The following is a 127,748-nucleotide window of genomic DNA, read 5'->3' on the forward strand; positions in this document are numbered from 1 at the left end:
AGTCCCTCGGGCCCTCCCCGGCTCAGGCTCACAGGGGGCTGGGGAGATCGGCCGTCACCCCCACCCCAGCGCCCTCAGCGGAGGCCGGGGGCTCAGCGGCAGTGGGCCGGCGAAGGGCTGTCCCCTCCCACTGGAGCCAAATAATTGCCTCCTGCTTTGTTGTGTGGTGTCTGGGGCCCGGGGCCTCTCATTTGTGGGGACGTGCTGTGGCGAGAGCCTCCCTGCATAATTACCCTCCTCCCCATCGCCGCCGCCGCCGCCACTGAGCCTCCTGCGTCCGCTGGGCCTTACTCACCCCGCCGGCCTGCAGCTCCCCCCCACGGCCCAGACGCAGGGAACTCCCCTCCCGGGTCCCAAACTGTCCTCTTCCGGCAAGCCACCGCTTGGCCGTCCCCTACGGCCCCCCGCGAGCCAAGCCAAGCCGAGGTGGGCAGGAGCAGAGCCAGTGGCGGTGGGGGTGGGGTGGGGGTGGGGTGGGGGTGGGGGGATCTGTTTCCCGGACAGGCCGACAGGCCGGGGACCTGAAAGAATATTTCTGATCTGAAGACCCCCCACCCCTCCACCCCCCATCCTCAGCCCGGGAACCAGACCCAGGATTGGGCTCCGGGCACACGCCTCGCGTTGCGCAACATCTGGACAGGAGTTGCACCTGTCGGGACTTGTCCCCAGTTAGGGTTGGAGCTACCTGCGACCCTGATACCTGGGAGAAAACACTCTCTTCTTCTTCTTCTTCTTCTTCTTCTTCTTCTTCTTCTTCTTCTTCTTCTTCTTCTTCTTCTTCTTCTTCTTCTTCTTCTTCTTCTTTCTTTTTCTTTTTCCCTATGCCTATTTCTCAGCCACCTGTTTACCTATTTGTTGTAAGGGAGATGGAGAAGAGAGAGCTAGCCTGGGAGCCTGAGACACACCCATGCACCAAGGAAGAAACAGAGAGACACTCACAGAGATAAAGGTGGAGACTTTCAGCAAAGAAGCAGAGACCGGGGGCCATAGAGAAGGCTGCCCAGAGACCCAGAGGCACACAGAGACAAAGGGACAGAGGAATGGAGAGGTTTTCGTTTCTCTTCAATGGAGACAAAAAAAGAAATAGAATGAACAAACAGATCTAGCAAACCTTTTTTTTTCTTGTTACAGTTTATTAAATCTTGGGTAACTTTTAGAGAATAGATCCACCGAAGTTGCATAAAGGCTGGAGGGGAGGCGGGAGGACAGACAGTGAGAAGCCAAGACAAATTATGAAGAGAGTCGAATATCACAAAGGTTTGTACACAGTAGGTGCTCAGTCATATTGATGGCAGGGGACCCCTCCAGGGACAGGACAATTGAAAATGTAAATGGCAGCAACTGGGGGAGGTGGGTGTTGGGGCACCTGACTGACTCAGTTGGAAGAGCAAGCAATTCTTGATCTCCCAAGACAGGAGTCCAAGCTCCACTTTGGTGGAGATGACTCAAATAAATAAAGTTTTAAATAAACAAATAAATAAGTGGAGGTGTTAGGGATGTAGGATGGACCTCTGGAGGGACTTCCCAAGCATAAAAGACATTCATCAAACAATAAGTGTTTTTAGAGCTCCTACTATGTGCCAGACATTGTCCTGGGTGCTTCTGATGCAATTAGTAAACAAAACAAACACAGATCCTTGGGAATACTTGAGAAGGTTCTGGACTCTGCCCAGTAGAAGGAAGGTAGGAAGAGGACAAGCCTCTCTTCTCAGCATGTTGTAGGGGAGCTACTTAAAAAAGATGAGTTGGGAGTGCTGGAATCTGCCAGAAAGCTAGAGAAGGTGAGCTCTAAGGCTGGATTATGGAGACCCCGGCAAACCGGTGGAGAGGTGGAGATCAGGTCGCCAGTGGAACAGCCACTGAGTTCAAAACAGGAAAGGATGAATCCCTCCTGAGATCACATAACATAGGCAGAATTTCAGTATCTGGTATGGCTGGGGGTTGTGGGGCACCAGCTAGGAAACCCAGACATTTAGGATCCCTTCCAGCTGGAGATGCAATTCAGGAGCAAGCACTTTCGTTGTGTTCCTGCTTGGTTGAGGGGTTCGTTGCAGTGGATCATCAGCAAGCCTAGGAGCCTGGAAGGAGATCTCATCTCTAGGCAGGTCAGCATTCAAAGCAACCTTCATCTCTCTCCTGGTTCTATTCTAACTCTCTCCAAGGATTTCTTAACATCTCTGTTATCGGGAAGCTGTCCCAAAGGTCCAGCTCAAAGCCCTCTCCCGAAGTGGCAGTGGAGGAATGCCATATGCTTCTTGCCCTCCTCCAGGGTCTAAGAAGGACAAAGAAGCAAGGATGTCATTTGATGAGGTGGGGACCAAAGGCTCCTTCACAAACACCCCTCCACCTCTCCCCAGCTAACTCTTTTAGGCCCTGAAGCCAAGGAGGGAGATGAAAGGGACAGAGCTGACCATGGGTGGGGGGTGGAGAGGGTGGGACCTGACTGGGAACGGATTTCAGGAGCTGATAGAGGGGGTGGGGCAGAGGCCAGCAGGGATTCCGGCAATCTCATTGGCTCCTTTGGCATCAAAGCATCCATTGGCTTTCAGCAAAGTAGAGCTGATTAGCGTGTTTGTGTGAGTGTTGGGGAGGGGTAGTAGGCGATGGGGTGCAGGATCCTATGCCAATGTGTTGACTCTGTACAGCTTTGCATACCCCCCTTCTTACCTGCACACACATAGTCAAGAAATTTTCCGGGAATCTGGCCTCCCCAGGTCTTCCTTCTGGAGTGACCCCTATGATCTTCCAGCTGAGGAAGGAGACAGTTGTGAAAGCCCCTTAAAGGAATCATAAAATAAAATTTTGGTTTGATGTGTAAAAAATTTAATGTGAACATTTACTGAACCACGACATGCAAATAGAAAAGTGTCATAAGTACATGACCTACAAAAATAGTCTAAGCCAGATATGAAGTGAACTTTCACTAAGTGAACACACCTGGGTAACCAGCACTCAGCTCAAGGAAGAGAACATTACTGCTGTCCCAAAGCCTGGACTGTGCCCCCTTCTGAACTAACCCCCCGCCCCCCAAAGGTAATGGAATCTCTGACTTCAAAGAACATAGATTGTTTTTTTTTTTTGGTTTTGTTGGTTTGTTTGTTTTTTGCCTATTTTTGACCTTCATCTAAGTGGAGACATGTACTGCATAGTCTTGTGTCTGGCCTCTTTCACCCCGCGTGTTTGTAAGGTTCACCCTTTGCTTGAGTTTGAACCCATCTATGAGGGGAAAAATGGGATGTAGCAGAGACTATCCCCTTTGGGTCTCAAACTTAGGCTCCCTTGAAATCCTGTCACCCCTCTTTCAGAATTTGGTTTCAGCACCCCCATTTTCCCGGTCCTCTAGATTCCCAGGTCCCAAATAGAATGAGCATTCTGGAAGACCTTGTCCTCTTGGGGCTCCTATCCAAGCTGGGATCTGGGAACTGCCGGTCCCAGAGCCACACCCCTCCAAAGGGACTCCAGAGGAAGTCCCCGACCTGGGCGGGGTTAATTAGATGGCGCTTTGAGATCTCAGGATGAAAGGACTGCCTAGAGCCATTGTCCTTGGCCTCCTGTCCAGCTTGGCGGGGGAGGGGAGGGAGTACCCATCCCCTCGGGCCCCAGAGATGGGGCAGCAGCCGACAGAATTGGCATCATCAGGCTCTGAAGGATTCTCTGTTCTGAGAGGCTCCTGCCCGAAGAGACAGGGTGCGCAGGGCTGAGATATTGGGGAGTGGGGAGTCCAGGGCCCACACCTCTGGTGTCCGCCTCTCCGCCTCCCGGGCAGCACCCAGACAGCCCGGCTCTGGTGCCGTGTGTGGTTTCAGGATAAGCTGCCGATGCCACCCAGAGCGCCCTGCTGACAGACAAGGATCTCACCCGCTTTCAAAGACGCCCTTTCATCTGCCAGGGCTAATTACACCTGCAGAGCAGAGGAGAGGGCACTGGAGCCAGCCCCTCCCTCTTCCCCCGTCCCAGCTCCCAAGCCCCCTGCCTCAGGAACCCTTCTCCTCCCTCCCTTCTGCTCGTTCTAAAAGTTCTAAAGCTCTGGCGGCAGCCTCAGCACCTGCCAATTATGGCTCCTCTGTGACAAGTGGCCCTGTCTTCTGGGAAGGAGGGTGTCCGAGAGCAGAGGCCAGAGGGTGGGCCTGCGTGTGTACCTGACCTAGGGATGGGAATTAGAGGGTCTGAGTAGCATTAGGAGGGATGCTGAGAGGCACCAGGGAGCAGGTGAGGGCCTCATGAGTGTGAAAGTTCCAATCTATGTCGGAGGTGGTTTAATGGTGGCCATGAGCACGTGGGCTCTGATTCAGGCAGCTCTGAGTTGGAATCTGTATTGCACTACTTTATTAGCTGCATGACTTTGCTGCTCACTTTTTAAAGACTTAGTTTTCTCTCCTGTAAAATGGGGATATGCATACCTACCTCGAGGGGTGGTTGTGAAGAATAGATAAGACAATGTATGTGCAACACTTAGCCTCTAGCAGTGGGTTATTTGAGGATGGGAAAGTTGTCACTTCATGAGGGAAGGCTCTTTGGACCCCCAAGAATGAGTTGGTCTCCCCAGTCCTCTATGCTTATTCCTCTTCCAGCACTTCATGCGCTGCTTTGCAACCATCTGTTAAATTAGTCCCGGTCTCCCGGGGTGCCTGGGTGGCAAAGTCGGTTGAACATCTGATTCTTGGTTTCAGCTCAGGTCGTGATCTCCAGGCCATGAGATCCAGTCCCTAGATGGTCCCTGCTCAGCACAGTCCGCTTGGGACTCTCTCTCCCTCTCCCTCTTCCCCTCCTCCCCCTCACACTCTCTGTCTCTCTATTTTTTTTTTAATTCATTTATGATAGTCACAGAGAGGGAGAGAGAGAGAGAGGAAGAGACATAGGCAGAGGGAGAAGCAGGCTCCATGCACCGGGAGCCCAACGTGGGATTCGATCCCGGGTCTCCAGGATAGCGCCCTGGGCCAAAGGCAGGCACCAAACCGCTGCGCCACCCAGGGATCCCTGTCTGTCTCTCTAAAATAAACAAATCTTAAAAAAAATTAGTCCCAGTCTCCCTTCACCATGCAAGTAAATCCCTTGAAGTGCCATATTGTAACTGTCTTCAGCCACGTGCCTGGAACATAGGTAGCAGGTGCACACTACAAGGACCACAGTGTGGGAGTAGAGAGTGTGATAGAAACACATGAGCAAAGGGATCCTCTGGAATGAGGGAGGGTCTTGTGTCAGCATGCGAGTATGTGTGACCATCGTATGTCCCAGTAACATAAGGAGAGGGGGTATGTGCATGTGCCTGTGTGTGCATAAGTGGTTGCTGTGGTTGTATGAGTGGATGATTCTGCAGCACCTATCTGCACTGGGATCTGAATGAGCCCCTCAGTGAGTGATGACCAAGGAAGATATGTGGGTAAGCGGGGTGTGTGCACACATGCATGTGTGTGTGTGTGTGTGTGATGGCAGAGGACTTACTTGTGTGAAATTCTGTGCAGGAGGAGCCATATTCATCTGTGTCTACAAGTGTGAGGGGTGGAGGGGAGGAGCATGCAGGTGTGGCTGTACCTGAGGGTCAGATTCTGGCTTCCAGTGGTGATGAGCTCTTTAGAAGCAGATGAGGGCCCCAGTCAGAGGGCTTCTCTCTTCCCAGGCCCCTTGTATCAAGGCTGGGAGAGGAAAATGCGAAGAGCCCGTCCCCTCCCCAGATTGGGGTAAGTGGGAGGCAGCCACCACCCTAACATCACAGTCTTCCACATCCTCCTGGTCCAAGGGACCAGGTGAGGTGCTGGTGACAGGTTTCTCTGGGAAGCCTAGGAAGCTGTGTGGGCCCGGGGACCTGGGGGGAGTGGGGGGAGTCAGAGCTCCCTGACTGGCTATCTGGGCAAGTGGCCATCTGCCCTTGCACGAGATGCATGATGGTACACTTCCCGTGTTGTCTATGGAGTCTTGCACTCAGGCTCTCGGGGGTCCTATTACCCTAAAGCAAGGAAGTTCTGAGTATCTAACCCAAATCCTCCATCTTCCAGGCTAACCTGGGCCCTGCCCTCTCATCGTCAGAATCCTTACCTAGACATGAACCTTTGATCATGGGTAGTCTGATCCTCAAGCCAAGGGGCCCTGCTATCATATGCCCCCCCCATCTCCTTCTCAGCCCTGTCATTTCTCTTCACCTTCCTGCATCCCCTCCTCTAACCCTGTCCATCTCAGGAAAGGTCACTCCCCAAGCTTGTCCTGACAGCAGACCCACTTGCCTTAAGTTCTCAGGCCCTGTTAAGGGGCTGGGTGCAGGAGAACCCTGCTGGAATCGTGGAATGAGATGGGGTCTGACGGCCAGCTGAGGTCACTGGCGCTGACGAACGTCAGCAGTGGGTGTGGGTGTCCCAGCTGGCCGCACAACCTCCCTTTCATCCTTTGTTCCTACCAGCCCGGCCCATTCCCACCGCGGATTCTCGGATTCCCAGCGTGGCGTGTCCGATGAGCCAGAGTCTTCGCCCTGACACGATCCTCTCCCAGCCCTGCCCTCTGCTCACCTCCTCCCTGTCTCTCTCCTGGCCAAGGGGAAACCACTGCGGGGGGTGGGGGGGGGAATCACATTGCTTGCAGTCTCCCTCCTGCCCCTCTCCTTGCCAAGCCCCCGCTGGCCACCAGGGGAATTGTGGTTAGACACAAGGAGAAATTCTAGGGGTGCTATCAAGAGGAGAAAACTCTCGGGCAGGTGGTAGGCCCCACTTTCCCTGGGAGCGACAGAGTGCTGGCCAACGGGTTGGGAGGGAAAGGAACGGTGTGCCCAGGGGCAGAGAGGCGGGCAGGGTGACTTCTCCAGTCTCCCTTCCGCCCTCAGACGCCATCCCCAACGCTTTGCTCCCTACAGATGTCTGGCTGCTCCGGTCTGGCAGCCAGTCCCAAACATTTCTCCATCCACCCTGGCTTAAACTCTGGTTTCCACATCACTGGAAGTGGCTGCTGCTGTTGGACCCTCCCAGCTTCCTGCCTGACCCTCTGTCCTGGCTCTCGGTCCCTCCCCAGGCACCATGATGCCTCCCCAAGCTGGGCCCATCTTCCTCCTCATCTCCAAGAGCTCTGCAGCTTGGATGGTCTACTCCAGACACCTCACATCCTGCTTCCATCCTGCTCCAGGAAGCCCTCCCCGGCCTTGCTTCCTCCTTCCTGCCCTGGCCCATCTCCCCAGTCCTGACGGCCCCCACTCTCTCAGCCAGAGTCTGCCAGCGTCTCTCCGGGCGTGTGTGCTGGGTCTTGCTTAGGTAAGCCAGGAGTTCTCAGAGGATGGGGCTTGGCTCTCCTCCCACCCCAATTAGAACCCCCCGCCCCCAGAACAGTCTGTGACAGCAGGGCTTGAAGAGGTGAGGGAGGGGATGAGGGCGATTGTCAGGGGAGGTGATGAGAAAGAATGGGCAAGCAGAAATAAGAAGTGTCTCTCCCCTGAGGTCTGGCCCATGCTGCAGGGCAGCAAAAGAGAAAGGAAGAGTTATCAAAACTTTGTGGGGAGGGGTGGAGTGGGAAGAGAAAAAGTCTGATGGCTCCTCTGGGGTGTCTGAGCAGAGGTTCCCTGGAAGAGTTCACCAGAGCCTAGGCTTGCTTTGGGAGCCAGTTGCTGAGGGTGAAGGAACATTCCCATCCATCTGTCCCCTCTTTCTTGAGCCCTATTCGTCTAACATTAGTATTCGGATGCCATGCCATGGGCTGGCTGGAGCAATCCAGAGTCATAAAAAGTGCTAACAAAGTCCCCAGGCATCCTGCAATCTTGGCCTGCAAGAGAACCTACTGGATTCTAATCCTGGATCTGCCATTAATTAATTTGCTGAGTGATCTCTGGCAAGTTCCTCAGCTTCTCTGGGCCCCCCTTTCCTGTTCCCGCCCCTCCACCCCACAGAACAGGTGCCTGAGGGAGGAGGTGGAGCCTCCTCCAGGCTGGCTCTGAGGCAGGAGGATGGATGGGATGATCTCCCCCACCCCTTTCGGTGCTGGTGGTGAGGGCCAGTGAGATGGTCCTAGGCCCTTTCCCTGGTCCGTGGAGGAGGTTGATGAGGGGGATACAGAGCTGTCTCACTCCTGATGGGAACATTAATCTCGCCACACCTTCTTTCCTACCCCTCGTCAGAGTGCCTCCCACTGAATCCTCTCCTGCACTCTGGGCCCCCTCCCTGGACCTTCCCCATCTTCCTGCCTACCTGGGGGCCCTGCCTGGGAGCAGGAGCAAACCCTGGGGAGAGAGACTAGCCCAGCACTCCTGATGAGCAATAATTTGTTTTATGACAGAAAAGGAAATTGTCTTCAGTTTCACAAGAGCGAAACGAATTCGTTTGAAGTAGTTTGCCCTGCGGCAGGCAGGAGAAGGTTTCTTTCCGAGCTCTCCTCTCCCCCCCCCCCCTCTTCCCTTCTAATTACTGCAGCTTCCAAGCTGTTGGCATGAGTCGATGCCAGGCTATCAGATGCCAACTGCCCCAGGATCTCACCTCTTGGGTGTGGATGGGGGGGATGGAGCCACAGGAACCAGGTGGGGTAGCTCTCGGTTCAGCCTCTGCCTTGCCCGAAGCCTCGCCTGGCACCATTACCAAGGGCAGAGTGGGGCTGGGGCAGAGGGCGGCTCGCCAGGGCCCAGGAGAGCTGTCAGCCCCCAGGCCTGGGGCGACCAAGAGCATCTCGATCCCCAGGGGGGGCCTGGTGGGCTTTCCAGCATGCACTGCCCCCCTTTGCCCCACCAGCCCTCCTTCCTCATCTTCTGATGGCAGTCTAGAGGCAGAACTCACTGCTGGCGTCCGAGTAAGAAAGTGGACCAAGGCCACCTACAAGTGTCAAGACTCAAAGATTCAGGGGCGCCTGGGTGGCTCAGTGGCTGAGCATCTGCCTTTGGCTCAGGGTGTGATCCTGGGGTCCTGGGATCGAGTTCCACATCGGGCCCTCCGCAGGGAGCCTGCTTCTTCCTCTGCCTATGTCTCTGCCTCTCATGAATAAATAAATAAATAACCTTAAAAAAACAACAAAACTCAAAGTTTCATTCGGGTCAGCCAGGATGGGGAGAAGAGCCTCTGTGGATCATCGATGCCCTCATTAACAAGTCCAGTGGACTGAAAAATCATGGGACCCTGCAATACCCATTCTAAGGGTTCCTGCCTTCCTGCCTTCCTCCTTCCACCTATCCATCCTTGCTCCTGTTCATCCACTAAACAGACTTCTAAAGCCCTCCTAGAGTCCCAGGCACCATTCCAAGTCCTAGGAGTGCAGTGGACAGGAGCTCCTGCCTCTGTGAAGCTTCCATTTGAGTGAACGGTGTGTTAGAGACGGAGGGAAGGGGCTGTGCCCAGCACGTGCCTGGAATAGGGTAGGCACTTCAAAGTATTTGCTGAATGCGTGACTAAATGTCCAGTATGAATCAGAGGTGACACTACGGATGTTCAGCTGGTGAGGGGAAAACATTCGCTTGTTGAACCCCTACCCTGCATGCCCTGCCTCCCCACCCCCTTCCTCCCCTGGGAACCCTCCTGCCATGGTCCTGAGTGAGGGTGTGAAGGGGCAGCTGGCTGCATGGAGAGCAGACGCCAGGCTCCGGGGCTGCCAACCTGGCACCGCTGCTTGGCGCTGGGCGCCCTCTAAAACAACAAACTTCATGTCTCTAATTCAGCACTTCCTGTTTGTCTTGATATTATCTCCTGTCCTTGAAGCCCATGGGGCCCAATCAGACACAGGGCAAAGGGCAGGAGCTTTGGGGACTCTCGGGGAGAGGGAGAAGCCTTGCAGGGCTTCTCCCCTGTATGGAGGTCTCTAGGCTGTGCCCCAGGGCAACTGGCCAGAGGTCTGAGGTCTAATGCCCCAGGGCACCCAGTGAGGTGCGCCCCACCACAGGAAGTTCCTAGATTCTGGGTTCTGGTCATGGACTCTTGGCTCAATGGCCCTCCAGCTCCTCTCTGACTCTCGGCTTTCTGAACACTGCAGAAGAGGGAGAGTTCAGGGTGGAAAACACCAAGCTTCACTGCTGTCTCTTTTTCATTTTCAACATGGCTGGAGAGTCCTTCTAGATGTCTAACTTCAAGCCTGGGGAATAGTTCTGATTTGGAGTGAACTGTCTCAGGTTCTGAACCAATACTGTAGGTGCTCTACAGATGGACCTTCTTCTAGAGTTTTTTAAACGATTATTTATTTATTTATTTATTTATTTATTTATTTATTTATTTACTCATGAGAGACACACACACAGAGGCAGAGACATAGGCAGAGGGAGAAGCAGGCTCCCTGTGGAGATCCCGATGTGGGACCCAATCCCGGGACTCCAGGATCAGGCCCTGAGCCAAAGACAGATGCTCAACCACTGAGCCACCCAGGCACCCACCTTCTTCCAGATTTTGAAGTCTCCCCGAAACCAGCTGTCTCCCATAAAAACAGCCCCTCCCCCTGAGGGTGTCCACTATGCTAGGCATCAGGATGGCTGTCCTGTGGGTGGTAGGATCAGGGCAGATTCCAGACAGGCCCCCACCCCGGCCAGAGGGGCAGCCTCTGCCACCCCCAGAGCTCCAGGTAATAACCTAGGGGCCACGCCAGGCTCGCCAGCACCTGAGCCACCGGCAGCAGATAATGATGGGGGAGCTGGGCAGGCAGAGCCAACCCCTCAATCAGGAAGCAAATTAAAAAGGGGAGGAATCTCCCAGACAGACCACAACAATGAGACCGGCCCCCTTTCCAGGGCACTGCCCGCCCTCCCTACTACCCGCCTGATTTTGCCTGCCAAGTCCTGATACCAAGCCCTCCCCTCTAATTCCTCTCTCATGGGATCCCACTGGAGGTTTTCTGGACGACCCTGGTTGCAGGTTGGTGGCAGTGCCTGATGGCCCAGGACACGGGATGCGGGGCCTCTCAGTGAGCCTTGTCTGCCAGCTGATCTTGGAGTCCTGAAAGAGCACTGGGCACAGTGGGGGAAGGGTGAAAGAGGAAGGGTCAAGGCATGCTTTTGGTGCAGCATCTTGATGCCCACCAGGCAAACTATGGGTGGCTGTGACAAAGGGATTTATAGAGAACCCACCAACCACTGGCCAACAGCCCCTTATCCTCTGCAAAAGATGCAAATAAATCCAGTGCAACATATATTTACTGTATACTAGTCACTAGTCACTCATACAGTACTAGTCACTGTATGAGATGCTGGCAGGGGTGGTGGTGGTTTACAAAGATGACCAGAAAAAGACCAGAGGAAATTCCAATCTCTTAAAGGGCTCGCAGTCTGACACACATACCACTAATTCTATCACCCATCAGTATTAAGCCGTCTGTATTTTAGGACTCTGGAACATAGGAAAGGGGAACTTAGAGAACTGGAGGAGGCTTCATAGAGGAAGAGGACATACGAGCTGGGCTTCAAGGGATCAATAGGAGCTCCCAGGCAGAGAAATGAGGAAGAGCATTTCAGACAAGGAGCAGGATGTGTCATAAAAATATGTGGACAGGGGCACCTGGCTGGCTCAGTGGGTTAAGCGACCGACTCTTGATTTCAACTCGGGTCGTGATCTCAGGGTCATGAGATCCAGCCCTGAGTAGGGCTCTGCACTCATTGGGGAGTCTGCTTGAATTTCTCTCTCTCCTTCTGTCCTTCTTCCCCCACTAAAATAAATAAATGGATCTTTTTAAAAAAATATGTGGACAATAAGGATGGAGTAGAAGTCCCCTGTGGCCGGGACCTAGGGAGGGAGAGGGGTGAGCCTGGAAAGGTAGGTTGAGATCAGATGGAGGATGGGGCTTACATTCCAGGCTGAAGGGTATGGACTTTCTCCTGTAGGTAATAGGGAGCTAGTGAATGTTTTTGAGCTGAGGCATAACATGATCATGATCCTGCCACCCAGGTAAGGATTTTAACTGCCCACAGAGGGACAAAGGGAATTCTGTTGTTTTCTGCCTCTGCTTTTCTTCATGGCTGCTGGCCAGCCAGTTCAATATCCCAGCTCCTGCTCACTGTCCTTGCTCCCTTTGCCCCAAACCTGCAGCTCGTTCCAAGCAGGCTCACAAGCCAAGCCCTTCACCATCCCTCAGCTTTCACTCAAGCTCTGCATGTCCCAGACATCCGGCTGGGTCCCTCTACCTCAAGCACACAACCAGGGTCTGGGGTGGGGGGAGGACGGCAGGGGGTGGGTGGTGGTGTGAATGGAGGGAAGCTGGGTTCACTTCCTTCATGGACCTTTGGGTTTCAGTGCCTCTGTTGTGTCTTTGCACCTGACCCAGGCTTCCACACTCACTGCTGTCCTCTCCAACTGAGGAGCTTCTAGAGCCCTTGATTCCAGGGAAATATTTTTCTAAGTCACTCAGCAGGGGCTTATTCGCTTTTCCCAGAGAAACGTGCCAGGCGGAGTGTGTGGCATGAATGTGACAGTCCCTGCCCTCCAGGAGCCTAGTGACCAGTAGGAAAAATAAGAAAACAACTCCATGGAAACAGGGCATGTGGCAATTAGTACTAGGGAAGTTCAGAGGAGTGAGCCAGTGATGTGATAATAAAAGAAGACCTCATAGAGAAAGCAGGCTTTGTGCCAGGAGCTGGAGGCTGATATATTTTCTTGAGGCAGAGGTAGGGCAGCAGGGGTGAAAAGAGTTGGAGCAAAAAGTAGGAAGGCTGGACATGCTGGGCTGGCCTGGAGGGTTTGTACAAGACCAATGAAAGTAGAGATTACAAAGGCGAAAGAGGCCGAAAAGGGGGTTTTGTATGTCACAGGTAGCACTGGGAAGCCACTGGAGGTGTTTGAGATGGAGAGGGCCAAGCTGGAGTGGCATTTCAGCATGATCAATCTGTTATTATTTTTTAAAGATTTTATTTGTTTATGAGAGACACACAGAGAGAGGCAGGGACATAGGTAGAGGGAGAAGCAGTCTCCCTGTGGGGATCCTGATATGGGACTCGATCCCAGGACCCTGGGATCACAATCTGAGCCCAAAGCAGATGCTCAACCACTGAGCCACCCCGGCGTCCCAATTAATCTGTTTTCGTTTTCAAGGACAACTTAGGTGGTTGGGCAAGAAGTGGTAGAAAGCCCATAGGAGACCTGAAAAATAATCCAGAAGAGAAGTAATGCCTGTAACCCAGTTGACGCTTCCCTAGAATTTTCACAGACCCATTCCCACTTCCAATTCCTTCCTTCGTTCACTCAACACCTATTTATTAAGCACTTACTAAGTACCAGGAGCTGTGTTAGGCTCTTTATGCATCCCTCTGTCTTGCTGACTTTTGGACGAGAAGGCAAGGGTAAACTCAGAGACCCAGTAGCTTCGGTCTCTGGAACAGGCATATGGGGAAAAAATGAGAGAACTATGTGCAGTAAGGATTTGTGGGGTGGTGTGAGGTAGGAAAGTTTGACAGCAGGAGGGTGAGCAGCTGGGGCAGCAGAAAGTTGTTGGTGGATGGGAAGAGCAAAGTTGACCACGGGATATGGAGGAGACGGGGTGCCTGAGGGAGGGGGGCTGGCCAAGCAGGAGAAAGATGGAGGACCAGAGGGATGCGGGCCTCTGGGTGAGGATGGGGGCTGGGAGGGAGAAAGGGGTGAACCCTGAGAGCTGGAGGAGGAAGTAGAGTCTTAGTCACTAGAAGTGGGTGAGGGAGGAGGCGAGGGCAGAGGAAATGGGCCCAGGCACTGGAGACAAAAGTCTGGGAGTCTGAGCCTCTGAGGAGCCACCTGGAAGGTGCAGGCTGCGGCAACATCAAACTTGGGATCTGGGTTGGCTCTGGGAAGGACTGCAGTTGGGGGAGGGGGTGGCTCTGGGGGAGCCAAGAGCAGGAAAGAGGCCTGGATGCGCCACTCACCCTGCTGGTCTTCGGCTCCCTCCAGCACTCCTCCCCTTCCCTGTGCAGACCAGAGGCTACTCCAGAGTCCCACCCCCTAGCACGGAGCTTGAGCTGGAGGCCCCAGGCCCCGTTGTGCCCACCACTGGCAATCCTACCTCATCTTTCCCTCCCTCATCGGTGGTGGGAAAGCACGCTGTTGTCATTTTGTTGTTCCGGAGGTGTGAATAGAAGAGGAAAGGTGGTCCCCTGCCAAGTGGGGTCTGGGTCGTGTTAATAGTTTCTCTCTCTCTCTCTCAAAACCAGTCAGGGTCTCCATACTACCCCTTACTGATCCAAAGGCTGGGGGAAGGGGTGTGGGCCAGCAGGTCCAGGCCAAGGGCTGAGTCTCTTTCTTCCCCCAAAACTCCCCCCACCCCAAGATTCTCCCATCTTTTGGACTGGACCTGCTACCTAAGCATATGGAACCGATTGAAAGAATTTGTATGCTCACCTTATAATTTATGCAAATCAACTCTGTAATTAACTATAATTTGGAGGCATCCTTTGGTATTTGAGACATTTATCCATGAGGAAATGCCCTAGTGATAATGCTCCCGTATTAACATTATTTACTCCACCTGTGTGGTCTCCTCAGCTTGTTTCCCCCCCTCACTCTGATTTTCTGGGCTGGAAGGTGGGGAGGGACAGGGAAGCCCCTCCCTGGAGCCGGCCACAGTCCTGACGCCTGGGTTCTCCCGGGGATTTGTGTTGGCCCTGTCCTCCCAACTTGGCCTAGGATTGAAGGAAGGGGCGCAGCTCTGCCTCCCAAGTCCCCTGCCGCTCTACTCTCTCCTGCCTGCTGGGTAGCTGTCTGCTGAGCCTTTTAGCTGTTATAGGCCTCAGTGTTCCTATCTCTGAAATGGGGGAGAGGAAGGACCTGTCAGGGCCTTTACAAGATAATTACTGAAAAGCTAATGAAGGGACTGGGAATCCCCAGTCTAGAGATTTCTGGGGGTGCAGGGGGAGGGGCCTGGAGGAGTTCAGGATGAAGGCTCCCTGGCTCACCCTGTGCTAGGCTCAGTGGGGGAGGTGGCATGCAAAGCTTGGTCACTGTACATGTGCTGAGGGGTGCACAGCAGCACCAGTCTTCAGTGCCAAGGGTCCTGGCTATGGCTGAGGACTGTACGGCTACGGCCTTGTAAAGTCTCCAGGCTACTCTCCAATGTAGGTCAGAATTCCTAGCTTCAGAGAGCTCTGGGAAACCGTCTTATTCTGTTTCATCTCCCTTCTCCTTCCTGGTCTTTTGTCCCCCTCTGCTCCAGGACATGTTCCTGTTAGCCAACATGCCTAAACTTACCACCACCCTAAAATTAAGTTCATGTAAATAGTTGGAGATGTGGGGCCACCAACTCAATTCCCCTCCAGGCCTCATCTCCCTTTCTAGGCCATATTCCCAGTCTCTGTGGGCTCCTGCAGTCCTGGGATTCCTGTATCACAGTCTATAAAAGTTCTTGGCCAGGCTCCGCCTCTGGTCTTAGGTGACTCTTCTTGTCCAACCCAAGCTGTCCTCACCCCATCTGAAGTCCGGAAGATAGTCTTTCCACCTCATTTCACCAGAGTCCCCAACCCCAAAAAGTGGATGGATCCTGGGGGTTCTGAGTTGGGAAATATCTGGAAAGGGGGTGAAAGAAATGGGAAGACAGGCTCCCACAGAGGCAGGAGCCACCCTCCTGAACAGCCATCATTGATAGAGGGGAGCTCTGCAGGGAGGGAGAAGCTTGAAGGGAGAGAGAGAGAGAGAGAGAGAGAGAGAGTGTGTGTGTGTGTGTGTGTGTGTGTGTCAAGTCTTAAAAGTGGTACTTCTTTCTTTCCCACCAAATCCATGGAGAAAATCCCAGCAGCAGGGAGATGTAACATGGAGAGTTGTAGCCACCTGAGATCTCTCCACTGGATCCTGTGAGAACCACTCTGTCCCTCTCTGGCTGCCTGTCCAACCTCTGGGGAGGGAAGGAAGTCCTTTCCTCCATCCCCCACCCCCAGCTGCCTCTTCCAGCTGAAATCCTCCTTTCCTGGCAGACCTCAGAGACTCAGATCTCACCCCCTACCACTCCCCCAGGAGAGCTGGGGGCCACTGTTTCCTGGATTATCCTAAAAGCTTCCGAGAGGCCGTGAGGACTTGGCAGCAGCCTTGCCTGCGACTCTCACCTCCCCCCTCTGGCTCTGGCTGTCGCCTCCTTTATAAAGCCTGGCTCTCCCATCACCCCCACTTGCCCCTCACTGCTGCTGCCAGCTCTGGGCTCCATGGACTGGTAAGAGGGGCTAGCTATACCCTGTCCAGTTCAGGAGGCAAGAGGACCAAGTCTCCACTCTAAAGGGATCATTGAGAAGGGTTTGGAAGGCTTGATTCTGAATCTGGGAGGAGGAGATAAGAGGGAGGTCCTGGGGGGCTCTGTATGGAGAATCAAAGAGGATTCCTTTGGAAGTCTTTGGACTGGACTGGGCTGAGATCTGGGGGAGAAGTGGAGTGGTCATCCAGGGGCTTCATTCTGAGAGAAAAGATGGGCAGATGTTGATAGACATACAAGGCACACACTTTATCACGCAGAAGTTCATGCATGATAGAACACCTGCAGAGAAGAAAGGAGAAACCTCTGTACATATCCCATGGGTAATTCCCTTTATGATGGAGGAGAGGGGACAGACACCCCATATCCAAGCCCAAAGGTACACATATAGGGCATGATGGGTATGCACACACAAGTGTAGACACACACACACACACACACACACACACACGTATACAGATGCATTATCCTCAGCTGGGTTCATCTTTTAGATTAAACAGATATGGATGCTAGTGATATTTGGATCTGTAATAGAATTAGTGTCCAGCGTAGTGCCTGGCCCTGGGTCAACCCTCAGCAAGTATTTGCTGAATGAATACAGACGAATGAAAGAGAACCGTTTGGTCCCAGCTCTGGATTCTGTCCAGGTTCCTAGGAACATGGTTGGGCAGGGTGGGATGAGGGAAGGAAAGGGGGAATGTGTTGGTATCCAGGATCATTACTTTGCAGGTTTCCAAGTACAGCCTGAAGGACGGGGTGGGAAGCGGAGAAGAAGAGTGGACGACCAGGAATTAGGAGACTGGGGTTCGGGTCCTTACTCTGCTTCTAACTTTCTGTATGACCTTGAGATACTTGCCTCCCTGTTCTGGGGTTCAGTTTCCCTACCAGTAAAGTGAAGACTTATACTAGACAATTTTTATGGGCAGACCAGTTTTGATATGTTCATAGTGCAGCCTCCACAGAAGGACAACTAACATTTAGAAGGAACCACGGATAGAATATGACTTATCCCAGCAATCCAAGATGGGACCAGTTTGTCCTATTAAAGTCAAGATCCTGGATGGCTTTGGTCTGGGGATCAGTTTGAGAATGGTATCCCCTTCACCTTCAGCATCTAAGGGAGCCGGACTCCTGGGTCCAATGTTGTTGCTCTAGTGAGGCCAGATGGAATAGCAGGCAGAACAGGGCTTTGGAGCCTGACAGATCTGGACTCAGTTTCCTTCTCTGTCTCATTCAATAGCTCAGAAATCATGGGCAGGTCATTGAACTTCTTTGATCCTTGGCAGAACTCTTCATCTGTATGATGGGAATAATAACAACTTTTCTGCATGCCCATGAGAATTAGAGGTATTTGTGTAAAGCAACAGGAACAAGTAGATGCTCAATAAATAAATGGTGGTCATGATGACCATGGAGACTAATGAGGCTGCTCTGGGTACAAAATGATAGCTGAGTATAAATGAGGTGTGAGAAGAGGGGTGGTAGGATTGGACACTTATGGCGAAATCTATTTACCCCTTTTGGGGAATAAGGAGAAAGACCAGGAATGGCCCAAGTCCTGGGTAAATAGTTTGTGTGAGAGACGTGGTCGGGCAGCATTATTCAGTTTTGAGAAGACATAAGAATACTGGGCAGCGGTGATGTTGGCAGTTGTGTCAATATCAGACCATGGGCACTGTTTAATAGGAAAACATCTGGCAAGTGGGAAATGGAAGGGACTGGAATCAGAAGAATACAAGGGTAGGGGTGGCGCTGGAAGACAGTACCTTAAATCAGAGGCAGAAAGCTAAGCAGGTCAGGAAAGCCAGATGGCTGGGTTTTCTGAGACAACTCTAGTATGAGCCACAGGCAGATTGGAGGGTCTTCGCTCCTGGGGTGAAAGTGGGGTGGGAAGTCTACCATCCAGGGGTTAGATTCCTTTCCCTGTTGTTTTCCAGGGAAGGACGGAAGGAGCCAGGAAGATAAAATAATCTGGTGCCTAGAAAAAAATGGGAGGTGGGGGGACTTATCACTGCACAAGTGTTAGCACCTTAAGAGCAATAGCTTTGGGGTGTCTTGGTGGCTCAGTCCATTAAGTGTCTGCTTTTGGCTCAGGTCATCATCCCAGGAGGGGCCTCAACCTGAGCTGCCCCCCCCCCCCCTGCCTTGGGCTCCCTGCTCACTGAGGAGTTTGCTTCTTCCTCTCCCTCTGCCCTTCCCCCTGCTTGTGCTCTCTCACTCTCCCTTTTTTCCCTTTCTCTCTCTCTCTCTCAAAAAAAAAAAAAAATTAAAAACAAAGAGCAGTAGCTTCAGAGATAGAAGGCCAGTGGGCGGCAGGGAGGAGGAAGGAGGCAGAGAATTAATTAGCCTATGGGTTAAATCACACTTAACACGGGAGTCCAAGTTACAGGCTCCATTCTGGACATGGCTGTGAGTGAACCCAGTGAGCAGAGAGAAAACCATGTTGCTAGAAAGCTGTGGATGTAGCAGGGGCCAGAAAAATCCAGAGCAGTTCTTGGGAATCTACATCACAGGGGTCTGAGGGTCCAGAAGAAGGAAATTCTCGACTGATCATAAAGTACAATCCCTGACATCCCTGGATTGCCTCCAGGCTTCCCAAGCACCTGTCTTTTTTATCCTGCAGGGCAACTGCTCTAACTGCATTTTAACCCAGGAAGAAACTGAGGCTCCAAGCAACCTGACCCACCAGGTCAGCTTAGCAAGTCCAGGGCTGGGGCTAGAATTTAGGTCTACCAACTTCTCGTCCAAAGATCTTGTGACTATTACCTTAATCCAACAAATATTTGCTGGGAACCCACTTATTTAATAATTATAACAGCATCTTTCCGTTGCTTTTTTAAGCTTACCAGGGGACCCAGGGGCTAAGTATTTTAGGTACATCAATTCTTTTATGCTCCAGGAAAGTCTCCCAATTTGAGCTCAGGTTGCCTAGATTGTTTTAGGAAAGAGGGAGATGAACAGAACAATCAGACATTGACCCCAGATGGATATAAGACTGCGGGTTTAGGGGGAAAACCACACATGCAAAGGCTGATTTTCAGGTGGTTCGTGGATTCAGTTTAGTCGTTTATAGTGCACTTCGAGTAGGTCCCCAACGGAAATTCGAGCCGGATCAAGCAATAGTGGAATCGAGGCTGTAGAGGTGAGATTGAATCATCCTAAATTCTGGTCCTGCTGTGCGTAATAGACTGCAAAGACAAAAAACGAAATTTAAAAAGCCGATGGCAAAGCGCACAAGTAAAGTCAAACGGCGCAAAGAAAAAAAAATACGGAAATCGATCAGAATTCCCCTGCAAGAAAGGAGTCCCTTCGGGAGGTCAGCGCGGCGGGTGGAGGAGGCGCCGATCGGAAGGGGAGCCTCGGCTACCCGGGCGCACAGGCCAGTCGGGCGAGGAGGAGGGAGGGACTCTCCTAGTCACTGGCGCTCGATAATCTCGACCAACTGAGACCTTGAGAGAATTTTTTCGGTGGGCGCCCTGAACGCCCCGAAATTTTGCCAGGATATTGCATTGTGTGTGCGTGTATTTGTTTTCCTCAAAGGAATCCCGGAATCTTAAAAAACTTCGCTTTAGAGATTCAGGTGAGAATTGTGCAAGGGGTGGATCAATTCTTTCCAGAAGAGTCCCTACCCAGGGTCATTCAGGCAGGCGCCTAGCCCCAACTTTCAGAGAAGGGAGCGGGGAGGGGGGGGTCGGGGGGGCGCTTAAGGGGTGGCAGGGCGGACGCAAACCGCGCGGCTCCCGGACGCAGGGGTCGCCTATTTGAGAGGTGGACTTAGGGGGCGCTGGCGTTGTTGCCCAAGGGGACATGGGGAGTGAGGGCTGTGGGGGGGGCTGGGAGACGAATAGGGGTAGGCAGACAAGGGCAAGTGGGAGAGCAGGGGAGCGGGCAGAGAAGAGGAGGCCACCCAAAAGGGCGAGTGACCGGAGAGGGAGAGGCAGAAAGCCGGGACGAAAGGCCGGGGGAGGGGTGTGGTGCTGGAGCGAAGCGGCGGGGGGAGGTTCTCACGGCCTAGGCCTGGGGTGCACCCGACACATCCTTGGCGCTCAGTCCGGTTTCCTTTTGCTCTCAGGACCTGGGCAGCGCTGCCCGCCCGGGAGGGTGGGTCCAGCGCCGAGGCAGCAAGCGGCGCCCTGAGGGACGCCCCTAATCACCCCGGGACCCCGCCCCCTTCTCCGGGCCCCCGGGGTCTGAGTCCCGCGTCCCCCGCCAGCCCCCGCCGGCTCCCGGGCAGTTCTGCGCGCGAGGGGCGGGTCTCGGAGCCTGGGAATCGCTCCGCCCAGGACCCCCGCCCGGGGAGCCGAGGGGCCGGGGAGGAGCGAGGGAGGGGCGGGAGGCGACCCGGCATGCGAGCCCGCCCCCTCTCCGCCGGCCCGGCCGCCCCGGCCTCGGGTCCGGCCGAGCCCGCAAGGGTTAAAGGCGGCGGCAGGTGAGGTGGGCGGGGCCGCGGACTCGGGGGAAAAAGGAGCGCAGGGCAGAGGATGAAGGCAGAGAGCGCGGGTGAGTCACGGGCGGAGCTGGCCTCGCTCGCTCGCTCGCTCCCAGGCTCCCGCCCGCCCGCCGCCCTCCCGCCGCCCTCCCGCCGGCCCGCCGCTCCTCCGCCGCCCGCCGCCCGCCGCCCGCCGCCCGCCGCCGGGGCTGGTCGCGGCCCCCGCTTGTCCTCGGCTCCGGCCCCTCGCCGCTGGAGAGCCCGCCGGCGCGCAGGGCCCATGAGCAACCGTCGGTAGCGCGCCAGCCTGCCGAGCCCGGAGCCCGAGCACAGCCTCGAGGTAGGAGCCAGGGTCGGGGCGGCGAGGGGCGCGCGCCCCGGGGATCCTCTCGAAAAGCAGCGCCCCGAACTCGCCGCAGCCCCAGCTGGCCTCGGGGGAGGTGGTCCTAAAGAATCCGAGGAGCTTAGGGCCCCGGCCGAACGACAACTGGGCGGAAGGGCGAGACGGGGGACCGGAGAAACTGGAGCGACTGGGACAACCGGAGGCCTGGGCCCCTGGGGACTGGGAGCACGGAAGCCCTGGCCACCTGAGCGCCGGTGATCGGGAGAGGGAGACGGCGGAAGGGGGAGGAAGGGTGTCTCTACCCGGCTTCCTGCGTCGGGGCGCGGGAAGCCGAGAGTGCGCGCCCTGCTGTCTCCCTTCCCGAAACCTGGCATCCCGAGACTGGGCTCCCTGGCTCTGCGTCGGGAGAGGCCACTCTGGAGCCTGGGTCGTTACCCCCCACGCCAGTCCCTGGGGCAGTTCCCAGACGCCAAAAGCTATTAGGGTCCTAGGCCTCACGGCTCCCGCCCGGCCCCTCCTGGGCTGCCGCGCCTGGGCCCGAGGCTCCATTCCTGCTGCTTCACCCAGTTCCTTTCTTGTGGTAAAGCAGCCGGAGCCTGAGTAGGCGCCCCAGTCCCCCTCTCCCCCCCTCTCCCAAACTACCAGGGCCACTTCTTTGGTCGCAGAGGCCAAAGGTGGTAGGGTCAGCGGAGCGGTGCTTTGGAAAGACGTCCCGGCCCTAAGCCACTGCACCTCCTCCCCCACCATCAGAGAAGGCCAGGCGCACACCTGAAGGACTCACACCTGAAGCACCAGGGCTCCCAGGCCTTAGAGAGAGGTGGTGAGAGAAAGAGGACCTTCAAATCACAGATACGTGGTTAAGAATGAGGTGGACGTCTTTAGGCTCCCCACAATTTAGGGAAAGGGTAACAGACCGGGAATCCAGAGATCTGGTTCACAGAGTACATATTTGTTGATTGAACAAGTAAATGAATGTCTGTTCCAGTCACCTCTCCAAATACTGCCTCAGTTTCCTCTTTTTTTTTTTTTTTTTTTAAATAAGAGGGTTGGCTTGAAGAGTGGTTCTCAACACTTTGCAGCATCTGGGAACCATCTGCAGAACTCCTAAAAATGATCCATGCCTAGAATGCACCCCCTTATATAATCTCTTGGGGTAATTCTTAATTTCTGTGATTCTGGTTTTTCTAGTTCCCCCTTGCTGTCCCTACTTTGACATCCTTTACCGGGGTGACAGTTTTACCTTCCTGAGCTTGTTAGTAAGCTCTTCTCTGGCTGACCCCCTTCCCTGGGAAAGCTGACCCCTCCCAGCTTCACATCTGGGTCTCCCCTCAATTGAAGGAAGGGATGGGTAGCAGCCAGACAGAGCTGGCTGGCGCCAGTGTGGGTCAGGACAGCAGAGGAGGCTTAACTTTCTCTGGTAGGGAGATGTCCCCTGGGAATGGGCACTGTGGCTATACCCGAGGGGGGGTGGGGTGGCGGGGTGAAGTCCTTGCCTGAGGGAAAGGGGTGGGGGCCAGTGTGGAAGGGGATTTGCTAGGGCCATGGCAACCCAGTCAGGCAGAGAGCTGAGGGGAATGGAATGAGGTCTCTTTCTCTAATATCTCAGAACCTGCTTTGGGCTTTGGAAAGTCAGGTCACCTCAAGCTTTGAGTTTCAGAAACAGACCACCACCCTCTCCTCATCTGGAGTCTCCGTCGTCCAGTGGGGTGGCAGCCCATCTGCATGGGGTAAATGCCACTGCCCTTTGCGCCAGCCTGGGCACCTGGGGTGGGGATAGTTTGAGTGCTGTACTGTAGGTGTATCTGACCCACCAGCCTGGGACCAGCCCAACTCTCAGGATTCGTGGAGTCTCCACAGGAGGGATCAGCTAGATGAAGGTAGACTCACCCCCCCATCCTTGGCTGGGAACCTCATACCCTCAACCCTTCCTATGACTCTCAAATTCTGTTTACGAGTCTTTAGTCCCCACTCAGAGGTGCCTTCCTCTTTTTCGCTTGCCGGCCAGCTGCCAGCCCAGCCCAGCGGGAGAGGAGCACTGTGCAGGGAGGGTATCTGAGTTAGGACTAGAAGTGAGTTGGCGACTTTGCTCACTTCACCTCTTCTTTGCCTCCCTTAGGTTCCACTTGAGGTGCTCCTGACCATCCCTGCTCCCTACCCCACCCAGGATCCCGGCAATGCTAACCGCTGTCTGCGGCTCTCTGGGCAGCCAGCACACGGACGCGCCTCACGCCTCCCCACCGCGCCTCGACCTGCAGCCTCTCCAAACATACCAGGGCCACACGAGCCCGGAGGCCGGGGACTACCCCTCCCCGCTGCAGCCTGGAGAGCTGCAGAGCCTCCCGCTGGGCCCTGAGGTGGACTTCTCGCAGGGCTATGAGCTGCCGGGGGCCTCCTCTCGGGTGACCTGCGAGGACCTGGAAAGCGACAGTCCCTTGGCCCCGGGACCCTTTTCCAAGCTCCTGCAGCCGGACATGTCACACCATTACGAATCGTGGTTCCGGCCAACTCACCCCGGCGCCGAGGATGGCTCGTGGTGGGACCTGCATCCGAGCACCAGCTGGATGGACCTCCCCCACACTCAGGGCGCGCTGACCTCACCCGGCCACCCCGGGGCGCTTCAGGCCGGCTTGGGGGGCTATGTCGGAGACCACCAGCTCTGCGCGCCGCCGCCCCACCCACACCCGCACCACCTCCTCCCGGCCGCCGGAGGGCAGCACCTCCTGGGGCCTCCCGACGGGGCCAAGGCCTTGGAAGCGGCCGCGCCGGAGTCCCAGGGCCTGGATTCCAGTCTGGACGGAGCCGCCCGGCCCAAAGGCTCCCGGCGGTCAGTGCCGCGCAGCTCGGGCCAGACCGTGTGCCGCTGCCCCAACTGCCTGGAGGCGGAGCGACTGGGGGCTCCGTGCGGGCCCGACGGGGGCAAGAAGAAGCATTTGCACAACTGCCACATCCCGGGCTGCGGGAAGGCCTACGCCAAGACGTCGCACCTGAAGGCGCACCTGCGCTGGCACAGCGGCGACCGTCCCTTCGTGTGCAACTGGCTCTTCTGCGGCAAGCGCTTCACGCGCTCCGACGAGCTGCAGCGCCACCTCCAGACCCACACGGGCACCAAGAAGTTCCCCTGTGCGGTCTGCAGCCGCGTCTTCATGCGCAGCGACCACCTGGCCAAGCACATGAAAACCCACGAGGGCGCCAAAGAGGAGGCGGCAGGGGCGGCCCCAGGCGAGGGCAAGGCCGGCGGAGCGGTGGAACCCCCCGGGGGCAAAGGCAAGCGGGAGGCGGAGGGCAGCGCGGCTCCCTCCAACTGAGCCCCTCCTGTACCGCTCCCCCCACGCTGGTCTCCCTTGGCGGCGCGAGAGGAGATGTCCCCCTGGGCTGATCGATGCCCGTGGGGGGCGCCTTGTGTACGGGGAGGAGGTGGTTATTTATTGAGGGGGAGAAGAAGGGGTGCGGGGTCAGGGAGACGGGGCGCTAGGGGTTCTTTTAGTCTCTGGGGCTGGACCAGACGTGTTTGACTGGCTGGGCTGGGAGGAGCGGAGCAAAAGCCTCTCTGTCCTCCCCTTCCTCACTACTTCACTCCTGTGCCTCTGCTGGGGGATTGGGGTGGGGTCCCCCTGCCGCGGCTGGAGTGGAGGGCGGAGGGGACCTGCTGGGAGAGACGGCGCGTCCCCGGAGCAGAGGAGTGGGGCCGCCGCGGGCGCTGGGGGTAGCTGCCTGGACACGTCCTCAGCGCCTGGGAACCGGGACATAAAAGCGCCTCTGGACCCGCCCTGCGGCCCAGGTCCCTTTCATCCCCCCTTATAGTGCTTCTATCCCCATGGTTTCCCCAGGGAAAGCCAAGGTGGAGTGGGGGAGACAGGGGTCCCCCTTCGGGAGGGGTCTCTATCTGGTTGGGAGGGTTGTTGCTGTAGAAATAAATCCTTTGATGTGCCTCCTGATTAACCCTTCCAAACCCACTCTGATGGAGCCATGAAGGAAGAAGGGGAAGAGGCCAGAACCGCAGACAGCTTCCCAGCCAGAGCGGTGGGGTGGAGAGAGCTAGACTGGGGGGAGGAGCACAAAAAGGCCCCTTCTAAAATGAGAGAAATAGATTTGGTGGGAACTAACTAATGGAAGGAACTAACCCCTTACCTCTCTAACTCGGATTCAGTCCTTAATAACTCATGGTTTTTTTGTTTTTTTTTTTTTGAAAAATAAAGTTCAGTATAGTTCCCACTCCCCACCTGCTACTTGATCTAGGTTTTCAAGGCAACCAGAAACCCCAGCCCCCACTCTAGCATTGATGTAGTTCCTCGTCCTGGGTCCCCTCAATCATTTGCCGTTCCCGTAGGGACAGAAGGAAAAGGGTTACCTTGGTTGTCTGGGAAGTAGGTGGGGTGTCCCAGTGGAGGGACATCCAGTGGTCCCCACTCAGAGTGGAGGACTCTGCCCCTGCCCAGCCATCTTCTGTTCACTGAGAAGCTAAGGCTCACCCTTCCTTTTCTCTACCTTCTCCTTTCTCTATTGCCCTGCAAGCCTTGCCCCTCCTGTAGGGTGTGTGTTAGGGGGCTCCTTTCTCTCCATCTCAATTCCGGCCAGGGGGACTCCCCTTTCATATGAAGGAGGTGTTCTCCCACTGGAAGGGGTCTGCCTTCTGAGGTGATGTCCAGAAAGCTATCCCTGTCCCCTCCTTTAGATGCTAGAAATACATCCTGGTTGTGATCTTGGAGTGGGGGCTGGGGAAAGCCTAGCAGGGGTGGGGCCAGGCAAAGGGAAGGAAGCAGATAGGGGTAAGGATCTGGAACTGGTAGCCTTTTCCAGGCTAGAGGTAGAGGCTGTAAGATTGTCTCTGACCTCCCCTGATCCCTTGCCCCTCTTTCTCCACCCAGAGCCCTATGTGAGGATTAGTTGTGTATTGATTTTTAAGTTATAAGCAAAAGGTATTTTATTTAATATTAGGGCATGTGTGTGTGCATGTTGTTTGTACCTGTATGTGTGTATGTGTGTGTGTATGTGTGTTTCTCTACTGAGCCTGGGGTCTCCAGCTGGAGAGACCCCACCTTGTTCACCTGTCCAAGGTCCTAGGACTTAGGCCCACAGTGTCTCTTTCTCCCTTGGGGATGCTGGAGCCCAGTCCCAGGACTGGGAGCTAAAAGGGAAGTAGGTTTGGGGTCTGGGTAGGAATATGCATTTGTGTAGAAGGGAGCCCTTCTTAAAAGGGACAGGGTGACTCTCCCTGAGAGACTCATGGGCCTGGGGTAGTTTAAGAAATTATGTTCTTTCTTTTTGCTCCCTCTTTACCCTACCTCTTGCTACCCCAACCAGAGGTCCCTTTCCTTGCTGAGAGGGTTGGGGACAGGAGAGAGTTGGCAGTGCCTGCAGGTTGCCGGGCCAGGTGGGGGGGGGGGGGAGAGGGAGGACACTATGGGTGTAGGATGCCTTTCTCCACCCATCGAAACCAGCCACCCCCTCCCTGTGCCACCAGGACAGCCCTCCTCAGTGACCATTCTAAAGGGAACTCCAGAATGGGTGTTGGGGCTGGGGGGGTACTGGTGTTGCCCCTGTGGAGGACTTGAGCTCTCAGGATGCAGGTGAGGGCTTTGGATGGGTTTTCTTCTGCTCCCCCCCTTTATAGATCTAGGTTGCTTGGCTGTCTGCCCCCTTCTAGGCAGCCCCCTAGAGGAGAAATGTAGGATTTTTTCCTTTAACTGCTGTGAACCCACTTTGGGGGGTGAGGAGGAGGAAGAAACAGCCTGTTTTTTATGCCATAATAAAGTCATCAACCACATCATTGCTTCATTTGTCTTCAGCTCTGGTTTCCTTTTTGACTCAGTGTCCCTCAGTGGTGAGGACCAGGCCGGGCTGCAGGGTGGGGTGGACACTTCCCTTTGATCCCGCAGCTCTGCTGCAGCCTCTCCTCCCTTTGTTTGGGGCAAAGCGGAGCTGATTGAAGGGACAGATCCTTACCGGGAGGTGGCTGGTGCCCGGGGGAGGGAGGAGCTCCCTCAGGGTTGATCACTGGGCTGACAGTCCCTCCCTGGGGATGAGAAGGTTCTAGATATTTCCTTCCTCCTCCACACATAAGCCCCCTCTTTCCCCTCCCCTGTCAAGAACGCCGGTTCCCTGCCTCTCCGGGAGAGAGCCAACCTCCCTACTCAGTCACCCCACCCCCGTGGGGGTGTGATGGGTCCCTCTGGCTGTGAGTGAGGCGGGGGTGACTGGCAGTGATTTCTTCACCCAGGATGATCCCTATCAGGGACAAGGCGATGAAAGGCAGCCAAGATATCTGATGGGCTCCCGCCCAGCTGGAAAGTATGAGGGAAGGATCCTCCTGCAACTCCCAGCTAGAGGGCCTGCCACAGTTACACAAACAGTGCTCACGAACGAATGCACCCGCACTGGACCCACCGGGTGGCCAGGGATGTGCAGAAACGCCCATGTGTACGCACTTTCCTGGGCTGCCCAATGCCTGCTATGCGGCTGGGGCCTAATTCGGGTGAAATGAATAAAAGACCTCAGGAGACCAGAGGGTGAAGCTAGGAAGGTCGACAGAGGAGCCATTTGGCTAGAAAGGGGCAGGTCGAGTATTGCGTCCTTTCACCGTCCCAGCCTACATTTTGACCACAATTCTTATCTTCACTAGTGGGATTCCTGTTTCCCCCACTCCACCCCTAACCCAATTTCCTGGAGCCAAATCTGGTACCCAATTGGCTCATCCCATCACATGCTTGGGAGAATCTGGGGTCACAAAAGTTAAGGCCATTTGGGGATGGGGAGTATCAATGATTCAGGGCTTACAGATAGACGCAGACTGATTTTATGGGGAGTAGTTATTTGCTTTCTTTTGCTCCCAGAGTTAGAAACCTGAGAGGAGGAGGGGCAGGCATATACTCCGGTGACCTGGTGCCCGCCCCACTCCGTGGGGCGCCTCTTTTGTCTTCCTACTTCTGGGGGAGTTAGACCCCCAGGAACCTGATGAGCCTTTTCTTCCTTTAGCCCATCGCTGCCCCCAGGGACAAGAGGGCAGCTGTGGGGCCGGCTGGGCCTGTCTGGGCAGGGCTGGGGCCACCCCTCCTCCCCTTGCAGCTCCTCCTGCTGACCTGCATTCTTAGCGGGGGCCTTTGGTGGGGCTCTGATGTTTGCTCACTGGCTCACATTGGCAGTAATGCTGCTTGGCTGGCCTACCCCCCACCCCCCAGGGAACCCAAGGCCACCACTGACCCCTCAGATCTGGCACCCCCAGTGGGACGATCCTAGAGGGACCAGGAAGGAATTAGGGAACTCAGGCCATGTGGCTGACCCTTTGGGCAACCTCTCTGAGTGGCCACCTCTTCTCTTGGGAGGTGGGAGTATAGGCTCACTAGGATGGGTGAGTGAAATCAGGAATGAGAAAGTGCCCAAGGAGCAGGCAGCCTGGGAACTGCCGCCTGGGGCTGCGCTGTGGCCCACAGACACATGCTTCTCCTGCTGCCCGTTCGTGCCCCACAGCGGGCAGCTAGGGAAGTGCAGGAGGGAGGCCAGGTTGGCTGCAGGCCGCTTTGGGAGCTCACGTCTGTCAGCGCGCAGCCTTGACATTTGCTTCTGGAATGACCTCCAACAGCAACCACATGACACCTCCCCAACAGCACACCTGAACCAATCTTCACTTTCCATTAATTCTGGTGAGCTCGGGCACCTGGGTGGCTCAGTGGTTGAGTGTCTGCCTTTGGCTCAGGTCATGATACCGGGGTTCTGGGATCCAGTCCCACATCGGGCTGCCTGCAGGGAGCCTGCTTCTCCCTCTGCCTCTGTCTCTGCCTCTCTCTGTGTGTCTCTTTATTTATTTAAATAAAATCTTAAAAGAAAAATTCTGGTGACCTCGACAGCTCAGCATCTTAGCAGTATGGGTTTGAAAAACATCTCAGGAACCAGTCTAGCTGTTTTCACCTGGTAGAGGGCATCTTAGAGTCACCTATGGGGTTTCTCAAGACATCCCCACTAACTCTCCAACACCCCACCAAGTTATGTCCTTGGTGGCGCATTAGAGCAGTGCTTCTCAAACTTTACACTGGGGGTGTTAACATGCAACTTCTGATTCAGTAGGTCTGAGGTGCGGCCCAAGATTCTGCATCTTTTTTTAAAAGATTTATTTATTTGAGAGAGAGAGAGGGGTGGGGGTGTGGGCTGAGGGAGAGAGAAGCAGATTCCCTGCTAAGTGCGGGGGCCCACTGGGGGCTCAATCTCAGGACACTGACATCATGACCAGAGCCGAAATCCAGAGTCAGATGCTTAACTATTGAGCCACCCAGGTGCCCTAAGATTCTGCATTTTGAACAAGCTTCCAGGTGATGCTGATGCTGGCAGGTCATGGACACTGAGTAGCAGAGTATGAAAGTATGATGTTGTGCAGTGGGGGTTGTTGTTGAAAACTCATCCCTCCCCTCCACTCCCCACCCGTGATTGAGAACCACAGATCTAGCTCAATGCTGTCATTTTGCCATTGGGGAAACTGAGGCCCTCAAAGAGTAAAATGACCTGCCCAAAGAGACCCTGTAGATCCATAGCAGAAGCAAGATGAGATGCCAATGTTCTGAGTTCCAGGTGATGCTCTTTGTGCCTCCAGCCCAGCTTCTAAGTCAATTCTTCTCTGTTAGGGGCAGTCCCCCTTTTGAAAGTAAAGCCCAGAGGCAGCTCCCTCCTCAGGGACAGTTTCCTCTTCAGAATCAGCCTTGGATACCTATAGGCAATTAGGAAACATCTCAGATTTCAGATCCCCCAACAGCCTTATCTGGTACATCTGCCCACAATCTGCCTCCTGGGAAAGCTTTGGCTCTCATTCTCATCCCAGGAGTGACCCCATGCTGGGATGCTGTGCACACCGCCCCCTGCTCCAAGCAGCAGCCCTGATGGGTTGGCAGGATGGATGTGTGGGAGAAGTAGATAATCTGCAGTATCTCTCCCGTCCCCATTCCTGGAGGGTTCCACAGAGCAAAAAGGTGAAATGCATTTGCTTAAATGCTGGTTATGGAGATAGTTTATAGAGGAAAATGACCCAGAAGGCAGAACATTTGGGATCAGAGTCCACTCACACACTAACATGTGCACCCTTGGCTAAGACTTCTTTGCTGTTACAGTTTCACTACATGTAAAGGCAACTACATGTAAAGCCCAACGTGGGACTCGATCCCGAGTCTCCAGGATCAGGCCCTGGGCTGAAGGCAGGCGCTTAACCGCCGAGCCACCCAGGGATCCCTCTTTCCTCTCTTTTCACGTGGGCTCCTTTCCACCCCAGCCTCCGCTCCCCACAGTGGCCCCATTGGAAGCCCCCCCCCCCCGCCCCCCTTCATCGCAGGCTCAGTCCCGCCTGAAGGGGCGCCGCGAAGGGCCGGCGGCCTAGCGCGGGTTCCGAGGCCGCTCGGCTCCAAGAAGCGGTGCCGGCGCGCGCCCTGGTGGAAAGCCGGGGAACTGCGGCCGCTGGTTCCGGTTCCGCCCCCCGGGCCAAAGCCTTCCAGGTCACCTGCGAGCCTCCGCCCAATGACCTGAAGCGGAGGCGGTGGCGCTCGGGACTGATCTGGGGATCTTGCAGGGAGGGAGGGTGAGGGGCACGCCGCCGTATTGGGGAAGCGAGAAAGGGTGGGTAGAAGAGGGGCGTGGGACTCCTGGGGAGGCGGGGTACGAGGGAGGGGGTCCCGCCACTGCCTCGGGGCGCCGGGCTCTGGGTGGGGCAGGGCCCTGGGAGCGTGCGCTCGAGTGAGCCGTGCCTCTGCCGCGCACACCGTACATGCAGTGTGTGTGCGGTGCTGAGCGTCCGGAACCCCACACGTGTCTGTTTACACGTGGTGGGAGAGGGGCTCCCAGGGGCTGAGCCCTGGCCAGGGTGGTGGAGAGGTAGCACCAGAGGGACAAGCTCATCTCTACCATCTCCCCAGATGGCTTCGTGTGCCCCGGACAGCCCGTGTTCCTGCGATTGTTTTGTGTCTGTACCCCCGGCCTCGGCCATCCCAGCGGTGATCTTTGCCAAGAACTCTGACCGGCCCCGGGACGAGGTGCAGGAGGTGGTGTTTGTACCAGCAAGCACGCACGCCCCTGGGAGCCGCCTCCAGGTGGGTTAGGCCTTATGGGAGTGGCAGAGGTGTAGCAGATCCAGACATTCTGCTAAGACCTTGCTCCTCTGCTGCTCACACCCAGAAAACTGCCACAGGTGGTGGAAAGAGCATGACTTTCTAGTCTCCCGAGCTGGACTTAGCCTATTGTTGAACCTCCTCCTCTGTAAAGTGGGAAGAATAAAACCCTTTCTGAGTGGACTCTCCCTTTCTCCTTCCTTACCTGCAGTGCACCTACATTGAGGTGGAGCAGGTGCCAAAGACTCACGCTGTCATCCTGAGCCGCCCTTCTTGGCTGTGGGGGGCGGAGATGGGCGCCAATGAACATGGTGTCTGTATTGGCAATGAGGCAGTGTGGACCAAGGAGCCGGTTGGAGAGGGGGAAGCGCTGCTGGGCATGGATCTGCTCAGGTGGGGACCCTGCCCTCCCTCATCTGGAGTCTGAGAGCTGAGTACTGACTCAGGGGGCCCCTCCTCCAAGCCAGGTTCCCAAGGGCCTCCAGCTTTTTGTCCCCATTGCCATCACCAGAGAGGCTGCCCTTGCTTCTCCCTTCTCCTGGTCCCACCTCCAGTCCGGTAAGGAGCTCCCAAATGTGGACACTTCTGTGCCTCTCCTGGCCCCAAAACAGGGCAGTGGTTTCAAATTTCTTTTTTCAATAGAAGTGCTTTCCCTCCACCACCACCCCCAAAATGAAATTTCATATGGAGTCCCATTTTAAAAAACCAATAAAGGCAGAGCAGCTCTGGTTGAAGAGAGGCTGGGGGACTCAGTGAACTTCTCTGAGACTGTTTCAGGCCTCTTCATGGGACCCTCAGAGCAGAGCTTGAAAACCACTGGCCTAACTGTGCTTAATACAATTACCGTTAGCAGATTGTTTATGTGACTTGGGCCTCTCCGGGCTCCTTCTGTCCACTGGAACTTCTGTCTCCAGCTGCTGACACCTTATTGCCCTTCTGTTCCCTGCACCTCTCTTCATACCAGGCTGGCTTTAGAACGGAGCAGCTCTGCCCTGGAGGCCTTGCGTGTGATCACGGGCTTGCTGGAGAGCTACGGGCAAGGGGGCAGCTGCCGGGAGGACCCCACGCCGTTCTGCTACCACAACACTTTCCTGCTGGCTGATCGGACTGAGGCATGGGTGCTGGAGACAGCAGGCAGGCTGTGGGCTGCACAGAGGATCCAGGGTGAGAGCCTGGCCCTGGGGCTTGCCTCCTTGAGGTGTCCCTTTTTGTCAGCCTTGGGAGCAGGTGGGATGGATGCAGGGCAGGGTGGATCCAGGTGCAAGCCTCTTGGATAGGAGGCACACCCAAGGAGGTAGGAGATGAGCCCACTGGGGGGACTTTTCTCCCCCCTCCCTTCACTTGCTTAGGTCCTCTTGTGCTCTAGCCTCTTGTGCCGCTTCCTCTGGGGTGCCTTCCTGGACTCCCTGGCAGTCAGGTTTCCCCCTTCTAGGCAAGCAGGTGCCTCCTCATTGCACTCATCACAGCTGTGAACTCACATTTATTTCTGTGATCCTTTTTTCTGTCTGCCTCCCCGTGAGGGCAGGGCTGATCTCTTCCCCACCATGGTTTGGGCACCTGGCATAGCATAGGTGCTTAGTGATCAATGAGCCACCCCCCCCACCTCCTCCACAGAGGGGGCCCGCAACATCTCCAACCAGCTGAGCATCGGCACCGACATCTCGGCCGAACACCCGGAGCTGCGGACCCATGCCCTGGCCCAGGGCTGGTGGGGTGGGCAGCACCCTTTTGACTTCGCTCAGGTCTTCTCCCTGACCCGGCAGCCTGTGCGCATGGAGGCGGCCAAAGCCCGCTTCCAGGCCGGGCGGGAGCTGCTGCGGCAGGAGCAAGGTCAGTGAGGGGAGGTGGCAGGGAGGGCCGCAGCGGGGCTGCCTTCTCTCCTCCCCCACGGCTCTGGCCCAAGGCCAGGGTCCCCCCTTCTGCCGCGGCGGCCCCTCAGCCTGTGCTCCTTCGCAGGGGGCCTCACGGCGGAGGTGATGATGAGCATCCTCAGGAACAAGGAGAGTGGCATCTGCATGGACTCTGGAGGCTTTCGCACCACGGCCAGCATGGTGTCCATCCTGCCCCAGGATCCCACACAGCCCTGCGTCCACTTCCTCACTGCCACACCGGACCCATCCCGGTAACACAAATGAGGCTGGGGAAGGCAGAGGGCCAGGCAGGGGACCTGCGGGGATGTGACAGCCTCTGCTCGTTCCATCTCTGTCCCATCAGGTCAGTGTTCAAACCGTTCATCTTTGGGGCGGGGGCGGCCCAAGTCCCCCAGGTGCTGTCCCCCACTTTTGGAGCACAGGACCCTGTTCGGACCCAGCCCCGATTCCAGACTCAAGTGGATCGCCGGCACACCCTCTACCGTGGACACCAGGTGGCCTTGGGGCTGATGGAGAGTGACCAGGTAACCCCCAGGGAACGGGCTACTCTGGGGGCATGATGCACTTCTTGCACCCCCAATTGGGACTCTGGAAATATGAGGGGACCTGGCAGTTGGGGAGAGACTCTAGAGCTGGGGAGAGGAGTCTGCCTTCAGAGCTAGCTGCCCAGGAGAATGTCTGGTACCCTGTCCTTTCTCCCGCTTGTGGGGGGAGGCAGGTATCTTCCCTCTATCTGGAGGGAAGCCTGTCCCGGGGACTCATGTCCACCTTTCCTGGGCAGGATCAGGGGCAGCAGCTCCGGCAGAAGCAGCGGGATCTGGAGCAAGAAGGCCTGGAGGCTGCACGGGGGCTGCTGTCCGGGGAGTGGGCTCCACCTGCAGAGAAGCTGGGTGCCCTCTTCCAGGCCTTTGTGGAGAGGGAGAGCCACGTATATGCCTGAGCACCACGGCTCCTCCTGGGCTAGGGTGTGCACAGGACCCCTGGGGTAGGGTAGTAGGATCAGCACAAGCCTTTCACTCCCCTCAGCCTCGTTCTGGGCAGCCAGCTCGGCCTTTGCCCAAATAAAGTACGTTATTTTCCTGGTCAGTGGACTTGATCCCAGGTGTAGCGGCGGTGGGAGAGTCAAATGAGGGCGAAGGGCAGCCCTGAGCTGACTACAAGGCCTCTGGTTGTCTTGCTGGGCAGCACAGTCTTCTCACTTGGGTGATCGGGAACAGATGGAGAAAGTTGTGGAAGGAGCCCTTGAGAGGTGGCCTCCCCAGGTGTGTGAGTGGGTGTGCACAAGAGTTCATGCCTGGCATAATATGGGGCTACTCTTTAGGGAGAATTAGAACCACGGGTTTTTGGTCCCTGGCTTGAACCTTGGAAGGGCTCCCTAAGAGTGGCAGTGAGATGTGGCCTCTGTAAGATGGCATCTTCCACAAGGTGATGCCCACTCAGTACCCAGGAAGCCAGGTGGGGACCCGAAGTGCGCCAATTCTTGAGGTCGTTCCCAAAAGGTCAGAAACTTGTTCTTTAGAATCAGGTCCTGTATTTCTGTGACTCCCCCTGCCTTGACTGCTTGCTTCCCTTGAGATGCTTCCAATGACATAAAAGACATATTTGGGGCCTGGAAACATTTTACTGAGATAGGTTTCTGCCACAGGTGAGGGGTCAGAGAAGGAGGGGAGGCCCCACTTCATGCCCTGTTCTTCCCCATCCCTTGTTCCCCTGGTACTGCTGATAAGGCTAGGCTGTATGTACTTCATTTCTTGATTCTCTTGGTCACAGTTTTGTTTGTGCCAGGGGCCCCAGCCAGAGAGGCCTTAGGGACTAGGGCTGCTCTGGTCCCCTTCTTTGCCTGAGTGATGCTTTGCTGGCTGGAAACCAGCGGGCAGAGTTTCCTGGTGGCAGAGGTAGCTTGTGACAAGGAAGTGGGCTTGGGGGATGTCTCCTTCCTTTGCCTGGGAGTGACAGAAGGACTGCTGTCCCTTGCCATGGGCTCCCCAGGCAGCTGGGGGAGGTCAGTGAGGGCGGGCTTTGTCTCCATCCTCAGAAGGTGCTCGGTCAGGGCTGCCTGCTGCCTGCGCTCCTTGTGTCTGCTCATCTCCTGCTCTAGCTCCTTGAGGAAGCCTGTGAGGGACCAAGGCAGCGGATAGTAATGGAGGCCCAGGCTTGGCAGGAAGGCCCCTGGAAGGGAGGTCTCTGGTTCCCTGGGCAAACTAACCCTCTGCTGTCCCTCATGGGGAGGGGTTCGGGGTTGGGGGCTGAGGGCTGGAGGTGGGGAAGGACAAGTCACTCGCATGCCAGCTTGTCCTGGCTGCACTGTCCTTTTCTGGCCCAGATGCTGATCTGGGCTTGGGGCTGCCTCCCTAGCTGCCACAGCCATCTTAGCTTCCCCAGTGGCACACAGGCCAGAGCTGAGTTCTAGGGAGGGTGCAAGTCTGGGAAAGCAGGGCCACCTCGCTCTGTGCAGAATGGGCTGCTCAGCTCTGGGAACTCCTCATCCTCATCGCCTGAGGCTTCATCTTCCTCATCCAAGGTCCAGCGCTCTACCACAGGCTGCTTGTCCAGGTCCAGGAGCAATGGCAGGGCTTCTGTCACCAGCTCCCTGCAGTGTGGAAAGAGCAGAGGCCACCCAGGAGAGCACCCATGAGTGAGGAGCCTGGGAGGATGTGCAGACACAAGCCACAGCAACCACATTGGGAGGGGTGGTGTTCATGAGCTGGGAGATAGGGGTGCAGTCAGCCCCAGAGAGCTAAGTGTTGGCTTCATGTGGACCCCTGGGGGTGATGTGAGCTGGGGTGGTGGAGGAGGAGGTGCCGTGGATGGTGATCCCAGGTGTGCAGGCCGAGAGGGACCCATGTGGAGTTAAGAGGGGGAGCTCAGCCATCACCCCTTTTCTTCTCACCCTTAGGTCCTCCTCACCTGTACCCATCCTGGTTGGTGCAGCTGTTTCCAGTCAGGTTGAGGATGAGAAGGCTCTGGGGGAACTCATCTGTATGCACCAGAGAGGGGGAGGAAAGTACCATATCCACCTTCTGGCCCAAAGCCACTGCCTCTTTGTACAGTCTCTCCAGACTCCTAGAGGCTGTGCTGCCAATGCAAGCATAGGGATATGGTGGCAGAGAGGGGGGAGGCTTATCCCGTGAGCCAGGGCCAGGGCATTCTTACCCAGCTTCAGTGTTTCTATCAGGTTCTCAGAAAGGTCCAGAAACTGGAGATGTGGGAGGTCACGGAGGTTTTCCACCTGCTTGATTTGGTTTCCTGCCAGAGACAGGAAGCTGCAGGGGGAGGGAGGGGCACAGAGACAGAGCTGAATCACAGAACTACCAGAGGAAGGGAGGAGGGCACCAGGTACCCGGCAACCCTGGTTAAGCAGCCTGATGACAAGTGGGGACACATAGCCTCCCAGGTGAGGGAAGCAGAGTGAGGCTTGCTGCATCCTCAGCGGACAAGACATTAGGTTAGGAGAGGTCTGAACCAGTTCTCTGGGGGCATTACCAGGTTTCCCTCCCTACCCCCTACCCCAGGCCTGAGCCCTGACACCACATACCGCAAAGAGGGGATACAGGCCAGGTTCTCAATTCGCTGGATCTTATTCTGCAGAAAGCAAAAGAGTTAGGGAAACCGAGTAGACCATGTCTACTTGCGCAGCTGGAGAGCTGGCACTTTGGGAATGACCATCCTGCTCCCTGAACTGGTTCTCACCACCTGGGGATGATCTACTTTTTCTCGTGGATGATAAAGGGTATAAACTTGGGGTTAGCTAAACTTCATTTAAGTATACCGTGCTCACCCCACAGCTGAAGAAGGACCTAGAAATCAAGAAAGAAGCCAAGGGGCCATGGGGAAATACAAAAGGCCTTGGTGGTGGCTTATGCACACACGGGGAGTAATGAATATATATTATTTTGATTTGTGAAGTTTCTGTGGGGAAAAGTTAAAGGAGCTGGGTATATTCAATGTGGAGGAGACTGAAAATCAGCCAGTCAACCAGCACCACCAAACAATCTTCAAGATTATGAAGGATGCAGAGGAATCTTCTGGTTCCCTCTTCCACTTCTTCAAAACAGGAAATGGGCTCGAGCTATATAATGCAAGAGATTTAGGGTAGACACCAAAAAGAACTTCGAGACCAAGAGAAGTGTCTGACAGTGATTCAAGAGCATTCTCAGAATCTCTTTCGGGAAGATAGGTTTTTCAATTCAAGAGAATTCCTGATTCATCTGGGAACAGTTACTTTCTTTTTTTCTTTAAGACTTTATTTTTAAGTAATCTCTACACCCAACATGGAGCTTGAATTTACAAACCCAAGATCAAGAGTCACATGCTCCACAGATGAGCCAGCTGGGTGCCCTATCTGGGAAAAGTTTCAATGAATGTCTGCCTACCTGAACGCCTGGGAATGGGCAAGATGACCTGATTGGTTGCTTTCAGAATTAAACAGACTAAGGGGGGAAAGGGCAGGAGGCAAGAAGTTACCGCTTGCAGATAAAGGCTGTGAAGTTTCTGCAGGCCCTCGAGGTTCCCAATAGTGGTAATCCCCTCCCGGTCCAGGCGGACAGTCTGCAGTTCAGCAAGAGTGTGAAACCTGGAAGAACGGCCAGCAGATGTTTTAACACAGCGCCACTTCTGTGGCATCTCTGCAGGGAAGATGGGGTGGGGGGAGGTGTTTCAAGCTAAGTGGCTTTGATGGTATGTCAGGAACAATTTCTTGGTTCATGTGGCAGTGTCCAGCTCATGAACTGGGTTGACCTGGAGACCTGGATCTTGGTCAGTAGCACTGAGATGGATCAGAGGGTGAGAGGAGTAGGGCCCTTCAGGGAAATGGGTGATAAGCAGCTTATGGGTTCCTGGAGAGACTCAGAGGCAAGGAAAGCCTTCGTTGGGCCAGCGCAGATGGTGGAAGCAGGGGCCAGGGAAGATAAGACAATCTCTGCAGGAGGATCCTTCCTCATTTCCCTTTGAGTGGCCCATGGAAGGAAAAGCACTTGTTCCATTCACTCATTCATTAATTCCACAACATTTAATAAGTGCCCACTAGAGACAAATGAGTGTCCCTGCCCATCAGTGTTAGGGAAGCAGGCAAAACATACATAAATTCATTCATTCATTTATGTTTTTATTTATTTATTTGAGAGAGAGAGAGAGAGAGAAAGGACGAGCAGAGGGAAGAGGCAGAGGGAAAGGAAGAAGCAGGCTCCCCACTGAACAGGGATCCCGATGCAGGGTTCAATCCCAGGACCCTGGAGTCGTGCCCTGTGCCAAAGACAGACGCTCAACTAACTGAGCCACCCAGGCACCCATAATTTTATTTTTTATTTTTATTTTTTAAAAGATTTCATTTATTCATGACACACACACACACACACAGAGGCAGAGACACAGGCAGAGGGAGAAGCAGGCTCCACACAGGGAGCCCCATGCGGGACTCGATCCCAGGTCTCCAGGATCACGCCCTGGGCCGAAGGCGGCACTAAACTGCTGAGCCACCCAGGCTGCCCTAATTTTATTTTTTTAAAGAGTGAGTCAATATATTTGCAAATAACATATCTGATAAAAATACTGTACCATAGCATACAAGTGATTCAAAATTCAGTAATACCATTGCAAATAATACACAAATGATATATTCATATTATTGCTTAGATATAAAACCAAGAAAAATAAAAGCACATGTTCATACAAAGCATTAGACTTTTCTAATAATGTCCCTAGTAGCTTTACTTCCAACAGTGTAAAACTAGAAACAATCCAAATATTCATCAACACTATGGTATAGCCATATGGTTCAATCTTACTCATCAGTAAGGCATTCATTATTAATATATCAGGCCAAACATTTACAACAAGTGGATGACAGACACAAATACAAGGCACTAAGGGAGTACATGGACTGTGCAGTGAGTCCTGAATAGGGGAACAGGCAATGCTTCCTGGAGGAGATGACCTATAAGTGGGAGTTAGCCAGGAAGGGGAGAAGGGGAAGAGGAGAAGCATTTCAAGCAGAAGGAAATAAGGATGAAAAGGGAGCAGGCGTCGACTCATGCTAAGGCATTTGGATTTTATTCTGGAAGTACTAGAGAGGCAAGGAAGGCTCTATCAGGGAGTGCCCAATCAGATTTGTCATTTAAAAGGATTGCTTTGGCAACAGTATGGTGAGTCTCCACTGAGGGCAGGGAGACTAATTAAAAGTTAGTTGAAAAAAAAAAAAAGTTTGTTGAAAGGTGATGGCTTAAGGGCTTCATTTAAGGCAGTTGAGTGGGCACGGTAAAAAGAATAATGTTTAAGGAGGCAGAATCAATTGGATATTACCACTGATTGGATGCGTGGAGTAAGTAAAGAGAGGGACGAAGATGAGTTGACAACCAGTACAGCTCAGGGGACTGGTCATCCTGTTTCAATCGTCCAGCACCCCTTTCTTACCCCCCGGGCACTCACATCTTCTCCGACAGATCCTCATCCTCAGGGAAGGCCAAGTTCCTCTTAGTGATAAGGGCTTCGGTAATGCACACGCTCCCTTCCTCTGGACTCTGGGCAAGCTTAGCTGTGAACAGATTGGTCCGATTGTTCCATTTCCTTATTCTTGGAAGCCTGACCCTACCGTTATCCAACTGTTCTACCCGTCACCCAGTCCCCTACTCACCTCCGGGCATGATCTAAAGGCTACTGGCCTGGCACAGGAAGAGAACTAAGGGAGGCCAACCAACTTGAACCACCTCCGGGATGGCGGAACTCAGGATGGTAGCAGGCGAGAGAAGCTCGGAGACTCGAGGGACGAGGGGAGGTGGCTAATTCAGAGCCAATTAATGAGGTGGGGTAGAAGACAAAAGTAAATCGAGGCGGGAGCTCTAGAGTGTTTTGAGGGGTGCGAAGGGGTTTGCAAACCTGGCGGATTGTGGGTAGAGAGAGTGGCGGGTGCGGATGGAGAGGAAAGAGCCGAGCTCAACGGGCAGAGCGTCGTTGCTAGGAGACTGGACGCCAGGTCGGGCGCCGGGGCCGGCGGGCTCAGCGCATGCGGATTACTGCTCCGGCCGGCCGCTTCCGGCCCCGGGACTTCCCACAATCCTTAGCTCCCTCTGTCTCTCCCGGCTCCCGTCCGTCCCTCCGGTGGCGATGGCTGCGGCCGTGGCTGGGATGCTGCGAGGGGGTCTCCTGCCCCAGGCGGGTAAGGAGCGGCCCAGGTCCTCACGGCGCGTTCCGGCCAGTGCTCTTTAGTTCTCCCCCGTCCTCCACTACTGATCCCCTCCCGTAATCTCGTACTCCAGACTGCTCCCGGTGACTCCTGGCCCCGCCAGACTGCTGGCCTCCTCCCTCCGTCTCATTCCCTGTGGCTGCAGACGCTAGTAGTAAGAGCAGCGCGGCAACAACGTCTGCGACGACCGCAGTATTTCTTCCCTCCGCCCGAGTCCCCATTCCTTCTCTGGGCTTTTATAATCCACCACCCAGCTCTTGCTCACCTCCAGTTCCCTTTGCTTGAACCACTGCCCGCCGCGATCTTGGCGCTCTGCCACCTTTTTCCGGTCTCAGCACCAAAGTCCCCGCTCAGGCCTGCCCTGGCCACATTCTGCAAAGCAGCTTTCCCCTGTTAAATCTGTATTTTGCATCCGTTTATGGACCCCTCTTCACCTTTCACAATCGGTAATTTTGCATTTGTCTATGTATTGTCTCCTCTGTTAGACTTCAAACTCGGTAAGGACAGAACCATGTTCATTCAGCATAGCCAGCAGGTGGCGTGGTGCTTGGCCTTAGGCATGCAATAGACATTGTTTAATGAATAATTTTGAGCACAGAATACAGGCCAGGCACAGTGACAGATGATTTAGTATTATCTCATTTAAATCTTAAAGCACCTCGAGAAGAGGTGCTCCTCTTTAGAGTCGAAGAAATTCAATTTTCAATGAGTGACCGGTCAAGGTCACAGCTAGTAAGTGACTGAAGAGAGATTACACTCTTGTTCCATCTGTGGGGTGCCTGGGTGGTTCATTCGGTTAAGCATCGGGCTCTTGGTTTCAGCTCAGGTCATGAGATCAGGGTCGTGAGATTGAGCCCTGCATAGGGCTCTTTGCTGTTGACCTTGGAGCCTGCTTGGCATTCTCTCCCTCTCCCTCTGTCTCTACCCTGCTTTCGCTCTCTCTCTCTCTCTCTCTCTCTCTCATTAAAAAAAAAAAAAATCTGGTTCCATCCGATCCAAAGCCTGTGTTCTTAACTTAGGTGTTGTGGCTGCTGGCAGTAAAACCTCTCCCCCCAGCAAACCTCCGTGCTCTCTATTAAAGCCACCTTCTAGCTGCACTTTTCCCTGAGATCCCATCCCAATCTTGGGAAGGGCCGGAAGTGGGAAATGCTAGTGTGGGTCCTTTTGTTGAAGATGTAGGGGTCACTTAGGCTTACAGCTTTCAAGTGGCTCCCTTGTCTTCTGAGGGGTGCTCTCCACCAATGTCTGTAAACAAGAACTGAGGGAAAAGAGGCTTGTTTGGGGGAGTTGTGAGGGCTTCAAATCATAGGAGAAGGCTTTAGAGCAGTGGTTTTCAGACTTCAGCATGCATCTGGAACACCTGGAGGGCTTATTAGAACCGCTGTTTGTTGGTCCTCCCCTCTCCCCCCCCCCCCCACCCCAGTGCTTCTGATTCAGTACGTCTGGGACAGGCCCTGAGAACTTGTAGTTCCCTTTTTTTTTTTTTTTAAAGATTTTATTTATTTATTCATGAGAGATACACACAGAGAGAGGCAGAGGGAGAAGCAGGCGCCTCACAATGAACCTGATGTGGAACTCAATCCCTAGACCCAGGATCACGCCCTGGGCTGAAGGCAGATGCCCAACCACTGAGCCCCCCAGGCATCCTGAGAACTTGTATTTCTAACAAGTTCCCTGATGATGCTGATGTCACTGGCTGGTGGCAGCAGCACATCTTGAAAACCACTGGCTTAGACCAGGGGTTGGCATACTGTGGCAGGACTGGTCACCGTGTTTTATAAATAAAATTTTATCGGAATATAGCCACATTTACTTGGTTCATATTGTCTGTGATTGCTTTCATGATACAATGGCACAGTTGAGTAGTGACAGACTGTATGGTTCTCAAATTAAAATATTTACTATTTGGCCATTTAAGAAAAAATACGCTCACCCCCCCCCCCTTTTTAATGTGTTCAAAAGTACTTTCTTCTTCATTCTCATCTTTTTTCCACATCTCTGTGCATAAAGAAGAGCTGGAGAAATGGAAGCCTCAAAGGAGCAAGCAATTGACCTAAGGTCACCCATTAAAGAGAAGACAAGTTTGGGGAATTTAGGATTCCTGGTAGATAATTTCTTGTCCCACTCTCTTGTCGCATCTAGCTCTATGAGCCATAGTTGTCTTGCCCAGAGGTGGGCTTTTTCTCCACCTGAAGCTGCCTGAGGACTCCCAGAGGCTGCACGTCACAATGTTGCCATTTCCTCTCCCAGGCCGGCTGCCCACCCTCCAGACTGTCCGCTATGGCTCCAAGGCTGTTACCCGCCATCGTCGTGTGATGCACTTTGAACGGCAGAAGCTGATGGCTCTGACTGAGTATATCCCCCCTAAACCTGCTGTTAACCCAAGATGCTTACCGAGTCCTCCCAGTCCCCCACAGGAGGTAAGGAGGAGACTGCCTGTCCTTGGTGCCTGGATGGTGGATTTAAGTGATCTGGTCTCTGTAGCCATAATGAAGTGGCTCTCCAGGACACAGCCCTCCACATCATTACTTCCCCTCTTTACCCTGTGTGCCAGATGCATTAAAATGAAATGTGTACTTGATTCTGCTTGGCATTTTGGGTTCTGTGGATCGGATGGACCTCCTGGATTTCCATTATTCTTTACTTGTCTCCAAAAATTGTGTAAAAGCTCTCCAAGCAGGTGGGGATAGGGGAGAGTATCTCTCCTGTCTTGAAAGGACTTGAAGCTTGTATGTTTTCCTAGAGGAATGGTGTGAGGTTTTTTTTGTCCTAAGAAATAACAGAAAGAATTTGTACCTTTATGCTCATGGTCAGGCCCACAAGCTGTGAACTTTGAGAAACACTGTCTTCAGAAAATGAATTCTTGTCCTCGGTTCTGAATTATAACTGTGAAAGAGTTATCTTGTATTTATAATTGGGAAAATTATTCAACATGAGTATAGTGTCAGAGGGATAAAGTGATATTTACGTCATTATTGTCACATAATGTTGACTGGGTCAGACTGGTGACCTGGTCAAGGGGACGAGCTTTGTCAGGTCTGACACCACTGCTCTAAAGACCGTGGTCATCTGGTAAAAATGAAGGATGGGGTGGAGTTTGTAGCCTTTCTTGAAAGGCAGGGCCCCCTCTCTCCTCCAGCACACCAATCTTTCCCACATTTGGGCACTGCAGGGAGCCCCAGCATCCGTGCCCCAGGGGGACAGAAAGACAAGGAGAAGGGTGGTATCTGTCCCCTTAATCATCCCTCTCTTCCCGGTCTCAGGAGACAGGCCTCATCCGGCTCCTCCGTCGGGAGATAGATGAGGTTTTCCGAGAGAACCGAATGATAGCTGTGTGTCAGAATGTGGCCCTGAGTGCAGAGGACAAGCTTCTCATCCGGCACCGGCTGCGGAAGCACAAGATCTTGATGAAGATCTTCCCCAACCAGGTAGGGAGCAGCCCTCTGATGCGGGTGCCCTATTCCCCCGCCCTCACCAACTCAGACCCCAGGGTCCCTCCCCAGAGAGGGTGCGTTTGACCTTTCCCACCCCTTCCCCACCACAAGCAACCCTACAGTCTGGTGCCTAAACTGTGGTTGGGGCCCGAGGAGACTTGTCGGTTTGCACCCTCATCCTGATGTGGCCTGTGATTGGGGTTGGCAGCCCTTCCTCCCACTCATCCACAGGAAGCCCTCTTTTCTGCTGTTTCAGGTTCTGAAGCCCTTCCTAGAGGATTCCAAGTACCAAAACCTGCTGCCCCTGTTTGTGGGGCACAACTTGCTGCTGGTCAGTGAGGAGCCCAAGGTCAAGGAGATGGTGCGAATCTTGAAGAGTGTCCCTTTCCTGCCACTGCTAGGTGAGCAAGCACCCCTGCGGGTTGAGGATGGGGGTGAAAGGGAGTGGGTGCCACAGCAGCCTCATGCCATCTGCTAGGTACATGTGGGTAAAACTGGACATTCTTGGGGGGACATCCTCTAATGGATAGGGCCTGAGTTACTAGCACCATTTGTCAAGGGCTGCCGGTGTCACTCTGGAACCTGTGTTGGCTCACTACCCTGCATCTGTCTTTTCTTCCTTCTTTCCTTCCTTCCTTTCTCCCTCCTTCCTATCTTTCCTTTCATTTATTTTAGGGAGAGAGAGAATCCAGGCAGGGAGAGGGAGTAGGAGGAGAGAAGCAGACTCTGTGCTGAATAGGGAGCCCTGTGAGGGGCTTAGTTTCACCATCCTGAAGCCATCACCTGAGCCCAAACCAAGAGTTGGGACACTTAACTGACTGAGCCACCCAGGCGCTCTGGTCCTGCATCATTTCTGCAGTAGGGGGAAGAAAAGGGAAGGCAGAGAGAGGGCTCTGGAGGGAGAGGAAGTTCAGAACCTTGAGTCTAGCAATGGGGTATGGAACGCCGCACAGATGAAGATACTTAAATAGCCCAGGTAAAGGGCACTGATGGGTGAACAACGTTTTCCAGACTCCCCTGATGCTAGGAATCCCCAGGGATGATTCTTCTATAGAGAAGACTGGTTTCATAGGGAGTCTCCGTGGGCCCCCCACACCCCACTACACACATGCTCTGCAGTTCTTTAGGAAAGTTTAGGAAACCCCGACTTAGTGGGATTTGGGCCAGCTGAATGTCTTATGTGAGAGTTTTCTGGGGAACAGTTAGGAAGGAAGGGAGTTGGGCAGGGCAGGAGTGGGAACCAGATTTGGGGGAAGGCTGAGGGGTGCAGAAGAGCAACAGAACATGCATTGGAACATTGGGTTGGGATGTTGTCTTTAGAGGAGAAAGGCTCCAGCTGACCCTGTGTTCTTCCAGGTGGCTGCATCGATGACACCATCGTTAGCAGGCAGGGCTTCATCAACTATTCCCAGCTTCCCAGCCTGGCCCTGGCACAGGGGGAACTGGTAGGAGGACTCACCTTCCGTATGGCCCAGACCCACCTCTTGCTTCAGCACCAGCCCTTCCAACTGACTGCCCTGCTGGATCAGTACATCAGACAGCAACAGGAGGGGGACTCCGTCATGCCAGCCAGCGAGCAACCTGCCTCTCCTGACCCTGTTCCGAACTCCTAGCCAGCCTGTTGCACCCAGCCTGCCTGCCCATAAACATGCTGTACTCCTGTTGGCTGTGCCAACATCTGGCAGAGATACAGAGGGAAGTGTGGGGAGTGGCACTTGTTACCTGACTTCACTGACCACAACTTCCTCAGATGCAGAGCCACCTGGGGTTGCAGAGACACTCCATTTCCAAATGGAGGCTCTTAATCACTGTCTTTGTCCCTAGTTTTCCCAACCTGAGACCTAACAGGAGTGGGGTTTTGGCTCTCCAGGCCCAGGGCAGAGAAGCTGAACAGAGATTGTCTTCTGCCTCCAGGCCCACAGTCCTTTGTCACATGTGTCTCCCAGCCTATCCCCTTGTGGATCTGATGTGCTGGAATAGCTCACCCAAGTCATTGTGCTAAGAGTGGCATCTGTTGAGAGCCTGCTGTGCCGGGCTGCGTGCTTACCACTTTACGCACATCAGTTCTTCTACTTCTCACCATGCAACCATATCACCCCCATTTTACAGAAGGCTAAAGGGTGGAAAAGTTCAATAGTCTACCCAAGGTCCTGCAGCTAATAGGAGGCTGAACAGGGACTTGAGCCAGGCTCTCTGCTCTGAAGACCAGGCCCTGGATTTCTGCCCTAGAACTTCCTCATTAGGGTTCTGTGTGTGCTGGAAGGTTAATTCTCCGCCCTTGGGGTGTGTCATGTTATGGAAAGGTTGGGAGTACTGCTTTCTGATAAAATGGAATGCATTTTACTTAGTCTGTTCTGCTGTTTGCAAGCTTATCCTCCCTGTAGACTTATTCTCAGGGCCCCCTCTGATTCTCACTTCCCCTCCTAGAAAATCCTTCCTCTTTCTGTGTCCGAGGTCTCTTATCTCTCTGGGCCAATCCCACAAATGGCATCTCTTACACGTTTGTCCTTTTCAAGGCAGCTGCCAGCTTTGCTCAGTCACTAACACGTCCCAGGTGATTCTGAGCAAGAGCTGGGGTAAACCAGAATTCTGTATTAATGAGGGGGTCTGGCGGCTCTCAAATGAGAGGCGTCATCCAAATCTTGGAGAACCAGAAGTCCCTAATGAAGGGGGAGAGAATGTTTAACTAGAAGCCAGTCCTTGTCCTTGATTGGAGTAGGGAAGATGGCTGTTGAACTTTCCTCCCAGACTTGGGGCAGTGCCACAGCTTCCTTAGCACTGGACAGACACCAATCTGGCGGTGAAGATCTGCAGCAACTTTTCTGTGGTGTGGTCCAGGACAATTTCCCACAGTGCCCAGCACAGTGCCATATGCCCAAGGGATGCTCGATCAATATGAAGTGAATTAAAAGGCCCTTGAGGCTCCTGGATGTCAGAGCTGGTCTGGCTAGTGCTGCCCAGTGCTCTCCCTGACTCCCAGAACCCTGCCAAGTGCCAACAACACCCTCCTGGGACAGCAGGAGCAGTGCTGAGGTTCTGAATGATGAAGAAAACCGGCATCTCCTGAGAGATGTGTAAGATCCTGTAGGGTAAACCAAGGCCTGGGTGGGGCTGAGGTGGGCAGGGGGATGTGTGTGGCCCACATCGTTCCTGGATCAAAGAACCCTACATTGCATCCTTCACCTGCTGGTGATGCCTAGGCCCCGCCATTAAAAACTCACTTCTTTCCAGAAGGCAGCTTCACTGTCCTTAAGACTATCAGTCCATTTCACATTCATTTTAATGAGGTTTAGGCCTTTGTTTCAAGATTTTATTATTTATTAAAAGAGCTCACATGAGTGGGGGTGGGTGGGTGAAGAGCAGAGGGAGAGAATCTTAAGCAGATGCTGTGCTGAGCACGGAGCCCTACATAGGGCTCATCCTCAAGACCCTGAGATCATGACTTGAGCCGAAAATCAAGAGTCCGACATTTAACCAACTGAGCCATCCAGGTGCCAAACCTGAGGTTTGGACCTTTCTTAAGAGCTGATTTAATTAGTACTGAACACAGTACTCCAGTAGAAGAGCAGAGATGCTCAGAAAGGGAGGCGTGGGGTACCTGAGTTGGCTCCAGCTAGCCCTTTCTAACAACCAGCTGGTCACTGCTGCAGACCCACTCCTGATCCAGAGACTCTGGGAGCTGGGGGTTGTGGGTTACGCCTCCAGCCCCCGTGGGTCCCGCCCTGGTGAGGCATCACCTGCAATGGCAGCCTCTGTGGGGCCGCTGCCTGGCCCTCCCCAGCCGTGGCTGCCCTGCTGACCGTGCTGTTGACACAGTCTACTGTGGTTCCCCAGGGGTGTACATCCCTCCCCGTCAACCCGATACCTCTGCTAGCTCCAAATTTTGCAATCTATTTTCAGATGTAAAATGAGAGGGGGGCGGTTAATAAGGAAATGGCCTTGGGTACTAACTGGGGTCAAGCCATGCTGTCTGAGTGAACCCTTTCCCACCACTGGCTTGAGGCCAGCAGCTCCCCAGGCCCCCGCAATCTGTCTGGAACTGAGCCCAGTGGGGACTCTGCCCCCACTCCCAAGCTACCGCGGTGCTGGGGAGTCCGCTCAGCCCTGAGTCCTCCCGGGAGCAGGGGGGCAGAGCTGAGCGGCCGCCCGGAGCTTGGCGGGAGGAGGGGCCGGGGAGGGGGAGGTGGGGAGATCCGGCTGGAGGGGAGGCTCCAACGTCTCCTTCCTTCCTGGTTCCTGCAGCAGCTGCTGCCACTGCTCGGCTCCGTGAGGAGGGAGCGGGCCACTCGGAGACGGTGACTCAGAGGCAGAGCAGCGCGCGGGCCACGGAGCACTGGCGTCCATGGACCCTGGGGTAAGGGGGCTGCGCGGGCATCGGCTGACATTCCCTGGACAAGCTTCCTCCCACCTGAAGCTGGTGGGTCTGCCCCTCCGGAGACTGCGGGTGGGAATGGAAGTGGAGATGGGGCACCGACCTGGCTCACCCCGACCCCGCACCCTCTACTGACAGAGCGTCCCCCTCCTCCCGCCGGCCGTGAGGGGCCAGGATCCTCCGGGGCCAGGAAAAGGGCACAGGGGTACCCAAACACCAGAAGAGTTTGGGAACTTTCAATGGCCAGATGCAAGAGTTTCACCCCCGCCTCCCTCAGTCAGCCTCTTGCATTCGGTGCCCCTCCGTCCTGACCTCCTGGCCGCCACGGCCCCACCGTGTCCTGTCCCTTCCTGGCCTCAGCTCCTCAGGTGCTTGCTGCCTCCATTGGAAGATCTGAGCTGTTTGCCCAGCCTCGGGCCAGCCTCGCCCCTCTGGTCCCCTCCCTGTCTCACACACACGGAGCCTCATGCATTATTGATCTCCCCGTGGAGCCAGGATGGCCCGGGGCTGGTGCCAAGGGCGTCTGTGGGCACTGCTGCGGGACCTGTGTGGACCTTGGCATGTTCTTGGCCACCTTTTCTCTTGCACACAGTGCCTCCATGGGCCTGGTGCCCTGCTCTCTCTGGGTGGATGGTGCTTCTCAGGAGCCCCGGGGACTGGGATGATAGAAGGGAGGCTTTGGTCGGGGGACTGAGGGTCTCAGGCGAGCATCCTAGGGTGGAGGCATGGGGAGTGAGGGGGAGTGGGGCTGTCTCAGGCCTCAGTTTCCCCATGCAGAAATAGAGGATCTTGAGACCGTTGGTGGGGAGTTGGGATGAAGGGGTTTGGGGTGCTCTACGGAGGAATCTAGCAGAGGTGTCTCCAGCCCATGACAGCAGGTTGAAGGGATGTCTGGGGGTCCTGAAGGAGAAGCCTGATTGAGATCTTGTTTGTCCAGTCTTTGAATTCCTCTGTCCTTGTTTAGAGCTGCTTTTTTCACTCCCAGGGAATCCTCCAGAGAAAGCACTGAGTGTTTCCTAGAGCCTGAGATGTGGGCCCGAGGTGGGGCCGGGTGGACTTCTGTGGTTTTCTCTTGGCACCAGCTTGTGGGCTGTGTGCTCGTTCAGCTAGTTCACCTCTGTGAGCAGTGGCCGCAGCCGGAGGGTGTGGGCAGGGAGACTGGCCCAGGGTGTGGGGAAGGCACAAACTCGGAGAGGCCTGCCAAATGAGCTCTTAGCTCAGACAGTGCAGTAGGAGTTGGGGTGGGGAAGGTGATAGCAGGGTCTGTGCTAATGGGGTCTCCCTCTTGCTTCCAGGGTCCCCTCAGAACAAGGTGACATCCTTCTCCTTCCACCCTGTTCTACCTTCTCGTCAGGGAGTGGCTGCTCCCTTCTCCATGGACTTCCAAGAGAGGGTCCCTAACTCCTTGGCCGAGAACATTCAGTCTGCGAAGCTGAGCAGTGCCCAGCAGGTCTGGGGGGAGGGACGGGGTGGGAGGCAGGCAATGGGTGGCTAGAGCTTGGCCCTAAAGTTGGGCGGGGGGGGGGGGGGCGCGGGGGGGGGCTTCCCACATGGTCACCTTCCCAGCAGCTCTCCTGACTCTCTGTCCTGGACTGCAGGCCTCAGAGCTGTGGGAGGTTCTAGAGGACCCTCGGGGAAGGCTGGGAGCAGAGGGTACCATGCCAGAGAGGCAGGAAGGCCACCTGCTCAAGAAAAGGAAGTGGCCTCTGAAGGGCTGGCACAAGGTAGAGTGGGCAGGGCAAGGGGAGGGGCCAGATGCTGGGGCAGGCCAGGCGGGAGGCGGGGGAGGGTGTGGGCAACCTAGGGAGTGCACGTGTGTGTACAGAAAAACAGTCCACATGTTTGCTTGCTCTCTCCTCATGCCCTTTCCTCTCTGCCTCCTGGGTTCTTGTTCCTTATGGGCAACATCACAGAGATACTTTGTGCTGGAGGATGGAATCCTTCATTATGCGACCACTCGGCAAGATGTAAGTCAGGGACCCTGCTGGGGGTTGTGGGATGAGTGTGGCCCCAGAATGCTCCCAGTAGGCAGAGGACTTCTGGAATCCACCAGGGCAGGGTCCGAATACCAGGTTCTCACACATTGCTGGGTGAGGGGTCTTGGGCACGTTCCTTCTCAGGGCCCTCAACAAACTTGTCTCTTAAGATGGAGAGAGTACGCTCTCCCATCTGTAGGGTTGTCATCTTGGTGAGGGCCTTTGGGACGGTGCCTGGCACAAAAATAAGTGCCCAGGAAACGGGAGCTTTATCATCTGTGTCTTCATCCCATTCCCGTGCTGGGAATAGGAGCTGAAGGCCTTTGCGCTCAGGCTGTTGCTTAGGTGGGGTGTTTGCCTTCTGGGCCTTGGGGGTCCCGGGAGTAGTTTTCCTGGCTCTGTGACTCCCTTGAGGTCAGAATGTGACTTGATGTAGCAGGGTGTTCTGTGTACAGGAGGCCGACCAACAAGTCCCTGCTGATACTGCGACTTGGGCCTCAGGGTGAGTCAGCTGCCCAGCCCTGGAGCCTAGAGTCATCTCTGGAAGATGGTGGCTCTGTGGTCCTGGGGACCTAAAAACAGTCCCATTTACCCCCTTCCAACCCTCCACTCCAGATCACCAAGGGAAAGCTTCATGGCTCCATTGATGTCCGACTCTCTGTCATGTCCATCAACAAAAAGGCCCAGCGCATTGACCTTGACACCGAAGACAACATCTACCACCTCAAGGTGACATTCCTGGGAGCCAAGTGGTGGCTTGGGTGCCAGCCTAGCAGAGACACCAAGGCACACAGGAGAGAGGATCTGTCCCTGAGGTTGAGGACTATACAGTGGCCAATGGCAAACTGCCTTTCTTGGTTGTCATGTAAATGAGGGCTCAGACACCTGGGGAAGCTAGGCTCTGCCTCCTGCAAGGAGCCTTTACACTAGCTGGGGACTACAGGGAGACACCCTCCCTGCCTGGGGATCAGAGCCCTGACTTCCTGCCCTGTGAAGCTGTCCTTCCTTTCATGCTTCCCTGCCCATCTCCATCACCTCTGCAGATCAAATCCCAGGACCTGTTCCAGAGATGGGTGGCCCAGCTTCGTGCCCACCGCCTGGCCCAGCGCCTAGACATGCCCCGAGGTTCACTGCCCGGCACCACTCACCGGAAGGTAAGAAGGGCCCTGCACAGGGGCAGTTGCCATGGGGACTCAGGGGTGGTGGCTTCAGGGAACCATGAGCCCTGGGGAGGTGGGCACTGCCCTGCCTTATCCTTGACTCACTGCACAGGTTCCTGGTGCCCAGCTTCCAGCAGCAGGCAGCGCCTCGGCTCTACCGGGGGTTGGACCTCGGGAGAAGGTGTCTTCCTGGCTGAGGGACAGTGATGGGCTTGACCGCTGCTCTCATGGTGAGGGGCCTGTAGCACTGCACCTCTGCAGGCAGGGCCCATGCTCTTGGGTCCAGGTGACATCAGCAGCCACAAGGAGGAGGACTGTTAGCTCCATCCCTGCCTCTGGGAACCTGGCTGATGGAGGAGATAGCCATGGCCTCCAAGTCAACTGGGTCTAGTCGAGCCTGCCCTGGGGAGCGCCAGTCTTAGAGAGGAGGGCAGGGCTTGTGCCCTAGGCACATAGACAGGACGCAGGGCCCGGACTTCCAAACAAGAAGATACAGAAAACCAGTACAGGGAGGGGTCCTGAGGAGTAGCGCCAGGGACGGGGCATGCTACAGAAGCTGGTTCCTGGAGTGAGCAGCTATGATGTCGGCCTGGGATGGTGAAGTGCCAGCCAGTGGGGACAGAAGGAGTCAGTCTGTGCGGAGGAAGCAGAGTTAAGGTGTGTTGTGGAGACAGTGGGGGTTGGGGGTGCCAGCCCTCAGGAAACCAGTGTGAAGCCAAACCAGGGGTGAGAAGTGGGAACTGCTTTGGGCTCGTGGGCTGAGGAGGGGGATAGAGTGTCAGAGTTTCTATGGCTGCCGGGTAGAGTGTTTGGAGGAGGAAGGGAAGCTGAGGGACAGATTTTGGGGTACCTGGTCAATGTTGGGAAAGGGACTTCGTAATTTATTTTTCCCACAGAGCTCTCTGAGTGTCAGGGGAAGCTCCAGGAACTACACAGACTCCTCCAGAGCCTGGAGTCCCTGCACCGAATCCCCTCGGCCCCTGTAATCCCCACGCACCAGGTGAGAGCCATGGGAGGAGGCAGGGTCTTGTTCAGGGGACTCTTCTGCTTGATGCCCTCATGTCCACCACTGCCCTGGGACAGATCCCCAGTCCCCTTGTATGTGAAGTTCCCTGGAGAGCCATGTATCTGCCTAGTGGACCCACGTCCCATATCCAGACTGTCTTGGGGCTGTCTGCCTCTTTGGGGTGACCCCTACCTGTGGCACACACACATTTCTGGGGTGTCCGTCTTCTTCCTCTGGGATGTCAGATGTCTCTGAGGCCCCCTCCATGGCCATCTGTCTCCCTCCTGGCTTTTGTGGTTGCTGCCCATCTCCTCACCCTGACTGAGACTCACCCCCCCGCCTCCCCACTTGCCAGGCCTCAGTGACAACCGAGAGACCCAGGAAAGGGAAGCGCACCAGCCGCATGTGGTGCACACAGAGCTTTGCCAAGGACGACACCATTGGACGGGTGAGGCGGGTGTGGACACAAGGTCACTCGGTGGGATGTCCTGAAGAAGGAGGCTGTCACCTCCGACCCCTGCCCTTCACCTACAGGTCGGTCGTCTCCACGGCTCTGTTCCCAACCTGTCCCGCTACCTGGAGTCCCGGGACTCCTCAGGCCCTCGTGGGCTGCCGCCTCCAGACTACGCCCACCTGCAGCGGACTTTCTGGGCCCTGGCCCAGAAGGGTGAGTGTGTGCAGGAGGGGCAGCTGGGAGCAGGCAGGGAGGGGGAGAGGGAGAGGAGTCTGATGCGTGCCCTGCCCCACAGTGCACAACTCCCTCAGCAGCGTCTTGGCTGCCCTCACTGCCGAATGGGACCGACTCAAGGACCTGCACCAGGGCTCAGAGCTGTCACGGACAGGGGTGAGGCTCAGGGACCGGGGAGCTGTGGGAGGAGAGGGCTTGAGTCTGAGAGAGGCGCATAGGCCTGGGGGTGAGAGCAGAGCTGGGCCTGGGGAGAGCGTGGTTGGCAGAGGCAGTGGGTGCAGAGATTGGTGTGGTAGGGTGGGGAGGGTTTTGTCCTCCTGGCCCCTGGCCCCTTACCTTCTCCCTGCAGGTCTCTGAGGCCTCAGGTGGCCCAAGGCGCCTCCACTCCCTCTCCGTGTCCTCAGACACCACTGCCGACTCCTTCAGCTCCCTCAACCCTGAGGAGGTAGGAGCCAGGCTGGGCTGTGGGGACCATTTCTTCTGTACCTTCTTCCACAGCAGAAGTGAAGGCCCAGCTGGTCTTCAGCCCCAAAACAATGCCCAGAAATCCTAGCTCCATCCCCTTTCCTATAACATTGGCAGCAGCCTCATTGTGGTCATTCCTGCCCTGCCAGTGTACAGAGTGCTTTTACTGTTAATTTGGGGTCCCCTGAGGCCATGATCCTCAAATTCATGGTGGAGAAAACAGAGACTCATATAATCTGACCAATGGGGGCCCAGGCTCCCACAGTTGCAGACTGGGGGGACTAAGAATCAAATTGACATGAGGCAGGCTCGCCAGTCAGAGCAGCAGGACTTGGGATGATCAGAGAAAAGGAAGTGCACTTAGAGCAAGGACAATGATATAAAAGGCTTGCTGTAGGAGTTTCTCACAATTGGAATTTCTTCGTGGAGCTAGAAGCTACCACTCACATAGTGACTACAACATGTGGCAACTCACAGGTTCTTTGAGACTCTTTTTAGCAAGTTCATTGGAAATATAAAAGGACCCATGTAATTAATTCACGTACCAAGAAAAAAAGAGACCCATATACGTGTGATAAAAATTACTATGTTAGTAATTATAGAAATGCAAATTTTCATTTTTCTTTTATCAAGGTGACAGATGTTTCTTCAGTGATAATTTGGAATCTTGATGAGCATGCAATAAAATAGATCAGTGACTGCCAGAAGAAAAAAAGAACTAAAAACAAAAACCAGAAAAACTGGGACTTAGGTGTTCTGAGCAGACTCGGGGGCCAGGCTCCACGGGTTTCAGTTTGGCTTTGTCGCATGCCGGCTTTGTGAGCCTGAGCCTCGGTGTCCCAATCTGCAAATTGGGAGGGGGGAATCATAATTACACCCACTGCATCGGATGAGGGTCAGGATGGATTGTGTTCCTATACACGGAAGCCTTGGACCCAGGCTCAGAGTCTGTGCCCAGGCAGGAAGAGCAGCTGTAATGGAACCCGTGTTTCTATGCTTCCAGTTCATTCCATCATACCTTCATATTCCCGTCTTCTGCTCAGCAGGCTTTCAGACTCAGGCAGTGAGCCCCAAGGTGCTTCCCTCTCAAGGGAACTGTCAGGCTGGGGAGCCCTGCCTGACACCTATCCTTCCCACAGCAAGAAGCTTTGTACATGAAGGGGCGGGAGCTGACCCCCCAGCTGTCCCAGAGCAGCATCCTGTCCCTTGCTGATTCCCACACAGAGTTTTTCGATGCCTGTGAGGTTCTCCTCTCGGCTAGCTCTTCTGAGAATGAGGTGAGTTGCGGGGGGAGGGCAGGACGCTGGGAAAATTGGATGGGGTACAGAGAGACTAGTATTTGTAGATTCCCAAATACTTTCCTAACGCCCTGGCTGCTATCTCTGGTAACATGTCCAGACCCACTGGGTTTATGTGGCCCTGCTCAGAAATCTCTGCTGGTGACCCTTCCTCCAGTTTGGTGTGCTTTATCCACATTGGGTTCTCCGGAGACTGCTGCCTCAGCCCCATCCCAGCCATCCTCCTGCGAGCCCATCAGCCCCTGCACTCCCCTGACCCCTGCCCCTCAGACCCTGGATCTCAGCGATGCCCTGCTGCCCTTTCCTTGTGTACCACCAAGTCCCTGAGCTTTCTCCCCACAGTGGGAGGGCCAGGTGTTCCCCTCCCAAAGTGACAGTGCACACTCCATGATGCCGGTCTTGCGGCTCAGACCCTCCCCCACCCCAAATACATGTCTTCCCCCTTCCCATCAAAGGACTAGCTGGGCAGAGGCTTGTCAGGCCCTGGGCATTGCCCAGCTGCCTGGAGAGGCCTGGTCTGCCCAGCCTGTCATCTGTCCTGGCCCAGGGCTCAGAGGAGGAGGAGTCGTGCACGAGTGAAATCACCACCAGTCTGTCCGAGGAAGTGCTGGACCTCAGGGGAGCTGACCACTATCAGAAAGGTGCTGCTGGGTGTGCAGCTGTGGAGGGGCTGAGGAGGGGTAGAAAGGGTATTTGTCTACCACCCAGGCCCCTTGGGAGACAGTCTCTTGTGGTGACGGGTGGGCTGATAGCTTTGGATGCCAACTCCAGAAGTGATCTCAGGAGAGGAGGAAGGCTAAGCTATGAGCTACAGAATGTTCCAGGAGTGGCTCCGTGGGTGGGTCTGGCTCAGGCCTGGGGGCTAGCCTCCAGTGCAGTCTTCTGAGAAGTTTCACATAGGGCAGAAGCCCCCACCTTGCCTCTCTGTAGCAGCGTGGCTTTGGACATGTCATTTTACTTTTTGGAGCCTGTTTCCACACCTATAAAATGGGCTGAATAATCTCTATGGTGGCTTCAATTTCTGTGTTTATGTAGGGGAGCGGAAGGTTAGGGCAGGGACTCAGGAGGGGCTTCTGGGGTGCAGGGTTCCAGCAGTGGGGACCTCCCTCTCTGAGTGGTTCTTGGTCCAGCTGCCCCCCTAAGTCCCCGGTTCAGCTGCCACTGGCTTCCCAGCTGCCCCGGCCTGCACTGAGTCCAGAGGGGGGCTTGGGAGTGACTCTATCTAGGAGCCCCTCTGTGAGTGGGGGCGGGGCGTGCCTCGGGCTGACCTGTGCCCCAGGGAGCGAGAGTGACGTGTCGGGTGGGCCCCAGGGGCATGTGTTCCAGGGCGAACTGCAGGACCCCCACGACGCCGCTGCCTGCCAGCGGCCAGCGGGCCAGGAGCCGACGTGAGCCTATGGAACATCCTGCGGAACAACATCGGCAAGGACCTGTCCAAGGTGTCCATGCCTGTGCAGCTGAACGAGCCGCTCAACACCCTGCAGCGGCTCTGCGAGGAGCTGGAGTACAGCAGCCTCCTGGACCAGGCCAGCCGCACGGCCGACCCCTGCGAGCGCATGGTACCTCGCACCTCCCAGCTGGGCTACTCCTGACTTCAGCCCAGGATCCAGTCCCTGCAGGTGGTGGGGTGGAGCCTCGCCTCCTCTGACCCCACCCCCACTCCAGCACCCAGCAGCAATTCCCTGCCCTTCCCCCCGCAGGTGTACATCGCGGCCTTCGCTGTCTCTGCCTACTCGTCCACGTACCACCGAGCAGGCTGCAAGCCCTTCAACCCTGTCCTGGGGGAGACCTATGAGTGCGAGCGGCCTGACCGGGGCTTCCGCTTCATCAGTGAGCAGGTGTGGGCCCCTGAAGAAGAGGGTAGCCTCATGGGGCCCTGGGGCAGGGAAGCACCCAGGCTTCTGAGGGGCCAGGGCTTGGAGAGGGGCGCTGGCTCTGTGCCCGGCACTGTGCCACATGGCGGGGGCAGGGGCAGAGGACTCTCTGCTCCGGAAGCTCCCTGCTGAGGGTGGCCAGGACCCAGAAGCTCACAGGCTGCTATTCAACCCCACCTGGGAAGGCAGGCTCTAGAGGCCGATCTTGAGCTAAGTCTTGAGGGGGGAGGAAGTGAAGTGCGGCTGGGAGTACCATGAGGAAGGTGGGGGTGGAGAATGGGATGCTCCAGGCAGTGTAAAGGGACAGATGGAGCATGTTTAGGAAGAGTAAGAGATGCAGCTGGAAGACAAGATGGGTCCAAACTCTGAGGATCCCTGTAGGTGAAGTGCTTGTTTTCAAATGCTGAAGGCAATGGGGAGTCATTGGAGGGTTTTAGGCAGTGGAGTGACACGCTTCTAGTTGCACTGTATAAAGAACACTCAGGCCGTAGTGTGCGGATGGGTCAGAGAAGGCCAATAGGAGGCCATTGTGGTCACCCCTTTAAGAGCTGCTGAGGACCTGTACTTAGCCTGTGGCAACCGGGTTGCGTGGACATTAGATTCAGGAGCTGTTTTGCATTGATCTTGATGGGACTTGGTGGTCAACAGAATGTTGTTACACATAAGAGAGAGGGGAGATGGTCAATGATAGGGAAAGGTCGGGCTTGGCCTTGAATTTATGGTTTGGGGGATTTGGCAGGTATGTGGCAGAGCCAATGAGCAAGATGGAAAGGACATGAGGAAGGTAACAGAATTAGGGAGGCTCCTTGTCTGTGTGGGCTTGACTTCCAGGAGGAGATGTCCAGTAGGCCCTGGGCCACATGAGCTTGGAGCTCCTCAGGGAGCTGGCAGCCCCAGAGTCACCAGCTTAGAGGATGGGTGACATCATGGGTGGCTCCAGGGACAGGGTGTGGAGGGGAGGGGGCAGGGAAGGCAGAGGAGCTCTGAGGCCAAGGGAGTGGGCAGATGGTCCACAGGACTTTAAGGAGGTGTCATTGGTTTACTGACTGAGGGAGGCTTTAGAGAAAGCCTGGGGGCCAAGGCTGGGTTACAGTGGGTGTGTACTAAGAAGTAAAATAGAGAAGAATGCTACTTAAAAAAAAATTAAGGTAAATGAGGCACCTGGCTCGGTCAGCTGGTAGAGCATGCAACCCTCAATCTCAGGGTTGTGAGTTCAAGCCCCATGTTGGGCAAAGGGATTACTTATAAAAATAAAATTAGGGATACCCGGGGGGCTTAGTCAATTAAGTGTCTGACTCTTGGTTTCAGCTCAGGTTATGGTCTCCGGATCGTGAGATTGAGCCCTGTGTGGGGCTCTATGCTCAGTGGGGAGCCTGCTTGGGATTCTCTCTCTCCCTCTGCCTCCCACCAGCTCATGTGTGAGCTAAGTAAATAAGTAAATAAATAAATAAAATTAGATTAAATTAAAATAGAGAAAAATGCAGATTATTTCCAAAAGATTTTACCAGGAGGGAAAAAGGATTTCAGCCAGAGGCAGGGATAAAGAGTTGAAGTGTTTTTTTGTTTTGTTTTGTTTTTTGGTTTGTTTAGATTTTAAATGTTGTTAGTTTTGTTTTTTAAGATTTTGTTTATTCATTTGAGAGAGAGACGGACAGAGAAGACAAGTAGGGGGAGGAGGGAGAGGGAGAGGGAGAAGCAGATTCTCTCTGAGAGGAGAGCCTGACATTGGACCTGATCCCAGGACCCCAAGATCATGACTGAGCTGAAGTCAGACGCTTCACCGACTGAGCTACCCAGGCACTCTAGATTTTAAATTTTTTTAGTGAAAAGTTCACACAGTCCAATAGTACGGTAGAAAATGACTCCCAACTCACCCTTCTGAGAGGACTGCTGCTGCCACTGTTGGTTTTGTGCATCTGTGATCAAAGGGGTGTGTGTATGGAAAAGAAAGGTTTACTCTTTTTTCAAAAAATACTTTATTTATTTATTTAGAGACACAGAAATAGGGCAGGTGTTGGGAGGAACAGAGGGACAAGCCGACTCCGCACTGAGTGAGGAGCCGGATGCAGGGCTCCATCTCAGGATCCTGAGACCATGACCTGAGCCGAAACTAAGAGTCGGTCACTTAACCAACTGAACCACCCAGGCACCCCAAGGTTTACTCTTTTTTAAGATGGAAGAACAGGAGTTATTTCTACATATAGAGAAAGAGAAATACAGAGGGAAGGGCTGCAGGACAGAGGGGAGGGAGGAAGGAGGAACCTGCAGGAAGGGGTGAGAGGCAGCAGGAGGAGGAGGGGGCCTGGGCCTGGCAGTGGGTTCAGGAGGCTGGGGTCAACGTGGGAGCCGTAAGTTGGTAGAAGGAGTTGCCAGCTCTGCTCTCCCTCTGATTGTGTGTGTGTGGGGGGTTAATGTGGTTTGAAGGGGACAGATTGGGTGTCAGTCCTCAGAGGAGGATTAGGCGCAGGTGTGGACACAGTGTAGAATTAGAAGTTCCCACTGTGTGCTCTGTGTGTTCTGTGGCCCAGTGGCAGTGTCTAAAGGTCAGGGAACCAGGGACCAGAGGAGGGAACAACAGGGAACCAGAAGAGGCCATGCTAGGGGTTGTGGCAAGTTGGGGCTGCGGGTTGTCAAGAGTACTGGGTGAGAGAGTGGAGGTGATGGAGCGATCCCAGCCAGGTGGGAAGAAGGTGAAGCTGGGGCGATGGGCCACGACAAAGCAGAGCAGTAGGAAGTCTTGGGAGGAGCCATGGGCCACAGGGAAAGGGGAGGGGGCAAGGCCGCGGGCTGTGGGATACCCGAGTTCAAGTTCCAGATACAGAACCGTTCCAAGGAGGACAAGGCCAGGCTTTTCCAAGGCTGTGGTGTGGAGGCTGTGACAGTACTGAAAGAGAGGATATTGAGGGAGAGGGTCCTCGGGAGGGCTGGCTTTCAGGCAGGGCACAGGGGAGGACCCACCTGTCACTGCTGGAGGACTTGATAGGCCGGAACACGGGTTCTAGGGCTTTGGGAGGAGTGAATGAGAAGAGGGATCATGAGACCTCATGAGAAGAGAGAGAACCAGAGAATTTGGGGTGGTGACCAAGGCTAACAGAGACAAGAGCCCTGGAACTAACTAGTCTTCTGGGTTGAAGGGGATCTGGGGATGGGGGTCGGGGACTTTGGGAAGCTGTGGGGTCAGGAGCAGACCCCACGGTCCTCAGGGGCAGATTCAAGAGGCCTCCTCTGCTCACCAAGGTCTCCCACCACCCCCCCATCTCGGCGTGCCATGCGGAGTCAGAGAACTTCATCTTCTGGCAAGGTAAGGAGTGGGGAGCTTGGGGGGGGCGGGTGTGGGGGTGCAGGGCACGTGGTGAGGGCCATAACATTGTCTGGTCTAATTTCTCCCTCTCCCAACCCACCTCCAGACATGAAGTGGAAGAACAAGTTCTGGGGCAAATCCTTGGAGATCGTGCCTGTGGGGACGGTCAACGTCAGCCTGCCCAGGTGTGTTCCTAGGTTCCTAGGTGCTCAGCAGCTGGGCTCAGCCCACAGGCCACCCTCCAGGCTGGGGTGATGAGGTGGGAGGGACAGGATAGAAAGGGCTGGCCAGAAGCTGCTTGAGGTGGGTCAGTGTCTATACATTTACACCTGTATTTACAGTGTTATGTATGAAGAAAGGTGAAAAATCTTAGCATAGTAGAGCTGGGAGGGCCCATCGAGGTCATCTGATGCAGTGACTTTCACACTCTTTTGACCGTGACTCACAGTAAGAAATGCAGTTGAGACTTCACGCCAATGCACAGGCGCACCCATACACACACATCTCCACAGAAACTAAGTGGATCTCAGGACTGAAATACCTTCATTAGCTCATGTCATTTTATAAGTGGGGACCGCAGCCAGAGTGAGAAGGGGGCCTGCCTGGCAGAGGCCGGTCCACAGGCAGGAGGATCCCCGGCTTCCGAGTCAGAAGTCCTGGCCGGGAGTCTTGATTCTATCACTTCATAATTACGTGAGCAACAAAGAGACTTGATGCCTCCCAGCCTCTTGAATCTGCTCTTCTATAAAATAAGAATAGTGAGGGCAGCCTGGGTGGCTCAGCGGTTTAGCGCTGCCTTCAGTCCAGGGCGTGATCCTGGAGTCCCGGGATCGAGTCCCACACTGGGCTCCCTGCATGGAGCCTGCTTCTCCCTCTGCCTGCCTCAGCCTTTTCTTCTCTCCCTCTCTCTCTGTGTGTCTCTCATGAATAAATAAATAATCTTAAAAAAAAAAAAGACTAGTGAGTAGTACCCAGTAGAAGTCAGGAGTAAGGAGGACAGTACATGTGACCAGACCTACCCTGGTCCCTGGCACCTAAGGGCAGGGACTCTTGTCTATGTATTTATCCCCATGACTTTGGCTCTCAGAAGCTTTATCAAGTGAGTGGAGACGTGTCAGCTCAAACAGCAGTGACAGCTTCTCTGCTTTATGGATATGTGATCCTTTATGACAGAGGCAGAACTGGGACCCCACAGACCCATATGACCCGCTCCCTGGCTCGGGGTGGCACTTGTTCCCTGGGGCCGGTCAGCTGCCCTCCCCCGCTCCATCTCTCTCAGGTTTGGGGACCACTTTGAGTGGAACAAGGTGACGTCCTGCATTCACAACATCCTGAGCGGCCAGCGCTGGATCGAGCATTATGGGGAGGTGCTCATCCGGAACACGCAGGACAGCTCCTGCCACTGCAAGATCACCTTCTGCAAGGTGGGCGTAGCACCCCAACCCTGCCTGTCTGCCCCCAGTGGCTCACCCCAGGGGAAGGGGCAGGGACATGCCCCTAAGTCCCCTGCCCCCACCCCCACTCTAGGCCAAGTACTGGAGCTCCAACGTTCATGAGGTGCAGGGTGCCGTGTTCAGCCGGAGTGGCCGTGTCCTTCACCGCCTCTCTGGGAAGTGGCATGAAGGGCTCTACCGGGGGACCCTGCCTGGCGGTCAGTGCATCTGGAAACCCAGTAAGTATGGTGGTCAGGGAGGGCCAGGCAGGGCTGAAGGCAGCTACGACACAGTCCACCTGCCCCAGCCCCATGCCTTCCCACCAGACTCAATGCCCCCAGACCATGAGCGAAACTTCGGCTTCACTCAGTTTGCCTTGGAGCTGAACGAGCTGACTGCAGAGCTGAAACGGTCCCTGCCTTCCACGGACACACGGCTCCGGCCAGACCAGAGGTCAGTGGCACGTGGGACCCACCCTAAAACCACTGGGCTCCCCCCTACCCCGCATGGGTTTCCACAGAGCTGTGCCTAGCCTTCCTCTTGGAGCCGCTCAGGGGGCACAGCTGGGCGGGGGATCGAGGCCTGGGGTCTGAGGGGACCCATCCACTGACTGCCGTCTGGAAGCTCAGGTACCTGGAGGAGGGGAACATCCAGGCTGCTGAGGCCCAGAAGAGAAGGATCGAGCAGCTTCAGCGGGACAGACGCAGAGTGATGGAAGAAAACAACATCGTTCACCAGGCTCGCTTCTTCAGGTAACTCTGCCCTCTTCCTGGGTGTCTGCAATCCAGGCTCCTCTTTGCCTCCCCTGGCACCTTCTTGCTTTGCTTGGGGCCGGCTGTGGAAGGCAGCACCCGGGAATCTTGGCCTTCATTCTAGATGTTCACCCCTCTCCTTCCTCCAGGCGGCAGACAGACAGCAGTGGGAAGGAGTGGTGGGTGACTAACAACACGTACTGGAGGCTGCGGGCCGAGCCAGGCTACGGGAACCTGGATGGGGCCGTGCTCTGGTAGCCCTGGCCTTTGGGGGCAGGAGGCTCACACTCCTTCTTCCTGCCTCTGCCCCCCATGGACACACGGGTGAGGCCAGGCTCCCTCCCTCACTGCCCTGGAGACCAAAGGGGCAGCCCTGGCCCTGACTCTGTCCCCTCTGCCGGCCAGAGGGGCTGCATCTCAGCCTGTTGCCCACCCCAGGTTTGGGGTGGGAAGCAGGATCTGTGCTTCCCCAGTCTCGTTTCCCTGGACAACCAGCATGTACGCCCCTTCTTGCTCTGTCATTTCCCCTTCTCACCCCCTTGGGGTACTTGGGGGAGACTCCCGGCTCTCCAGGATCTGTTCCCCATACAGTGCCTTCCTAGGACACAGGGGATCCCTTGATGCTCCCAGGCTTCCTATGCCCAGGGCTGGCCCCAGCTGTGCTGTTGGAGTGAAGGAGTGAAGGAGAAGAGACAGCCTTTTCTTCCATCCCCGTCCCTCCCAATCCCCCCCTCCAGCATCTTCTCCCCCATGCCCTGGTCCAGCAGGGCTCTCTTTGCTTGGTCCTTGGCAATCTCTCCTATCCCCCTGGATCCCCTTCTCCCAAACTGCTAAATGCCTGCGGCTTCCAGCTCCTTTGGCCTCGTCTTCAAACGGTTCCCTTCAGTCGCGGCTCAGCAGTTCCCCCCCGAGTGGATGAGGCCTGTCCAAGAGGCAGGGAGCCAACTGAGTGGACAGGGTGCCTGGCCTCAGACCCACTGGGAGTGAGTGTGCACGTGTGAGAGTGCGAGTTTGTGTAGGAGCGTGTGCATGTGTGCGTGTGCCCGCGTACTGCTTGCAGGCGAGCAGGGTTCCCCATGTAGCCTGGACCCCGTGCTGGGCGTCCGCCACGGTTGCTGCTCATTTCCGCACGGTCTGCCTCTGATGAAGGTGAATCGCAGTGACATTCCAAGCTCCAATAAAGACTGTCCCAAACTTTGGCCTGAGACCATTCATTTCAAAGCACATATGCACGGGGCACCTGGGGGGCTCAGTGGGTTAAGCATCTGACTCTTGGTTTCCCCTCAGGTCATGATCTCAGAGTCGGGAGATAGAGCCCCACCCTGGGTGTAGAGCCTCCTTAGGATTCTCTCTCCCTCTCCCTCTTCTCCTGCCCCCCCTACTCCCCCCCCCCCGTAAAAGAAAGAAATAAAAATAAAAACACATATGCACAAGCTCAGTGGAGACCCACAGCTACCCACTCACCTGGGCTAAAAATCCTATGTCCTCTTTCCCTTAATCCTCACATCCTGTCCGTTGTCTCAGATGCCTCGCCTCTGGCCCCTTCTCTGGATTGCCCCTTGCTTAGGCTGGGCCCTTTGCAGCCCCTGCCTGGACTATCCCCTTGAAGCCCCTCAGGGAACTTCCATTTTAATGCTGACTGGTTGTTTTTTTTATTTTTTTTATTTTTTTTTAAGATTTTATTTATTTGAGGTAGAGAGGGAGAGCACAGAGGGAGAGGGAGAAGCAGGCTCCCCACAGAGCAGATTGTCCGACGTGAGGCTTGATCCCAGGACCTTAAGATCATGATCCGGGGCTGAAGGCAGACGTTCAACCAACTGAGCCACCCAGGCACCCCTAATGCTGACTTTTAGGGTGCTGTTTTATAAGAGGAGATAGGTTGCCTCATGCCTGCTTCAAATACATCCATTGCTTCTGAGTACCTAGAGGAGAAACCTATACTCTTCAACCAGACCAAAAACTGTGTGGTGCTGTCTCCCTCTGGTACAGAGTGCTGACCCCCACCCCCAGCATCTATGGTCAGGTCTCTTCCCACTCCAGATTGATGAGTGTTCAAGGAGAGGTGGGAGTTGGGGGGCGGGGTGGAAGGGACCAAAGAACAAGTTTTGCTCTCCCCACCCAACCCAAAACAGTTCAAATCCCAGCTCTGCTACCAAAGCTGTGTGGTTTTCTTGGTCAAGTGCCTTCCCTGTCAGTTTGGAGACTTCATTCCCTTCTTCCGGCTTCTTTTATGTCAGAGGAGAATACATGGGAAGTGGCCCAGTCTCCTGATCTCATTAGCTGTCTCTTAGCCCCTCACCCTGTCCCACTGCAACAATAGGCCCCCCAAGCCCTGCTCTGGTTTGATGGATGTGTCAAGAGCGAGCCCCACTTTCCCTGGGTGGGAGTGTGTGTGGCAAAAACAGAGGGGACCCCTAAACTATGGCAGCCCTTCCAATCCTGCTCCTTTTCTTCTCCCCTCCCTCCCCACATTTCCACAGTTTATTTCCAGAGGGTGTGAAAGTTAAAACAAATACACTCATCCTGACACCATGTACCAGAGAACCTCAACCCATTCCAAAAAAAGCCAAAGCTTGCACATATTCTGGTTTTTTAAATACAGGGTCCACTGCCCTCCTCCCCAACCCTTTCCACTCAGAGCAACACAGCCTCCGGCTGGCCAGCTTACATTCCACTTGCACATATTTTAAGAACTGGAGTTCCAAATAGACTGAATTCCAAAGTTAGTTTTCTTTCTTTTTTTTTTTAAAGATTAAAAAAATTTTTTTATTTATTCATGAGAGACACACAGAGAGGCAGAGACACAAATAGAGGGAAAAGCAGGCTCCATGAAGGGAGCCCCATGAGGGATTCGATCCCAGGACCCCGGGATCGTGACCTGAGTCAAAGGCAGATGCTCAACCACTGAGCCACCCAGGCACCTTAAAAGTTATTTTTCAAATGGAGATAAGAGACTAGGAACTTCTTTGCCCATGGGAACCAGGCCCTCTGTGGCCCGAACAGCATCCTCCCCCAGCCCCAGCTGCCAGCTCACTGGCAAGAGAATGGGCACATTGGTTTTACTCCTGTGGTGGCACTCCCTGCCAGAGAGCTGTTGTCTTCTTAGAAACTCTCTCCCTCTGGCCAAGGTATGGTGGGTCATCCCTGACAGGGTGCTCAGGCCAGGCTGAGGGGGGTCTGGAGCTTTGGCCCAGGGCCATGCTCTGTGGACAGTACGTGCAGGTCCCAAAGCAACCATGGGTACAGAGGACAGTGGTAGCCTTTCAGCTTCTGGGAAGACAGGTGTGGGGGGTGCTCAAGTCTGGTCTGAGGAAGGAATGGTGGGCCCCATTCTCAAGCCTATCTCAGTCTAATCTGGTGACATCCAGGAGCACTGCTCACCATTGGGCTTGGGGCAGCCCACCACAGACCTGGACCTCCCAGTCTTGGTTGGAGGATATGGTGGGTCTGGGGCAAAGGGGAGGAATATGGGTTTAATGGCCCCACATCTCAACTTGGGAAAGGTGCAAAGCAGAACACACCCAGTTTGTAAAGCCGGGGACCTACTTCCCTGGATGAGTAAAGGTCAGAACTTGAGAAGCAGGGAAACATCGTGGTCCAAAAAAGTGGCAGAGGTTAGAGGAGGAGGCGCACAAGAGGTATGAGTCCTTATCTCATCCACTCTGGGCCCTCCAGCCCCAACCTCTCCATCCAGAGGGAGGTAAAAATGGCCTTTAATTTTTAAAAAAATTTTTAGAGATTTTATTTAATCATGAGAGACACGGAGAGAGAGGTAAAGACACAGGCAGAGGGAGAAGCAGGCTCCCTGTGGGGAGCCCGATGTGGAACTCGATCCCAGGACCCTGGGATCATGACCTGAGCTGAAGGCAGAACTCAACCATTGAGTCACTCAGGTGCCCAAAAATGGCCTTTTAAAATTTAGCTCTTGCATAGCTGATGGGGACGCCTGGGTCACCAGGGGCAAAAAGGCCAAGAATACGTATGCCTCTCAAGTTCCCTGAATTTTCTGAAAAAACAGGTGGTTTAGGGTGTGTGTGCATGTGTCTGTAAGAAACCAGAGACAGGAAACACTGCTGAGCCAGCCAAGGAACTAGGTGTCAAAGATAAACACAGGCAGACATTAAAGGGGTGAAAACAGATTTTATTCAGTAACTGCTGACAGTGGGGGGAAGAGCTGAGCTTCCTTCAATCTGTGCAGAGGTGACTGGGCATTTCAAGGGAGGAGGGATGAGGGATGAAGGTGAAGGGAGGAGGGAGGGGTGAGCAGCGGCTCCAGTAGTCAGAGAAGTAAAATCCGACAAAGGATTGGCCAGTGTAAATGCAATTAGGCAAGGGGTGCCTGCTAGCTGGCAACGATCAAAGTCCAGATTCTCTCCTCCCACAGAGACTGGGAGACAGGCCATATCCTTCTTGATGGCCACATTTCAAAGGAATGGCTTTTAGGTCCTTGAGAAAGACACTCCTGAGTTGTAGGAGATACAAGCAAACCTCAAAGGGACAGAGGAAGGAGTCATAATTATAAGCCCTTTTAGGCAAATGCTCTAAGAAAGGTAAATCAGGGGCCTATCAGCAGCAGGTGTTTGCTAGAACAAACACTAAATTCTCCCGGCAGTATTGAGTTCTCTCAGGCACTTTAGAGAAGGTTTGGGGTCATCCTAGGGACATTCTAGGGATATGGCCTTATGCTTTTGTACCCTGTGCTAGAGTTTGGTGCAGGTGGTTGAATGGATTTGTCATATGCTGGGTTCTGCAGTTCTCACGGGCACTTCACGTCCCCTCCTTGAGATCAGAGTGAGGACCTGATCCCCCTGAGGCTGGAGTGGATGTTCACAGCAGAAGGAGGCCAACAGGCCCACACTTGCCTCCCTGCTTCACCTGATGGCATGTACCGAGGTGGATGGTGTAGGGGCTCCCCTCACTCTGCAGCAGAAGGTAAGCAGTGGGAGCAGTGGCGGGTGCCCCGAGATCCTGACTGACGCCATCGTACAAAATCCTGTTTGCAGAAAGGATTCCTTCCCTGTACACTAGGGTGCTGGAAGCATCTTCAGCAACCTCAGGTAAGTCCAAAACCTAGTCACTTGGCCCCATGATGCCAGGACCTTGAGTATTCTAGGTCCTCCTGGTTCCTAATATGAGGGGCCTCTCAAAATGATGGGTGGGTTGGGTGAGAAAGGTATGGGTGGAAGAAGAAATTGGAAGGTCGGGCAGGAGCAAGAGAGGAAATCCGGGAGGAGAGCTGGCTTCAGAGGACCAAGGTGGTGAAATTCTCCAAGCGTCCTCAAGAGGGCGCCTGGGTCTCTTGAAAGGATCAATTCAGGCACATCCCGAGCCCACTTGGCAGGCGGCTGCACCCACTGTCTGCTCAGAGTATAGGTCCCCGAGAATCTGGCAGTGGTCGGGGCACAACTCAGCAGTGATGAATGACAGTGCAGACACTGTCCGGCCCACAGTCCTGCAGATTGCCAGGGCGCTCAACCACTGCCCACCTACACTCTGCAGAGAACACGGAGTCAGGAAACCCCTTCTCTGGGAGACCCGGGAGTGCCCAACCTCTGCTAGAAACTGCCCAGGTGGGCTGGGGGAGAGCGGTCAGGCCCCCTTTGCCTCCTCCCTGCAGGTCACTGCCTGCAAGGACAGCTAGTCCAGGACCCCTCATACACACACATTGCCTTCATGCGAGAACTTTCCCCTGGGCTTCCACTAACACTCCTCCTGCTTCTGCAGCCCCAAGAGCTATCACACATAGGATCAGGAATCATGACAGTGCCTCAGGGGGCTAGGATCTATGGGGCTGAGAGAATGTTCTACCGACCAAGCCCTCATAGATAACATTCTGGGTCCCTGGGACCCTGGAATTCCTGATCAACTTCTAGATCACAGTGCAGGTATCTTTCCCAGGTACACTCTGTCAAGGATTGACTGTGCCTGCCACTGTGTTTACCCCCTTCTGATGCATGACAGACATGGGGGGGGTCTGCCATTGGCCTACGGCTGGGTCTCCCTACACTGGTGAGGAGCTCAGGGGAGTGTGAGAATTGTACATTCCAACCAGCCTTTTCAGGTCATAATGAAGTTATATTTTGTGAAGCCTGGAAAATAAAACATATTTTAAGCCATTAGCTTGGCTTGTAATCTTTAAGTATTTAACCAAATGATATATGGCCCTCCAAATGTTTGCAGGCCTGAGAAGATTCTTTGCATTGTGCTCCTGAAGGGTATGGGGCAGCAGGGAGGGTCCCTTGTGGCCTCCTGGGAGGGATGAGATTAGGAATGAGTTTGAAGACAAGAAGGAAGCTAGGCCACTGCCAGTGTGGCCAAGAAGTCTTGGCTGGTGTGGGAAGCCATCTCACCTGGACCCCTGGAGAGAACCAGCGGAGGTGGGAGGTGGGGAAGACAGGTCATGCTGGCCCTCTCTCCCTTCTCTGTCATTTAGCAAAGCATTCAGGCACAGGGTAGCCTCTCTCCTCCTAGCTGCGCCACCAGGGGCCACCACACTTCCCTTCTGCCACCTGCCAGGCAGCATGGGCTGGGAAGAGCACTGGACTAAGAGCCAGTGGATCTACTGAGTTCAGGGCCTGGCTCTGTAGTTTCCCCTTCGCATTGTGGCCATAATCCTAATAGTCCAGCTCCTTCTTGGATTTCTCTCCTTTGTCAAAGGAGAGCGCGGGACTCCGCATTCTCTAAGCAGTGGAGCACAGGCAATGGTGGCCAGTGTCACCGCTGGCTCTGCTGCCCCCACACCCGGAGCCCCCCCCCCCATTGCAGCCCCCCCCCCATTGCAAGTCCTCCCTGAGAGGAAAGCAGAGTTCGGAAGGAGTGTGGGTGTGCAGACGCCGGTCGCTGCCCTGGTTCCCAACACTTTTGCCAAGAGAAGGATACACCCCAAACGGTGAGGAGGTTCGCACACCGGTCGGTCAAGGGAGAGGGGGTAGCACCCTCATCTCCGCGGTGCGCTCACCAGCAGCGTCCTGTCCGGGAGCTGTCTGGCCCCTCCCCAGTGAGGGAGCCTCGGGCCGCGGACCTCGTGGCCCAGCCGCCTCCCACGCCCCGGGACACCCGGCCACCAGGGGCCAGAGAGCCCCCAGGCCCGCCGCCCGGGCTGACGGCGGGGCAGGTCGCGGCCGCGGAAATGCGCGCGCGCTCCCGGGCAGCACCTCGGGCGCGCGCTCTGGGGCCCGCAGCCCCTGGCCTGGGCGGGCGCGGGGCCGGGGCGCGTGCGGACGGCGGGCGCGGCGGGAGCCCGGGGCGGAGGCGCGCAGCCCAGCCCGCCGGCCGCTGCAGCCCGCCCGGCGGCCGCGGGGCGGAGCCCGAGGACCGGAGACGCCCGAGCGCCCGGGCCTCCCTCGGCCGCGCGGACGGAGCGGGCGCCTCTGCCCCCGGGCGGCGCGGACGCCGGGGTTGTCCCGGTCGCCCCGGATCCGGGCTGCGGGGCTGCGGGGCTGCGGGGCTGCGGGGCTGCGGGGGGAGGCGGGGCGGCCGTGCTCGCACCCGGGGCCCGCGGCGGGGAAGCCCGGCTGGGACGCGGGAGGGAGGCCGCGGGGAGCCCCGGCTCCGGGCGGGACGGAGGGGGCCCGAGTCTCCGCGCCCGCAAAGGCGGGTCCGCTCCCAACACCGGCACACGGGGCCGCGCCCCCAGCCTGCACCCCTGCACACAGAGCAGGGCACCCCTATCCTGGACAGCCTCTTCCAGCACAGCACCCTCTACACCCTCGCCCCTTTGATCTCGATGGATTTGGGATGTGTCAGGGGAGGACTACCCGACAAGAGGGGTCCTAGCACGGCTCCGAAGAGCCACAGACGGTGAGAAAAAGAGGCGCGGAAGCAGGATTGTCTGAAGGCAGAAAGATTTAGGGACCCGTGTCTGGAGGGGAGGCGGTGACCAAATTCTCTTTCTAGGTTGTCAATTTCTCTTTGTATTTCTTTTCTTTTTTCTTTTCTTTTCTTTTCTTTCTTTCTTTTCTTTTCTTTTTCTTTTCTTTCTTTTTCTCTTTTCTATTACAAATGTTTATTTAACAAAAAAGTTCAATAGAAAATGTACATGACCTGATATTTAAAAAAAGTTTTGATTTATTCATAGAGACAGAGAGAGAGAGAGAGAGAGGCAGAGACACAGGCAGAGGGAGAAGCAGGCTCCATGCAGGGAGCCCGACGTGGGACTCGATTCAGTGTCTCCGGGATCACGCCCTGGGCTGAAGGCGGCGCTAAACCGCTGAGCCACGCGGGCTGCCCATGACCTGATTTTTATATTGTAGTAAAACAGGTGTTATGGAGAGGTGACATGTGGAAGCAGTCGATTTTTTCCGGTGAACACACCCACCGTTTACACTTGGTCCAAAACTTCTAACATGCTAAGACTATTTCCTCATATTATTACAATTCCAATATTGTTCTGTTGCCCACTAGCTGCACGCTCTCCTTCTATTTCTTTAAAAGGACAACATGGCAGTGACTGGGTGGCTCGGTGGGTTGAGCATCTGACTCTATTTCAGCTCAGCTCATGATGGATCCCTGTGTTGGGCTCAGTCCTCAGCAGGGAGTCTGCTTGAGATTCTCTCTCTGCCCCTCTCCCTGCTCCCTCTCTCTCTAAATAAGTAAATAAATAAAATCTTAAAAAAAAAAAACCCCACAATGATGACATAGCACAAGTCTTTTGTTTTACCCCTCCTCATCTCTGTTAAAAATAATGCATGTTAGGGGCTCCTGGGTGGCTCAGCAGTTGAGTGCCTACCTTTGGCTCGGGGCGTGATCCTGGGGTCCTGGATTGGGTCCCACACTGGGCTCCATGCAGGGAGCCTGCTTCTCCCTCTGCCTGTGTCTCTGCCTCTCTCTGTATGTCTCTGATGAATAAATAAATACATACAATCTTTAAAAATAAAAAAAATGCATGTTCATTGTTGGACAATTAGAAAATAACAAGAAAAGGGAAAGAAAAAATACAAAGAGCTCACTGTCTCATATCCCAGGGACTTTTTCTTTTTCTTTTTTTTTCCTTTTAAAAGATTGTATTTTTAAGTTATCTCTATACCCAAGAGGGGCTCAAACCCACAACCTCGAGATCAAGAGTGACAGGCTCCACCAACTGAGCCAGCCAGGTGCCCCCAGGGACTTTCAATAATTAACATTTTCTTCTATATATGTTACATGACCATGCCATACATAGCTTTGCATCCTACATCAAGATCGTGTTCCCATGTCATAGTCTTCAAGACCATGATTTTTAAAAAGTATATGGAATATTCCATTGGAGAATAAGAGGCTTAGATTTCTAATCTTTAAAATATATCATAATAATATAGTAATGAAAGTCCTTGAATCTTTGTCCTAATCTGCTCTTTTAAGCTAAATTATTAAAACTGGAATTATTAGATCTAATGTAGTGGTTTCAAGCCTGGCCGCATATTCCATTGCTCTGAGAATTTTTACAAAAGGCCATGGGTGGGGCCAGGGCCTTTTTTTTTTTTTTTTTTTTCTTTCAAATTTTTAAGTAAGCTCATCACTGAAGGTGGGGCTTGAGCTCACCACAGGGAGATAAGAGTACTTGCTCTGCTGACAGCCAGCCAGGTGCCTCTGGGTCTTGCTATTTTGTAAATGTTCTTCAGGTGATTCTCATGTATAGCTGGGGTTTGCAACCACTGGGGTTTAAGGGTAAGAATATTTCATCTTAGTTTATTTTTATTCTGAAAGTAATATATACTCCTAGGAAAAATATTCAAACCAAAAGGAAGGTATAAAAGACCTGAGACATAATAAACATCCTGCCCCCACATTCTCTCTTACTCCTGAGTTCCCCATGAGTTGTTTGGTGCTGGTGGCCCTGCCTTTTTATGTGTGTATATAAATACACGTGTGTGTTAAAAAACAAATGCATATATGATAAGGACATGGCATGTGAGGCAAACAACAGTGGTCCCCCACTGTTGTTTGCCTCACACAAATAAACAAATAAAATAATACATACTCATCATAAAAACAAATCAAACAATATAGTAGTATAAAATAATAGGGTACCCCAAATGAAAGAAAATCAGGCAGCTGGCAATCTGAACCTAGTACCATTGAAACTAAACCACAATTCCAACCCAACCATTATAAGAATTGCATTTTGAACACTGGGTTTTGTGAGAAGATGGAATGAAGGGGACACCAGCAAAGAGCAAACTGCACTACTTCCGGCAAAAGCTAGCACTCACTTAGCTATTGCTATAAATTGAATGTTCATGTCTCCTCTCATCAAAATTCATATGTTGAAACCCAATCCCCTCAGGGCGCCTGGGTGGCTCAGTTAAGCATCTGTCTTTGGCTCAGGTTGTGACTCTGGGGTCCTGGGATCGAATCCCACATTGGGCCCATGCAGAGAGCCTGCTTCTCCCTCTGCCTGTGTCTCTGCCTCAGGGTCCTGGGATCGTGCCCCACAGAGCAGGGAGCCTGCTTCTCTGTCTCCCTCTGCCAACAGATCTCCCTGCTTGTGCTCTCTCTCCTCTCTGTCAAACAAACAAACAAACAAATAAATACCCAATCCTCAATGTGATGGGATTAGGAAGTGGGGGAATGCCTTGCAGGCTCAGTCAGTAGAGCATGCAACTCTGGACTTGGGGTACTGAGTTTGAGTTCCATGTTGGGTGTAGAGATTACTTTAAAAAGAAAAAGGAGGGACACCTGGGTGGCTCAGTGGTTGAGCGTCTGCCTTCAGCTCAGGGTGTGATCCCAGAGTCTCTGGATCAAGTCCCACATTGGGCTTCCTGCATGGAGCCTGCTTCTCCCTCTGCCTCTGCCTCTGTCTCTGCCTGTGTGTGTGTGTGTGTGTGTGTGTGTGTGTGTGTGTGTGTCCCTCATGAATAAATAAATAAAATCTTAAAAAAAAAAGAAAAAGGAAATGGGACCTTTGAGAGGTAATTAGGTTGTGAGGGTGAGGTCCTCATAAATGGGATTAGTGCCCTTATTTTTTTTTTTAAGTTTTTTTATTTATGATAGTCACAGAGAGAGAGAGAGAGAGAGAAAGGGAGGCAGAGAGAGAAGCAGGCTCCATGCACCGGGAGCCCGATGTGGGATTCGATCCCAGGTCTCCAGGATCGTGCTCTGGGCCAAAGGCAGGCGCTAAACCGCTGCGCCACCCAGGGATCCCGGATTAGTGCCCTTATAAAGAAATCCCAGAGAGTTGGTTTGCCCCTTCCCCTCACATTGGTGAGGACACGGCAAGAAGATGGTCATCTATGAACCAGGAAGTGGACGGTCATTGGACACCAGAGCTGCTGCTACCTTGATCCTGGACTTCCCAGAATCCAGAACTGTGAGAATTAAATTTCTGTGGTTGATAAACCACCCATATGGTACTATGGCATCTGAAGGAATGAGCCGGGGTGGTGACACTGGTGTCCATGTTCACCAACGAACCCTATCCACACCTTGCTTCTCTCTCGGCCCCTAGACTCCACATTCACCAATTGGACCAGCCTCTCAATGGACCCCTCTGCTTCTAGTCCCCCTCTTTCCTGCTGGTCTCCAACCTCAGATCTTCCCACAGTCTGCTCCTACATGTGGAACAATACTTTATGATCATGATACTTCAATTAATATTATTGAAGCAAATTCGAGAGGAAAAAAGTATGTGTATATATTCAATTTGTGATCTGTACCTGAAAACCACTCTATTACACGTATTTTTAAAGTAACTTTAGAATTTCTATTGTTATTTATTCATTCGTTTGTTCGGGGGGGGGGCATTAGAGTTGTTGCTATTAAAACCAATGCTGTCATAAATATCCGTCTTTCGTGTGTGCTTATGTATGGGATAGTTTCAAGATTAGGGTGCCAGGGTCAAAGGGTACTTCTCTCCACAAGTGAGTGAAAGCAGGCAGTGACACTTCAAAGCTTCAGGGACTTGGCAGGAGTGAGTGCTGCTCAGGACAAGAGGAAAATTCTTCATTGTCGCCCCTCACTCCCCCAGCCCCCAACCTCCAACCTTGGAAAAATCAAACCTCTTCCTTGTTGCCTGCCAGCCTTACCCTACTCACACCCAGAGGTTTTAGCAGCGCTTACAATTAGTACATTGCTGCAATTAAAGCAACATTCAGGGGCACCTGGGTGACTCAGTGGTGGAACATCTGCCTTTGGCTCAGGTTGTGATCCCTGAGTCCTGGGGGCCTGCTTCTCCCTCTGCCTCCGTCTCTGCCTTTCTTTCTGTGTCTCTCATGAATAAATAAATTAAAAAAAGAAAAAGCAACATCCAAGCAACATTGCTCACTCTCTCTCTTGGAAAAGAAAAAAAATGTGTGTGGACTTGACCAGATCTAAATTCAAAGCTTTAGTAACACCTGAAAGTGCTCCTGTGGAATAGAAAATTTTAGATCAGTATGACCACAGCAAGGAAAAATGAATGCACTAAATGGAAAGAAATAATCTAAAAGGCAGCATTTATTGTGGTCTTTGGCGACAGGAACATGAATGATTATTTTCTCCTTTTGGCATTTCCACATTTTTCTATGCATTAAGAGGATCGACTTATTTTTTTAAATCATGGCATAAATGAAAAGTTGACAGGCAACTTTATAACGGAGGCTTCGAGTGATTACCAGCTGAAGCCACAGATCAATATTGGCATCACTAAGAATGGGACAACCTGACATTATGTGTCTTCTTTTTCCAATACAAGAGTTAAACTTGAATCTAATCAAGGCTTTAGACCTAACTTCATGTTAACAGGAAATACAGAGGACAAAGGTACAAAACAGACAAATCTGGAATACGGGACATTGTACAGGATAACTGGCCTAGTTTCGTCAACAAGATAATAAAATGAAGGTTGGGAGGAAGGAAGATTAAAAGTTTGTGGATGTGTGGCACCTGGCTGGCTCACTAGAGGGGCATGACTCTTGATCTTGGGGTTGTGAGTTTGAACCCCACGTCGGGTAGAGATGACTTAAATAAGTAAACATAAATAAGCAAACTTAAAAAAAAAAAGAATATCCATTACCTCCAAATAAATTCTTAAAAAAATAAAATAAAAGCATGTGGACTTGGGGTGCTTACGTGGCTCAATTGGTTAAGCTTCTGCCTTCGGCTCAGGTCTGGTCCCAGGGTTCTGGGATCAATCCCTGCTCAGCAGGGAGTCTGCTTCTCCCTCTTCCTCTGCTATTCCTGCCGCAGCCTCCCATTTTGTGCTTTCTCTCTCTCTTGCTCACTCTCTCTCTTGGAAAAGAAAAAAAATGTGTGTGGACTTGACCAGATCTAAATTCAAATAAGCCAACTGTAAAAAGACATTCTTGGAACACTTGGAAAATCTGGAAAGAAATGGACTGTTAGATGACACCAGAGAATTATTATTATTATTATTATTATTATTAGGCATCATAATGGCCCTTTGGTTTAAAAAAATCCATATGTTAGAAATGTAGGGTTGAAGAGATATGAGTTCTGGAGTTTAAAACAATAATAACAGAAAGAATAGATTAGGCAAGTGTGCCAAAATCTTGATAATTGCTAACTTTGAGGGACAAGAATATGGGGTTTCATTGTCCCCTCTACATTGTCTGTTTTATATTTTCATCATAAAAATTAAAAATTCATGGGGATGCCTGGGTGGCTCAGTGGTTGAGCGTCTGCCTTTGGCTCAGGGCATGATCCCAAAGTCCCAGGATCGAGTCCCACATCGGGTTCCCCTTGTAGAGCCTTCTTCTCCCTCTGCCTGTATCTCTGACTCTCTCTGTGTGTCTTTCATGAATAAATAAAATCTTTTTAAAAAATTAAAAATTTATGGAACAGGTGAAGATCACAAATAATTGGTGGGCATCTTGGAATAAAATTTCCAGGGGCAGCATCCTGCATGATGCAAAATGGCTTATTTTGAAGTAGCTCCAATGAAATTGCTCAAACAGTCCTAGTAGTGAAGACAAGAATAATGATACCAAAGGAGCAATTTGAATCAATTTGTTTCATAACCCTCTTGCACTGTTGGTAGGAATGTGAACTGGTGCAGCCACTCTGGAAAACTGTGTGGAGGTTCCTCAAAGAGTTAAAAATAGACCTGCCCTATGACCCAGCAATTGCATTGCTGCTGGGGATTTACCCCAAAGATACAGATGCAGTGAAACGCCGGGACACCTGCACCCCGATGTTTATAGCAGCAATGTCCACAATAGCCAAACTGTGGAAGGAGCCTTGGTGTCCATGGAAAGATGAATGGATAAAGAAGATGCGGTCTATGTATACAATGGAATATTCCTCAGCCATTAGAAACGACAAATACCCACCATTTGCTTCAACGTGGATGGAACTGGAGGGTATTATGCTGAGTGAAGTAAGTCAATCGGAGAAGGACAAACATTATATGGTCTCATTCATTTGGGGAATATAAAAAATAGTGAAAAAATAGTGAAAAATAGTGAAAGGGAATAAAGGGGAAAGGAGAAAAAATGAGTGGGAAATAATATCAGAAAGGGAGACAGAACATGAGAGACTCCTAACTCTGGGAAACGAACTAGGGGTGGTGGAAGGGGAGGTGAGCGGGGGGTGGGGGTGAGTGGGTGACGGGCACTGAGGGGGGCACTTGAAGGGATGAGCACTGGGTGTTATTCTATATGTTGGCAAATTGAACACCAATAAAAAATAAATTTATAAAAAAATACATAAAAATACATAAAAAATAGTTTCATAAAACAAGAGAGTGGCAAAGTAGTATTTCTAAATATCTATGATATATTGTATTATTCCATATAATGGCTTTCAATATAAAAGTGTAGTAAAACTAACAATATAAATTATGAAGTTACTTTCTATTTTTTATTTTTAATTTTTTTTAAAGATTTTATTTATTTATTCATGAGAGACAGAGAGAAAGAGAGGCAGAGACACAGGCAGAGGGAGAAGCAGGCTCCACGCAGGAAGCCTGATACGGGACTCTATCCCAGGACTTCAGGATCACGCCCTGGGCCAAAGGCAGGCGCTAATCCGCTGAGCCACCTAGGGATCCCCTGAAGCTACTTTTTATTTTTTTATTATTTTTTTATTTTTTAAATATTTATTTATTTATTTATTTATTCATTTATTCATTTATTTATGAATGAAAGAGAGAGAGAGAGAGAGAGAGAGAGAGAGAGAGAGAGAGAGGCAGAGACACAGGAGGAGGGAGAAGCAGGCTCCATGCCGGGAGCCCGACGCGGGACTCGATTCCGGGACTCCAGGATCGCGCCCTGGGCTGAAGGCAGGCGCTAAACCGCTGAGCCACCCAGGGATCCCTGAAGCTACTTTTTAAAAAAAGATTTTATTTATTTATTTGAGAAAGAGAGCAAGAGAGAGCTAGAGAGAGCACCAGCAGGAGGTGAGGAGAGGGAGAAGCAGACTCCCCATACTTTAAAAATGCACATGGAATGGTTTTCAGGTAAAGACTACAGATTGAGCGTGGGTACATACTTCTTTCCCTGTCAAAGCACCACTAAAATGAAATGAAATGCATTTAATTGAAGTATAATTATCATACAGTAAAATTAACCCTTTTTAGAGTACAGTTCTATTATTTTTGACAAATGCATACAACTGTGAAACCACCACCACAATCACCCCCCAGAATTCTGTGTCCTTGTGTTGTCAACTCCTTCTCCCACCCCCAACCCCCAGCAACTACCAATCTATTTTATGACCTTATAGTTTTGCCTATTCCTGAATAGCATATACTTGGAATAATGCAATACATAGCCTCTGGAGCCTGGCTTCTTTCACTTCACCATGATGCATTTGAGATTCATGTGGTTGTACACATCCATAGTTCACTTCTTTTTGTTACTGAGTTTTTCTTTGCATAGATGTATCATAATTTATCTATTTACCAGTTTAAGGACATTGAGGTTATTTCCAGTTCTTGGCAATTATGAATGAAGCCACGATAGATATCCTTTATATATGTAAGATATCCTTTATATATATCCTTTATATATATATATATATTATTTATTTATTCATGAGAGACACACACAGAGAGAGAGAGAGAGAGAGGCAGAGACACAGCAGAGGGAGAAGCAGGCTTCTCGCAGGGAGCCCGATGTGGGACTCAATCCCAGATCCCGGGATCACACCCCGAGCCAAAGGCAGGCTCTAAAGCACTGAGCCACCCAGGCATCCCATGATAGACATCCTTGTACAGATTTTTGTATGAACTTGAGTTTTCTCTTCACTTAGATAAATATTGAAGAGTGGAGGGACACCTGGGTGGCTCAGTCAGTTGAGCATCTAACCCTTTTTTAAAAAAGATTTTATTTATTCATGAGAGACAGAGGGAGAGAGGCAGAGACACAGGCAGACAGAGAAGCAAGCTCCCCAGGAGTAGCCTAATGTGGGACTTAATCCCAGATCTCAGGATCACGCCCTGAGCCAAAGGCAGATGCTCAACCACTGAGCCACCCAGGCATCCCAAGCATCTGACTCTTTATTTCGGCTGGGATCATCATCTTGGGGTCATGAGATTGAGCCCCATGTCTGCTCCGATCTGGGCATGGAGCCTGCTTGGGGTTCTCTTTTTCCCTCTCCCTCTGCTGCTCCCCACACCTCTGTTTTTAAAAAAAGAAACGTGTGTGTATGTGTGTGAGTGTATTGAAAAGTGAAAAAAAAAAGTGCAATTGCTGAACCTTACATTAGGTATATGCTTAACTTTACAAAAATTAAGCGTATGTTTAACTTTATTGGAAATTGCCAAACCATTTCCCAGAGTGGCTGCACCATTTTGCATTCCCACTAAGAATGTGTGAGATCTCTGTTTCACATCTTCATCAGCAGTTGTTATTGTCAAGAATTTGGTTTCTATTTTTTTAGCTATTTCAGTAGATGTGTAGTGGTATCTCATCATGGCTTTAATTTGCTTTTCACTAAAGAGTAATATCTTAGTTTTTTTATGTGCTTGTTTATCAGGAATATACCTCCTTTACGAAAGCACCTGTTCGAATCTTTTGCCCATTTATTATTGGGCCATTCGTTTTCTTATTATTGGGTTTTATTTTTTAATTTTTTAAAAATATTTGTTTATTCATGAGAGACAGAGGCAGAGACACGGGCGGAGGGAGAAGCAGGCTCCATGCAGGGAGCCCAATGTGAGACTCAATCCCAGGACTGCAGGATCACACCCTGCGCTGAAGGCAGACGCTCAACCGCTGAGCCACCCAGGCATCCCTATCAGTCTTATATAATTCCCAGTGCGCATCACATCACATGCCTTCCTTAATGTCCATCACCCAGTTACCCCATCCCTCCTTCCAGCAACCTTCAGTTTGTTTCCTATGATTATGAGGCTCTTATGGTTTGTCTCCTTTCTGATTTCATCTTGTTTTATTTTTCCTATTCTTCCCCTATGATCCTCTGTTTTGTTTCTTAGTTTCCACATGTGAGTGAGATCATATGATAATTCATTCTCTGATTTACTTATTTTACTTAGCATAATATCCTCTAGTTCCATCCATGTCATTGCAAATGCCAGGATTTCTTTTTTTCTTTTCTTTCTTTCTTTCTTTTTTTCTTTCTTTTTTTTTTTTTTTTTTTATGGCTGAGTGGTAGTCCATTATATATGTCACCCAGGCACCCCATTGTTCTGTTTCTTAAATTCCACATATGAGTGAAATCATATAATAGTCTTTCTTTGATTGACTCATTTCGCTTAGCATAATACCCTTTAGTTTTCATCCACATCATTGCAAATGGCAGATTTTGGTTTTGTTTTTTTTTATGGCCGAGTATCTGTATTTATATATATATATATACCACATCTTCTTTATCCATTCAACTGTAAATGGACACCTGGACTCTTTCCATAGTTTGGCTATTATGGATATTGCTGCTATAAACTTTGGGGTTCAGGTGCTCCTTCGGTTAACTAAGTTTGTATCTTTGGGGTAAATACCCAGTAGTGCCATTGCTGGGTTGTAGGGGAGCTCTATTTTCAACTTTTTGAGGAACTTCTATACTGTTTTCCAGGGTGGCTGCAACAGCTTTCATTCCCACCAACAGTGTAAGAGGATTCCCCTTTCTCTGCATCCTTGTCAACATCTGTCGTTTCCTGACTTGTTAATTTTAGCCATTATGACTAGTGTGAGGCGGTATCTCATTGTGGTTTTGATTCGTATTTCCCTGATGCCAAGTGATGTTGAGCATTTTTTCATGTGTCTGTTGGCCATTTGTTTGTCTTTGAGCCCTGACACTTTGGAAGCTGAAAACTAACAGTGAGTGGTAACTGATCTGAGAAAGCTGCCTGTAGACCTGGCAGTGGAAAAAGCCTAGGGTGACCCTGATTTTTACATGGTTCCCCAAAGGCTGGCATGGAAGGTACCAGGTACTTCTGGAAATGAAGAAGAAGGTAAGGTTGGAAAAAAGGGAATGAGAGGATGATTTAAGAGCCTGTTTAAAAAACAGGTACATCCTCAGATTCTCTTCACACTCAAAACAGCTGAGCAAACTTCCCTTCCAGTTCCCCAAAGAAACTGGGGGCTTATTGTGTGGAGAGATTAGAATAAATGGTCTCTGAACTGCAAGATACCAGATGTAGCTGAGGGCAGGACCACAGTTCAAGAACCAGGAAGAGAGGCACCTGGGTGACTCAGTCGGTTAAGTGTCTGCCTTCGGCTCAGGTCATGATCCCAGGGTCCTGGGATTGAGCCCCACGTTGGGCTCCCTGCTCAGTGGGGAGTCTGCTTCTGCCTCTTCCTCTACTTCTCTTACCATCTATGCTCTCACTCCCTCTCTCTCTACCTCCCTCTCTCTCTCTTGCTCAAAACAAAACAAAACAAAAGAATCAGGAGGAAAAAGTGATGTTTATGTGTGAAATTTTGAGACCGCCTTCCCAAACTCCATTTTCCACTTAGTGTACAGACTCTGGCCATGAGGCTTAAGTCCTATGAACAAGAGGTCAAAGGATCCTTCTTAGAGAGTCTGACTAGCTCATGAGGAAAGACGCACAAGGGTTCTCTACAAAAGGTCCAGCCTGACTTCTACATGAGTCCACTGTACATAAACCCGCTCATGAACTCAGCTATTCCAATACGTTTTTAGCACCATTCTCAAACATATGCAGACAAAAGGGTTTCTGCAAGCCTCGGGCAAGTCTCTCTCAAGCTTTAGCCCATCACCAAATGTGGATTTTGACCATTTCAAGTTGGAGCAGGTCAAAAGCTTTCAGAAGAGATTTCTTCAGCAAAGATAAAATAGATTCATATCAAAGCACATCATCACAAAACACAAGTGCTAGTGATCCTGAAAAGACCCTACAAGCTTCCTGAGAGAGAGAATAAAAGAGCCCACATGTGAAAGATCAAAAAAATCAGAAAGGCTTTAGACCCCTCAAGAGTAACACTGGAAGTTAGAAGGCCATGAACCATAACTTTTCTGAGGGAAAGTTATTCCTTAGAATTTTGTACCCAGGAAAACTCATCATTTCGTGTGAAGTGAACGAAAAAGTTCAAGATGTGCAAATTCTGAAAATACTTACCTGCCACGTAGGCCTTCCCAGGAAGCTACTGCAGTGTATACTGTACTGAAATGAGAGCAGAAGCCAAGAAAGAAAAGACATAGGACATGGGAATCAGGAATCCAACTCAAGAGAGAAGCAAAAGGACTCCCCAGGGTGACAATGGGCTGCAGCATGGAAAGCAGTCAGCTCAGGTCAGAGCAGGAGGGAAGATTCGGTTTGGGAAAGATTCTTCCATAAGATGAAATGAATGAAAATACCTGATGTGTCAAGAGTATTGAGACGTGATTTAGATAATTGGCAAAGAGTTTGGGATTGGAGTAATGATATAGAAGAACAGGTAAGCAAAAACAATTACTAACTTCAAAGGGAAAAAAAGTTGTTCAGGGGCACCTGGCTGGCTCCGTTGGTGGAGCTCGAAATTCTGGATCTAGGGGTTGTGAGGTCAAGCTCCACATTAGGCATAGAGATTACTCGTAAATAATTGTTCAGGAAAGGAATTCTATGAGTTTCAGTTATGAGTAGGGTTTTACATGGTCCCAATAACGTAAACACGGGATATTGATCTTATGTATCACATTTCCAGCCGTATTTAGGATACAATTCTATTGAGAATGTGTGGGGAAGTACGCGTGTTCATGATATAAGGATTGGAGATGAGGAAGGTAAATCCTAATCTTCCATATTAGGAAGTAAATAGATAATGTCTCCAAATTGAAAAACGAATAAGTAGCTATAACAACATGTTATTTTGAGCTAAAGAATTGAGGGAGGTTGCCTCAGAGAACAAATAATGGGGGTCTGAGAGGCCAAAGCTTTTCACAATGAGCCTTCCAGAATAATTGAGCTCTTTAAACTACTCTATGATAAAAGTTAGAAAGGAAAGCTATATTTTAAAAATTAAATGATGAAGAAGATTTATATTTATTGACCAGGAAGTATTTCTATGATTTACTCTTGAATAAGAAAAGCAAATTTCATAGTAATGTCAACTATATGATCCAATATTCATTATTTTAAAGTGAAAAGAAAAGAAAAAATCGTGACTGCATGTATATATTTTCATGTTTTTAGAAGCATAAAGAATGGTAGGTAGGGACACATACTAAACTCTACATAGTGGTTGTGTCAGGGGGATGGAATAGGGCAGGAAGAGAGAGAAATTACTACAATCATCTTTATGCTTCTTGCATTGTTTGATTTGTTATTATGAATATATATGTTACTTTTTTAAGATTTCATTTATTTATTCATGAGAGACACACAGAGAGAGGCAGAGACACAGGCAGAGAGAGAAGCAGATGCCCTGCAGGGAGCCCGATTCGAGACTCAATCCCCAAGACCCTGAGATCAGGCCCTGAGCCAAAGGCAGACGTTCAACCACTGAGCCACCCTAGCGTCCCTATATATTACTTTTGTAATAAAAAATTTTAATGGCATCTTCTTTGCAACTTGTCAGTGGGATTCTAAATGTTATTGGTATTCTAGAAGAATAAACACAGGAGACTGCTTAGAAAAAAAAAATTGAAACATCGTTCACCCCCCAACAATCAAATGTTTAATTTCCAGGACTTCTGTGTGTGTGCACACGTGTGTGTGTGTGTGTGTGTGTGTGTAATGTTACCTTGCATCCTGTTTCAGCTACTCGCTGTTTAACAGGCTACCCGAAACCAAATTGCTTCAGACAACTATTTGCTCGTGGTTCTGTACCCTTGGCAGACTCAGTGGGCAGTTCTCTGGGTCTTGCTGGTGGCCCATATAGCTGCATTCAGCTGGCAGGTCAGCTGAGGCGGGGTCAGCGGGGACAGCCAGGCGCCTCTGTCTCCATGTAGCCCTAAGGGCCTTTCTGTTCCGTCTCTACTTCATCTTGCCAGCGGGGTATCTGGACTTCTTAAATGGTGACTCAGGGCTGCCAAGAGCACAAACACGGAACATAAGATATAAACCCGGAACTGGCACACTTCTGCCATTGTGTACCAACTCAAGCAGGTCATGGGCTAGCCCAGGGCCAACGTGAAAGAGAGGTCACTACCAAGGACAAGGACATCAGGAGTTATGGTTCACTGGGGATTGCTCATGTGTCTCACTGCCACTCACCCTTCTGGAAGTACTAAGTATACTTCTTTATATGTCTCACGTTTGCTCAGTTAACTCTTAAGATGTTGGACCTCCCATTGGCAGCACAACGTGCTGCCAGGAGGGACGCGCTGGGAGTTTGCCTTCTGTGTGCGAGAACATCTAGATCCTGCCTTTCCAATCATGGGGCCCACACTCTGTTTCAACATTTCTGCAAAGTGTCACTCACGCCTGCTGCTCAGCAGCAGTGACTAAGGGGGAGCGCGGTGCTGCTCACTGCTCCAGATGCAGCACCTACCAGCTACCCTGACTCATGCTCTGGAGCAGCCTCCTACATAAACGTGTGTTGTCATTTTCTTCCTTAGGAAGGTTGATCTTGACTGATTTGCATAGTATAGACATTCTTCAGCATTTCCAGTTTGCACATACTTTCCCAGGAACCGATCTTTCCTGTCCTTCCGTGGGACTGGTGTGAAAGAAGGAGCAGAGGTGTGCTTAATCTGCCATGCCAATGCAAATCCAGGGCACAGATTTGCCATAACCTGCGCAATCAGTTTCCTCCACAACGCCCAGGCAAAAGGTACTCCTAGGACAATCTGTTTCTCCGTCCTGTCTGGCTCAGCCTTGAATCCTGACCTCTCCTCCCACTGCCCTCCCAGGAGCTGACAGAGATGTCTAAGGCGGTGGTGATACGGAGCAGAATATAGACACTGGACTGCCAGACAAGCAGTAAGTGTGCTTCAGAAGACACTAGACTATGGGATGCCTGGGTGACTCAGTGGTTGAGCTTCTGCCTTTGGCTCAGGGCTTGATCCCTGGGGGTCCTAGGATGGACTCATGCCTGGGACTCCTGCAGGGAGCCTGCTTCTCTCTCTGTGTTTCTGCCTCTATGTGACTCTCATGAATAAACAAAATTAGAAAGAAAATAAAAGAAAATAAAAGAAAGAAAGAAAGAGAGAAAAAAGAGAAAGAAAGAAAAAAGAAAAGAAAGAAAAGAAAAGAAAAAAGAAAAGAAAAGAAAAGAAAAGAAAAGAAAAGAAAAGAAAAGAAAAGAAAAGAAAAGAAAAGAAAAAGAAAGGGACACTAGACTAGAGATCTTATCAGCCTGGACAGTCATCCCTTCTGCGCCCACCTGCTCCTGGTCAGGTTCCCATTCTCTCTGGTAGTCAGGCAGGAATACCAACCCCCCGCTTGAACACAGTGCGTTCCACGAAGAAAGCAAAATTTTACATCAAATATTCTAAGTCTTATCCGCTCCCCAGTGAGGGAGCCTCGGGCCGCGGACCTCGTGGCCCAGCCGCCTCCCACGCCCCGGGACACCCGGCCACCAGGGGCCAGAGAGCCCCCAGGCCCGCCGCCCGGGCTGACGGCGGGGCAGGTCGCGGCCGCGGAAATGCGCGCGCGCTCCCGGGCAGCACCTCGGGCGCGCGCTCTGGGGCCCGCAGCCCCTGGCCTGGGCGGGCGCGGGGCCGGGGCGCGTGCGGACGGCGGGCGCGGCGGGAGCCCGGGGCGGAGGCGCGCAGCCCAGCCCGCCGGCCGCTGCAGCCCGCCCGGCGGCCGCGGGGCGGAGCCCGAGGACCGGAGACGCCCGAGCGCCCGGGCCTCCCTCGGCCGCGCGGACGGAGCGGGCGCCTCTGCCCCGGGCGGCGCGGACGCCGGGGTTGTCCCGGTCGCCCCGGATCCGGGCTGCGGGGCTGCGGGGCTGCGGGGCTGCGGGGCTGCGGGGGGAGGCGGGGCGGCCGTGCTCGCACCCGGGGCCCGCGGCGGGGAAGCCCGGCTGGGACGCGGGAGGGAGGCCGCGGGGAGCCCCGGCTCCGGGCGGGACGGAGGGGGCCCGAGTCTCCGCGCCCGCAAAGGCGGGTCCGCTCCCAACACCGGCACACGGGGCCGCGCCCCCAGCCTGCACCCCTGCACACAGAGCAGGCCCGCCGCACCCCTGCCACTGACAGCCACTAAGGGGAGGGGGAGGCTACGCGACCAGACGGACGAAAAAGGCACCTCGGGTCCCACAAATTGAACGACGGAGGGTCCAGAGGTGGTGGGATTGGGGGCGCGGGCACTTTGGAAGAAAAGGGGTGTGTGTGTGTGTGTGTGTGTGTGTGTGGCGGCGTGGGAGGTGTGGGAGGTGTGGGAGGCACGAGCCTCTGCGAACAGCATTTTATGCAGGGTCTGTGGACCCCTTCCAGGCTGAAATTCTCTTTGCATGTTTCTAATTAAATCGCGGTTGGTTTTTCTCGTGCAGAGAAGAGCGATGCAAATCGATTGCAGAAAATTTGAAAATCTGCAACAGAATTCAGAAAATTCTGAACTGCTCCTAATCTTATCACCCAGAGACGGCCATTTGTAACCAAACTGTATTTAAATCCCTATCCTGCTTTTGAGCTGTAACGTGCTATCAGGATCATTTCCCCATCTCATCACATACTTTGTGAAAGCATGCTTTTTGAAGTTGTATCATATTTAAGTGGACCACTTGTTTAGCCAATTCTTTATTTGCTGGAAGGTTAGGCTGTCAATCTCTAAATAGTCTCCCTAGAGCTGCAGCCAACATCCTCTCACAGGAATCTGTGCCAACGTGTAAGCTTAGTCTGTTAGCATAAGAACTAAGAGGAGGATCATTGAGTGAATATACAAATTCTCTTCCTCAAATTTATCTGAATTCTAAAAGAAGTACCAGCTCCTTGTGAAATAGAAAAACAATTCTAAGGGTTCAAAAGAGAGCACGGACACCCTACCCCCCACTCCTTGTCTAACTGCCTGGGGGGTGATGCTCACTGTAGGTTTGTAGTGAAGGTTCAAGATTTTCCCATATGCACCGAGAGAGAGACATAGCCTATGGTGTGTATGTGTATATGATAGGGCAACACAGATCACACAGCCAAAAGTCAGATTTACTTGAAATTAAATACATCATTGTAAGAAAAATACACTCTTTTTTTTAAAGATTCTATTTATTTATACATAAGAGACACAGAGAGAGAGAGAGGCAGAGACACAGGCAGAGGGAGAGGCAGGCTGCGTGCAGGGAGCCCCATGTGGGACTCCATCCTGGGACTTCAGGATCATGCCCTGAGTCAAAGGCAGATGCTCAACTGCTGAGCCACTCAGGCTTCACCCCCAAAATAGTATTCCCTGGAGACAGAAACAGCTAATCCAATAACATTAGGAAAGAACATAATTGTTATGGTAATGATGAATACCTGAGAACTTAATTAGGTGCAAGCTGAGTTGAGACTTGCAGTCATTTGCCCTTTCACCCGCCTAGCTGGGAGGGGGGAACCCCACCCTGGGGGCTCACTGGAGGATGTCAACTCTGCCTTCAGAGCTAGGGAGCAGGAGGGAGTCCACCTCATCAGACCCACCACTGTCAACAGGCAGTGTGAAAAACTCACGTCTCTGCAAGCACTGTCATAAGCATCATCTAAAAGTCCCTTAAGTAGGAGGTGGAAAGACATTCCAGAAAAGGAAGGAACACACTGAGGAGGAGCTGAAGTACCTCATATGCCTTTTTGTTTCTAATCCTTGTAACAGTCTGTTTGGTGAACATGATTTCCCCATTTTACGAAGAAAAAGTACTAAATCAAGGCCAATGTCCTCCCTACACCCAGGACCTCTTCATCTTTCTGTATCATTATCTATCTTGGCACCTCACCAGAACACAAGCCCTGGGAGGTAGGGCCCTGCCATCCCAGAGACCACAGATGATGTCCCAGCTGTGATTCCAAGTGATGGAATCTAACTGAAGCTCTCTTATCAGGCCCAGGCAGGGGCACCTGGAACATGCTGAGCAAGGGGATACATATAGGCTTCTAAGAAGAAGTCTGGCCTGAAGGGCACGTTAGGGTGTGGCCAGGGCCCGGGTGAGAGAGCTTCACAAGACACTGCCCTCAGTACTGGCACAGGGCGCCCTCCTAGGCTCAGCTCTCCACCAGTCTGGAGCCAGGCCCTGGGAAAGGACCGTGCTGGAGGGTGCTGTCCTATATGCAGTGAGGGTTGGCAGAGGACAGACATTCCTTACACAGACGGGGACACAGACACCCCCTACCCCAGCACATTAGAAGCCCAGATGTGCCTGCTGAAAACGGCCCTCTGCCTTGATACTCAAAGCACAGAGTGCTGGGCAGCCCTGGCCAACCTGCTGGTCATCTGCTTCCATCCCGGGGCCATGGCACATTTTCTGAGGGTAGTTCAGGGTTTGGTAGCCTGGGGGTCCCCTTCATTGGTGACCCACTGCTCCAGCCTTCCCCAGGACCCTGCTACATGATCCCTCAAACTACTGTGTCATCTTAAATGATCTGTAACCTTTCTTTCCCCACATACACTAAACCCTGTGACCACAAGGCTCAGCTTGCTCGTCCAGTTGCTGGAATTTTCTCAGCTCTGAGGTTAACATAAAGATAGATGTCTTTCTGCCTGAGGAAAGTAGAGGAAGCCTTTGGGCTTTCATGCTGCTATGGGAGTGTGGGAGGGGAGGCACTTATTCCCCAGCCACCTGGAAGAGAGCAGTTTAGTCCAGCAGGGCTGTGTGGGTCAGGGGCAGCCATATCTAGACAGGGAAAACAACTCTCGGCTTGGAAGGCCAGGCTCCCAGGTGGGCCAAGAACCTGCAAGTCTTTGCTCCAGGTCCCACAAAAAGACTAGTCCTTCCCCTGACCCTTGGGGCCCCTGTCCTCTAGAATCATGAGCCATAAATGGCACTGGCATCATAGCTTACATCCAACCTACACCAACCCACTCTGGGGTCTCCCCTCTGACACCCCAGCTTCAGGAGTCCGAGGGCCTCTCTGCTAGACCCTCACAGAGAGTGGATAGGGCTTTTACCACTATGCCCACCAAAGCAGACATGGGGACAGTGGGAGTCAGAAACAGACTCTCAGTCCTGACTCTGCTTTCTTTCCTAATGTTACTGGATTAGCTGTTTCTGTCTATAGGGAATATGTATTTTTCTTACAATGATGTATTTAATTTCAAGTAAATCTGACTTTTGGCTGTGTGATCTGTGTTGCCCTATCATATACACATACACACCATAGGCTATGTCTCTCTCTCGGTGCATATGGGAAAATCTTGAACCTTCACTACAAACCTACAGTGAGCATCACCCCCCAGGCAGTTAGACAAGGAGTGGGGGGTAGGGTGTCCGTGCTCTCTTTTGAACCCTTAAAATTGTTTTTCTATTTCACAAGGAGCTGGTACTTCTTTTAGAATTCAGATAAATTTGAGGAAGAGAATTTGTATATTCACTCAATGATCCTCCTCTTAGTTCTTATGCTAACAGACTAAGCTTACACGTTGGCACAGATTCCTGTGAGAGGATGTTGGCTGCAGCTCTAGGGAGACTATTTAGAGATTGACAGCCTAACCTTCCAGCAAATAAAGAATTGGCTAAACAAGTGGTCCACTTAAATATGATACAACTTCAAAAAGCATGCTTTCACAAAGTATGTGATGAGATGGGGAAATGATCCTGATAGCACGTTACAGCTCAAAAGCAGGATAGGGATTTAAATACAGTTTGGTTACAAATGGCCGTCTCTGGGTGATAAGATTAGGAGCAGTTCAGAATTTTCTGAATTCTGTTGCAGATTTTCAAATTTTCTGCAATCGATTTGCATCGCTCTTCTCTGCACGAGAAAAACCAACCGCGATTTAATTAGAAACATGCAAAGAGAATTTCAGCCTGGAAGGGGTCCACAGACCCTGCATAAAATGCTGTTCGCAGAGGCTCGTGCCTCCCACACCTCCCACACCTCCCACGCCGCCACACACACACACACACACACACACACACACACACACCCCTTTTCTTCCAAAGTGCCCGCGCCCCCAATCCCACCACCTCTGGACCCTCCGTCGTTCAATTTGTGGGACCCGAGGTGCCTTTTTCGTCCGTCTGGTCGCGTAGCCTCCCCCTCCCCTTAGTGGCTGTCAGTGGCAGGGGTGCGGCGGGCCTGCTCTGTGTGCAGGGGTGCAGGCTGGGGGCGCGGCCCCGTGTGCCGGTGTTGGGAGCGGACCCGCCTTTGCGGGCGCGGAGACTCGGGCCCCCTCCGTCCCGCCCGGAGCCGGGGCTCCCCGCGGCCTCCCTCCCGCGTCCCAGCCGGGCTTCCCCGCCGCGGGCCCCGGGTGCGAGCACGGCCGCCCCGCCTCCCCCCGCAGCCCCGCAGCCCCGCAGCCCCGCAGCCCGGATCCGGGGCGACCGGGACAACCCCGGCGTCCGCGCCGCCCGGGGGCAGAGGCGCCCGCTCCGTCCGCGCGGCCGAGGGAGGCCCGGGCGCTCGGGCGTCTCCGGTCCTCGGGCTCCGCCCCGCGGCCGCCGGGCGGGCTGCAGCGGCCGGCGGGCTGGGCTGCGCGCCTCCGCCCCGGGCTCCCGCCGCGCCCGCCGTCCGCACGCGCCCCGGCCCCGCGCCCGCCCAGGCCAGGGGCTGCGGGCCCCAGAGCGCGCGCCCGAGGTGCTGCCCGGGAGCGCGCGCGCATTTCCGCGGCCGCGACCTGCCCCGCCGTCAGCCCGGGCGGCGGGCCTGGGGGCTCTCTGGCCCCTGGTGGCCGGGTGTCCCGGGGCGTGGGAGGCGGCTGGGCCACGAGGTCCGCGGCCCGAGGCTCCCTCACTGGGGAGGGGCCAGACAGCTCCCGGACAGGACGCTGCTGGTGAGCGCACCGCGGAGATGAGGGACCGTCTCCTCCGTTCCCGCCCCAACTAAACTGTCAGGCAGGTTTTAGGAACTGCGTTTGGCTTCCACCTGTGGCTGGCAGGATCCCTGATCCTCCCAACCTTCCAAGGGCGACTCCATCCCCCGAAGGAACCAGTCTGCCGCTGCACTGCCTGAGCTGGTGGCATCCTTATTCTCACATACGCCTCCCCCTTACAGATGAGGAGCCGGGCTCAGGGCGGCCGCAGCCCTAGATGACGGTGCCAGGGGTGGAAGCCCATCTCTTCTAGAGCCCGGCGCTTTTTCCTCTGCCCCCGACTCCCTCGGTGTGGGGGAGTCGGTGGGCAGAGGTCAGGAGGGACCCTGTCCTCTCTGGGCTGGAGGGCTTCCTCCTGGAGTTCCTGGCTGCGGGGAAGGTGGCCTTGGGCCTGGACTGTGGGGAGGAAGGGAGAGGAGGAGAAAGAGTTTGTGCGACCTCCCTTCCCTAATCCTCCACCTTCCCTACCTCTGGTGACCCAAGGGCAGTGATGTCTCCTGTCATTCAGGAGTTCTCTACAGAATCGGGCACTGGGCTTGTTCTCCTCTACCTCAGCCACCCCCTGTCAGTGGGCAGATGGAGGCCTCTTGGTCCCACTACCTCCCCCATTCCCCCCTTACAGCTCTCTCTCTGAAAAACTATAGATGAGAACCAGAACTGGATCCAAGTGACCCAGCCCAGGCTCTGGTGGCTCCCAGGCTCAGGTAGCTAGGGGATGGGTAGGAGAAGACTCCATGACGGTGTGTTTAGGACCATTTGAGGATCCAATGGGTGAGGCTCGTGGGTGGGTCTGACTCCCAGGGGTGAGGGCCGAGGTGAGAGGACCAGCATATCTGGCCATGGAAGTACCTGACACTCCTTTTCCTAAATATCCAGACAGTCCTCAGGATAGCAGGTTCAAGGACAGCGCTAAGGGTTGGGACATCTGGATCTCTGAGGACCAAGAGTGGTGTGTTTGGGGGTAAATAGAGCCTGAATTTGAGATGTTTCCATAGGAGTCATTTATCATGACTAGGCATCACTGTCAGCCATTATCACACATTTAGGGTCTGGGTCTGACTGACCTGCTTTGGAACAGTAAATGAAAGCAATAGGCTCCTGGGTGCCCCATTATGAAGTGAGTTCCTTTGCGCAATTGGGTGCCCTCTTGTGGACACTTGGGAAATTTCACTCTCTCTTTTCCATCCCCCAGAGTTTGTTCTATGACCATTTCCACCACCACCACCTCCACTCCACCCACAGGCCTATGGAGGGGTCTCTTTATTAAGGACAAAAAGTCTTCTGGGATCCCAAAATTGGATTTCAATGCATGAAATCTTAATATAGTTTAAACAAGCATTTACATAGGACTTGTTATGCACTTCACAAATATCAGCTTATTTATTCTTCACAGCTACCCTGTGAGGTAAGTACTGTTATCAATCTTACTTTACAGATGAGGAAATTGTGGCCCAGAGAAGTTAAGTGAGTTACCTAAGGTCACACAGCCACTCGATTCTAGACCGTCACCACGCTGCCTCTCACTGGTGTGGGAAGCCTCATACAGCAACACAGAGGCACACTCAAAGGACGGGTGTGCATGTGACAGGAAGACTCTCCCCAGTCTTCTCCTCTGACTCTCTCAAAGCCTACCTCATGCCCCCCTGGGATGAGTCTGTCCTACCATGTGAATGGGTTGAGGGATTTTTTTTTTTTTTTGGGTTGAGGGATTTACAAGAACCCCTCTTTTTTGACCTTATTGGTTTTTTCTAATGCTGCTGGGAAGTGGAAAGGGAGGAAGGAGGCAGGGTTGCTTAAAACTCAGAATCTCAGGGAGCATCAGGGCTCTCTAAGACAATATGGTGCCATCACTAACTAAAGCAGAAGCCAGTGTAGATGCAGGCCAGTCAGGTGGCATCACACTGCCTTCCCACTCTCTACCCTCGTGGCATGGAGCAGGTCCTGGTGCGTGACCGTAGGACTTGCCTCTCTTCTGAAACCTGAAACATGGGTGTGTGTGGTCAGAAGAACAAACTCCTTTTCTATGAAATACAGATAAGGAAATGAAGCTTCTTCCTAAGACCTCCACTCACTCACCACATGTTAGCTGACAGTCCACTGTGGGTGTTGGGAAACAGGGACACAGAGGTGGGCGAAGAGCAGCTCTCTGCCCTTAAAGGAACTCTCTCACGAGGGAGGGACAGATGAAGAAATCATAATTGCCGTCAGTGTGGTGGGTACAAGGGGGTGACTGCTACAGCAAAGGAGATTGGACTCTGCTGAGGCTGGGACAGGGAGGCTGTGAAGACGATACCCCTTGGGATTGGTCTTGGATGGTGGATTGGGATTCATGAAGGGGCAGAAAAGTACTCTTGGTTGAGGCTCATGCATACATGTGGCAGTCTTTAAGAACAGGGCAAGTGCACATGGTGGCGAGCATTTATCTGGCGGGAACAGAAGCTGTCTAGGGAGAGGAGAGGACATCGGCTGGCTTTTGGGGGTCAGCTCGCAAAGTTCTCACTTGCCAGGCTGAGGACTTCCGACTTGGTGCTGTAAGTGGTGTCACCCTCTCCAACTAGCATAGATGAGGAGGCATCTGGCCATACTCAGGGGGAGCGAGGGTCAGGGAGAGAAGCACTGGGGATGGCTCACTTCATCTATTAAAGTTTTCATTAAACTGTTAGGGAGTTCCTTATTAGTCAGAACTCTTTCACTTTCAAGTGTTAGAAACCCACTCAAAGCAATTTAAACTGAGAAGGGAATTTGTCGGTTTGCATAGCTGGGGAAGGTACTGTGAGAGAAAGAGGGAGGGAGGGAGCACAGGAACTGACCTTGCTGGAAGCTGAGACTCAAGGCCACCAGGCCTCCATCCCTGCCCATGACTTTCTTCCAATCATCTCCGCCTGGCTTTGTTCTGCAGACTCCTCTCCCGTGGAAGGAAGATGCCACCCATGGCCCCATGCCTATAAAACCTCAACCAGTGATCTCAGCATGAAGAGGACCTCCTTCCCCTGTCTGACCCCAAGGAGGAGTCCTATTGGTCCTGCTCGGGTCCTTGATATGTGTGGCCGGGATGTGGGAGACCGTGCTTAATTCAGCCTGGACCACACGTCTACCACCGTAGAGTGGGCAGGAGCAGAGGCAGCAGCCCAGCTCCTCAGGACCATGTGAAGTGGATGAAGGAGTTCCCCCCCCAAAGAAAAGGGGGTGCTGTTAGCAGGAGGTATGTGGGAAATGAGCCAGATTGCAGAATGTAGAAGCTACCACTTCTGTGTGCCGAGTGTTCTACTAGATGTTGGGGATTCAGAAACAAGATCCTTTCTCTACTGTCGGATAGCTCCCAATCCAGACGAGGGTTTGGAGAATTAGAAAGTATCATGATGACGATGGCATACGGGGACTCTCCAGATACCCTGAGAACCCAAGAAAGAGGCACCCCACTGAGACTAAGGCAAAAAGAACCCAGGGAAACACTTCCCCCAAACGTATCCCCGACCTACTTATGTAAGATGAATGAGAATGAGCCAAGGGAATGCGGCGCCCTGTGGCTCAGTGGGTTAAGCATCCAACTCTTGGTTTCAACTCAGGTCATGAGATCTAGCCCCACATTGGGCTTTGGGTTCAGCAGGAAGTCTGCTTGTCCCTCTCCCTCTCCTCCTCCACTCCACTCTCTCTCTTTCCTCTCAAATTAAAAAAAAAAAAAAAAAGCCAAGGGAAAAAAGGAAGAACAAAGTTCAAGAAGGAGGAACATACAGAGTCCTAGACCACACAGAAACGGCAGGATTCTATCATGGGCAAGAGAGTACAGTGTTTGGCGTTTCCTTGAAAGAAGGACATTCTGTGCAGGGAGAGGAAGTGGTGAGTTCAGATGGCAGATTTGGTGGCGGCAGCGGTGGGGTGGAGGGGGAGGAGGTTGGCTGTAGGTCAGTCATGTCAGTGGATGAGTGGATTGTTTTGAATCTAGAGGTAGAAGAAAAAGATTAAGCTATGGAGATCGTTGGGATTCATCCCACTGGGTGGCAGCTAGAGCCACAGGAGGATGCTTTCGCTCAGGGAGAGTGCGGAAAGCTGCAGAGCTGGGGAACACCCACAGGAGCTGAGGGGTGAACGCAGAGGGCACAGGAAGGAAGGCGTCTGAGAGAAGAACAAGTGCAGGTTAGTAGCAAATTGTGAGCACCCGATTTGTCCTCTGCATGTGCAATTCTCTTTCATTTGAAAACATCCAGGAGAGGGACACCTGGGTGGCTCAGTGGTTTAGCGCCTGCCTTTGGCCCAGGGCATGATCCTGGAGTCCCGGGATCGGGTCCCACATCGGGCTCCCTGCATGGAGCCTGCTTCTCCTTCTGCCTATGTCTCTGCCTCTCTCTATCTCTTTCTCTCTCGGTGTCTCTCATGAATAAATAAATAAAATCTTTTATTTTTTTTTTAAAGAAAGCATCCAGGAGAAAGAACAAATTAACCTTCAAAGGATCGAAAATCAGATTGTCATCAGACATCTCATTGGCAACCCTGATACAAGAAAAGGGTGGAGCAAAACCTGCCGATGGCAAAGAAAATGGCAAGACTACTTGTTATCCCTAGCATCTGTTCCCCCAGAGGATGGCCAGCAAATGGACAGTTGCTGCAGCATGTAAGTAATTCTTCCTTAGTAATACAACCTTGGGTTTTTAGCTGGGCACACAGCCATCCATAATCAAGGTTTCATTTCCAGCCTCCCTTGAAGCTAAGTGTGTCCATGTGACCTAAGTTCCAGCTGTCCCTTTCCTTCTTTGCACCTTCTTTCATCCATCCTGCCTCCTGGAAAGCCAATATGAGGCCATCGTCTTGGACCATGAGGACAAGAACCACATCTTACATGTGTCAGAGTAGAAAACTGTGAGGAGCCTAGTCCCCAGAAGTCTTTTACATGAGAATAAAATAAACTTCAACTTGTCTGAGCCACTGCTATTTTGGGTCTCTTATTTATAGCTAAATTTTTAAAAAAGATTTTATTTATTTATTCATGAGAGACAAAGAGAGAGAGAGAGAGAGGCAGAGATACAGGCAGAGGGAGAAGCAGGCCTCCTGTGGGGACCCCCATGCAGGACTGAATCCCAGGATCCCAGGATCACAATCAGAGCCAAAAGCAGACGCTCAACCACTGAGCAACCCAGGCATCCCATAGATAGCTAAACTTAACCCTAACTGATATTAGAGAGAAATTACACCCAGTCAAAATAACAATCAAGTATGAGAATAAAATAAAGTCATTTTTATACCGGTAACAATCCAAAGAGAAGTTAGGACATAGAGGTTTAAATATATTGTTTAAATCCCTAAAAGCAAGTGATAGAAGAAGTAAATAGGTATGTGACTGGCAGGGATTAGGAAAAGAAGAGAAGCAGTGGGAGAAAGCTAAATACATCACCTTTCACTGCAGGGGGGTCAGGAGATACTGTTTAAATTTGGTGAATTAAGCCCAGAGATATTAACATATATTCTGGCATTATGGAAGTACTTTCAGAAGGCTAAAGAGAGAAATGCTTGAAAATGATTACTTCTAGGGAACGGGCCTTGGAACTGATAGAGGGAAACTTTAATTTTTCAATTTTACTCTCCTGCACAGTTTTGATGTGTGTTGGTATTTGCATGTATGTAGGAGAACCTCTGAAGGACACATACCTAACTCTTAATGGTGTAACCCTTCAGTGGGCAGGAGGGGACCAATGGAGGAAGGTCTGGAAAACAGATAAAGACCTCACTTAATAATCTCTCTCTATTAAATTTGGTGTTATAAAAATGAGCACTTATAATTTTTGGGAAAAAAGTGAACATATATCTTTTAGGGATGCATAAAACATAAAAAATATGAGTTTTTAAAATTTTTAAATAAGATTTTATTTATTTATTCATGAGAGACACAGAGAGGCAGAGACATAGGCAGAGAGAGAAGCAGGCTCCCTGTGGGGAACCTGATGCCGGACTCAATCCCAGGACCCCAGGATCATGACCTGAGCGGAAGGCAGACCCTCAACCACTGAGCCACCCAGGTGCCCTAAACATATATTTTTTAAAGAGAATGAAGAAGGGAAAATAATAGAGATCTGTAGTCTAGAAAACACAACAAGCAGAAGGACAGGACCTACAAGAACTCACTTCCCTAGCAGTGAAATAAGGTGTCTCTTAGCAAGTCTGATTGCCCCTGATTTTGGTTGCTGCCTGGATTTATCTCATCTGTTGTCCTCCATGGCCAGACCTGAGAGGAGTTTAAAGAGAATTCCCCTCTTGGGAGGTGTCCTGCTCAAGTGCCCCACTTCCTCTGGCATAGTTAGAGTTGGAATGATCTCAGGACTGAGCAATCAGAGGCCCCTGTTTGCCAGGCTTGGGATTTCTCTAGTGATACAACTCCCTTAAATCCTAGTTGGCTGTCTGCCATTTCAATTCCTAGGGATGCCATGTGCAAGTAACCAATGCCAGAAATCTTGCCCAGTCATGAAACTTGATTCGGAGCCGGCCTCTTGTGGTTTGTCTCTTAGCAACAGGCTCTGATTATCCATCTAGGCCTTAAGTTAAGATTCTCTCTTGGTATATGGACTTCTGGGGTACACTGTCCAGCATCCATTCTGGACTGAGACCTTGAATTTACTTTGGGAGCCATTCCCCCCACCTCCATTTTTTGCCAAGAGAATCTTGGGATTTTAATCTGGGATTGCTTTCTACCTCCAAATCTAGGGGTACGCCAGTCGGTCTCTTCCCATCTACCCAGCCAATGATTGTTCAGGAGTGGACACTTGATCTATAGCAGGTCAATCAGAGTGAATCACAGGACTTTTGCTGAAAATGCTAGGACATTATCTTGCTCTTTCTTCATGATATTGAATAAGAAAGCTTGTAGCCACAGAAGCTGCTGTCAGCCAAGAGGGCTATAGAGACTATGAGGCAAGTTACCCAACACTGAGGTAGGATAAGAGAAAGATGGAAAAGAGAAGGGATAATAAACAGATTATGATTACTATGGATTGTTTTCTCTGGCTCCTCCTTACTTCAGCATAGAAAATAAAATTTAGCTTTTGCAATTACATGTAGCACAGAATTGTTTCTAAGTGATCATTGGTCACAAAGAGACTAGATCTTTCTTTTTTTTAAAGATTTTATTATTTATTCATGAGAGACACACAGAGAGAGGCATATTTTTTAAAGATTTTATTTATTTATTCATCAGAGACACACACATGGCAGAGAGAGAAGCAGACTCCTCACAGGGAACCCAATGTGGGTATGGATCTCCAGACTGGGATCACGCCCTGAGTCACAGGCAGACGCTCAACCGCTGAGCCACACGGGCGTCCCAAGAATAGATCTTTCTTAACAAAGCTAATTTTCCAACCTCCTCTGGTGGTCTAGTTTAAAAGATAGATTTTTGTTATTTTGTAGCACCATACTGAAGACCCCCAATAGTATATCACCTTAAATATCATATTTTTCTATCGAATCCCCAGGGATTTCAATACCATTTGGCACATAGTCTGAGCCCTAAAGTACAGTAGGAGATTAAACTAGGTGATCCAGGGTTGCCTGGCTGGCTCAGTCAGTAGAGCATGCAACTCTTGATCTCAGAGTTGTGAGTTAGAGCCCCATACTGGGTGTAGAGATTACTTAAAAGTAAAAAAAAACAAAAACAACAAAAAAAAAACCTTAAAAACGAAATAAGCTAGATGGTCCATTTCGAGGATAATAATCTTCCCAGATTGGTTAAGAAATGATTACTCATTACTTTACCACTTATCCAGGTCCACCTTTTAAATCCTGTTGCTGGGAATCCCTGGGTGGCTCAGTAGTTTAGGTCCTGCCTTTGGCCGGGGCATGATCCTGAAGTCCCGGAATCGAGTCCCACATCGGGCTCCCTGCATGGAGCCTGCTTCTCCCTCTGCCTGTGTCTCTGCCTCTCTCTCTCTCTCTGTGTGTCTTTCATGAATAAATAAATAAATAAAATCTTTAAAAAAAAATCCTGTTGCTTACAACACCCCACTTCTGGTATCAGTGGTGTATGGTCAAGATTCTTTTAGTTGCAAATAAAGCAACCACAGTCAAAGTAATTTGAAGAAGAGGTGGCTTATTGACTCATGGAATAGGAATGGCAGGGGTATATTGGAAACGAGGATAAATACTGCTCTCTCTCTCTTTCTCTCATTGTCTTGGTTTCATACTCTGTATCAGTTTCATTGTCTTCCAAATTAGAATGGTTTTGTCTATGCAATTAGAGAACATTGGCTACTGCTGGCATCCACAATTGTATCTGATAACTCTATGACCAGAGAAGAAACAAACCTCTTCCCTGTCAACCATAGCCATAAAAATTCCAGAAAGGGTCTTGATTGGTTTGTCTTGGGTTGTATGCCCACCTTTCATCCAGGAGCATGAGATGCTGTGACTTGTAACAAATTACACATGCTCTTCAGAAGTTACCTGAAAAAATGAGGTGGGAGTTACCTGAAGGACTGTTACCTGAAGAAATGTGGGGGAAGGGGACGTTTCGTAGAGGAAAAAAAACAGCCACTGAGGAAAGTGAAAGAAAAGATTGAGTACAGTGGCGAGTTATAATATCGAAATATCGAAATATAAATATATCGAAATATAAATATATAGAAACTGATGACTCTATATACATTAATACCAATTACAAAGTGCTAGTTAATATGCCATTTATAATTTTCAAAAACCCTGTAACTATGTAAGAACAAATCTAATAAGAATGGCACAGGGGGGCGCCTGGGTGGCTCAGTGGTTGAGCGTCTGCCTTTGGCTCAAGTCATGATCCTGGAGTTCTAGGATCAAGTGCCATTTTGGGCTCCCAGTGGGGAGCCTGCCTCTCCCTCTGCCTCTCTCTCTCTGTTTCTCATGAATAAATAAATAAAATCTTAAAAAAAAATGGTACAGCGGCATCTGGGTGGCTCAGTCGGTTAAGCATCTGCCTTCACCTCAGGTCATGATCTTGGGGTCCAGAGATTGAACCCTACATCGGGCTTCCTGCTCAGTGGGGAGCTTGCTTCTCCCTCTGCTCCTTTCCCCCACTCATACTCTCTCTCTCAAACAAATAAATAAAATATTTTTTTGTAAAGATTTTATTTATTCATGAGAGAGAGAGAGAGAGAGGCAGAGACACAGGCAGAGGGAGAAGCAGGCTCCACACAGGGAGCCCAACGTGGGACTCGATCCCAGGTCTCCAGGATCATGCCCTGGGCTGAAGGCGGCACTAAACTGCTGAGCCACCTGGGCTGCCCTCAAACAAATAAATAAAATCTTAAAAAAAAAAAAAAAAAAAAAGGAATTGTACAAGAAAACTGAATCTTCAATGAGAGGCATAAAATAAGGTATGAATAAAAGTAGAGACCTTAGATGGAATGATTCGATATTCCAATGCAGTACATTCCTCCCTCCAATAATCTATAAATTTGACATAATCTCAATCAAAATCTTTTTTAAAAATGGGATTTTTAAAAGGGAATGTGAAGTACTGAGTCTAAAGTTAATCTATAAGTGCATGCATACAACCAAGACAATTAGAAAAAAAAGAAAAGAATTAAGAGAGGAATTGCTACCAAATGTCAAAATATAATATTATTTTTTTAAGATTTTATTCATTTATTCATAAGAGACACAGAGAGAGAGGCAGAGACACAGGCAGAGGGAGAAGCAGGCTCCGTGCGGCCCGATGCGGAACTTGATCCCGGCACCCCAGGATCACGCCCTAGGCGGAAGGCAGATGCTCAACCGCTGAGCTACGCAGGGGTCCCAACATAATCAATAATTAAAAGTAAGTTATTGGGGATGGTTCAGTTTCCAGGTAGATGGAGGAGGCATATTTTTCTTTTCTTTTCTTTTAAAGATTTTATTTATTTGACACAGAGAGAGAGTGTGTATACAAGCAGGGTTAGTGGCAGGCAGAGGGAGAGAGAGAAGCAGGCTCCCCGCAGAGCAGCCAAAAGCAGACACTTAACCAACTGAGCCACCCAGGCACCTCGACATATTTTTCTTTAGTCTCCTAATAAATACAGAAAAAAAAAAAAAAAACCCAAACCAAACCAAAACAAAACCTTGGATCTCATAATATATATATAAAAACCATTATATATAAAACAAAAATTACAAGGCTCTGAAAGATGGAAAGAAGGCAGACTGGCGTACGGAGATAGTGACTTGAAAAATGATACGGTGGTGAGATCTCTGGGTTTTCTTTTTGCTCCATATATCCCTAAAGAAGCCAGCAACCTGGAAACACCAACAGACACAAACAAACAAACAACAAGCCCTATGAAAGCTTGCTCTCTTGAGCTAAAGGATATCAACTGAGCAATACAGATCATTTTGGGCAATATCCACGTTACTAGAGCTAAGTGGTACAGTAAAAACTATGGTCTAATTCCCATGCATGTAGCAAAGACCAAGTGGGGAGTCTAGACTTCTAACCTTGCCAGGCTGTAAAGAGGTGATTGACTTTCCCTTTCTCCAACCCATTGGATTGGTGTCAAGGCAAGGCTAAATCTAGAGTCAGAAATTTCATCCCCACTGAAGGCAATCCCCACCCCCAAGATACACAATGTCAGAGGAAATGATGTACAGAATCTGCCTTTGGCTCAAGTCATGATCCTGGAGTTCTAGGATCAAGTGCCATCTGGACATTCACCTTCACCTGGAAGTAAGAAAGGGATACCACCTCTTTCCTTATCTGAGCAGTGTCAGAAGAAGCCACATAAAACAGAAAGTTTAAATAAGATCCAGGGTATCATAACATAATACCCAAATGTAGAAATTTCAGTAGAAAGTCACTTGTCATATCAAGAACAAGGAAGTTGTCAAACTGAGTAGAAGAGAAAGTCAACAGATGCCAACACAGATGACAGACATGTTAATGTCATCTGACAAAGATTTTAAAGTAACCATGATAGGGGTGCCTGGGTGGTTTAGCGGTTGAGCATCTGACTTTGGCTCAGTGCGTGATCCTGGAGTCCCAGGATCAAGTCCTGCGCTGGGCTCCTTGTGTGGAGCTTGCTTCTCCCTCTGCCTATGTTTCTGCCTCTCTCTCTCTCTCTCTCTGTCATGAATAAATAAATAAAATATTTAAAAAATATTTTAAAAAATATTTTAAATATTTAAAAAAAATAAAGCAACCATGATAAAAATAGTTCAAATGAAATGACTGAAAATACAGAAACCAAAAATAAATAAATAAATAAATAAATAAATAAATAAATAAATAAATAAATAAAAATTAAAAAAAAGAAAATACAGAAACCTTCATTAAAGAAATAGAAATGTTTATTTTTAGTTTTTTATTTTTGAGAAAGAGAAAGAGAAAGTGAGAGAGGAGCAGAGGGAGAGAATTTTAAGCAGGCTCCATCTTCAGCACTGAGCCCAATGTGGGGATCAAACTCATGACCCTGAGATTATGACCTGAGCTGAAATCAAGAGTCAGACACTTAACCAACTGAGACACACAGGCACCCCAAGAAATAGAAAATTTTAGCAAGAAATGGAAGACATTAAAAAGAACCAGATGGAAATGTAGTAGCAGAAATTTTAAAAGCTCAATGAATGCAGGGTGCCTGGGTGACTCAGTTGGTTAAGTGGTCAGCTCTTGATTTTGGCTCAGGTCATGATCCCAGGGTTCTGTGATCAAGCCCCACTTTGGGCTCCTTGCTCATTGAGCAGCCTGCTTCTCCCTTTCCCTCTGCCTGCCACTTTCCCCGATTGTGCTCTCTCTCTGTGTCAAATAAATAACATTAAAAATTTTAATTTAAAATTAATTGATTTTTTAGACATATAGATAGATAAATCAAATGGTAATTCTAAAAATATATTCAAGTAACCTACAGGAAAGCAGAAAAAACAAAACCAAAACGAAAAATTGAACAATCTTATATCAAAAAATAAAATGACAGATTTAATCCATAATATATCAGTAATTACATTAAATACAAGTGGTATAAATAAACCTATTAAAAGACAGAGATTGGCACAGTGGATGAAAAACTATGACATAACTATACACTGTCTACAAGAAATTCACTTCAAATATAATATTATTGGCAGGTTGAAAATAAAAGGATGGAAAAATATAAGTCATGAGGAGATGAAAAGAAATCAGAAGTGGCTATATTAATATCATAAAGTAGACTTCAAAGCAAAGAAAGTGACTGGAACAAAGATGATGAAAGGAGCAATCAACCAAGAAGATGTAACAATACTAATTGTGTATGCACCAAACAACAGAATTACAAAATATGTGAATCAAAAACTGATATAACTGAAAGGAAAGAATAGACAAATTCATGATTATGCTGGAGACTTCAGTGTGGTCAACCATTGATAGGATAAGTAGGCAGAAAATCAGCAAGTATACAGAACTTAATACCATCAACTATCAGAATATAATTGATATTTATAGAACACGCCACTGGACAACAGCAGAATATACATTCAAGTGTCCACAAAATGTGTACTAAGATAGATCATATCTTGGACTATAAAACAAACGCAACAATTTAAAAAGAATTGAAATCGGGATCCCTGGGTGGCGCAGCGGTTTGGCGCCTGCCTTTGGCCCAAGGCGCAATCCTGGAGACACCCGGGATCGAGTCCCGCGTCGGGCTCCCGGTGCATGGAGCCTGCTTCTCCCTCTGCCTGTGTCTCTGCCTCTCTCTCTCTCTCTCTGTGACTATCATAAAATAAAAATAAATTTAAAAAAAAAGAAAAAAAAAAAAAGAATTGAAATCATAGAATGTGTTCTTCAGCCACCTGGAGAATCAAACTAGAATCAAACTAGAAATCAATCACAGAAAGATAATAGGAAGATCTCCAAACACTTGAAAAGTAAACAACAAATGTCTAAATAATCCATGGGTCAAAGAAGTCTCAAAGGAAATTTTAAATTTTAATTGAACTAAATTAAAATGAAAAAAAAAAAAACATAAAACATATGGAATGAAGTAGTGCTGAAAGAAATTTAGGGACGCCTGGGTGCCTTAGTGGTTAAGTGTCTGCCTTTGGCTCAGGCCATGATCCTAGAGTCCTAGAATCAAGTCCCACATATGGCTCCCCACAGGGAGCCTGCTTCTCCCTCTGACACGTCTCTCTCTCTCTCTCTCTCTCATAAATAAATAAATAAATAAATAAATAAATAAATTCTTTAAAAAAAAAGAGAGAGGGAGAGAAATTTATAACACATAGTATACATTAGAAAAGAGGAGGGGTGCCTGGGTGGCTCAGTTGTTTAGTGTCTGCCTTCAGCCCAGGTCATGATTCCAGGGTCCTAAAATCAAGCCCTGCATTGGGCTCCCTGCTCAGCGGGGAGCCTACTTCTCCTTCTTGCTCTGCAGCTCTCCCTGCTTGTGCTCTCTTACTTGCTCTCTCTATCTCTAATAAATAAATAAAATCTTTTTTTTTAAGAAGAAAAGTCTCAAATCCATACCTCAAGAACTTAAAAAAAGAAGAGCAAAATAAATCTGAAGCAAGCAAAAGGAAGGAAGTAATAAAGAGGAGACATATATGAAATTTAACACAGAAAAACAATAGAGAAAAATCAATGGAACAAAGAACTGGGGATCCCTGCGTGGTGCAGCGGTTTAGCGCCTGCCTTTGGCTCAGGACGCGATCCTGGAGACCCGGAATCGAATCCCACGTCGGGCTCCCGGTGCATGGAGCCTGCTTCTCCCTCTGCCTGTGTATCTGCCTCTTCTCTCTCTCTCTCTCTGTGTGACTAACGTAAATAAATAAAAATTTACAAAAGAAAAAGAAACAAAGAACTGACTCTTTAAAAAGAAATAAAAATTTAAAAACTCTAGCAAGAAAAAAAGAAAACTCAAATTACTAATATCAGGAACAAAACAGAGTATATAACTATAGACACTACAGACATTGAAAGGATAATAAAAAATACTATGAATAACTCTACACACATAAGTTTGATAATATAGATAAACTGGACTGATTTCTCAAAAAAATCTACAACTCACCCAATATAAAAGAGGAAATCTAATTTGACTTACTACTATTAAGTTAAATTCATAATATTAAAACTTCCAAAAAAGAAATCTTCAGGCCCAGATCATTTCACTGGAGAATTCTATCAAAATTCAAAGAAGAATTAATATCAATTTCAGGGATTCCTGGGTGGTTCAGCGGTTGAGCATCTGCCTTCGGCTCAGGGCATGGTCCTGGGGTCTGGTGATCGTGTCCACATAGGGCTCCCTGCGGGGGTCCTGGTTCTCTCTCTGCTATGTCCCAGCCTCTCTCTCTCTCTCTGTGTATCTCTCATGAATAAATAAATAAAATCTTTTTAAAAAATCAATTTCATACAATCTCTCCCAGAAAACAGAAAAGGAGGAAACACTTTTCAATTAATTTTAAGCAATAATATATCAATAATTACATTAAATTTAAATTGCCCAAATTCATCAATTAGAAGACAGAGTTTACAATAGGGTTTGAAAAAATATCCATATATATATGCTGTCTCCAAGAGATTCGTGTTAGATATAAGGGCATAATAATGTCCTTATATCTAACAAATATTCCATGCAAATAGTAACCAAAAGAGAGCTGATGTGGCTATATCATTGTCAGTAGATTTTAAATTGTTTTTAAATGTTATAAGTGACTAAGAAGAACATTATATACTGATAAAATTTTCAATAACAATAATAAACATATAAACACCCAATAAGAGAGCCCCTCAAACATACCAAGGAAAAATTGACAGCAAACTAATCAGTGACTAACCCTCTGGGTTTAAGGAGTCAGTTGGGTCTGGAGAAAAGTGAGAATTGTATATAAAAGGGGATCATGAGGGATCCTTGTGGTCTGGGAAACGTCCTGTCTTTTGACTGTATTAATGCTGATATTCAAGTTGTAATTCTGTATTATAGTTTTGCCAGTTTTGCCATTGGAAAAAACTGGGTAAAGGGTATATGAAATCTCCCTATGATTTCTTACAATGGCATGTAAATATACAATTATTTCAAAGTAAAATATTTTATTTAAAAAATGTGTTATTGGCATAGTAATAGACAAATAGATGAATAAAAGGAAAAAATATCTAGAAAGATACCCATATATACTTTGGAATTTGACATATGATAATGATGGCATTGCAAGTGAAGAACTAATGGACTAGTTAGGTAAATGTGAGTAGGGACTTAATATGGGGGCATATTAGGAATTATCGTTGATTTTGTAAGGTGTAATAATGACCTTGTGGCTGTGTAAGAAAATGTTATGTTTTTTAAAGATCTTATTTTATTTTAAAAAAGATTTTATTTATATATTTATATTATTTTATTCATGAGAGATGCAGAGAGAGGTAGAAACATAGCAGAGGGAGAAGCAAGCTCTCTGCGAGGAGCCTGATATGGGACTCAATCCTGGGGCCCCAAGATCAAGCCCTGAACCAAAGGCAGAATGCTCAACTGCTGAGCCACCCAGGCATCCCATTAAAGATTTTATTTTTAAGGGATGCCTGGGTGGCTCAATGTTGAGAGGTTGGCTTTGGCTCAGGTAGCGATCCCAGGGTCCTAGAATTGAGTCCCACATCAGGCTCCCCACAAGAAGCATGTTTCTCCCTCTGCCTATGTTTCTGCATCTCTCTGTGTGTCTCTCCTGAATATATAACAAAATTTGGGGATGCCTGGGTGGCTCAGTGGTTGAGAGGCTGGCTTTGGCTCAGGTAGTGATCCTGAGGTCCAGGGATCGAGTCCCACATCGGGCTTCCTGCATGGAGCCTGCTTCTCCCTCTGCCTGTGTCTCTGCCTCTCTCTCTCTCTCTGTGTTTTTCGTGAATAAATAAATAAAATATTAATAAATAAATATCAAAAATATTTTATTTTTAAGTAATCTTTATACCCAATATGGGACTTAAACTTAAAACCCTGAGACTGAGTTGCATGCTCTACCGACTGAGCCAGACAGGTGTCCCCCAAATATCCTTATTTTTAAGAGATGCAAACCACGATTTTTGGAGGTGAACTATCATGAGGTTCATAATAAACTTTATTTTATTTTATTTTTAATTTTTATTTATTCATGATAGGCACACAGTGAGAGAGAGAGAGGCAGAGACACAGGCAGAGGGAGAAGCAGGCTCCATGCACTGGGAGCCTGACGTGGGATTCGATCCCGGATCTCCAGGATCGCGCCCTGGGCCAAAGGCAGGCGCCAAACTGCTGCGCCACCCAGGGATCCCCATAATAAACTTTAAAATGCATCTGAAAAAATAGATGAAGCAACATGGGAAAATGTTAATAATTATTAAATTTGAGAGTTTTTTTGTATGTTTGAAATTTTTCATGATTTCAAATTTCAAAAGGACAAAGCTGTCAAAGATGCTATAGTACAGCATCCAAGAAACTTTCCTGGCCCTGGTGATGTTCAAGTGCCCTCCGGTCCCTACCAACCTGCTGTCAGCCCAAGGCTTGATTTCCATCCAAGTGAATCTCACTCAGTCTTCTCTGTTTTTACAAGGTAGTCAATCTATTGTTTCTCCAAAGCCACAGCATCCATCCAAATGTACACCCACTGCTTTTTCAATAACCTGCAACCCTAGGTTTCTCTGGCTGGGATTGAACATGAGGAACAGGTAGGCAGCAGGCTCTAATAGTACCCTCCACTTCAGACTATGGTTGTGGTCCTCACCACCAAGCTAGAAGTTTTGCTTTCTCTCATCTTTAACTCCGTGAACAAGAATTGGCCATAAGCTAAGCTTTACAAGCTTTTGCTACTCATACAGAACTTGCACTTTAATACTTCACTAAGACCTAGGAATGACAGGATCAACCTTCTCACTGATCAAAAAATAATTTCCACAGGGGCAAAATGAGGATATGGTCTCTGTCCCCCAACCCTCCCACTCCCACATCTTTTCACCTTGTTTCCTAATCATCGGGATGAGCTGGATATACATCCTCCCACTATAGGAACTGAATGTGCAGCATTTTCTTCATCCTCTTACTCACAATGATGTGATTTGCTTGTTATGACTTGGAATGGATGTCTTAATCAGAGTTCCCTTAGTAGTCCCAGACTCCCACTCCGAACTAAAAGGAAATAGTTAACACGTGGGTATGGCTCAGAGGAAGAGAGGAGGTTTAGTAGGACCTTCAGAGGAACTGGAACCAGAAAGTTCTTCCTTACTCTCACTCTAACAATCACTCACTTCCTCTCTCATATTTTATTACTTTATCTCTTCACACATCACCTGCTCCTGTCCCCTCAAACTGCATTCTCTGCATTCTCAGTATATCTTCAAATACTGAGCTTCCCTTCCCTATTGCACCAGAATTTATACAACCCAAACTGAAGTGATATCCCAAACTAATGACCCTTACCCTCAATTCCTTCATGTGTCAACCTTCTTCCAAATAGCTGTGATGAGGTCTGAGATAGAGCAGGATCATATAAACATGGTCTTCAGGGGCTGATCACTGGAAAGAAGGGAGTGCGGGTAGAGTTTTCATAAAGGAGGAGTATAATCTAAAGATACAATATCTATTATTCTGCCCCCAAAGTATTATAGTTCAACTACTCATTTGACTGACTTATAGTTTTTTTTAAAGAGTTTATTTTATTTTTTTAAAGATTTTATTTTTACTTATTCACGAGGGGCACAGAGAGAGAGGCAGAGACACACAGGCAGAGGGAGAAGCAGGCTCCCTGTGAGGAGCCTGTTGTGGGAACCCCGGGATCACATTCTGAGCCAAAGGCAGACGCTCAACCTCTGAGCCACCCAGGCGTCCCTGATTTGGTTAATAATACCAATTAGTAAGTTGCTTCACTCAATTACCTTGACATTTCAAGATCCAAAAGAACATTCCAGGGAACTATTCAGCATTTTCAAAAAAATAAAAGAAATCTTTAGGAGGGAATTGAGATACAAAAATATACGCCGGAATAAAGGAGAGAGAGATGACATAACACAAAATTGAAAAGAAAACTAAAATTCAGTCACAGAATTTAAACTCTCAATGAAGGCTCTAAAGAGCACAACTGAATTGAAGGAAAACTAAGTAACTGTAGTGAAAGACCATTCTGATTTGGTGTGTTTGGATATGATTCAGCCACGTATCTATGCCACAATTTCTCTTTCATCAGATAAGTATACTTGTCATAAGGAGTACCTGGCTGGCTCAGTCAGAAGAGTAGATCTTGATCTCAGCGTAGACTTCAAGTCCCACTTTGGGTGTAGAGATTACTTAAATAAATAAAACTTTCTTTTTTTAAAAAGGGATACTTGTCATATAATGATATGAGCATAGGCAGTTGTGTTTTCTTAAATATTTCCTGCAATAATTCCTGTATCCCATTTTCCTACTTGGAGAAACCATTGGTAATTTAAGTATAAGTAATTCATACAAGCTGGGTTTGGCTGAGTCTGAGAAAAGACTAAACTAGTGCTTAATCTGGTTTCACCTCTTAATTCCAACAGTTACTTTTAAACCACGCTATTTATAACTCTTGTTATTATTAGCTCTTATAAAACAATAAACTAAGAAATAGCTATAACCATAGACACTCACGAGGCATTTGTGTAAATCATAAATACAGGCATTTAAACTTCTGGATCATTGTCTCCTTAGAAATTAGTCTTCAGGGATCCCTGGGTGGCGCAGCGGTTTGGCGCCTGCCTTTGGCCCAGGGCGTGATCCTGGAGACCCGGGATCGAATCCCACATCGGGCTCCCGGTGTATGGAGCCTGCTTCTCCCTCTGCCTGTGTCTCTGCCTCTCTCTCTGTGTGTGTGTGACTATCATGAATAAATTTTAAAAAAATTAGTCTTCAATCATCCCCAAGTTAATATTCAATTACTAAGATAAATTTGAAATTCTTCCCTAGAGCACAGAATATAAGTTTTAAAAGATGAAAATAAAGGAATAGGAAGAGAACAAATGGTTGAGAGCAAGCCAAAGAATTACACATGTCCCTGAAAAATAAATACTAACTGGATAAGAGGTACTCAGAGACAAAATTAAATAAAATTTTCCTAAAATAGGGGAGGAGGGAGGCCAACTTATGAAGGCTGAAAGATTTACAAGTTTTCATTCAAGATCAATGAAGAGTATTTAGTTTAAATTTTGAAAATAAATAAATAAATAAATAAATAAATAAATAAAATTTTGTATATTGGTTACAAACACAATAATATAGGAATGTTCTTAACGTATGGAACCACAGAAACAAAGAGGATATCAGAGGAAAGAGAAGCAGACAACAAATTTCAATGAATTTTAGGAATATAGGTAGCAGATGGAGGATTAGCATCTGATTAAGCAAGATGAACAACACCCTAAAATGTAGCTACACCCTGAAATGCCTACAAATAGGATTAGCAATAGGTGAGCTGATTTACCACTAAATATTTCATAAGAGGCTCAGGACTTGGGAGTATCAGGCACAGTGGCAAGTGGAGTTGAGGCATGGTGCTGAAAATTGGTAGGTTGGCTAAAAGTCTAAAATTATGGGTATTGAGGTGTCCATGACTGCTTCCTACCCTGAGCAGGCATATATGTCATAGAAGAACAGTATTATTGTCTAAAGAAAATGAGAACATACATGGGACTTGGGCATGCCAAAGACAGTGGCTGAGAAAGGTGAGTCAAAGTTGAGCAAAATATTTGTAAAAGAAAAAATTGGACCTTCAATTTCTCTTTTCATATCTCATTCTTAGAGTGCTGTCAGCCAGGGAAAAATTTGAAAGGAGAACTAAATAATATCTTAGAAGAAAAGACCTCTCTGCAGTCCTCTCAGTTTCATTGTGAAGGCCCCAACCTAATAAATCAGTTCCTGGTGGTGTGGCAATAAATATTTAACAACCAGCAATCTGGGAGGAAGTGTGCCCTCACTTGTAGCATTTGCTGATGTCTCTTGAAATGACCATGGACAATTTCAACCTCCCAACGTGATGTCACTGAATGCAGAATTGGGAAATAGGTGCACATTTAGCTTTTTTGCAAGCTATTTGCAGCACATCATTAACAGTTCCCCCATCCGATCATCCTTTTGTGTCACCTGAAGTGAAGCTCAAGGGTTGATTAGCCCCTTCCCCCATACACACAAAATAGCTTTTGTGCAAGCTCTAGTGCCTTGTTCTTTTTTAAAATTGTTATTATTGTTACTGTTATTATTATTATTATTATTATTATGTTTTGTTTTGAAACATGAACAGTCAAAGATCATCAAATATTTGAGCAAAACCTCCAATATGAAAGAGTCTAAATAAGCAGTTAAATAGAATTGGAAAAACAGAGATACTGGAAGCAAAAAACAAACAAACAAACAAACAAACAAACAAACAAAAAACTCCCTCTTCCAGTGAATATATTTAGAGATATGAGAAGATCTTTCATCCATAAAACAAGTATAAAAATATTTGGAGAAGAAGAAAGAATTTTCAGAATTAGAAACACAATAAGAGGAGCACCTGGGTGGCTCAGTGGTTGAGCATCTGCCTTTGACTCAGGTCGTGATCCTGGGGTGCTGGGATTGAGCCCCACATTGGGCTCCCTTAGGGAGCCTACTTCTCCCTCTTCCTATGTCTCTGCCTCTCTCTTTGTCTCTCATGGATAAGTAAATAAAATCTTAAAAAAAAAGATAAGAGAATTTAAAAGTCAATAACAGAATCAGAAGACAAAGAGCAGAAACTCTCTAAAAAATAATAATAGAGAAAAATTAAAGTTAGGAAATAAAATTAAAGAATCAGGTAAAGATATCTACCATGTAATTAAAGAGAGTCGAGGAGAAGGGCATCTGACTAGCTCAGTTGATAGAGCATGCTACTCTTGATCCCCGTGTCATGAGTTCAAGCCCCACGTTGGGCATAGATTGCTTAAAAAAAAAAAAAAAAAAAAGAATCAAGGAAAAAGGAATGGATAAAAGGGAAACTTTCTATGAATGAAGAACAAAGTCTCTGAATTGATAGATCTTATTCAGTGCCCCAGAATAATACATGGGGGGGGGAAAATACTTTAGACTAAATCATATAACCATGGGGATCCCTGGATGGCTCAGCAGTTTAGCGCCTGCCTTTGGCCCAGGGCGCGATCCTGGGGTCCCGGGATTGAGTCCCACATCGGGCTCCCGGCATGGAGCTTGCTTCTCTCTCTGCCTGTGTCTCTGCCTCTTTCTCTCTCTATGTCTATCATGAATAAATAAATAAAAATAAAAATTTTTTTAAAAATTAAAAAAAATAAATCATATAATCTGGAATATCCAAAGCACTGGAATTAAGGGAAGATCCAAAAACATAACACAAAGAACCACTAATCAAAATGACACCAGACTTTTTAAGGGCTATAGTGAAAATTAAAATGGAGAAATGGACAAAGGAGAAATGCCTTGAAAATTCCAATAAGAAATTATTTCCAACCAAAGCTTTTATACCCAATAAGCTATCACTCAGATATGCAAGTGAAATACAGGCATTTTTGGACATGTTAAAAACTCAGAAGTTTTATCTCCTGTGTACCAAAAAGCTCCTCAGAAAATAAAAGAACAAATAAACAAACAAAAGGACATGTGGTCCAAGATATAGGAGATCCAACACAAGAGAGACACTTGGATGGCTCAGCGGTTGAGCATCTGCCTTTGGCTCAGGGTGTGATCCCAGAATCTTGGGATGGAGTCCCACATCAAGCTCCACATGGGGAGCCTGCTTCTCCCTCTGCCTATGTCTCTGTCTCTCTCTGTGTCTCTCATGAATAATTTTTTAAAAAGAGAGAGAGACATGAAAGGAAATCCTCAGACTGATGGTGAAGGAAAAATCCTAGGATAATGGCTAGGCAGTACATTCCACTGCTACCATACAGCATGAAAATTATCTCCCCTCTCCTTGTATGTGTGCTGGCCTTGACTAATAGAATGTCATGGGAGTGATGCTGTTTCAGTTCCAGACATGCCCTCTGGAGGCCTGGAAGCTCCTGTCTCACTCTTTTGGAGCCCTGAGCCAAGAAGTTTGACTACATTGCTGGAGGGCAAAGTCCAGCCATAATTTGATGTTCTCCATCTGTTGAATTAGAGACAGCATCTGTGGAAGAAAGCTTCCCCAAGTTAGTCTTCCAAAACCTATGGCTTAAAAATCAAACGTGACCTTACAAAGACCACCAAGTGTACAAAAAGGCAAATCCATTATGAGTGATAATCAGAAGAATCAATTTATTTAGAGAACACTCCTGCCAAACCCTCCATAAACACCCTCTAAGTACTATCTGGAATTGTCAAATACAAAGACAGAATGGTTGTGTGTAGAATGCTTACAGAAATAAAGAATGCAGGTATAAGGGAAAACATGCAACAGGAAATCATCAGGATTATACAATTTGGGGAGAAAATAGAACTCATAGAAATGCAAAGCATGGGGTGCCTGGCTGGCTCAGTCAGAAGAGCTTACAACTCTTGACCTTGGGGTTATGAGTTTGAGCCCCATGTTAGGTGTAGAGATTACTTAAAAATAATAAAAAATTAAGAACTAAAAAATGCAAAGCATAACATTAAAAAAACTTAACGGAGATGTACAAAAGAACTATGAAAAGTACCTTATAAACTGTGAAAATAAATTTCAATGAGTGGGCTAATTAGCACATTAGATATTGTTGAAAGTAGAATTGAACTAAAAGAGATCTCGAGAACTTATACATGCAGCATAGGAAGATGAGGAGGAAAAACATAATAGAGAGCTGTGAGACATGAATAATAATAGAATGAGAATGCCTGGCATCCATCTGAATGGAGTTCCAAAGGGTGAAATTGGAGGGAATACAAAGAAGTAAGGTTTAAAGAGATAATGATTGGGAAATTTAAGAATTAGTGAAAACCATGAATATACGGATTCAGGAAGTAAAACGTATCCTAAATATGATCAGGAAAAATAAAGGCATACCTTGTCACATCATAGCAAATCTGTTGCACATCATATATAACTAGAAGATCTGGAAAACAGAAAGAAAAAGATAACCTACAAAAGAATGATAATTAGGGTAGCAGCAGATTTCACAACAGAAGCCAGAAGACAGTGGAATAGCTTCTGTAAAATAAGAAAAAATTATTATCCATTTAAAATTGTTTACTCAGCAAAATACCACCCAATAAAGATGGGAAAATAATAATCTTTGTAACAAACACGTTTATGCGGAATTTACAAAGAAACCGCCCAATAGGAAGTTATAAAGGATTTAGTTTAAAAAGTAGGAAAGTGGTTCCAGGAAAAAAGAGGCAGAAATGCAAAAAGGAATAGTGAACAAAGAGAATGGTGACATAAAGTTAAACCCAAGCAACTACTATCTCAACAAAGTGATACAGGAGTATAATCTGTGGGGATTAAAAAAGAACTGAAGGGGTGCCTGGCAGGCTCAGTCAGTTGAGTATGCAACTGTTGACCTTAGGGTTGTGAGTTTGAGTCCCACACTGGGGCAAAGAATTTATATATATATATATATACACACACACACACACACACACATATATATATACACACATATATAAATTATATATATACATAAAGAGCTTACATATATATAATGGATAAATAAATAAAATCTTTTCAAAAAGAGATATATTTTGGTATTTTCAGTACCTTTTCATTAAGTGGTACATTTAATAGTGAACAGAAAATAGTAGTGAATCTTTATGAGTCAAATAACAAAGCATCAAAACATATGCCCCCACACTTCTGGGAAAAGTAAAGTGTATAAAATACAACTCCCTTCACTTATATCTAGTGAAGTGAACAAAAACCATTTAAAAACAGTGGGGGATGGGTGCTTCGCTGGTTCATTCGGAAAAGCATGCAACTCTTGATCTCAGGTTCATGAGTTTGAGCCCCACGTTGGGTGTTAGGTGTAGAGATTATGAAAAAAAAAAAAAGCGCTAAAAAATAAAAATAAAAACAGTGGCCAAAAAGGGAGATAGGTACAATTTATTTTTTATTAAAAAAGATTTTATTTATTTATCCATGAGACACAGAGAGAGAGGCAGAGACACAAGCAGAGGGAGAAGCAGGCTTTAGGCAGGGAGCCCGACACGGGACTCAGTCTGAGGTCTCCAGGATCAGACCCTGGGCCGAAGGCAGCGCTAAACCACTGAGCCACCGGGGCTGCCCCTAGGTCTGATTTAATACCAATACTTAAGCACTCCAGAGAGTGACAGCTAAAGAGCCAGGCCAGCGGAGGAGCAATCTGCATGCAGAGCACAGTATGACAGAACTCCTAATGTCATTTACAAAAGTATGAGCTTCTATATCTAAGGAGGATGGAACCAAATATGTCTTCTTATGTTTTCCTTGTTCTGACCAGAAAGTGATGAAAAATGGCCTATAGATAGAGACCAGGAGAGAAGGGGATGTGAAGTGTGAGACATGAAGTTTTGCAAGCTACAACAGAAGGGAACACCCCATGGCCCATGATGACACCCTCTGCATTAGAATGGGGTATGCTGGGCACCTGGGTGGCTTAGTGGGTGAGTGTCTGCCTTTGGCTCCTGGGGTCCTGGAATCAAGTCCTGCATTGGGCTCCCAGCAGGGGCTTCTCCCTCTGCCTGTGTCTCTGCCTCTCTTTCTCTCATGAATAAATAAATAAAAATCTTAAAAAAAAAAAACAAAAAAACTCACTTTTGGGCAGCCCGGGTGGCTCAGCGGTTTAGCATCTGCCTTTGGCCCAGGGCGTGATCCTGGAGTCCTGGGATCAAGTCCCACATCGGGGTCCCTGCATGGAGCCTGCTTCTCCCTCTGCCTGTGTCTCTGCCTCTCTCTCTCTCTCTCATGAATTAGTAAATAAAATCTTTAAAAAAAAAAAAAAAGAATTGGGTATGCCCCACACTAGGGTGTAACCCCAAACAGAGTAATCCCAACTTCTGAACCTTTCCCATAAACTCTTTTCTTACCCTTAGGGAGCTCTTTCAGAAACTAGCTTTTAATTGTGAAAAACAAAAAACAAAAAGACAATGCTTACTGTTTATCTGGCCCTGTTCTAAACTCTTTACAGGTGCTAGTTTGAATCTTATGAAATTGCCAATGTTCACTAGTTCTTTAAAAAAAAAAAGATTTTATTCATTTATTCATGAGAGACATACAGAGAGAGGCAGAGACATAGGCAGAGGGAGATGCTCCCTACCGGGAGCCTGATGTGGGACTTGATCCCAGGATCCCGGGGGGATCATGCCCTGAGCCAAGGGCAGATGTTCAACCACTGAGCCACTCAGGTGCCCCGTTTGGCTGTTCTTGACCTATGAAACCAAACATCATTTCATATTATCCAATTTACATTTACTCTTTTAACCTTTGAACAATCCTGAGATGAAGATAAAGAGCCACAGTAGCTAGAAATGCAAAGCGAAATCAAAGCTGTTCTTTCCCGCAGAGCCCGCAGCCTCCTCCCAGCCCGGTCCCTTGGTCTTGCCCTCCAACCCTCCTCCACATGTCAGGGTGCCACACAGACGAAGGGGCCATTCTCTGTCCCAAGATGTCTTACAAAGTAGAATTGACATGGCCTTTCACTCCATTTATCCCCTAAAGGAGGCCAATCTGGATTCCTAGGAGGCTCAGGTTCTTGGGGCCTTCAGCTGCTGCTGGAGAGCCATGGTGCACTTTGCACTTCCCAGTGGAGTCCCCCATCCATGTCCCCTTCCAGGGCACTGAAGCAGGACACATTCTACAGTTTCATGTTTATTTTCAGAAAGTGATGAAGACAGAAGAAATATATCCAGACACCACTCTCTGTACAATAAATAGCCTCCCCGTTCCAAAAAAAATAAAAAAGGAAAAGGAAAAAAAGCGCGCACGCATACACACAACCAACCCCCCCACAAGACATTGCTTCTTGAGGTGTGCACCATCCCCCCCTTCCTAACCCTTTCCTCGAGACCCCCTGTCTCTGAGCGGGTGGGGCCCAGGCCAGCTGCCCCAAAGTCCTCGGAGTCCTGTCGCCGACCCTGGCTGGCTGGCCGGCTGGTGTAAAATCCACGGTATTTTTATTTTCACACACACACAAACAGAATTGCCCAAAGTTCATTCTACAAAGGAAGACAGCCAAGTCTCCAGTTCCCAGTCTGCCCCACCTGGCCCCCACCCCACCCCACGGACGAGGGGAAGCTCCTTTGTGTCCAAGACCTTCTTGTTCTGTTTTCTGTTCTCCAGCTGGGAACCCACAGCCAGAAGCAGCACCAGGTAAATGACTGTAGTTAGGGCAGAGGAAGGGGCAAGGGACACGCCTCTCAGGTTTCGCAGTGGGCCGGAAGCAGCGAGGGAACCCCAGAAGCCTTCTCAGCCCCCCTCTTCCTCAACCAACTACAAAAGGAGAAGGGACGGAGGGAGCTGGGGCCTCCCAGCCCGGAGTCAGTTGTCTGCATTAGCTGGTGTCCTCCAGCCCGATGACACGGTTTCTGTCATGTCATCGGCTCAATTGGGAAAATAGCTATAAAACTGGCCTTCAGTTTCCTTATCAAAAGGAGAAGGGGCCCCAGCAGGGGAGGAGCTGTCGCCACTGGAAGGATAGGGGGAGACGCGCCTCCTCTTAGAGTCTCCTTCACCCAGTCCCGAGTCACCGGACTCTGGCCGGATAGGGGTGATCTCAGTCCACACCGAAGGGGAGCCCTGGTCCTCTGGCCCCCGTCCCTCTGAAGCTCCAGGACCAGGTTCCATGGGGAGAGTCCGCATGGTGCGGAACCAGCCGCTTGGGCCCATCTTGGGAGGGTACTGGGGGGCCATTGGCCAGCCAGCTCCAGGTGCCAGGACGTCCTGGCCTCGGTAGTAGGACATGGTGGGTCCAGGGGCGGAGGGCAGGAAGGCAGGCTTCATGCTCACTGCCCGAAACTCGGCCTCGTAGCTGTGGTCCCGGGGGCCCCCTAACCAATAGGGCTGGGAAGCCACGTCCTTGGCCTGCCCTGGAAGGTCGGGGTAGAAGCGGCTAGGAACGGGATACTGGCTGGGTAGGAGAGGAGAGTAGTGGTCTCCCCCAAGCAATTGACAGTTGGGTCCAGGCGGGGAGGGCACGCTGGTGTCAACAGATGCATACATGCTAAAAAATAAAAAGAAGAAGAAAAAGAAGGCAAAACAAACAGTGGTCACGAAGAGAACCAGTCACCTGTGAGCCTGCCTATTATTGCATGTCCCTCCCTGGACCCTCTGTGCCTGGCCCGCTGGCCCTCCAGCATCCATCCCACCTCCTCCCACTCCCTAGCGGCAAAGATATGCTCCCGTGTTTGGAGTCAAACCTCCATAGGCCCTTGGTGAGCTAGAACCAGTGGCACTTACGACTCAAAGTTTTCCCGGAATCCTTTGGCAAAAGGGTTATTATCAATTTTCAGCTGAGTGATCTAGAGAGAGGGGAAACAGACGCACCTGAGTCCTGAGTCTGGGGCTAGGCAACTTCCAAATCCCCCACCAGGGAAGACTGCGGGCCCCACTGTCCCGTTCCTGCCCCTCGCAGCTCAGGCCCGCCAGCTGCCCTTACCTCCGCATTCTGGTAGGCGGTCACGGCAATGAACTGGGTCTCTTGGAAGGTGAAGATGTGTGTGTTGGAAGCGTTGCAGGCCGCCTCCGGCTCCCCATCGTTCACCTCAACGATGTGCAGCCGAGGCTGGTACTTATGGAGAGACTGGAGCACGATCATCTAAGAGAGAGCCGCATGCTTGTATCCCTCTGGCCAGGCTAGAGGGGACCCTGAGGTCATCGCGTCCATTCCCCTGCCCTGCTACCGGGTAAGTTCCCCCAGGCCCTCCAGCTCTGGTCCCCAGCCTCTCCAGGGCACCAGTTCTGCCCTCTTTGCCTGTTTCCCACCCCGGGATGTCTACTGTGACCAAGGTATTAGCACAAGCAGGGCTTTTCAGGGGTGGGGCTGTTAACAGTATTGCTCAACTAGGAAAGACTTGGTATCCATTCTCTGGGCGGGGAGGGCCCACTGGCACCAACTCTATGCCCAGCATGGTGTACCAGTGACAGTGGCCTGGGGCTCAGTGAAGAAACCCGCAGGGCTGGCTTGGCCCATGCCATCCTGAATGCAATCCCGTGAGAGTCCACTCCCTCCCACCTCATCTTTGCAACACGCCCCCCCCCCCCCAAGGTGAGTGGAAAAAGAACCAAAGTCAGAGAAGAAGAAAAGTGACTTTCACAGAACAGAATCAGTCAGGGGAGGTGGAGGGTGCAAGGAGTCCCACCTGGGTCACATTATTAGAGGCCCCTTTGTTGTTGGTGAGCTTCAGTTTCCCGAACGAGACTTCCTGGCGCATCCAGTGCGCTCCAGTGTTGGGGGAATCTGGGTGGACGTACAGGCGGTTTCCTGTGGACAGTGAACCTCTTTGGCACGCAGCCCCTGGGGACCAGGCCCCTGGTGATGGGCGGCTTCTTCGCCCATTCTAGGGTGGCAGGGGGAGGACCGGATAGGGCAGAGAACTGAGTAGAAGACAGGTTAAAGCAGACTAGAGTAGACAGGACAAACAGAATGGGAGTGAGAAGCGGGAGGGGATAAGGGTGAGACCAGGAATTCAATCTTAGGTCTGGTGGGGCAGGGGCTTGGGGGTTCCTCCTGGATCCACCAGGGGGCGCCCAGTCTCGGAGAGAAAGAGTGCCCACCGCTCCCCAGGGCACTCCTACCTGGCATGCTGCCCTCAGCCTTTCCACACTGCACCCACTTGCCGCTCTGATACCGCCAGTGGTGCTGGTCCACCAAGACCACGTCCACGAACATCCGGTAATGGCTGGTGGGCTCCAGCCCCGCCACAGTAAATGACAAGAACGGGAACATCCGCCTGAAAAGAGAGAGACCCCCCAGCATCTGTCAGCCCCCCGACCTCACAGCCAGCTGACCCTGCGCAAAGGCTTTCGGTGGTGTCCTAGAGGCACTTCCATCTGGTGAAAGAACCTACTGGAAATGATCAGGGAGTGTGCCAACCAGTTCTTAAACACCACCATATTTTAAAAATTAAATTAGGGCAGCCCCGGTGGCGCAGCGGTTTGGCGCTGCCTTCAGCCCAGGGTCTGATCCTGGAGACCCGGGATCAAGTCCCACGTCCGGGCTCCCTGCATGGAGCCTGCTTCTCCCTCTGCCTGTGTCTCTGCCCCTCTGTGTGTGTGTGTGTGCGTGTCTCTCATGAATAAATAAATAAAATCTTAAAAAAAAATAAAAATTTAATTATATAAACTTACAATTAAGTACATTGCATTATAAGCCAAGGTACTAAATCATCAAAAATCATCACTTCTCAGTTCATTTGCTACAGTTCACTATCATCTCTGCTCTTTTTTTTTTTTTAAAGATTTTATTTATCCATTCATGAGAGATACAGAAAAGCAGAGACACAGGCAGAGGGAGAAGCAGGCTCCCTGTGGAGAGCCCAATGTGGGACTCGATCTCAGAACCCTAGGATCACACCCTGACCCAAAGGTAGACTCTCAACCACTGAGCCACCTAGGCGTCCCTCATCTCTGCTCTAGAGGTGACTTACACCTCTTGTTCCTGTATGACAGAAATACCAGACAGCCACTGCCTGGCTCTTCCCGACTCTGCATTCAGTGATACCACGTGCGAAGCTCGAAATCAGCCATCACGGGAGTATTTACACCACGGAAATCAGCAAATGCTGTGAATCAGGGCTTTTTAAATGTTTCTCTTTTTCTTTTCTTTTCTTTTTTTTTTTTGGTGGGGTGAGCTAACATGAGGGATAGTTTTACCTCACCAAGGAAATTGTCAGTTCTTTTTCTTTTCTTTTTTCTTTTCTTTTTAAGATTTTATTTATTCGGGCAGCCAGGGTGGCTCAGCAGTTGAGCATCGCCTTCGGCCCAGGGCATGACCCTGGGGTCCAGGGATCGAGTCCGATGTCGGGCTCCCTGCATGGAGCCTGCTTCTCCCTCTGCCTGTGTCTCTGCCTCTCTCTCTCTCTGTGTCTCTCATGAATAAATAAATAAAATCTTTAAAAATTTTTATTTATTCAAAAGAGACACAGAGAAAGACGCAGAGACACAGAAAGAGAAGCAGACTCCCTGCTGGGAGCCCAATGCGGGGGCGGGGGGGGGGGGGGGGGGGCTCGATCCCAGGTCCCTAGGATCATGACCCGAGCCAAATGCAGATGCCTAACTGACTGAGCCACCTAGGCGACCCTCAGTGTTTTTCTCTCAGAGAGTCAGTTGCCAGATATTAGCTGCATGCCACTGTTGCTAACCTTAGTCTGCTTCCTGGTGAGGAGCAAAGCCACAAGCCAGCCCCCTCAGGCACTTCCCTGTAGGCCCTCATGCCTCAGTCCTCCAAGCTCTGGTGTGGTCTTGGTCCCCGACCCATCTTTCCATGGTGGCTGGCCATCACCGTGCTAACACTCCCAGCCCTGTGGCACCCACGCTCTCCCTGCCCCATCCTCCTGGGCCTGGTGTCTGTAGTATGGCCTGCCCCAGGCCTGAGCCTTCAGAGAAGTACCCAAAATCCTAGATGGAACTTCCCATCCACCTGAAAGAGTTCTGTTAAGCACAATCCTCACACTCAAAGTCCTGCTTCCCAGGAAAAGTGGAGGAAGTTGAGTTTGGGATGCTGCCCTAACCTCCATTGTGCCAGTGTAATAGATTCTGAGAAGGAAGCACTTCCATACCACAACCATCTCTGTCACTTCCACCATCTCCACCCCCACCTGCACCATCACTACAATCCCACCTTCACCAACACCCCCCATCACCACTATCACTACGACCAACATCACCATCCCCACCTTCACCATCACTACAACCACCACCTCCACCAACACCCCTCATCACCACTGTCACTACAACCACCATCACCACCCCCATCACCACTATCACTACAACCACCATCACCACCCCCACCTGCACCATCACTACAACCACCACCTCCATAGATACCCTCCATCACCACTATCACTACAACCACCACCTCCACCACCACCCCCATCACCACTATCACTACACCTATCACCACCAACACCCTCCATCACCATCACTACAACCACCACCTCTACCATCACTGCCCCCGTCACCAAACCATCACTTCCATTATCACCATCACTACAATTATCCTTTCCACCACCAGTACCAACACCAATACCATCGCTAATTCTAATGGGATAGCTTTTCTTTTCAAACCCAAAGAGGAAGAACAGAGTTTTCAGGATGGCAGAACCAAATCCTCATCAGAACTACTTTTCATTCCCACACACCTCTCCCCTCCTCCTATGAGAAGTCATGGGAAGAAAGACACCAGTCCATGAGTCAGGAAACCTGGAGGAGGGAGAGTTCCAGAGGCCTAGGAATACTTTGGGGTGCACCCTAGTCCCCAGAAGCTCCCCGAGCAACACCATTAATAACCTTGGGAAGGTCTCCCCACAGTCCTGTCTTCTCCAGACTCTCCTATGCTGAGAAAAAAAAAAAAAAAGAGAGAGACTTACTAGCCCCATCCCCTGGAGTAAGTTAATTCCCAAACCAAACCTGCTTCTTCACCCAAAAATGGAGACAAGAACTCTTATCCATTTTTCCTCTGAGAGCTGTGAAGCAGTTTGAAAGATGTGAAACTCAGCTCATCCGGTCCCTCCTCCACCCAACCCTCTTGCAGGCCCAGAGCTATCAAGGCCCTCTCGCCTGGCGGAAGGACCCCGAGCAAAAGTCCAGGCTCTAGCTCCAGGCTCTGGGTTTCAGGGGCTCAGTGGGCCAGTTGGCTTGAGAAATCAAAGGTCAGGGATGGGACCTGGAGCGATTAAGGCTGCTGGGACAGTATTTTCAACGCATCTCTACTACTAATTCATTCTATGACAGTGGTCAGGTTGCTCGGGTTTTTTGTATTATAACCAGTTCCTATCCAAACTTGTATGAATAAAGGAAGAAAAGGATATATTCATTGTGCCTCTCCTTAGCAGCAGCCAGTTCACCTGAGATGTAAAATGTTATTTCCAATTTTATACTCAAAGAAACCAAGGATCGGAGAGCCGAGGTGACGCTCCTTGGTGAGAAACAGAGTCTGTGTCTCCTGACATCGGCAACCATGCTGTGGTGTTCATCTCTCTACCCTGCTTATCTCTGGTGGAGGGAAGTGAAGGAGACACGGGAAGAGATGGAGGAAAGGAAGAGGAGAAGGAAGGTCTCGTTTCACCCTAAAAGTCTAGAATCACTGCCAGCTGGAATCCCAAAATAGCCCCTGCTTTACATGACACTTTGCTGGGAAGGAACAGGGTCTGGTGCCAAACTAAGCTCTCCAGAAAGACCACTTATCATTCTGCCCTGAGAGGACAGAGCCCAGGACTCTAAATTCCTCCACTGCTGCTCAGGACTATCCCATCTTGAAATGAGATAGTCCCATCTTGAAATGACTCGCAGGGTCATCATACTACACCCCCGCCCTATCCTGAACACCTCTGATACGCTCCAATTCACCATCATCACGTACAAGTCACAAGGAGGCAGTTTCTTCTAAGTCATGTTGGCAAGATGTTTTAAAACTGATTATCTAATGCCAATGAGTCTGTGGGGAAATGGGTGCTCTCACACACTCTTCGTGGGGGTGTAAAATAGCAGCATCTTTCAGAAGGATACTCCGGCAGTGCCTTGGACCTATCGAACTGTAAACTGCTCAGGCATCAAAGGATCTCCTCCTTCCATCAACCTCAGACCCAACTTAGTAGAAATCGGACAGCCACTAGCAAACAGCCAACAGAAAGTAAAGCTGTATTCATCTGCCCCAAGAGAAATGAAGCCAGTAAGTCCAAATTAAAGCAGGCTTAAAGCTTCAATAAACAAACAAACAGACAAACAAATTGTTTGAAAGATCTAAAAAGTTCTCAAGGTCAGGAATGTAGGCAAGGGGAGGCCACCATGGCTATGAGGCCAGTGATCAATGATGGAGGACAGGGTGGCACTGTATTGTTTTCTCGACCGCTAAATTCACACACGCACACATAAATGCAAATTGAGCTTCTTAACAACAGAGCTACCCAAAGTTATCTTAATTATAATAATCAACTAATCACACCCAGAAAAGTGGGGATTGCCAGCAACGAATGCACACCCACACACCCACACACACAGACGCCCGCCTCTCTCTTCCTCTACTGAGAACGTCTACCATCAACTCTTCGATGCACGCTGACACATTCACAGCACACATACACACACCCAGCACCACACCAAAACACAGCACAAGCCCGGGGTAGACACCCCGAATCTCCACAAACACGCAGAGTGGAACTCCAACATTTCCAACTGGCCAGTCCAACATTGGGTCTCACTTTCTCCTCCCCACCTCAGAGACTGGGTCAGGCTCTGGTGCTGGGAAGTGCCATCCCCCAGTGCCCAATCCCGTTACTGCCCATGGAGGACAGACATGTCACTTGTCCATACTGAAGGAGGGGTCTTGGGTGGGTGGGAGAGGAAGGATTTGGGAGGGAGTGAGTCAGCCCAAGGCAAAAAGGCCGTGGGGCTGTGGGTGGGCCTGGGCTAGGAGGATTTTTCAGAAAGGAAGAAGGCCGTGGGTGATGTGGTAGTGACTGGCAGGTCACTGGAACCCACAGAGGGACAGTCAGCCCTCCAAATGGGAGAGAAAGGGTGCTGTTCTCTGAGCCCTTGATCTTCAGAAGCCAGTTGCAGAAGGAAATGGCCGCCGAGTTCCCAGATCTCTGGAGCCCAGGTTCAGGTACCTGGGTGATGTGGGCTGGTGGGGCTGAACTGGGGCCTCTGTGTTCTCTGTCCCCTCCACCCCACCACAGGGCCTCTGAGGTCTGATTTGAGGGGAGGGACCAAAGAAAATGGTGAGGGGCCACTGCCCTCTTCCAACGGGGACCCCATGGTGTCGGAAGCCATCCCTCAGATAGATGGAAAGCATAAGGATTGTGAAACACACATACACACACACACACAATTATGAAATGATCAGGGAAATTTGATGATATTTATGAAATTCTTCGCAGTATTGCTAACAATATTGTGTTTACTTTTAAAACGCCATTTTTAGGGGACCTGGGTGACTCAGTTGAGTGTCCAACTCTTGATTTCAGTTCAGGTCTTGATCTCAGGGTCATAAGATGGAGCCCCATGTTGGGCCCCATGCTGGGTGTGAAGCCTGCTTAGGATTCTCTCTCTCCCTCACCCCCAAATAAATAAATAAATAAATAAATAAATAAATAGAATTGTAAAAAGCTATGTTTAGATCTACATAGAGAAATTTTAAGAATGAAGGAATAGGGGATCCCTGGGTGGCTCAGTGGTTTAGTGCCTGCCTTCTGCCCAGGGTGTGGTCCTGGGGTCCTGGGATCAAGTCCCACATCAGGCTCCCTGCATGGAGCCTGCTTCTCCGTCTGCCTGTGTCTCTGCCTCTCTCTCTGTGTCTCTCATGAATAAATAAATAAAATCTAAAAAAAAAAAAAAGAATGAAGAAATATAATGCCTAGGATCTACTTACTAAATACTTAACACCATCACAATGCAATTGCAGACTAGGCGGTGGGAGGCAGAAGCAAGGATAAAGAAGAAACAAGATTGGCCCAGTAGTAACAACTGTTGAAGCTGGGTGATGGGTAGATGGAGGCCTGTGAGGTTTTTCTCTGTACTTTTGTACATATTGGAATTTTTCATAATAAAAGAAAGTAGGTGTATGGATCTAAAAGGGAGACAACAAAACTTGTCAAGAGAGAATTATTCAGCAAGAACATAAAGGAAAGAAGGAAGCCACAGGGGTAGTGGCGGTGACCTTGCAGAGACACATCCCCATGAGACACCCCCTAACCAGGCTGCGGGCAGCCCACAGCCGGCCCCACACCCACCGGATCCCTGAAGTTCTGGCCAGTGGTCTGCCCAGCCCACCCCTCAAGACTTGAAGGGCAGGGCCCTGGCAGCAGGTTGTAGGGAGACCTCGGCCAGGCCCCAGAGTGGGAGGGCTTCCTGAGTACCCAAGAGTACAGGCCTGAGTTCAGGTCTGCTGAGTGACCGAGGACAAGCCACCAGCTGTCCCCATGCCTCGTGTCTCTAGCTGTGAATGGGGAGACCTCTCTACGTACGGAGCACACGGTGAAAGAATGGAAATGAAAGCACTCTGAATGCATCAAGGCCGTTGGACAGCAGAGGCGGCTGTTTTTACTCCTGGCCTCGAGGGGCTGGGTTTGGGTGCCCGTTCTGCCAGCGACAGGTGTGCTGTGTAACCTCGGAAGAGTCTCTTCCTGTCTCTGAGCCCATTTCCCTGTCTGTGAAGGAAGGGGACTGGAGAGGATCTCCTGGGTCCCCTCCAATTCAGACTTGAGAGGACTAAGAAGCCTGGGCTGTGCCTGGGAGCACTCAGAGGGGGCTAGGGTTAGGGGGACGCAGAGAGGAATTATCAGAAGGCTGAGGGCATAAAGGCCACACCAGAAAAGAAAAGGCCAACTTTCCTGGGTTCATCCCAGAGAAAGAGGAACAGCTCAGCCCCTTGGAGCTATTTGTGGTTGGTGGATCCATCCCTCCATCCCAGGCCACCCCACAGAAATCCCTGGAAAGGAAGAACGTCCCAGCAATGCCTAGATGGAATGCCAATCCCCCTGGGCCTGCATGGCTTCCCCACTCTTTTCCTAAGCCCCACACTGGGTATCTGCCCTTCAACTCCTCCTGGCCGCACTGATGACACAGGTCCTCCACGCAGAGGTCCTCCCTGGTCCCCTGCCTGAGCAGGCCCTTACTGGGAGGGATGGGTGCAGGCTTTCACATGCCAGACCCAGGCAGGGCCCACTCGGCATTGCTTACTAAACAAATACCGCACCGGTGGCAAGTTTCTCTTTCTTTCCCCGGAAGCAGTACCCTTGGCCCCAAACCCTACCCCTCTTGCACTGGGCTCAGGGGATCCTGAGCCATGGACCCATGGGTTCCCAATGCTGGATCCTACCCTGGAAAGTATCTGGCCAGGGGTGAGGCAAGACTTTCAGGGGACAGACCTGGGAGGGAGCAGAGTGAGACTGGCTGCCAGCTGGGGTGGGTGGGTTAGCTTCACCTGCTCAGGCCCATGGGTATGTGTGCTCTCCGGTGGGGCCTGTGCCTAGAAGGGATCTGTGCCCCCCACACACTTTACCATCCCCCCCAAACACACTCACACCAGACATATGAGCTCTCAAAGTACTACCGGAAAGGAAACTTGGCAACTGCTCCTCCATGTCACCAAATCCTAGGGCTTACCCACCTCCCAAAACTGACCTGTGCACAACAGCAGCAAAAAGCCTGGGAGAGGTGTGCGGTGGGAGGGTGGGAGTAAGAGAGGTGGGGGTAGAGTGGGGATAAGAGAGATGGGGGGGTAAGAAAGGTGGGGGTGGGGGTATGAAAGGTGGGGGGGTGGCGCTGGGTTACTGGTCACAGCACAGGACCCTGCCCTCTCCTCCATCTCCCCACACATAGGGGCAAAGAGGAGTCCTGCCCCATCAAATCCAAAACGCAGCCCCGCTCTGCTCACGGGGACCCCCCCATCGAGGTAGAAAGTGGGGCAAGGGCTCACCCCAATTCCGGGTGAAACCAGAGGTACCTTCTCCCTCAAGCACGGTAACTTCGCATTGCACCCACTCTCTCCATCTCCCTCCTGAGTTCTGCCTGTTGGTGTAACTTTCTGGGAGAAAACAGCCCCCAGAACTTTCCTGTCCGCGCTACAACTCCCTCCCTGCTTCCCCCAAAGCCTAAGCCCCACTGTGAGCCACACCAAGACACTAGCAAAGTCTAGACAGGAGAGAGAGGAGAGGGAGAGGAGGGGAGAGGGAGAGGAGGGGAGAGGGAGAGGAGGGGAGAGGGAGAGGAGAGGAGGGGAGAGGGAGAGGAGGGGAGAGGGAGAGGAGGGGAGAGGGAGAGGAGAGGAGGGGAGAGGGAGAGGAGAGGAGAGGGAGAGGAGGAGAGAGGGAAAGGAGGGGAGAGGAGAGGGAGGGGAGAGGGAGAGGAGGGGAGAGAGAGAGGAGGGGAGAGGAGAGGGAGAGGAGAGGGAGAGGAGAGGAGAGGAGAGGAGAGGAGAGGAGAGGGAGAGGAGAGGAGAGGAGAGGAGGGGAGAGGGAGAGGAGAGGAGAGGAGAGGAGAGGAGAGGAGAGGACAGGACAGGACAGGACAGGACAGGACAGGACCACCCCCGCCCCGGTCCGGCGGCCGCGCGTCTCACTCACCGCCCCTGCTTGGTGATGATCATCTCCGTCTGGTGCTGATTGAACTTGGACCACAACAGGTGGTTGTTGAGCGCGACTCTCAGCTTCCCCGACACCTCCAGCCCCGCCGGCAGCGCGTAGTCCTCGCGCGGCCCCGGGTAGAGCCCGGAGCGCGGGTCGGGGGCCGCGTAGCCGTCCCCGGGCTGGTAGCCCTCGGCGCTCGCCGCCGGCGGGAAGGGCTCGCCCACCCCGGGGAAGCCGGCCGCCTGGGGCCGGGGCGGGTAGGCGTAGGCTCCGAGGAAGCGGCCCGGCGGGGCGGGCACCAGGGCGCCCCCGGCGTAGGGCGCCCCCAGGCTGGCGCCCCCGCGACGGTCGGCCGCGTCCTGGGCGCCGGGCTCCGGGTAGAAGTAGCGGTTCTGCGGGTCGGCGCCGGGCGCCCGGCCCTCGTCGCTCGCCGGCATCGGCTCGGTGCCCGTCAGCATGTCTCCGCAGCCCCGCGCCACGATGCCCATCCGGGGCGGGCTGGCACCTTCCCGCAGCCGTCGGGGACCGGCCGCTCTCCGCGCGGGGGCGGGCGCGGGGGCGCGGGGGGCGGGGCCCGGGCGCGGGGGCGGGGGCGGGGGCCCCCAGCGGAGCCCGGCCTCGGACGCCTGGGTCCTGCGCCCGCGTCTGGCGGGCGCGCGGCAGCTCCCGGGCTGCGTCTCCAGCGGGCCGCTGTCACTAGCGTCGCGGCGCCTTTGCTGTGGCTTTATGAAGCTCCCTGGGCTCCCCCCACCCCACCACCTCGGCG

General features: G+C 50.9%; 6 protein-coding genes and 2 long non-coding RNA genes across 12 annotated transcripts; 5 read left to right on the forward strand and 3 right to left on the reverse strand.

The window, feature by feature from the left end:
* Positions 1-18,604: 18,604 nt before the first annotated feature.
* On the forward strand, positions 18,605-26,598 carry SP6 (Sp6 transcription factor). Of its 2 annotated transcripts, none has more exons than XM_072780288.1 (2): positions 18,605-19,642; positions 22,951-26,598. In XM_072780288.1, the coding sequence occupies exon 2, from the start codon at positions 23,009-23,011 to the stop codon at positions 24,137-24,139; it is 1,131 nt and encodes a 376-aa protein (XP_072636389.1). In that variant the 5' UTR covers positions 18,605-19,642; positions 22,951-23,008; the 3' UTR covers positions 24,140-26,598. The 2 variants fall into 2 exon arrangements, with proteins under 2 accessions (XP_072636389.1, XP_072636388.1); XM_072780287.1 differs by lacking the exon at positions 18,605-19,642 and adding an exon at positions 20,669-20,831.
* LOC140606620 (uncharacterized) lies at positions 19,112-20,606 on the reverse strand. The gene is made up of 2 exons (XR_012008945.1): positions 20,071-20,606; positions 19,112-19,250 (listed from the first exon to the last, which is right to left on the reverse strand). It is a non-coding gene; the product is annotated as an uncharacterized lncRNA (long non-coding RNA).
* Positions 26,599-30,262: 3,664 nt separating the features above from the next.
* Positions 30,263-33,867, forward strand: SCRN2 (secernin 2). 2 transcript variants are annotated; one of them, XM_072780291.1, is made up of 8 exons: positions 30,263-30,384; positions 30,719-30,892; positions 31,122-31,303; positions 31,875-32,074; positions 32,525-32,740; positions 32,867-33,032; positions 33,125-33,305; positions 33,563-33,867. In XM_072780291.1, exons 2-8 carry the CDS (start codon positions 30,719-30,721, stop codon positions 33,719-33,721), a joined length of 1,278 nt encoding a protein of 425 aa, XP_072636392.1. In that variant the 5' UTR covers positions 30,263-30,384; the 3' UTR covers positions 33,722-33,867. The 2 variants fall into 2 exon arrangements, with proteins under 2 accessions (XP_072636392.1, XP_072636393.1); XM_072780292.1 differs by having other exon boundaries at positions 30,284-30,422.
* Positions 33,868-34,382: 515 nt separating this feature from the next.
* LRRC46 (leucine rich repeat containing 46) lies at positions 34,383-39,792 on the reverse strand. Its single transcript, XM_072780293.1, has 8 exons — positions 39,410-39,792; positions 39,205-39,310; positions 37,246-37,354; positions 36,317-36,363; positions 35,935-36,044; positions 35,689-35,758; positions 35,223-35,371; positions 34,383-34,893 (listed from the first exon to the last, which is right to left on the reverse strand). The coding sequence occupies exons 1-8, from the start codon at positions 39,417-39,419 to the stop codon at positions 34,526-34,528; spliced, it is 969 nt and encodes a 322-aa protein (XP_072636394.1). The 5' UTR covers positions 39,420-39,792; the 3' UTR covers positions 34,383-34,525.
* Positions 39,793-39,807: 15 nt separating this feature from the next.
* Positions 39,808-45,735, forward strand: MRPL10 (mitochondrial ribosomal protein L10). 2 transcript variants are annotated; one of them, XM_072780294.1, is made up of 5 exons: positions 39,808-39,931; positions 42,209-42,378; positions 43,222-43,386; positions 43,649-43,793; positions 44,749-45,735. In XM_072780294.1, exons 1-5 carry the CDS (start codon positions 39,880-39,882, stop codon positions 45,003-45,005), a joined length of 789 nt encoding a protein of 262 aa, XP_072636395.1. In that variant the 5' UTR covers positions 39,808-39,879; the 3' UTR covers positions 45,006-45,735. The 2 variants fall into 2 exon arrangements, with proteins under 2 accessions (XP_072636395.1, XP_072636397.1); XM_072780296.1 differs by lacking the exon at positions 39,808-39,931 and adding an exon at positions 40,262-40,404.
* A 712-nt stretch (positions 45,736-46,447) lies between these two features.
* OSBPL7 (oxysterol binding protein like 7) lies at positions 46,448-62,916 on the forward strand. Of its 2 annotated transcripts, XM_072780289.1 has the most exons (24): positions 46,448-46,466; positions 47,635-47,746; positions 49,060-49,214; positions 49,363-49,488; positions 49,678-49,731; positions 50,356-50,469; positions 50,784-50,894; positions 51,013-51,130; positions 51,797-51,900; positions 52,262-52,354; positions 52,441-52,573; positions 52,656-52,750; positions 52,944-53,039; positions 54,199-54,336; positions 54,905-54,998; positions 55,669-55,916; positions 56,058-56,195; positions 59,469-59,532; positions 59,639-59,717; positions 60,812-60,956; positions 61,060-61,204; positions 61,292-61,418; positions 61,595-61,717; positions 61,867-62,916. In XM_072780289.1, the coding sequence occupies exons 3-24, from the start codon at positions 49,140-49,142 to the stop codon at positions 61,973-61,975; spliced, it is 2,529 nt and encodes an 842-aa protein (XP_072636390.1). In that variant the 5' UTR covers positions 46,448-46,466; positions 47,635-47,746; positions 49,060-49,139; the 3' UTR covers positions 61,976-62,916. The 2 variants fall into 2 exon arrangements, with proteins under 2 accessions (XP_072636390.1, XP_072636391.1); XM_072780290.1 differs by lacking the exons at positions 46,448-46,466; positions 47,635-47,746; positions 49,060-49,214; positions 49,363-49,488 and adding an exon at positions 50,196-50,242 and having other exon boundaries at positions 49,699-49,731.
* Positions 62,917-93,766: 30,850 nt separating this feature from the next.
* On the forward strand, positions 93,767-94,828 carry LOC140607505 (uncharacterized). The gene is made up of 3 exons (XR_012009507.1): positions 93,767-94,046; positions 94,323-94,521; positions 94,603-94,828. It is a non-coding gene; the product is annotated as an uncharacterized lncRNA (long non-coding RNA).
* Positions 94,829-115,552: 20,724 nt separating this feature from the next.
* Positions 115,553-127,474, reverse strand: TBX21 (T-box transcription factor 21). Its single transcript, XM_072782201.1, has 6 exons — positions 126,980-127,474; positions 118,494-118,648; positions 118,058-118,179; positions 117,355-117,513; positions 117,156-117,217; positions 115,553-116,919 (listed from the first exon to the last, which is right to left on the reverse strand). The coding sequence occupies exons 1-6, from the start codon at positions 127,468-127,470 to the stop codon at positions 116,301-116,303; spliced, it is 1,608 nt and encodes a 535-aa protein (XP_072638302.1). The 5' UTR covers positions 127,471-127,474; the 3' UTR covers positions 115,553-116,300.
* Between the last annotated feature and the right edge of the window lie 274 nt (positions 127,475-127,748).

Source organism: Canis lupus, chromosome 16, assembly GCF_048164855.1.
Source record: "Canis lupus baileyi chromosome 16, mCanLup2.hap1, whole genome shotgun sequence".
NCBI classification, from domain to species: Eukaryota; Metazoa; Chordata; class Mammalia; order Carnivora; family Canidae; genus Canis; species Canis lupus.

Coding starts and splice junctions, on each gene's coding strand:
- SP6 (XM_072780288.1), top strand. CDS start 23,009: ATGCTAACCGCTGTCTGCGGCTCTCTGGGCAGCCAGCACACGGACGCG.
- SCRN2 (XM_072780291.1), top strand. CDS start 30,719: ATGGCTTCGTGTGCCCCGGACAGCCCGTGTTCCTGCGATTGTTTTGTG. Junction 32,741..32,866: donor GCTGCTGCGGCAGGAGCAAG/GTCAGTGAGGGG, acceptor GCTCCTTCGCAG/GGGGCCTCACGGCGGAGGTG. Junction 33,306..33,562: donor GGCTGATGGAGAGTGACCAG/GTAACCCCCAGG, acceptor TTTCCTGGGCAG/GATCAGGGGCAGCAGCTCCG.
- LRRC46 (XM_072780293.1), bottom strand. Junction 37,355..39,204: donor GAGGATCTGTCGGAGAAGAT/GTGAGTGCCCGG, acceptor CCGTTCTTCCAG/GTTTCACACTCTTGCTGAAC. Junction 36,364..37,245: donor ACAGCCTTTATCTGCAAGCG/GTAACTTCTTGC, acceptor TGCTTTCTGCAG/AATAAGATCCAGCGAATTGA.
- MRPL10 (XM_072780294.1), top strand. CDS start 39,880: ATGGCTGCGGCCGTGGCTGGGATGCTGCGAGGGGGTCTCCTGCCCCAG. Junction 42,379..43,221: donor CTCCCAGTCCCCCACAGGAG/GTAAGGAGGAGA, acceptor TCCCGGTCTCAG/GAGACAGGCCTCATCCGGCT. Junction 43,794..44,748: donor CCCTTTCCTGCCACTGCTAG/GTGAGCAAGCAC, acceptor GTGTTCTTCCAG/GTGGCTGCATCGATGACACC.
- OSBPL7 (XM_072780289.1), top strand. CDS start 49,140: ATGGACTTCCAAGAGAGGGTCCCTAACTCCTTGGCCGAGAACATTCAG. Junction 49,732..50,355: donor ATGCGACCACTCGGCAAGAT/GTAAGTCAGGGA, acceptor CCTCCACTCCAG/ATCACCAAGGGAAAGCTTCA. Junction 51,131..51,796: donor GCTTGACCGCTGCTCTCATG/GTGAGGGGCCTG, acceptor TTTTTCCCACAG/AGCTCTCTGAGTGTCAGGGG.
- TBX21 (XM_072782201.1), bottom strand. CDS start 127,470: ATGGGCATCGTGGCGCGGGGCTGCGGAGACATGCTGACGGGCACCGAG. Junction 118,649..126,979: donor ATCATCACCAAGCAGGGGCG/GTGAGTGAGACG, acceptor CTCTCTTTTCAG/GCGGATGTTCCCGTTCTTGT. Junction 117,218..117,354: donor CCGCCTACCAGAATGCGGAG/GTAAGGGCAGCT, acceptor CCCTCTCTCTAG/ATCACTCAGCTGAAAATTGA.